The sequence below is a fragment of the Eupeodes corollae genome, chromosome 2 (genome assembly GCF_945859685.1).
Source record: "Eupeodes corollae chromosome 2, idEupCoro1.1, whole genome shotgun sequence".
NCBI classification, from domain to species: domain Eukaryota; kingdom Metazoa; phylum Arthropoda; class Insecta; order Diptera; family Syrphidae; genus Eupeodes; species Eupeodes corollae.
Window position 1 is genome coordinate 91,237,650 of NC_079148.1, and position 125,070 is coordinate 91,362,719.

Here is a 125,070-nt window from a genome sequence, read left to right on the forward strand (position 1 = left end):
TGTTATATGAAAATCAGTTTGCGAAATCGATATTCATGTACGCATAGTACACCAAAGGGAGCTCCCATAAATTCCTTTGGGGGTTTTGTGTTTTTCAATTTCTAACAACTACCATTAGAATTCTTGTTGTTATTTATTGTGACTTATTCACGCCATTTGCACTGATTATTGAATTAAAATTTTCTATTTAATTTTCGGAAACAAAGTAATTTATTCATGTATACTCTTATGTTTTCCAACGATGTTGGTTCTTGGATGGTTCTTGACTTCTTGTTATCGTTTGCAAAAAACTGAAAACGAAAAGAAAGGACGACAGCAAGTGTCATTTTGAAAGTTGACAGATAGATTTGGATTTTAGATGTACTAAAAATACAGGGTACTTCAACAAAATTAACACTTTACACACAATGCTCGCGTTCGGATGGCTCTCGGCTAGTCTATCTGAGAAACTTTAGTATCTGATATGTTTGTGAACGACCTGAACCGGATAAGTAACGTTATTTGTCAAAACGCAGGCAGGCAAAATAAAAAGGAAAAAAGATCAAACTAACTGTTTTATATTTTATAAATAATACTAATATCCAATATGGTGCTACGTTTGTATATGAAAACCATAATACTCCCATAGTGAAAGTCGCCATGCAACGTTTGCTGGCGAAATGTATGGGTCTTGCACATGAGAGTGAACAACGAATGGACGAACAAACGTAATTTTACCCATTTCAAAAAGCCAATTTCAAACAAAAACACATTTAAATTATAAGACACCAATTGATACTTATGTTAGGATAGTAAAATTTGCATTTTGTTCTCTAAAAGAAGACAATTTTGTAGTAAAGAATTGGAGTGTGGTTGCTACGAATTGTCAAACTCTATTCGTGTTCCTCATTCTTGTTTTGTTTTTTTTTGAAAAGGGTAATTATAAATTGACAATTCGTCGCTGTCTGCGAATAGAAATAAAACTCATTCGAAACAAAAGTCAAAATATGCGAACATCCACAGTTCGCAGTTCGTAGCTCATGTGCAAGATGATTTATGGATACATTTATTTTCAGCCGAAAAACACAAATGTGATAATTCGGAACAGATGAAAATAGGAAAAGACTATGGTGAATTAAAGAGAGTCTGAGTGAGAAAGGAAAACACTATTCACATATCAACTTGCAATATAAGGAGGATGTGAATAAAAATTGCAGTTTTGCTCTTTGGCTACATACGGAAAACGGAAGGTTTCCTATGCAAAGATTATAACTAAAAATCAAGTAAATTACGATTTAGCGTAAAACCTTCGTTTTGTTGGATGATATTTTGTATCTTTGATGTTTAGAGGTTTGTATTAGGGAATCAAAACGATTTAAACTATTACATGCAAGTAAAAGTGTAAGTTTTTCAGTCTTATACCATAATAAGTAGCCAAATAAAAAAAAATGATCAGCTACTTACCTTACAATTTTTAACAAAGTGAGCATTAAAAAGTTAAAATGTTCAAAGTCGTAGAAAGTTGATTTTTGTTTGTCCATAAAATGATTTGTTGTTAATAATGCGGTTAAAAGTTGGGTTCCAAAATAATACACATATAAAAAGATAGTAAACCTTACTATTGGCGTTTTTCTTTTTTAGTTCAGAGCAGAGCTCGAACTGTCAAAAAATAATTGTGTTTCTATTTGAGCTCTGATCGTTCAGAGCTTCAAATTGGTTTTTTTTTCTTTTAGTTCTAAACATGTTCTGAGAGTGCTCTGTGAGCTCAGAATAAAATAACAAAGTGAACGGAGTAAAACGCTGAACACAAACAATTTTATGTTTGAAAAAAAATCATCGGCAAAACAATAAAAATGGTGGAAGAGGCTGGTCGCTCTGGTGCAGAAGAAAAGATAATCTAGAAAAAACTAATTGCATATAGCATTTTTATGAATCAAATTTATTTCAGGCGTCATATATACCAACGCTTTAACTGTTTTTTTTTTAATTATTTTGATGAAAGAAAATTTTGAACGCCTTCAAACAGACGACGTTTCAAATCATGACAGTTTAGTGCTCTAGTAGTTTCATAATTAAATCCGAGAGCTCTGAACATACTCTGTTTAGAACTCTACTCTACTCTACTCTGTTCGCTCAGACTCTGCTCAGTGTTCAGACCATAGACAAACCATATAAAGACCGGAAACAAATCTGTCATTCTGGTTTGCCTACAAGCTGAAACGTCTACTTACACGCACCCTTAGGTCTAACATCAATTCACCGCTGCTAACATCAATTCACCACCCTCTAAAGTCAATTCACCACGAAAATAAGGAATAGTGCTGACAAATTCTTTAGGGGTGGCACCTAGTGGCTACGGCGACATTAGCTAATGCATTTTTTGGGAAGAGTACGATAGCTCAGGCGACAAAGTTTGATGACGGATTTGTATAGAACAGTTAAAAACAAGTATTTTTTACTACGGGAGCGGGTCTGTTTCCCCCCATTTAGGAGGTAGGGACATTTTAAAAAAATATGTAAGTTAAATGGAAACAAAATAATGGTAATACTTACAACTAAGTTTTATAAATTTTTCAAAGCCAACACTTTTGTCTATTAGCTTTTTTTGAAATCAAGTCAAAACTATGCAAATTAGAATAGTTCCTTGAGATATTACATTTTTAAATAAATATTTATTGATCGAAACATCTCAGATGCCAACTTAAGACTAAAATCGAAAAACATTTTTGCTGTTAACTGTCGTTAAATATTGTTTAAGAAAGACCTTATGATTTCTTATACATGAATCACTTATTAAGAAAACAACATGTTCCTACGCGATTCTATTGAAATGTAACATAATATTTAATATCATATTTTATGATCGAGAGGATCGTGCTTAATGCTTATTATTATATTTTGGTTCATATTTTCTAATTAATAATGGAATAGATGTGTTAATTTGCATAGTTTTTGAAAAAAATTGTTTTAAGCTCAAAATTTGGCCAAAAAAGGTAAAAAAAGTTTTGAAGTGTAATTTTTAATACTTAAATTATCTATTATTGTTTTTAGAATTCATTGTTCATATTTGTTTTTGATCAAAAACTGAAAACCAGATGATTTTATGTCTTCTTGTTCTTGAGAAAATTACCAAAAAAATATATTTCAATTGAATTATTGTTTCCTTCCTTGAGTATTTACATACGTAGTCTTATTTTGATAGGAATAATACAATAATGTACCTACAGGAATGGTTTATACCTTCCTGGAATCCTTGAAGTGTGAGTAGGAACTTTGCGTTCACACTTTTTAGTAAAAAACAAAACAACTTAAAAAAGCACCTCCGAGTGAGTTCCAATGTTCGTATTTTCCTATCGAAAATGTTTAAAAATGCAAACATTGGAACTCATTCGGTCGTGTCCTTGGTACAATAATGTACCTACAGGAATGGTTTATACCTTCCTGGAATCCTTAAAGTGTGAGTAGGAACTTTGCGTTCACACTTTTTAGTAAAAAACAAAACAACTTAAAAAAGCACCTCCGAGTGAGTTCCAATGTTCGTATTTTCCTATCGAAAATGTTTAAAAATGCAAACATTGGAACTCATTCGGTCGTGTCCTTGGTACAATAATGTACCTACAGGAATGGTTTATACCTTCCTGGAATCCTTGAAGTGTGAGTAAGAACAATGCATTCACACTTTTTTGTAAAAATCTAAAAAACTTTTAAGAACATGACCAAGTGAGTTCCAATGTTCGTATTTTGCGGCATTTTAGTAAACAAAACAATTCGTCGTAGCAGTCAAATTCTCACCACAGCTATTTTAATAAAAAAAAAAAACATCTGTCAAAACAAGTAAATACACCGCATCGAATTGTTGTTGCATTTCAAATTTCAAAATGGACGTCATGACAAATTACAAATACAACAATGTAAACAAATGGGTGTTGGAGGGTAAAACGTACGAAAGATTCCGGTCTTTATATGGTTTGTCTATGGTTCAGACTCTGCTCAGTGCTCAGCTCTGAACTAAAGAAGAAAACGCCATATGTATTAACTTATGACTTAAGGAAATTTCAACTTGCACAAGGATAAGTAGGGCATTTTTTAATGGGATGAATAACTTCTAAAATTGATTATTTTAAATGTTAAGAAAAACAATATAAAAATAAATAAATAATGTCCCAACAGTCCGTTCAGGACTAGGGCCTAGTGACTTACAAATCTCAACCATTCCTGTGTGCGAGTACTATTATCAGGGATGGAGGGGACCTACAGTTTTAAGCCGAATCCGAAAGACTAATTTGAGAAAGCACTTTTCATGACAAGAACTACTCTTGGAGGATTTATCAATTCCTCGCAAGAGGCAGTACCCGTGCAAAAAAAACTATAGATGGCGCAAGCTGGGATTAAACCCAAGCCTTCTGACATGAAAGTCCAACGTTTTTTTTTTGTTATTAATTTTTTATTCATCATTTCTTAAAACAATCTTAAAACTAGACAACAATTCATAAAACTAGCCTAAATAACCGTAACTTACAACTAACTAAATGGTCCCATACGGACAATCTAAGTTAAACTATAACACTAACCACTAATGCCTTTCGGCCCTAAGATCTATTTTACTTCAATTAAATTTTATTTATTTTTGTATTCGTTAGAAAATTAAAAAAAAAACTAGTATCAATATCCTTTTTTATTTTTTCTTAAAAACTACTTAAAATTAGGTCCTTAAATAAAACTTAAAACTAACTTTAACTACCTATTCTACCTTTAAACTACTCAAAACTAGAGCAACCACAGCAGCAAATCTAACTACCTAACATTTTTGTTTTTGTTTTTTTTTTTTATTCCATGTTTTTTATTTTTTGTATATTTTTGTTTTTTTTTGTTTTGTATTTTGTTTTCTATTTCTTTTTGTGCCACCATGCCTATATTCTACTTAAAACTAAACCCTAAACTATAAAACAAGTATGTAAGCCGGCCAAGACTTAAAAGCCCATCCCGACTACCAACTATCAAGTGCCACCAAAACTGGTTCTCCTGCTTAACCCTATCAGTTCGGTCCCGTTTGGACACAGCCCTACTGAACCGAAGGAGCTCTGCGCTCCGCCTAGTGCCATGACTTTCCGATTGTACCGGAGTCGCCTATCCATGGTTCGTCGTCTGATGTGGTAGATTAGCGGAATTGCCAATCTATCCTGTATCTGGTGGAATGAAGCCGTTCAAGCATGCACTTTCAAAGTACTCGTCGTTCGGATGGAACACTCCAAAAATTAAATTGTTGGTCAAAGATATAGCTCTTGCAATATGACCTCGAACAAGTTTTATCACGAAATTCTGTTGATTCAAGCCCGTTGTATAGGACCTCGAAAAAAGATTCAGCTGGTCGATATGAGCCGGTACAGCGTCGTAAACACTGCCACTCGAATACCCGAAACTTCTCCATATGAGAAAGGGCAACGTTGAACCACACAGGACAACCATAAACGATCTTTGGCCGTATGAGGGCCATGTAGCAAATTACCTTCACTATGGGCTCAACCCGACTTCTAAAAAGCAGCCATTTTGTCAGAGCGAAGGCTTCTCTGGCCCTGGTCAGAGCAGCATTTATATGTCTGTCGAAATATAAATACTGATCTAACCAGATACCGTGGTACTTCACAACACTTTTGTTCGCTAATGGCTCCCCGTGAAGATCAACGATGACCATCTTGCGTCAATTCTTGCACGTATCCCTACCAAAACCATCATGACACAGCCATTGCTATCATCTCCATTTTATTAACGATATATGGACATAGCTTTTTACTTCCCTTTCTCCATAAAAACAACACAAACAAAAACTTTCTTAGGATTGGTTCCGAATCAATGAAAATATGATAACTTTTTTGTCACTTTGTCTGGTGAAATAATTATCTCTCTTACTCTGCTGGCTGCTTATTGGAATGAAAAAAATATTTTCCTCTCGATCCCGTGAATCTCCACTTCGCGACACCAACGCCAATAATGCGGTATGTGGTAGTTCTAAAAGTTTCGGATCATGAGAGTACTATGGTTTTTACTCTGTTCTTCCACCACCTCCACAGTTCCTCTAGAAAGTCTGCAATTTTCTCGAAATTATCGGTCCGATTTGTCGAGTTGAAAATTTTGACATTCCTCGAAGTTTCAAGGACCCTAGAAACTTAATAAAAGATTTTTAGAAAAATGTCTGTGCGTGCGTGTGTTAGTACGTCCGATAGCTCAGGAAGCTTTTTTCGTAGTCCACATCTCAAGAACAAGCAGAGATATTATCGACTTCAAATACATTTTTATACAGATAATAATGCAGAAAAGACTCTTTTAAGACTTTTTTTTACCATAGCAATTTAAAAATAAAGTGAACATTAAGTTATTTACCCCACGAACCAATAACAACAATTTTATATTAGATATTGTGACGTGATAACATATTTATATAACTTTAAATGAATTAACGGCTTTTTTATGAATCAAAAAAACTGAAAAAATTGTCATCTCCAATATAATAATATGCAACGAAGAACAGCGTTTTTGAAAACTATCAAAATTTTTATAAAATCGAATTTTAGGTTTTTTTTTGTAAAGTTTATATTTCTAAAATCTCTGATATTTCTGTATACTTATAAACTTAAACCCCATTTTTTCAAAAAAAAAATTCTTTTTTGCAGTCAAATCTTTGAAAATAATATTTGTAGTTGCGACACATAGGAACTACATATATGGCAAGTGTTGCATTCATTAAAAAATTCTAACTCGAGATTTTAATCAAACATGACATTGCGATGGTAGACAAGTCGAAAAAAGATGGTACCCCGACTTCGTCCGTCTGTTTGTCTATCATCGCCCTGTAGATATTGGGTCGATTAACTTGACATTTTTTAAGACTAACATACAAAATTTTGTTTCTATTTTTGATTTAAAAAAAAAACTTTCTTTTCGAAATTCGTTATCTTGAAAATTAGTCGTCATTTTCTTACGAAATTGACATGTACAACGTATATTAATAAGTCCTAAGTAACTGCATTCTAATTATATTTTTAAACTCAGATTAAAAAAAAAATCTGTTTAAAAAAATCAATTTAAAGAAAAACTACTCTAACGATTTTCAAATACATTTTCTGAAAAACTAAGGTTTTTTCATAAATCGAATGGTATTTAAATTTATGAAAAAATCTTAAAATATAGGAAATATTTGTAAACAGACTTTTTTAAAACATGCGCGACCCAGGCGTGCATTTAATTATGATTCGATTTCGCAAGTATTCTCTATCGCATAATTAAAAAATGAAGAGAACAAATACCCGCGCTTCTAGGAATGCCCTGTGTCTTTGGCATATCACACAAAACCCTTTTAATTACTTACTTACTTAAGGTGGCGCTACAGTTCGGGGCGGACCTGGGCCTTAACCAACATGCGTCTCCAGCCAGCTCGATCCCTAGCTAGCTGTCTCCAGTTTCGCACGCCAAGTTGGTTGAGGTCCTCTCCCACCTGGGTGCGCCTACTGCTCCGCGCCGTCCCTCGTGATTGGATTCGAAGACCTTCCGGGCTGGAGCGTTGATGTCCATTCGCTCTACAGCCATCTAAGCCGTTGGACTTTAATTCTGCTAACTAGGTCAGTGTCGCTGTACAGCCCGTACAGTTCGTCGTTATATCTTCTCCTCCATTCTCCATCTATGCGTATACGGGACCAAAAATCACCCGAAGAATTTTTCTTTTGAAGCATCCTAAGACGTTCTCATCTTTCTTTGACAGAGTCTAGGCCTCAGTGCCATAAATGAGAACCGGGATGGTGAGTGTCTTATAGATGGTCATTTTAGATGCTCGAGAGAGGACTTTACTTCTCAATCACCTTCTAAGTCCATAGGAGCAGCGATTTGCAAAAGATATTCTTCGTTTGATTTCAGCGCTGGTGTCGTTGTCTGTGTTAAAAGGGGTGCCTAGGTAGACAAAGGCCTTAACTACCTCAAAGTTATAGCTGTCCAAGATGACGTTTTGTCCAAGACGTCGTTGTTCAATGTCCTTTTTTGATAACAACATATACTTGGTCTTGCCCTCAATGACCACTAAACCCATCTTCTTCGCTTCCGTCGCAATGCTCAAAAACGCTCCACTGACATCACGCTTTGATTTTCCAATTATGTCAATATCATCTGGCGTATCCGAGTAATTGGATGGACCTTTGGAAGATTGTGCCTCTAGTGTTGACGGTTGAGTTTTGCACAATTCTTTCCAGAACGATGTTGAAGAAGTCGCATGGCAGTGCATCGCCTTGTCTAAAACCTTTTTTGACATCAAATGCATCGGTGAGATCTTGATAGAGCAGCAGACATGGAAAGGGTCTGTTAAGTTGTTTCCAACCTTTATGGAGCAGCGTGAATTCTCCATCGTCATTCTGCACAAACGGATAAGTTTGACAGGGATGCCAAAACTAGACATTGATCGGTAGAGCTCTTCCCTATAGATGCTGTCATACGCGGCTTTAAAATCGATAAAGAGATGGTGGGTATCGATTTGAAGCTCCTGGGTTTTTCCAAGATCTGCCGTAGTGTGAATATTTGGTCAATGGTGGACTTTCCTGGTCTGAAGCCACACATATAAGGACCAATCAGGTTGTTGACGAATGGCTTCAGACGTTCACATAATACGGAAGAGAGGATCTTCATTCCTCTCATCCATCACACATCACATTCCACTAATCGGGCATGCTTTCTTCCGACCGTATTCTGCAGATGAGTTGCTGCATGCTCCGTACCAAGTCATCGCCTGCTGCTTTGAATAGTTCGGCAGCGATGCCGTCAGCTCCAGCAGCTTTGTTCGACTTAAGTTTAGATATAGCTATCTTCACTTCGTCAAGGTCGGGTAGGCGGAAATGTTGATCTGCGTCGCCCAGGTTGAGTGGTTCTATCTCCCTCACAGCAAAATTCGGTTCGTCATCGCCGTTATATAATTTGGAGAAGTGATCTTTCCATATTCTCAGCATCGACTGCGATTCTACTACGATGTTCCCCTGATCGTCTTTACAGGTTTCGGTTCGTGGCTGGTACCCTTGGGAGGTTTTTTTTAACCTTTTGGTAAAATTAACGAACCTCATTCCTGTTGTGGCTTCCCTCTATCTCCATGCTCTCTTTTTTTCCATCTAAGAATCCGGTGTTCCTCGCTCCTCTTCTGCTCGTAGAGCTCACAAGCAGCTCTAGTCCTTTTGTGCAGCGCCGTTTTGTATGCCTCTTGTTTCGCTGCGTGCGCTTGCCGGCATTCGTCGTCAAACCAGGGGTTTCGCTGTGTGAAACCTAGCACTTCAGAGGCGGCATCTCTGATGGCTGCTGCCACTGGTTTTCAATGCTTGATGCAGGAAGCATAGGACTCCTTAAGAGGTTATTAGAGACTCGATCGGAAAAGGACATGGCAGTCTCTTGCGATTGTAGCCGTCTAACGTCGAATCTTCTCACAGTACTTAATTTTTTTGGCTTGGATCGGGATATCTGTAGCCATACCTTGGCTACAATGAGGTAGTGGTCCGAGTCAATGTTGGCCTCTCGGAGTGTCGTGCGTCGATCGCAATGAGGTCAATCTGGTTGACGGTTGATTAATAAGGAGATTTCCATGTCCCCTTGTGGGTATTAAGATGCGTGAACTGCGTACTAGCAACCAGAACGTCTCGCCCCTCAGCGAAATCGACCAGCCTGAATCCGTTGTCGGAGGTGGTGGCGTGCAGGCTGTATCTCCCGATTATGCCACCAAAGATGTCTTCTCTTCCTAGCTTGGCATTAAAATTTCCTAAAACAATTTTGAAGTCATAGCCAGGGCACTGCTCATATGTCTTGTCCAAAAGCTCGAAGAATATGTCTTTGGTGTCTTCATCTTTCTCCTCTGTTGGGGCATGCGCGCATATTAGGCTTATGTTGGTGAATTTAGCCTTGATGCGGATTGTTGAAACTCAAGACTTTTTGCCTGAGCCTAGTTCCAACAACAAATCCACACCCAAATAGACTCTGTCTTTGTTCTCGGTAGCAGTCGCCGTAGCCTACATCGCAGTCTTTTAGTTTGCGTTTGCTGGTCCATCCCATCGCACTTCTTGGATGGCGGTTATATCTGCCTTGCAGCAGCTTAGGGCTTCCGCTAATTGTTCGGCTGCACGTGGTCTGTTATCTAACATTCTACGTACTGATCCGAAGTTCGTTCTCCTTATTTCGTTTGCGTGGGTTGTCAACAGCGAATCCGTCCGTATCCGAGGCTTGTTGGTGCTTCGAAACTTAAGGTATTTTTACGTGGCCAGGAAGTTACCCCGACGGCACAGCCCCCAACCTGGAGGGCCAGATCCTTAGTATAACTCCAAGAAAGGGGAGCCGGATAAACCGCTCCTTACAGGCCTGGGCTCCGAATATGTCGAAGAAGCCCTATAAGGTGTTAACTAAGTAGTTCAACCTTACTGGAACTGTAGACGCCACCGTTGATTCTTTCTCGAGAATTCGCCCGCTGCCGCCTGTATAAGGAGAGGTGCCTTAGTGGAAATACCTCTCCCCCCCTCTCTTGTTTGCTGCCCCAACAAATTTCCACTGAGGTTGGAACCCAATCTCCAGTTGAGGTACTAGGCACCCGATGTTCACCGCGGGGAGGTGAGAGTAGGAGTTGATAGACAGAGGTGGGTTTTGACAAAAATCTGCTGACGCTTGTGTCCTCTTGAATGCACATGTCTACCATTTGAACATCCCTTTTAGTGTTCGCTAATTTAAAAAAAATGGCAAGGAATCTATTTCATTTTCCTTGCTTCTTTAATCTAACTAAGAATGTTTTCAGAAATTTTAAAATTAAAAAACTGCCCAATTGTTTGGTGGTAACCTGTTTAAAATACAACCTTTTTTAGTGGTAAGAGTATTAGACTTTACAACCTATTTCAGTATGTTACGGATAGAATTATTAATTGTTATTTACAGTTTGAAATTAACCTTTTTTTTTTTAAAGAATAAATTGATATTTTCGAGGCCTATGAATGATTTAAAGTACCCCTAATTATATTACCACTTATATGTAGGAACACAGCATGATATAAAAAATCTAAACTTTTTTTCAAATATAATTTTCGTACCAGTAATGCAGACTGCCTACCCCGCTGTAAGCTATTTGAATATATTTCCCATACCACTATTAACTAAGTGAGTCGAAATTCGCATGTGAATTATGTTTTATACAAAAGATGTCAAAACAAATAATCAACTTATTACCTATACCTACGATTGCAAGAACAAGAGAGAGAGCTTTTTAAATTAACATCTTCGAAATATAACTAACGAACAACTATAACAATTTATTTCGCATGTGGCTGCCACTATGGCACTTTCCATTTTGTGCTCAAAATCATAACTTAATGAATGAAGAGGTAAGCTTTCACAAAAATAAAGGACTATAATTTTTCTTTTAATTTAAAACAAGACCTGAAGGTTGTGCACGATTTGTAAGAAGGCAGGTACTTGCTAACAACTGTTATGGTCAGTATGTTTCTTAAGGCTGTATGACCTCATCGAAATCTTAAGCTCGCTAGGATTATAACAAATATAAGATTTATGCATATTTAGTGAAAAGTGAATAATAATATATTTTTTGAATTCTTTGTGCGTGGACAGAAAAGCGATTTCTTCTTAGATTCCTTACTTTTTAATGCCAAAGGCTTTTAAGTGTAAAACCCTTATATCCCATATTAATAATATAAAGTTCTCTAAAATGGGTTGTGCTGGGAGTACTCCGATGGTTCCTGCAACTAGTGATATTTCATTGAAACCAGCTCTTGCTCCTGCAAGTGATTCTCTTCCAAAACCAGAACTTATCCTAAAAGGTATGTTTTTTTTGTTGTTGTTATAAAATAAGCAATTAATAACATGCAACATATTATATTTAATACATTCTTACTGATTGCTTTACCTTTCTTGGCTATTTTAACTATATTTAACATATTTGCTGTATTTAATATATATTATTTTGTATTCAAGACTGTTAGAAAACACCCCTGCTTGTTTTAATTTAAGTTCCGAATCGTATCCGTGTACCTACCTACGTAATTGACTTCCGTTACAAATTAAAAATGCATAATGTAGGCAACTAAAAGTTTGTGAACATAATGACGAATTAATGGTTTTCATTACAAGCAGTATTTTTATATCATTTGGTAAAATTATTAATAACTATTTGAACTGTAAATGATACAAAGAAAGAAAAGTTTTTTGAAAATGTTCAAAAATCCTTAAATGAATGTGAGAATTTTTCAAAAGTATCAAGGAATTATGGATGAAACACTTAAATAGCCATTCAACAGCAACTTTCGTGATCGTCAAAGCGAAGGGAACATTTTCACGCAATAAAATATTTAACAATAAATTATTCCAAAAATAAATGTATGAGGTAAATTCTGAAAGAAAATCAATGAACAACATGTAACCCCACAGAATCACCTGCACAATACATACATATGTAAATTGTACATACACATGTATGTAGTATGTAAATTACAAAAAATAGTTGCAATCAAATTTTGAATATAAAATTATTCCTTAAGTTATTGACTTTTGCTTTAGCCTTTTGTCGATTAACTCGTAACGAGATTTTATATCAAAGTACAGTTTTATTTGTGATATTTTTACAATTCTCAACATTATTATATTGGAAATCATTCTATGACTCTAAAAAGGGTGAATCCTGTTCACCCTCTAACTATCGTCCATTTGCACTTACGTCCCTTCTTTTCAAGCTTATAGAAACGCTGCTGATTAATTCTCAACTTGAGAAATATCATGAGGAACGATATCCATAAAATAAATACTGGTATGCCCCAGGGCTCCGTTTTGTCTCCGACACTCTTCCTTATTTTTATAAATGATTCCCTAGACTTCTAACCCACTAAATTGTTTCGCCGATGACAGTGTCCTCAGCTTTTCATATTCGTTTTTAGATTCTCTTGTTGCCTCTCAAGCAAATTTTACTAAATATACATTTCATGCTTTGGCTTTTAAAGGAAGAAAGAAGAAACGAACATTAAACCTTTTGTATATTCACTAACCCATGGGTGAACCCAATAATGTTTGAAGAAAAATTGATCTTAGGAATTGGAGGTTAGGCAGGTTTCTAGTATCTGATTGGCCTGCTGCCAAAAAATTGCTTTCCAATTAAGACAACTTTACGGAAAAGTAAGGGACTTCATTTGTAGTCAGCTTAATTCGTTTAACCAAGGCTGGATTTAGAGGTCCAGAGGCCTCGTGGCAATAAAGAAGCGAAAACCCCCTCACCCAAATTCAAATAAAGTAAACTATTTTTCTTCTCTCGAGTTGTTCAATAAATAATTTATTGTGAAACCAAGTAGATTCCTTTAGTATTAAAAAAACACATATAAATATAAACGAAAAAAAGAATTATCTAAAATTTAATTTTAGGGTTAACGTACGGAACCTTTCGAGCTTTTTTCGCCGAAAAATCGTTGATGATTTCTGATTATCCAGAGTAAATCACTTTCAATGCTAGAAAGCTGCGATAGAAGGTTATGTCCGATCGTGGTTCAAACCCAATTTTTTATAATTTTCATTTTTAAAAATGAGCGCTCTCCAGTGCAATTTGTTACGATCAAAACCAAATACATTCTCAATGAAATCTCGAGGTTTTTGAATGTAGCACAGAAATTTTGATTTTCGAGAATTTGGTAGTAAAATAGTTCAGGCGATTCATCTGTTCTATAGCCCTTTTCCTTTTTGTATGAGTCAATCAAAGAAACAAATTGAACCAACTTATTACAGTGACTGGGCTCTAAATCATACGAATACACTTTCACCAATACCTCTGCTGCATCGTGCAAATTTTCAGCATCCATCTTCTCGATGTGATTCAGGAATCCAAATCTCGAACGTACAGCTTCATAGGCATGAAATCTTTCAGTAAGAAAAACAGATAGCTGGTCAATCACTGGAATAAAGGCGGATACTTTGTATTTTTTCTTGGGTGACAGATTTTCGTCTTAAGCTTTCCCGTAATCGAGCGGATTGAACCTCACATTTCTCGTTCTGGTGCGGGTGCGTGATTGTATATATTCATCAGTATGGGACTTATTTTGACTGCTTCCTCGTATTTATCAAAATCATTTTGTTTAGATTCCACGAATGATTTCAATGATTCTAGTGCACGATTCAAGAATCATTTTCGGGTCTTGCAACATCTTTTTTGTAGCGTTGAATCGCTCCAAGATATCGTTTCAAAATGTTGCAAACAAAACGGTTTCGGCTTTCGAGACCACTCATCTTCTGTAGAAGGTGCTTTGCTTCATTCCTCACGATGTCTTTTTTCTTTATTCGAAGATATGCTGGTTAAAGCTTCTTAGATTTCCGAATAGCCGTTGACTTAGGCTTTTCTTTTCCGATAATTTCTCAATCATAATTCGGTGCCGCTCTGTACTGGCTATGTGTACAAATTCTGCACGAAGTCAAAGAATTAAACATGTATGTATGTACAAAGTACTGTAGGTTGTAGACAAAGGTAAAGAGCACAAAAATACATATCAAAGGAAAATATGTGACTAGTGTTTATTACTTAGAATTTTAACCAAACATTTTCTGAAGTCTCTATTGTAGGAGCCCCCTGTTTGTGGAAGCTCCGGGGCCAGAATTTTTTGTGGAAAATAAGCCAGAAACATTGGAAATTGTGCCAGACAGAAATGGAAAAAAACAGAAACCAAAATGGAAATTAGGCCAGAAAACCAATTGATATATTCTGGCCTAATTTCTTAATATCAATTTGGACAAAAAGGCAGAAAATGTTTTGCATTTTAAAAGTCGCTACATGGTCAATATTGTAGACATTTTATCACAACAGGAAAAAACAGCCCCGGTTACGTCGTGGCTGCCACGCAAAAAATTACTAAAGTTTTCAATAATTTTTTTGTATTTGTAACAATTTATTTAAAAAAATAGAAAAGAACAAAATATTTTTACTAAATGTAAACTTGCAGAGTGTGTGCCACGGTTTCCCGGCAGCATGGACATTTGTAATTTTCGTTTGAATCTGCAACTGCTGGAGCTCGCAACTTTAAGTTGCACTCCGAGCATATTTTCATATGTCTGCACAGTAACAACACAACGTTGCATGTTTTTTTTCACAACGTCAAGTGTCAATGATAAATTCGCGAAAGCAACTAAACAATAATTCTTACAATAGATGATAGAGACAAAGAATGTGTAGCAAAACTGTTTATTTATTACAACAATTTATACAAAATACAGTTTTCTGAAAAAACGCCAGAAATTTTATTTCTGGCTTTTTTTCCAAATATTTTTCTTGTGCCTTTTTTCCATTTCTGTAAATGGAAAAAACGCCAGAAAATTTTTAGGAAAAAATGTCTGAAATTCCGAAATTTTGTCTTGACTAGCTTTCTAGTCAACTTTCCAATAAAGTTGCCTTAATTGGAAGGCAACTTTTTGGCAATTAGCCAATCAAATACTTTAAACTTGCCTTACTTTCAAGACCCTTGTGTTGCCTGAACCTGCCCAATGTTAGTCAATAAATATCTCCTTAACTTTTAAGTCAATTGAACTTATGTATGTCAAAATGACGGCTAATCCCGATTGTTCTTAACTAAAAGCTGAACTTTATTAAAATTGTAAAATTGGTAAAGGAGTAAGTTATATTTATTTAATATTGTAGATTTTCTGAGAAGGGTTTTTGTAGACAATTATGTTCTAAGTGGTTGTTACACGATCATCTAAAAATTGGGTTGTTGAAGTAAAGTTCCGAATTTGAAGTTTATGACACTTTAATAACTAACTAGTTGCCTTTGTCAAAATGTACTTTTAAAGAAAGCAGTTGACTGCAAATGAAGTCCCTTATGTTGCTGCCCAATGTTGAAGGCATGTTTGTAACGACTGGTAACACTGATTGTGAAACGTCAAATTTGGCAAAAAATATGACAGGCACCATTTTTATTTAGTAGCAATTCTTCATAATTATAACCTTGCAGCTAGAGGAGAATAAGCAATAAGTGATAATCAAAATAATGGTCATGCTGGAGGTCTTGAGTCGAACTCTGCCTATGCCATCTAAAGTTTTTTTCACGGGTACTGCCTCTTGCGAGGCATTGACAAATTCTCCAAGAGTAGTTCTTCTCATGAAAAGTACTTTCTCAAATTTGCCGATCGGATTCGGCTTAAAACTGTAGGTCCCTTCCATCACTGACAACAGTGCTCGCACAGAGGAATGGTTGAGAGTTGCAAGTCACTATGCCCTAGGGCTGTTGCTTCACCCATTTTATTTTTGTATGGTGAAAGATTTGAAAATCAAAATATCAAATTGCTTTCTTTCATTTTTGCCTTCAAGGTGCAAGATTTCTTCATTCGAGGTTTTTAGTTTTTTTTTTGTTAGTTTCTCACAAAACATTTTCAGCAAAGATTATAGGAAGATTCATTATAAAAGCATGCTAGTATAGTCTATTTGGTAGATAATTTTTTGTGTGACTTTAAATGAAATCTCAGTTGAAGAAATTTATTTAGTTGTAAAACTGTTTAGCTTCTTTTAAAGGTGGGGTTTGTGTGTTATTTAAACACAGCAATGCTAAATGGTAATTAAAGAAAACAAGTAATACAAAAACACAAAATATTTTTTAATGACTTCATTTGCAATGCTCAAAATCAGTATTCAAACACTTCATATATGTAGCTGTAATAGCTTAATTGTGCTAGGTTAGGTTAGGTTAGGTTAAAGTGGCTGTCCATGATGGAAACGGACACACTTAGGCAAATTTAATGGCCAATTGTGATAGCACATGAATTTTTAGGCTTCCTCTTAATTGTACTATGAATGAAAGTAATAATAAAAGTGCACATTAATACTAGTATTTCATTAGGAATAGTGTTTTTGTTTTTAATGTTGTCGACTTTTTTAAGAATCTGTAGAGCCGATCTTGAATTCTCTATAGTTTTAAAATTAATCATAACTTCTAACTAAACTTCACCACTTTATCTGCAAGAAACTTAATACGTGTTGGCCATTTTAGATTTTTTAGTTAACACATAAATCACGGCAAACCTTTTCAGACCGAAAATTCATCAGTTAGACCTTTAAGTGAGTTTTCGTACTGTTCAAAAATCATGATGAAGTTGGTTACCTAACTTCTAAAATAAACTCTAATTTAAATTATTATTAATATTTTTCATCACTAATCTATTTATTTATTTCATTTTATAGATCTACCAGATGTTGTGGAAAAAGTTATTGAATCGATAAAAGAACCAGAGTTAAAAAACCTTAAGGACATATCAATTGAAAATACAAATTTATCAGATTTAAAAGATGAAACTGTTTCTGCAGTAAAAAGTGATGTCAAAAGCTTCCTAGACATAAACAACAAAAACTTAACACAAGCTGTAACACAAGGAATTCTAACAGATAGTATTTCTTCTTCTGCTACAAAACGACCACCAGAAATGGATAATTTAGAGCAACACAATAAATCCAAAAATAAGGACAGCCCAACCATTTCTTCCGATGTTGATAGTTTGAGAACATCTTCTCCAGAATCCGAAATCGAAGAAGCACTTGCTAACAATAACGATCAAAATCCACCAACTCCGAAACCAACATTCTCTGAACTTCAAAATCTCGTTGTAGGCCCAGTTAATTCATTGGTTAAGAATTACGTTGTTAAAACAACAACTGATACTTTTGTTAGCCAGGCTGGGGAAAAAAATCCAGCTAATGATAATTCGGGCAATGGCAAGTAAGTGTCACGTTGTACTAATTTATTATAGATAATGTACTATTTTTCAGCGCACCTTATTTAATATTAAATTCAAAGACAATTTTATCAAACAAAATACAAATTCCCTTATGTAAATATATGTAGCATTTTATTGTACATACAAATTTAATTCTTTTGATTAAAAAAAAAATGAACAAAAATTAACGTGTTTTTATTGTTTGAAAAAAATATTTGCAACGATGCTGTAAATACAATTTTGCAATTGAATATAGTTAGGAAGATTCTTGGACTTAAGAAATGGTGTGTGCTTTATAGAGTAAGTAAAAAATATTTATTTTAATTATAATAACACAGGTTTTCTTTTTTTTAATTTGCACACACAAATTTAAGCTTCTCTTATGGAAACATACATAATCACTGCACGATATGAGTTACAGTAGTTGCAATTAGGGACCCGCATTATTTTCCCACATTTAAAAAAATTTAGCTTACCACTAAATCATTCCTTATTCATGCTAGGTTTTGCATATCTGTTTATTTCTTTAATCAAATCAATGAAAAAAAAATTCCTGCAATCAAGGCCGTATCTATACATTTAAACAGGGAAGATGTTCGTGGTCACACACTTAACATTAACAGATGAGTTTTTGAGCACCGCTTAAAAATTCTTATTAATGTTCTCTAAAGGGGACTGAAAAAATTGAAATAATATAATGTGTATCTTAACCTTACATTTACATATTTAAAGGGCTTCTACTTGAATTATTAAAATATTTCATAACACTGTTGTCCAGCAAGATATGGCTTGACTATTTAATTTGGACGACTTCCTACACATTAAAGCATTCGAAGATTCCAACAGATTTCCTAATATGTCATATTTTGGGGCATTTCACGCAGAAGTACATTGTTAAAGTGTTATTATTACAACTTGTTAAATACTAACGTTAACAATTCTCATACAAAATTCTTATAAAATATTAAACTTAAACTAGGCTATTGGAAAACGTTAATTTGCATTTTAAACTTTTTAACTTCCCATAGGAAGTTATTGTAATGGGTCCGATTTGTCAAATTGAAAATTTTGACATTTCTCGACGTTTAAAGGTCCCTAGAGTCGAAATAAAAGATTTTTAGAAAGATGTCTGTGCGTGCGTGTGTACGTACGTTTGTACGTCCGTACGTCCGTACGTTCGCGACGTTTTTTTCGTCGTCCATAGCTCAAGAACCAGAAGAGATATCGACTTCAAATAAATTTTGTTATACAGATAATAAGGCAGAAAGATGCAGAAAGGGCTCTCAAGAAAATTGCGTGGGTGGTTTTTTTACCATAGCAGTTTGAAAAAAAGGTGAAAATTTTGGTTAACCCTAAATATCTTACGAACCAAAAACGCTAGAGACTTGAATTAAATTTTATATAATATATTGTAACGTGATACCAAACAACAACAAACAAAAATTTTTTGAAAAAAATTCATATAACGGTTTTTTTTAAAAATCAATAAAACTGAAAAAAAAAAAATTTGTCACCTCCAAAATTTTACGACTGAAATATGATTACATCTCTAAAACAATTTTGTGCAACGAAGAAAAAAAAACATTACTCCAAGTTCGTAAAAATTGAATACCGATTTAAATATCTTTTCAAAAACTTGAAATTTAGGCTTCAAGCTTATTTTATCTTATAAGAAATATTGTTTTCAACATTTTGAAAAATGTTGAGAAAAATCGAATTGACAGTTTTTTTTACAAAAAATAAAAACCTAAACAAAATTTATAAAAGTTGGTAAAAATTGATTTTCGACTCGAATATCTTTTCAAAACTTTGAGATATTGGCTTTTATTTACTTTTATCTTTCAAAAAATCTTGTTGTCAACATTCAGTTAAAGTTTGAAAAATATCGAATTGACAGTTTAAAAAAAAATAAAACTCTAAAAAAAAAACAATACCAAAACTTGGTAAAAATTTACTTTCGACGTAAATAGCTTTTCAAAACTTAAAAATATTGGCTTCAAACTTATTTTATTTCACAGAAAATATTGTTTTCGATATTCAGTAATTTTTATATAAAAATCCAACAGTCCGTTTTTTCATAAAAAATAAAATCTACAAAAAATAGTACGCAAATTTGGTAAAAATTGATACGAGTACATATAGACAAACTTTTAAGCAAGACAAATCGACAGACGGGATGGGAAGTTATCAGTGTGGGTCGCATCCCAGCCTCTTTTTATATTATAATTTCGTGCATTAATGCAAGAGTGAAATTTATTATAAATTTCAATCAATTGATTTGAGGGCATATGTACAACATAGTTTGATCTACTAAAATTAGTATTCAATGGTGCCTGAATTCTTATACTTAAACGACTAAAACTAAACTTTAAAATACCAAGAACTTGTGGCGATAAAATTTGTCCATTTATTATTCCAACAATAAAACTAAATTGCAAGTACTTAACATGATTTGTCAAAGAAAAAAGTTGTATTAAAGAAAGTCTTTATGAATAAGGCATATCATGAAACCACGGAAGGGATCGCAGAAAGATACGCACAAATCTTTGCTAAAGGGCTTCGAGTCTTGTGATGTGTATGGCTTAGTAAGGATATCATACTGTACCGGCATACTCCAGTACTAGTATCACAAATTACACAAAAAGTAATTTTAAAACATATGGATCACGGAATCCTTTTTTAACTATGAAGTTAGTATGTTCAATACATGTTAGTTTAGAATCTAAGACGACACCAACACCAAGTCAGAAAATGCACATAATCTACTTAAAGGTCAAGAATCAAACATGAAATTAAAAATGATTGGAACTTTTTTGCGTGTAAAACTCATGGTGTTTCAAACATGTAAACATTTACAACAATACGATCATTACTGCCTGAGTAATATTAAGTCTTCTTGGAAGAGAAGACAGTATGATGTAGAGTTAATATTAATAAATATTACTGATATTATTATATTTTGATCTTAAAAAACTTAATAATTGTAGGGAGACAAATGTTTGGTTCTTGAATTTAAGGAAATACAGTACTGTGCAAAACATTTGCAAATAGAACCTCCAACATTTTTCATAAAAAAATATGTTTAGCAAAATTCTTTTGATATAACGTTATAATTATTGGAAGAAAATTAACACTCTTTACTTAATCAAAAAATAAATTACTAAATATTTTAATAGTTGGTAAAACTCCTGTGCAAAACATTTGCAATTTAGGCAAATGTTTATATTTAATTGGGAACTCCTCATTTTTATAACGGCTGTATATCTTATGGACATCGAAGCTATAAGGTTATTGATAACCATTTTTGGAATGTCATTCCATTGCCTCTGAATTCCGGCGAATAGTTCACATTTGTACTTAAAAATGTTGCTCCCAATTCTTCTTTTCACAATTTCTCATTGGTTTAGATCTGGAGAATGGGCTTGTCATGGTAAAACCTCAATCTTTTTTTCTGTAATGCACTTTGTGGCCAACTTATACCTATGTTTGGGATCATTGTCGTGTTGGAACGTCTATTTCCTAAAGGGCATAAGGCAGCATGGTGTAGCAAAAGATGTCTACACAGTCTTTAGACTTTATTATGCTCTCCACTTGTCGAATTGGCTCGATTCCTTGATTACCAAGAACAAAATTGAACCACCTCCGTGTTTGACCGTCCCTTTATCTGAAAACCACACATTCCGGCCTGCAGTGCGCAGAGTCTGATAGTTAATGGGTCAATGGGTCAACTAGCTTCAATTTATACTTCCGTTGATGATGCCGTGGGGTTTCTTCGGAATAATCAATTTTTTTTATTTTTCAATCATCTTTTGCTGTGTTGCTTCGAGGCATTCCTCCTCTACGATGGCATTACTTCTTTCCACTTTTAATGATTCTATAAATAGTTGATTTGTGAATGAAATAAATCTTTGAAATTTCTTTTTGTTTTAATTTAAAAAGAATTTATCTCAAAAAATAGTTTTATCGATCAAAATCCCGGCTAAAACTAACTAAACAAATCAAGCTACATTTGTATAAACTTACCAATCTCAAAATAAATCAGATTCACTGTTATCCAAATAAGACGAAAAGAGAAATAACCACTAGTTGCAAAAGTTTTGCACAGCTGAAATCATCATTTGTTTTGTAAAAGCTGTGCATTTGTATAATTTACCTGTCGATCAGTGCTTTAAGATTGTGAACAGTAAGATGACACTTATAAAAGTCTAAAACAATAAAAATAATTTGATTGGATGAACTTTTATATATACTAATGTTCGTTTTTTTTGATAGGCGGTGATAGTTTCAATTGTTTTGCACAGTACTGTAGGTGCATTTAAGTACATCATTTTTCTAAAAATTACAAATCTCTTTTCACTTCAGTTCTCGATTTCGGATTCCAAGCTTTTACATACATACATGTATTAAATGAATAGACATGAAACGTTTATTATGTTTTTCAATTAGCCATTACTTTAACGAAAGTGTTACTTTTGCTGTTCTTGGGAAATTTATGATCATTAAATTCGTGTTTGAATCTCAGTTTTAGAGAATCTTAAGCATATTCAATTCAAAAAGTAGATTTCTTTTTTTTGTTAAGATAAAGTTTCTTGTAATTAATAGAAAATCAATTTTGAAATTTAAAAAAAAATCAAGAGAGCCTTACACTATTTATGCGTGTCAAATAAAAATTAGATGGAATTCAAGACGGGTTTCAGGAATTTAAAGGCAACTTAATATCAAATTGGCGATCTCTTATTAAAAGATTCTTCCAAAGAACCTTAAAATTAGCTCTTTCTCGCAGAAAAGATCTTAGAAAAATAAATTAGAGCATTACTTATTACAAAAGTAAATTCTATTGATATTACTTTTTATTTTTAAATATGTACATCACTTTGAGCAAAAATTCTGAAAGCATTCTCTGAGGACATACAATTTTTCAACGTTCGTAATAAGAAAATAATAGCTCCAAAATATTTACAAGCAATAGATGATTCAGTCCTAGACAATTTACAAACAGAAATATTTTACAAAATCTGCATTGATTCTGAGAAAATTAATACCCCGAATAGAAAAAAATAAATACCCAAATAAGAATATTAGGTCACAGCATTTAACTTTCAATATCTCAAGAATCATAAGACTTTTATTTTACAACTCTAGGTGGATGTAACCAAAAACGAAAAAAACAGCCCCAAATTTGCTCGTTTAGTTCGTTTTTATTGTCAAGATGTTATTTACGGAGTTCATAATGGTCAAGTTAAGACGTCAAAACATATCATGTTTGGTATGACTCTAAAATGTTTAACAAGCAGTAGAAAAATAATTGATATTATAAATAGATATGGATTAGTTATCAAGGCGTTGAAGAATTAGAAACTGATACACTTTTACGGCAATGGAAACATCTAGCTTATGTCCCGAATTAAAAAAAAAAAACTAGATCATAGTACTTTTATCCGGACTGTAATAATTGTATTTAATAGAATTTCTTGATAAATAAAGAAAAAAAGATCACGAGACAATTCGAAATAAACAACAGTACAATGAAATAAACCGAATGCTCGGTTTCGCTCGAACCGTCTGCTACATTTGTTCTCTATTCAATGTGCCTGGCAGGATGATAGAACCCTCAAAAATGTCTGGCTGCTAAGGAAATATCATTTAATAGCACCCCAAAAAAAATATATATATTAAATTTATCTTTTATAATATAAAGTCAATCGAATTACAAAATATTATAGTTTAGGGCTGTCCAGCAGGGGGTTGGGACCATACTAAGTGTCTTGCAATGCGTAAAGCGAATTTTGATGTTGTTACAAATAAAATATAAACAAATTAAGTTTTATAGAATAACGAAAGTAAGATGGAATTTTATGCACCATTGCTACCTGTTACCTGCCAAAGGAACCACCACCCAGGTATCATAGGTGGGGATCGTTCTTTCATGTACTATAGAGGCACACATAGACAAACATTCAGCTTTTATGATAAAAGTTATGTCTGGCCGGCCCGTGCTCTTGCTCTATTAAATTTTTCCAAAATCTAAATTGTGTGAAAACTTTATCATCTGAAATGCTTAAAAATTCATTCTCCACAAAGTAGGATTTTAAGCAGAGTTTTTTTTCGGTCATTTGTGAAATATGGCCTATTAGTAGCTTTACGCTTCGAGTCATATTTTTTGACCTTCATATCTGCATGTTAAACAAAGTGAAAGCACTAAACACATTAAATTGAAGGCTTTTGGAGTATGTCTTAAACGACAAAAAAGAAGATATCGCAGTTAAGAACTCCTTATGATTGTGTTACGCGTTAATTACATATTAATATTTTTGTTTCTATTTTTATAGTAAAGAAAATGTTTTGTACACCTTAATTTACATTAAGGTGATTGTAAATTTATAGAAAGTAGAATATTTAAAATATTCAAATCAATATTTTTATAAAAAAAATATTTAATTTTTAATTTTAAAGGTCTGAAGAAAATAATAACATTGCAACAAATGGAAAAGACACTACGGAATGGGAAAAACAAGCGGATATGTTGGCACTAACCCAAAAATATAATCCAATTGAAGCAATGCGTAAATTTAGAAGAGACAACGCCCATAGCGGTGGAGATCGAAATGGTAGCGCCTTAATCTTAAGAAATGAATTTAAGCCCAAAATTCAAAATATATTCGAAGATCTAAACGAATTCTTACCGTTACAAAGCCCCCATCGGTCGAGGCTTTCTAGTGCGATGAGTGAAAGGAGTCAAAAGGTCTCCACCGTCGTCGCCACCGCCGCCGTCGCGACTATAACTTCTGATTTAGATGATAGCGGGAGAAGTAAAAACATAGAAAATGAAGAAAATAATAAAATACAAAAAGTAAAGGACATCAAATTGAAGAAATCACCTGCTCCTGTTAGAAAAACAAAAGACTCTTATTTAGTAGTTCCCACAGCGAATGGGAGTGTTAGAGGAGTTCCGTCGCCTAGTCCGCATAAAGTTAGAGAAAGATGTGCTGTTTGCTTTAATAAATACAAACACCAGTGTTAATTTTTTAAAGTTTTTTTTATTTTTGAACTTTAATTTTAAAAATAATTTTAATATAAATGTTTGAAGTGAAAAGACTTTTAAGATGGGAAAATATTAACGGTGAGTATGCAAAGTTAAGAAAGGGGAAAACCTGTTCGATAAGTAGATAAAAGATCCAAGATTCATCCTCTAAAACAAGGCTATTTTAAGTTATATTTAGCAGCGTTGTTAACGAATTCAATCGTTTGCGACTGCAATAATAGATTGCAACATTTTGTGGTACATTTGACTTTATGCTTTTGTTTCATTTGAATTCCTTTCATTTTCTTGAAATTTTTTGGGAAAAGTGCAATTTAAAGGATTCAAACGAATGTATAAAGTCTCAAATTATTGAAATCAAGGTTTTTTTTAATTGCATTTAAAAAGGGACTAAAGAACCTTAAAAAACCGGAGACACAGTGTAAGTAAAGGGAAACTCACCCCCGATGCCGCTATCCATGAGCGGCACTTGCATCCAGGAAACTAATCAACTTTCAGTACTCAGTATATGTGTATCACAGATCACCTCTTATGGAATGATCGCATTTTCGATATTGCCTTATATGCTGCTAGGTGCTTAGGATTTCTTCGACGGGCCGGACGGTGCAAGAAATTTCAATTTTCAATTTCAATTTATTGTATACATATTATTAACATTTGTACATTAAGATTAATATTTTTTGTAGAACAAAGAGATTAGATAAATAGGAACTAATTTAGTTTTTTATGTATTCAATTTAAATTCCCTAACTTAAAACTAAATTTAAATTTACAAAATTCTGAGTTTTTATTTAAGAGATAGCAGCAAAGAAGTGTGAGATTTTAAAAATGAAGAAAAAAAAAATAAATAAGTAGAAAAAGAGTTTGAAAAAAAGAAGAAGAGTTTACAAATGAGAAAAAAAGAAAGAGTAGCTTTGAGATTAAGTTGAAGTGAAGAAAGATGGCACTTTTGAAGCGAGTGGCAGTAGCGATAGATCTTATACTTATTGGTAAAGAATTCCATAACTTAACGGCGTGAATAAAAAATAAACGGGATGAATTGAGATAGTTATAGCGTGAGGGAATTAGACTAAAAGTTCTAAGGGAACGAGCAAAATTAAGTTTTTCATATAAATACGTTGGAGTCTTACTACTTATAAGATTATATAAGAAGATACAATTTCTGGCATCAATATAGTTGTCTAAAGTACTTCCCAAAAAGTTTTTCACATAGTGAGAAATATGGTCATATCTACGAAGCCCATGGATGTATCTTAATGAGTCATTAAATGCAACTTGAAGTTTTCGTTGGGATAAAGAATCTAAATTAGGGTATACGACTTCAGAGTAAGTAATAAGTGGTAGGATACGACTTTTAACAAGCCTTTGTCTGGTATCTTGTGGAGTAAAACTTGCAGCCATCCACAATTTCCGAAGACATCCATATATTTTACCTATAATAGAGTTTGTATGGTCGTATCCTGATAGATTTGAATTCAGAACAATTCCAGACTTGTCACAGTTTGAACAATGTTTAGCTTGTCTACAGATAATAAAACATCAGGTAGAGTATTAAGAGCCAGTTTCTTTTTAGTAATTGGAATAACTTGAGATTTTCTGGGATTTAGTAGCAAACCATTTTTTATAGACCAAGAGTAAATTTCATGTAGATCTTCATTTAATTTACTTACAAGATCAATTGTGTTGTCAATTGGCCGAGCTAGATACAATTGAACGTAGTCAGCATAGAGGTGAACTGCAGTATGTTTGCATACAGATGGTAAATCATTAATGAACATACAGAAGATAATTGGGCCTAGAATTGATCCTTGAGGAACACCCTGTTTCACATGTTAAAGATCTGAGCAAGAATCGTTAGTTACAACTCTCTGAAGTCTGCCAGAGAGATAACTTTCAAGTAGAGCCACTGCAGAAATCCCGAAACCAAAAAGATATTTCAATTTCAAACACAGAATCTTGTGGTTCACTTTGTCGAAATTGTTCACCCCTTCTGATCTGGCTGTAAGACTTCATTCGTCAAAAACTTGAATATAACTCACATATTTGAGCAAGTGCCCCTATTTTGGACAGGATCCAAAAAAGAACTTTGAAAGGCGATAGAACTATAACCGAAACAATTACGTCACTCGAACACCGCCGCAATGTTTCAACCCTTTTGCTGAAACACAATGCAAAAATCGGAGCCGCAGCCGGAGCCGGAGTCGAAATAGCTGTCACAGCTTGTCGTACGTTAACGTATTTAATAAAATGTATCTAGAAAACGAAGATTTAGTTTTAGTAAAGTTTTTGTCGTATATTAATTTAATATGCTTTAGTAAAGTTAATACGCGAAGGTGGTGGGTACGGCAATTGAACCAGGAAAGAAATGAAAAGGGGTATTTTGAAACCACTTTTAAATTCATTAAAGAAAATGATCCTGATCTATGTATGTATGTTATATTACTGTCAGTGTCTCAAATGTGCTATTAAAAATGCCATTTGGGCCGAATACTTTCCCCCAACTTCCTCATCATTGCATTCGACTGCCTGTCCAGACACAGGCTTCTTGGAGATGGCTCTGGAGTAGGTGTCTCACAGACTTCTCCACTTTTTTTTAATGAATTCTACTAAAAAACAAAACAAAAATAATTATAAAAATTAAAACAAACAACATCACACAAAACACAATTGGCATATTGAACTGTTGGGCAATTGTTTCCCATTCCTTTGATTTAATTTTATTGTTTTTGTAATTTCTGTTTTCCAAATTCCAAAGGATGTCCCTTTCACTGACCGCTTGCATAATTTTAACAAAATCAAGTGTAGTGCTAACTTGACATCAACCTAGCAGTACTGTACTGAAAGTCATTAAGATAAGATTTCGGAAGGCACTGAAAAATTCAAAGCTAATTACAAGGTTAATCATGGATGATTTGTCTTGAGTTACATTTAAAAGTTCAGGTATAAGATATGGATAGCCTTTTTTTAACCAAGATTTCTAAATGAGTTTGAGAACGTTCCAAACATTAACAGTCATACCCAGTTCTTTGATGAGAACAAGTCAATATACTCTTTTCCATTTTTGTTTAAACTCAAAGTTTTATATTGAAATGCATAACGTACACATTATTTATTATTGCTCTGATTTACATCCATTTTGTTAAATAAACAAGCTACTACATTATTTCAAAAATATTTCAGTCTTAAGTAAAAAATAACATTCTTCTATAGCTGGATAATAAACAACACCAATAACACCAATTTTTCTTTTTTTCTTAATAAAATTTCAACAGCAATAAAAATAATTACGATCATGGTACATCATCGGTCTCACACAGGGAAATGGAAATATTATTTTCTGAATCTAGAGTTTTTTGTTTTTGTTGTGATTGGTTAACTTCTATTTCGAGTTCTAATGGTTTTGGATAATCTTTTTCGATTTGCTTTTCCAAAAGCGTGGTATCACTCTCGGCCTTGAGAATTTTTTTTCGACGCTCATTTATAACTTGTAACGAATCATACACCTCATTATTAGATTGTTTTCCAATGAGGTTTTTCAAAAATATTGTATCATATTCGTTTGATATTCTTGGTTTCGGTCTATAGAATGTATTGGATGAATTACTTCTGTAGAGTATCTTATTCGATTGGCAGCTCTTTTCTTTGATTAGGGTTTTCATTTCAATTTTAATTGGTAAGGTTTCTGGTCTTGTTTTCTTTAAGATTCCAGGTTTGATTTCTGTGGTGGTTGTGGGTTTTTCATGGATTGGCGGTTTTTCGTCACTTTCTGGGCTTTCTTCGAGAACGCAAGGTTCTATACTGGACTGCCCTGATAGTTGACGTGCTGTGATTGGTTCCGAGCATATGGAAAGTTGGCTTCTGTATCAAGTATACAAATAGAAAGATGTTAAAACATATATTATGGTTATGGTTCTAAATTAAAACATATTTTTTAGTTAAATGACTACATGCGAGCCGCAGTCATTAAAACATATTCTGAGTAAACTTGGTAAGTGAACTACCTATGTCCGAGTTGGTTTTTGATATCTGCAGGCGTTTATAGCCGTATTACTGTCACAAATTTGTCACTTTTTTTGAAAAATTTCTTCTATACTTAACAACGATACAAACCTAAATTCCCGTTCAACAGAAGGTGTAGAGGACGGTCCGGAGTTAACGCGTTTTGTTAATTTACTACATGAACGTTGAGACTGAGGACTATGCAAATCAACTTGAACTTTTTTGGAGTCAACGCTGGGAGTACGGCTTGTCATTGAAGGACATTTGTTTGTCCATCGAGCCCCATATGACAGATCCGATAGTGTAGAACTCCGACTGGAAAATAAAGGAAACTATAACTTCTTTAGTTTGGTATTTAAAAAACGTTAAATACCGCCTTGAAGCTGCTCCGTCATTTTGTAAATCCTCATTTTCAATAGGTTTTTGACGCAAAAGAAGATGACGTTTAGCAGTATCAGACCGTTTAGTACGATCTATAATTCTTGATGATTGGCTATCCGAAAAACCTACAAAAAAAAAAACAGCAACGTTATGGTTTTAAGAACTGCATTAGCCCTCGAAAATTATGATACCTGTTTCATCTACTGACATAGCATTCCAGTGGGCTTTTTGAAAAGGCGTTGGGTGAAGCAAAGAGGATGCAGATTCTCTGGAAGTTCTTTGAACGAGGCTTCCACTCAATCGCGGGCTACGAGTTCTTGAATGACGTCCGTTTGATTGATGATGATGGTGTCGATGACGCCTATGTGAATTCTGTATTATGTACATAGGTTTTCGGTTAGGTGACAATAGGTGTGCTAAAGTTGATGCATTCACTTGGCTAGTTACATTTCCTGAGAGATTCGGCACCGAACCACAACGCTGAAGTTTTTGTTGTTTTGCAGGCAACTGGGCAGTTTGTCTGCAAAAAAAATAAAATATATATTTATAATAAAAGTTTATTAACTTCCAAAAGGAAGTTATTCTAATCGGTTCGATTTGTCGAATTGAAAATTCTGAAATTTTTCGACGTTTCAAGGTCTCTAGAGTAGTATAAAAGATTTTAAGAGAGATGCCTGTGCGAGCGTGTTGTATACGTACGTTTTGGAAGCTTTTTTCGTTATCCATTATCTCAAGAAGAAATTAAGATATCGACTTTAAATAAATGTTGTTCTACAGAAAGTGCAGAAAGGACTCTCAAAAAAATTGTTGTTTTTACCATACCAATTTAAACAAAAGTGATAATTTGGGTTAACACAAAATATCTCACGAACCATTTTATATTATATATTGTGACGTGAGTATATTTTTAGGTTTTTTATAAATTAAAAAAACAAACTAAAAAACGAGGTTGGGATGCGACCCACACTCATAACTTCCTATGCTGCCTTAAAGGTTTCTAGGTTTTCGTATTGGGTTAAAAAAGTTGTCAGTTGAATTATTCTAAAAAACTTTAAAATTAACAACAATATTTTTTTTCATATAAGGGAATAGTTTAGTTTGAAAATCTAGTTTTGTAAAATAGATTAGTCGAAAACAAATGTTTACCAATTAAAGTAGCATTTCTTAAATTTTTACAAATTGGATGAATAAAATTAATTTGAGAGACATCAAGAACCGAACTTCAATATTTACCAAATTTGCGTACTATTTTTTGTAGATTTTATTTATTAAATGAAAAAAACGGACAGTCGGATTTTTATAAAAAAAAGGTATATCGAAAACAATATTTTCTATGAAATAAAAAAAGTTTGAAGACAATTATTTTAATTTTTGAAAAGCTATTTGAGTCGGAAGCAATTTTTTAACAATTTGTATTCTTTTTTTCAAAATTTGACTGTATGTTGTCAATATTAAAAAAAAATAAAGTAGTTTAAAGGCAATATCTCAAAGTTTTGAAAAGTTATTTGAGTCGAAATACTATTTTTACCAACTTTTATTAATTTTCTTGTTAAAGTTTTTAATTTTTTGTAAAAAAAACTGACAATTAAATTTTTTTTTAATTTTTCAAAATGTTGAAAACAATATTTCTTATAAGTTAAAATTAATTGAAGTAATAATCTCAAATTTTTGAAAACATAATTGAGTCGGAAATCAATCACCAACTTTGTTAAATTTTCTTTTAAGGTTTTATTTTTTTGTAAAAAAAATGTAAATTCGATTTTGCTCAAAATTTTACTGAATGTTGACAACAATATGTTGACAACCAATGCTCCGGCCCGGAAAGTCTTCGAATGCGCACCCACAGGTGCGGACCGCGGATCAGGTGACTTTGAGCGCGAAAATGGAGACATCTAGCTAGGGACCGAGCTAGATGGAGAAGTTTGTTGGGTGAGGCACTAGTTCACACAGGACTGTAGCACCACCTTAAGTAAGTAAGTAAGTTGACAACAATATTTTTAAAAAAAATAAAAGCAGTTTAAAGCCAATATCTCAAGGTTTTTAAAAGATATTTGAGTCGAAAATCAATTTTTAACAACTTTTATAAAAAAAAAACTGTTAATTAGATTTTTCTCAAAATTTTACCAGATGTTAAAAACTTTATTTTTCATTGCACGAAATTGTTTTGGAGATAAAATCATTTTGTATTCGTAGAATTTTCGAGGTGACAAATTCTTTTTTCAGAGTTTTTTATTTATAAAAAAACCGTTGATTGGATCTTTTTCCAAAAATATATTTTTTTTGGTATCACGTTACAATATATAATATAAAGCTTGAAGTCTCTAACGGTTTTTCTTCTTGAGACATGTAGGATTAACCAAAATTGTCACCTTTATTCTAAACTGCTATGGTAAAAAAAATATTTGTCTGCCTTATTATCTGTATAACAAAATTAGTTTGAAGTTGATATCTCTTCTGGTTCATGAGCTTTGGACAACGAAAAAACGTCGCGAACGTACGGACGTACGAACGTGCGTGCACAGGCTAGCACAGACATCTTTCTAAAAATCTTTTATTTCGACCGTAGGGACCTTGAAACATCGAGAAATGTCTAAATCCTATGGGAAGTTAAAAATAATTGTCAACTCGAATATTAAAAAAAAAAAGAATAACATCATTTTGACATCTGGTAAAATTTTAAGATAAATCGAATATACAGTTTACTTACAAAAACCTAAAAAAACATTACTTAAAGTTGGCAAAAATTAAGTTTCGACTTAAATATCTATTTAAAAATTAAAGATTTAGGCTAACTAAATTTTGGGAAAGAGGATTGACAATTTTTTTACAAAAATAAAAACACATAAAAAACGTTTCTTAAACTCGTTGAAAATTGATTTTCTACTCAAATATCAAAAAACTAAAAATATTAGCCTAAAACTAATTTCATTTTATATAAAACTAGCGGCTCGGTACGTGCTTCGCTACGTATAAGGCATAGTAATAAAAAAAATATTATTAAGCTCATTTATTCAAACAAAAAAATATTTCAAATTGCTAGCTATTTGAAAGTCCAAATGACCCAAATGATATATTGTTTATATTATATTTATCAGCAAAGAGTAAAAACTTAAAAATAAAAAAGAATTAGGTACTCTTACTACAGTTGGTCTATATGGGTTAGTCTAAAACAGTTGGATAAACAATATTTTTAGTTTTTTTTTTTTCATTTTGAGCATGAATACATAAACAGTTGAGGGTACCGACTCTGAAAACGGCAACATAAAGTTGGCCATAGGAAAATCATGATTCCTCAAAATTGACACCACAAACGTGAAGTGTTTGCCCTTGGGCCTTATTTATGAACATCGCAAATGATAAAGGCACAGGATATTGTAATCTTTTGAATTCAAATGGCATATCAGTTGGAATCATAAATATACTCGGTATTAAACACACTTCTCCTTTTAATTTACCAGTTAGGATTGTAGCTTCAATCAAATTTGGCAATATCTTTTTCACTGCCAATCTGGTGCCATTACACAGTTTTGGTGGATTAATATTTCGTAATAATATAATCAAAGAACCAGTTTTCAGATTCAAGCAATATGGTGGTATACCAGCCGGTTCCAATGAATTTAAAAATTCAATTGGATAATTCATTGGTGCATCTTGATTCATAACACTGTCAATTGATTTATATGTCGTGACTACACTTGGCAGTTTGGATTGAATTTGAAAATTAATGGCATTGATATGATTGTTTTTCGGTACTAAACTGGTGCGTTCTCTAAAACAATCATGATTTCTGTAATTCTGAAGAAAATTCGGATAAACTCATTCAACCAACTCATCTATAGATTGCGCAATTGTACAAAAATTGTTCTGTAAAGTGATCAATCCGTTGGTACTGTCGATTGGTATTTTGATATCACCAATTTCTAAAAATTGTTTTGATAACTCATGGGCAGTGCAGCATAATGTAAGTGAATACGCATATTAATGTTAAGTGTCAATTTTTGTACATATCTCCAAGGAACTGATGACTTCAAACAGGCGTTTATTTCATTAGTAGGAATTGACGTTAATCGCATAACTTTTGCCATAGCAGAATTTGTCGAAATATTGTAAATTGGAGTTTCAATCACGCGTTTTCAATGGCAATTTTAATACAGAGTGTGCGGTCCGACCATAATGTTACAGCAATTCCCTAAGATGCAAGTGACAATGCAATTTTCTGTTCCGATCGAATAGTCGCTAAAATCAATGATACAACGAAAGTTTTGCCTGTAGGTACCACCAGATGCATCCAAGAAATATAATCCACCTGTATTATTGGAAATGGCTTGCATGATTGTGTCATACACATGTTTTTGTTGAATATTTAATTTAGTTAAATCCGATTCTACAAATAAACGTAAATCACGTTGCAATTCACAGTAAAAAAAATCATGTATCTTACGACTTGGTGCGGTCATACCCAATTGTTCTAACGCCTTATTTACAATCGTTAAACTCATATCTTCAATTATTGTTACAGCTTCGTTCTACATTTTCAAGGTAATCAACAAATCGGGATTTCTTTAAGTACAAAATGTTTGAATATGGGAATATAGAAAGATGTTGATTTTATACCTTTTTGAAGCTTTTTTTTTAAATTTTCTCTACGTACAAACCTTCTCTAGATTTCCACGAATAATTCAAGACCAAAATTATCAAAATCGGTAAAGGCATTGTTGAGTTATAAAATTACAACGAAAAGTTGCATTGATTTATATATATATAGATAGATATTGATTTTTCAAATTCAGTGAATTTGTTATAAAAATCCAACGCCCAAAAATTGGTACATTGATATTTGACTCTCGACATTTAGTGAATAAATGAAGGTATTGACTTCAAAATGATTTCATTCTGTGATAAATTTTATTAGAAAAATCCAATTTACATTTGTTTATAAAAGAAATAAAAACTTTTAAAAAATGCTACTAAAATTTGTAAACATTGGTTTTCGACTAAAAATCTTGTTAACAAAATAGATTAGTAATTTTTAGATATTTTTTTAGAATAATTCAACTAACAACTTTTTAAACAAAACACGAAAACCTAAAAGCCTTTTAGGCAAGAGTAATCGGCAGACAGGGAAGTTATCAGTGTGCATCGCATTCCAGCCTCTTGAAAACATGTTCAGGGTACAGAATTTTGCTGCGTTCAGACATTAAGCTTTGATTATTATTTATTAATCATACAAAATCATACATAGGGCAGAGCTCTAGTTTTTGCATCCCTGTCAAACTTATCCGTTTGTGCAGAATGACGATGGAGAACACAAGCTGCTCTATCAAGGTCGGCAAAGATCTAACCGATGCATTTGATGTCAAAAAAGGTTTTAGATAATATCATTCTGGAAAAAATTGTGCAAAACTCAACCGTCAACACTAGAGGTACAATCTTCCAAAGGTCCATCCAATTACTCGGATACGCAGATGATATTGACATAATTGAAAGATCAAAGCAGGATGTCAGTGTAGCGTTTTTCGGTATTGCGACGGAAGCGAAGAAGATGGGTTTAGTGATCAATGAGGGCAAGACCGAGTATATGCTTTTATCAAAAAAAGGCATTGAACTACGACGTCTTGGACAAAAAGTCACCATGGACAGGTATCACTTTGAGGTAGTTAAGGACTTTGTCTACATAGGTACCGCTATTGACACAGACAACGACACCAGCGCTGAAATCAAACGAAGAATAAATCTTGCAAATCGCTGCTCCTTTGGACTTAGAAGGTGATTGAGAAGTAAAGTCCTCTCTCGAGCATCTAAAATCACCATCTATAAGACACTCATCATCCCGGTTTTAATTTATGAGGCATGGACCCTGTCAAAGAAAGATTAGAGCGTCTTAGGATGCTTCGAGTCAAAAAATCTTCGGGTGATTTTTGGTCCCGTCTGTATAGATGGAGAATGGAGTAGAACATATAACGACGAAATGTACGGGCTGTACAGCGACACTGACCTAGTTAACAGAATTAAAGTCCAATGGCTTAGATGGCTAGGTCGTGTAGAGCGAATGGACGTCAACGCTCCAGCCCGGAAGGTCTTCGAATCCAATCCCGAGGGACGGCGCAGTAGAGGAAGACCGCGACTCAGGTGGTGCACGCAGGTGGGTGAAGACCTTAACCAACTTGGAGTGCGAAACTGGAGACAGCTAGCTATAGGGACCGAGCTAGCTGGAGACGCATGTTGGTTGAGGCCCAGGTCCGCCCGCACTGTAGTAAGTAATCATGGGATTCAAAAAAGTCTTTTCGTATTCTACATTTTTCTCAAAACTATAAATTACTTTAAGATTTGGCTTCTAGGGTTTTATCATTAATTTTAAAGACCACTACTTTTACTAACCATACTGCCTAACATAATTTTTAAGTTTTTGTCTTTACTTTAAGCAATCCAACTTTATTACTTACCACCTAACTTTAAGTAAGATAGATTGGTATTAAGCTCACAACGCGATTGTGGAATGGCCTACCAAACTCTGCCTAAGGTGGTGCAACATTCCATTAAGAACTAAGGCTTAGTGACTTACAACTCACAACCATTCCTTTGTGCGAGTAATGTTGTCAAGGATGGAGGGCACAAACAATTTCAAGCCGAATCCGAACGGCTAATTTAATAAAATACTTTCCATGAGAGAAGTGCTCTTGGAGGATTTGTCAACTTCTCGCAAGAGGCATTACAAACATCAAAAAAGCAATAAAACATAATTCTATTGTGCCATTGAAGTTACTGGTTTTCTTTGAAAAATGATAAACAAATTATAATAATTGAACTAGAAATTTGTGCCATAAAAAGATACCCGAATTTAATATGCAAATCTGAATAACTTGAACTTATTTTTGAAATGAAAAAAAAATTCAGTGAAAGTAAATAATTTCCCTTCGAATACATTACATCCTTAATTTCCTTTTGAATACATTAATATTATATTTGTATTTCAAAACCCCTTCTTCCCTACTCAGATCAAAAGTCTTATTCCAATGGTTCGCACAGTAATCGGGTGTATTTTATTTTCTTACACACGTTAGGGACTTATTACCGCTATTTGGTCATTTCCGTTTAATTATTTTGTGTGTGCACCATCATAGAAATCAGAAGACAAACTTAAGTATGTCATTATTAATGCTGAGGCATTAAATGACTGTTTTAAACTTTGTGTGAGCTTATGCTTTAACTTTTTTCCCATTTAAAACAAAATCAAAAGTTCTTGCAAAGAAAGCAACCTACCCCAACGTCTTTGAGAAATGAATAAGTGCTGCTGTTAATGCTTGCCGATCTAATTGCGCCGCTTGAGGAGGCTCAGCTGGAGAAGACCGAAATACTCCCAAATGATGATCCCATCGAGTGTTCTGATATGATACTCCTAAAATAAAACAAATTGTAAACATACATACATGTGTTTGCATAACTAATAAACTAATTTGTTTATAACTAACCATTTGCTCGCCTTTGCGAAGAAGCACTGCTCGAATTACTTCTTATGTTAGTTTTACTATTAGAAGCTGCTTTAAGTCGTGCAGGGACGACTTTTGCAGCTGAGTCACGAGCCTCAAATGTCATAACACAAGACGCAACCACAATAAACCCACCGAATCCCATCACAATCGGTCCAACATATGATAAATTATTCAAGTGAAATCCCTTTGACTCATTCTTAACGCGAATTGTGGAGTTTCCCCTAATCTCAGATCCAACAGAAAGTTGATCGGCATAGTAACCTAAAGACAAATGTAATTATTACCTTTTTTTGTAACATGCAATGATTTATTTTTTATTTACCAACAGTTGCCATTCCCGCTCCCAAGAGCATAAGAATCATTCCTAAAATCAGTGCTCGGCAAGCATGCCAGAGGCACTTCGATGACATTTTTCCGCGAACAACTTGTACATTCCATGTTGCTCCAGAAGCAGGGTGGGCACGTCTTAGTTTTCCTAAGGAGTGTTTCCTTCTTGTTGATGTACATTGTGCGGAAGCTTTTGAAGGCATTACAAAACCTAGGTGTAACTTGTTAGATATTCATAAAACTCTCATATATATTATCATCTATGATTGTACTATTTTAAGCTTCAATTATAACTAGACTCGATATTTGCCGGATTGGAAATCAGTTCTATTAAACTCACATTATTTTTGTTTAGTTTAATATTGTTTGTTTTATTTAATTTATGATTTTATTGTTTTTAAAAACACTCAAAACAAAGCGGATACAGATACATACACAGACAAACATTTATCGTATGTACCTACATTAAAATCTTTTGATACTCGTTCGTTTTTAATTTCCTAATGGATATTACGTTTTATTAAAATCTAGCTAAGTATTTTTTTTAGGAAAACATTTAACACGAGAAAATCGTAGGATAATCATTTTCTGTGAGATTTTCTTCTTCATATAAAGGACAGTTTTTTCTGTGCAAAACAATAAAACCTTTAAACAAAAATCAACACGCACATCTGAGCTGAACGGCTTTTAAAAAGTTTCTGATAACAAATTGTGGTGAAAATACTTGGTATGTTTTGTAATTCATCTCAGAGAGAAAATAAGTTTCTCAGAGATTTTAGAAAAACTGCTGTGGGTGTGGGTATTTTGAAAAAGAAGGATATTCTCTTCGGCTCAAACTATATTCAACAGGATAGTAACACGCACATAAATAGGAATTGAGCTTATGTATGCATGAGGTTTACAGAAGATACATCAAAACTTCACTCAAACAGAGTGTACTTCTCCTAAAAGATAAATGTTAAACAACAGGTATGCTGGTATAACATAAACTGGTATTAAAATACCTATTAGCAGAAAGTGCTTAAAACATTTCTAAAAGTACCATGTCTGAGTTTTTTCGAACTAAGGACATTTTTGTGTCAAATTTTTCGAAATAAATATAAATTATATTCTCACGACTTTTTGTTTCAACAACATCTCCAGTTTTAATAAGTTTTATAAAGACGACATCTATTGGAACTTTTGACAAATATTTTGTGTAGTGCATTCATACTCCCATGAACACAAACTTTGAGAGTGACCTCCTCCGTATTATTGGCGTTGGTGTCGCGAAGTGGAGAGATTCACGGGAGCGAGAGGAAAATATTATAATATTATCATTTCTATAATTAGCCAGCAGAGTAAAGGAGATAATTAATTAACCAGACAAAAAGTATAAAAAGTATCTAGATGCCGCCCTATTCGACTTCCACCATGGGAGTACTATGGTTGCTATATCGAATAGGGTGGCATCTAGCTATTTTTTGTGGAACTTGTAGTGGAGAAATCCATTTGCAGCCGGCAGACGAATATTATAAATCAAAACAAAAGTGCGCTAACATTGAAGCCTTCAAATGGCCTTGATACCGCTTTTACATATTTACGATGTCCTGATGAAAGCGCTCACCGTGCTCATCGCTAAAAGTTCCGCAATTATTCGCAAAGCACTCCAAGTGGGAATGTAAAATGTGGATTTTTAAAGATATATTACAACCCAATTCTTGGTATGACGAAAGGATATTTTCGACAAGCTCAACACAATTTTGTGCTACAAGCGGAAATCATACCAGGCTTTTTTTTCCTTACCTTCTAGAACCAAGTCAAAGATGACATCTTTAAATAAATCTCTTATCTGCGGACTGACGAATATGCCTTCATTGACTTTAGCCTCACTTATTCTTGGAAATTTTTGGCTAAGGTATTGAAAAGCTGTTCCATCTCTGTCTACTGCCTTTACGAAGTATTTCATGAGTCCAAGCTTTATATGCAAGGGCGGAAGTAAAACCGTTTGTGGATCAATAAGAGAGTCATTTTTGATATTTTTTTGCCCAGGTTGAAGCGACTGACGATGAGGCAATAACTTTTTAATATAATGCTGTTTTCTATCACGACTGTCAATTCACAGATGAAGCAAAAAAATTTCGTGTAGCCTAATTACAGTCCAAGCAACAGAGCTACAGACTTTCAAATCCCCGCAGATTTGACATTGGTGTTCCTCATATTTAATGCGCAGCAGAACACTTTTTATGTTTCCATAAGACTCCTTCATATGAACTGCGTAACCAGTAGGAATCGAACGTAAAATATTTCGGTTATGTGGCAACACAGCTTTTAAGCTTAACTTAGAGCTATCTATGAAAAGTCTCCATTCACTCCATTTATACGTTATATTAAGGGCTACCATCAAAGCACGGACATTATTGCAAAAAAAAAAACTTTCATCCATTTCAAAATATCGCTGGAACTCCTTTTGTCGAGTACGGAAAGATGTTATAACCGTACCCCTTCCTAAAAACATTTCATTGTTGCAACCTCGAGCCTAGAAGTTTTGCTTTGTCCTTGGGCAATTCTAAGTCCCTAACAAGATCATTCAATTCAGCTTATGTTATCTGGTTTGGCTGTGATGATGTGCTAGATACTTCGAATTATGATATTGAAGAAATTGTAAGTGAAGCAGGTGTAGGTGTTATTTCTTCTTCGTCAATGTGAGGGCTTTTTGGAATCAGGTGAAAAAAGCTGTGTGGCAGAGGACGAGTAGCCGATGATACATTTGCATACACTATAGTATTATTCTTTTTTTTAGAAAATCCCTTGCCTCTCACAAACACAAGAGTGGTGAGGAAGAAATAACAATTCGTTGCATGACTAGTTGATTCTAGCCACTGCATTGGTACAGCGAACCGAAATGAAATGCGGAACTCAGCTTTTATCTTGATGTTTTATACTTTGTTTAAAGTAGTAGGAATAGGCTTATTTTATTTTTGGCGAATTGAACATCTTTGCTTATAAAATACCACTTCACCGCAAATGTAACAAAAGTTGTCAGGATTATTCACACATTTTCGTGACATTTTTCATTGTAATACTTTTTTTCAATTTTAACACTTAAAAACACAGAATAAAACACTAAAGCACAAATTTATACGGGTTTATATAATTTTATTGAAATAGGGAAATATGTATCCTTAAAAAGATCTTAAACTTATCCGGGTATAAAATTTCAACAGTTATAAAAACCGATAGTCGATTGCAAAATTGTTGGCCTTATTTTAATGGTTGGCAGTGCAGGTAGTTCCAGAACAAATTAAGGACGATAAAATTAAATTTGTATTGAAATTTAAATTTAAATTTTATAATCTCTATTATTTAAAAACAATTGTAAATTGTGGTACTAGAAACAACAATCAATTTTATAGGCTGTTGTTTTAATTGTTTGGCAAGAAAATAACCAAAGTAAATACAATGCGAGCTGCAAAAATCACTAAATCCGAAAAATGCAAGTTACGCAAAAACTTAATCTAAAACATAACTTTAACTCATAAACTTGTATTTAGCCTTGGAATACGAGTCAAAATTAGTTAAAATTATTCCGAATACTTTTTCAATTAAATTATGCATATTAATACTAATTTTAAAAATATACGATTTATGTTTAAATTCTGTTAAAAAATATTGTGAACTTTTTGAAATAATTCATTGTTTAAAAATTCTAAGAGCTTGTTTAGAAAAACTTTATTTGAATAATGTTTATATGTTCCTAGAAAATTTAATAACAAAATAATGATTCTACGGGAGATACCTTTTCCGGAGCAATATAAAACATTATTTTTTGTTATTGAAAGATGCCAAGTTAAGAGAAAAATTGAATGAACTTTTCGAGCAAAAATTTGTATGTGGGCTACTTTCATTTTTGGAATTAAAAAATATGAAAAAACTCCTAACTTGAATGTACAGTGAACTTATTAGCATAGGCAGACAAACAAACGGACGGAAATGCGGGACACACTTTTTTCCGACTTCCGTACCATCGTAATGTTATGTTTGATTAAAATCTCGAGTTTTTTACGAATTCAAAATTTGCCATAATACGCAACTAAAACAAACCTTGAAGACGTGGCACAATGAACTGCAGAATAGGATATGCCAAGCATTGTATTGTCTAGAAGAATGAAGATAAAACAGAGTAGAGATTAAAATATTGTTGGTAAATTTGATGAAACTGAGGTAGTACGTATTTTTAATAATTATAAATAAGAGCAGTTTATGTTTTCTAAATAAACTTTATAAAAGATGCTTGAATTTTAGCAGCACTTCTTTTTAACTAACCAATAACCATATTACCTAATATTAAATTAAGAGATTCACATCTGTTAAAAGGTCATGTTCTCTTTAAGAAATATACTTTATGTATAATTTTTAAAATCCCTGTAACATAACGATGACACGAATTTCATGTTAGGTTTTGCTGTGTATATTTTTAAATTAGTTAACAGAGATGCATGTTATTTAAAATTGCTAAATGTAACATAAAACGCCATCTTTGTATATAAAAAGGCGTCATGTATTATTTCCTTTCAAAAGCATATAAAACAACCACTTTTAGATTTTTGTAAAGGCAGGTTTTAATCCTTGGATGCTTCATATACAATGGTTTTAATACAAGAAATTTAGCTCGGACTTTAATCTTTGTATGTATGTACATATGTGTATAAGAACTAAGAAAAATTAATAGATGTCGCCATATTCAACTTTTTGTGGCGACACTTTAACGACAGTCACACTCCTTTTGGCGAATTCCAACATTCAGCATTTTATTTTAAAGTGTACAAACTTTGTATATGAAAACTTCCATATACACAAAGGTACAAAAAACTGAACAAGAAAGTTCTAGAACAGAACAAATTTTAAATACAAAGTGTACAAAAAACTAAACTGCCAAAGTGAGCAGATACAAACTAAAATTTTAATATTCCTAACCACTCACACTTTTATTGTTTTTCGGACTCGGTCTGGTTTTCTGATGTCTACCGCACAGACTTTTTAATTTGAAAATTAATATTCATTTAGCTTTACTTATGTAATGTTGAATTATTTTTATTACTATTTTTATTAAAGTAGTACCCGTGGCATGATGGTTAGTGCGATGGACTTATTTACGCACTACGTAGGCACAGGAGTGGCTTACTGACAAGACTCAAGAACTTGTACAGACGACTTACAGACCCAAACGACTTGGAGGTTAGGACACTGAAGTCGTCAATAAAAAATGTCAATCTGTTGATTAAGGGGCACCTTTAAACACAGGGTACCTTTGAACAGTGCTGATAAAATCTGATTTTAAAAATATTTTCGAACCAAATTAAAATTTTTCACTTGACAGTCAAAATAATTTGTAGGTACCTAAACATAGTTTTAAAATATTAGCATAATGTTTTAAAATAATTTCAGCTTACTGCAATGGTGCGTATTTATAAAAATAAAAGAGCTACAGTAGTTAACGAAGATGACATGAAGTGAAGAGTGCTACCACGGCCGTTTCAAACAAAACAATGACCCTGAGAGTGAGAGGTGCTGCCAGTACTTACGGTAATCTACCAAATACTTTATTTTATATAAAGTCAAGACAATTACTCTACAAGACAAGTTTTTACCAACGCTGAAAAAGATATGCTGGAGAATTACTTACTTCGAAGTTCAAAAATAAATTATGGTTTAACATACAACTAAAGCCAAACGTTAGCATTCCAATATGCTGGAAACTAAAAATAAATGTCCAAAAGTCGGAGACAGTTCTGTTCCGGACTCCGTTGGCTAGGGCCACGAGGAATACGTGCAAGAATTGGCGAACAAAAGTGTAGTGAAGTACCTCGGTATCTGGTTAGATCAGTATTTATATTTCGACAGACATATAAATGCTTCGCTCTGAAGAAACGGCTGTTTTTTAGCAGTCGGCTTGACCCCAGAGTGAAGGTAATTTGCTACATGGCCCTCATACGGCCAATGATCGTTTATGGTTGTCCTGTGTGGTTCAACGTTGCCCCTTCCCAGATGGAGAAGTTTCGGGTGTTCGAGCGGCAGTGTTTACGACGCGACGCTGTACCGGTTTATATCCTATACAACGGGGCTCGGTTAACAGAATCGACAATTTCGTGATAAAATTAATTCGAGGTCACATCGTATGTCTTCGACCAACAATTTAATTTTGGGGCATTCTATCTGCACGACGAGTAATTTGAAAGAGCACGCTTGAGCGGCTTCATTCCACCAGAGGCATTCCTCTTTTAAGATAGATTCGTTCTGATACAGGATAGATTGGCAGTTCCATTAATCTACCACGTCAGACGACGAACCGTGGATAGGCGAATCAGTGGTCCTTCGGTTCTGTAGAGCTGTGTCCGAACGGGACCGAACTGATAGGGTGAAGCAGGAGAACCAGTTTTGGTGGCTTCAATCGGCACTTAATAGTGGGTAGTCGGGATGGGGTTTTAAGCCTTGGCCAGGTTACATACTTGTTTTATAGTTTTAGATTTTAGTTTAAAGTAGAATAGGCATTGTGGCACAAAAAGAAATAGAAAAAAAACACAAAAAAAAATAAAAAAAACTTTTAAAAAATCCAAAAAAAAAAGACAACAAAATATGAAAAACAAAAATGTTAGATAGTTAGATTTGATGCTGTGGTTGTTCTAGTTTTAAGTAGTTTATATGTGAATAGGTAGTTTAAGATACCTTTAAGTTTTATTAAGGGACCTAATTTTAAGTAGTTTTTAAGTAAAAATAAAAAAGGATCTTGATATTAGTTTTTTTTTTCAAATTTTCTAATAAATACAAAACTAAATAAAATATAAATTGAAGTAAAATAGATCTTATAGATCTTAGGGCCGAAAGGCATTAGTATTAAGTGTTATATTTTAACTTAGAGTGTCCGTATGGGACCATTAAGTTAATTGTAAGTTAGGAAAAATATCGGCATTTTTCAACTTTTCAAGGCCCCTAGAATCCAAAAAAAGAAGTTGGGATGCGACTCAACCTCATAATTTCCAAGCCGTTTATCGATTTTTCTTGCTCAAGACTTAAACAAAATATTCATAACGATATGTGTGAGATTGATATTTAGAAGTCAATATCTTTCTTTTTTCTCCTAATACTTGAATCGAAAACCATTTCTTATCATCTTTTTGTTGTGTTTGTAGGTTTGAGTGTTTTGCTAAAAAAAATTTGTCAGTTGGCTTTTTCTAAAAAATAAGCTTAAAATTGCCAACAATACTTTGCATATGATGAAATAATTTGATTTCAAAATCCATTTTTGCTAACGAGATCTTTAGTCGTATTTTTTTGAAAATTTGTTCTTCTTATATAAATAAATAGAGATTGGAATTCCGGGCTGTACAGCGATGTAGACTTAGCCAGTAGGGTAAAAGTCCAACGACTAAGATGGCTGGGTCGGATGCGGATTTTAGATTTTATTAAATAAAAACAATTTTAAGTCCGTAAATAAAGGAAAATTTTATTGATTATCGTTGCGTTTAATAATTACATTTAAAAATGGGTGAGAAAAAGCAAGATTGCAGCCTTTTCAGACTGTAATCTGTTTCTTAGTGGATCGTATATTAATCCAACTCCACTAAATAGTTGTTAAATTTGTCTGCAATGATGTCACCTGTATGGCGATCCTCAAACGTCTCACGTTTTAATACGATTGATGTTCGTTCAAAGTTTTCTGATACTCCGTGGCAAGTTGAGCTTAGCAAGGAAACACTTGAGCTGGGATCTGTCCAAATATCAGAAGTAAAAGACATGTAGTCATATTTTTGAAGTAATTCTTTGACTTAAGCAGCAACTTTTCCGTACAGTTCATTACATCAAATAAAATCAGTAAAAAAGTTTCATCCTCCAAAATTATATTTGGGTGCTAGTTCTTGTATAAGACGGCGAAATCCAAATCCGTCTAAAAAGTTAAACGTAAATTCTGAAGCAATATCATTTCTCCAATCAGTTTGTCAATTTTATATGAGTTGCTGCTACTAATATCCCATTTTTTCCCTTTTGCAATGATTCCTCTAACGAAAGTTGTTTCTTTGCTTCTTGTAAAGGTGTTACAATTTTTTCTAAAAATTAAAAAGATGGTTTTAAGAACATAACAAACAATTTTGTACGAAAAAAAAATAAAGGAACTAACAAGCTTTTCAGAATTTTATGTTTATAAAAAAAAGATCGTACCTGCATCTTCTTTCTTTCTTTAAAGATTTTCATTTTTGGTGCTCTAAAATAAAACAAACTCTTCTGGGTGATTTGACTTCAATGGTTTTTCAACGAAGAAGTCGTGCATCCTTTTCGTGAGTATGTTTTAGAACATATTTTGGATTCGGAATTGTCAGGATCATTTTTATTTAAATTAAAATAGATCCAGATGCTGCTTTTTGTTGGTGGCGGCATTTATATTCTGTATCTGTATCACTTTTTCACTTAATATATAAAAATAAACTGTGTCCTCTCCTCTGGCCACTTAGCAAGAGCTTTTATATCCTTAAATCTGTAACCATTGCATATGACTTGTTGTTGCTTTTTTCGTCGGATGTTGGAATTATTGCGAATAATCCGCAATTCCGGATGCGGATGCGAATATTCGCAACATCCCTATAACCATGATCTTATCCGGATCAGATCATGATAATAAAACAGCATTGGATCATCACATTTTTTATTATTTAATGTTTGGTAGCAGTGTCAAATCAAAACCTGGAAATGAAAGCTGCTATAGTTGATGTAAGTATTTATTTTTATTTGTTTGTCTTTTTATAACAAACTTTCATATTTGTATTTCTTATTTGAAAGCGATGATGGCGATGAATTAAATTTGCCCGCACTATAATATGAAACGAGTAGTTCCAATTCCTCAACAGACGAAAATACGCCTCCAAATCATCAAAATAAAATAACAATTTTTTTGCAAACTGTGCATACGTTTTGCGACGCAGATTTTAAAAACCACTTCCGGCTTCATAGGACAAATGTCCACATTTTGATAGGCCAGATTCTTCTTGGCCTAAAAATAAAAGCAAATTTGATGAATGAAATATGAGATACATAGGTATATTTAATTAAAAATTACTTACAATTTATTTATGTTTTCCATTTTGTGTGGTTGCAGATTTGGGAATTCACTTACTCGTATTGTTTGACGTTTTAAGCAGAGTTGCCCAAAGAACATTTCATTTCTTGAATATTTTTTGTTGTTCTTTTTATTCAAAAATGATATCCATTAATTGGGCTGAATATACATTTTTAGACTTAGTCATTTTAAGTTCACTTATTTATGTTTTATTAAGGTTTTTGTATTGTGTGTTTCATATAAAAAGGAAATAAAAATGAAATTGCTTACTTTCTATTTAATTTTTTTTTTCAGTCGCATGTTGTATTGCATGTAAATTCATGATCTATATTGGATCATGGTGATAATTAATGGTAACACGTTAGTGAAAAAACCCTGTCCAGCTTTTCTATCGAACACTATTTCCCTACTCTTTCAATTAACTAAACTATTTGCTCAACTTGACTAAAACTAAATCTGATTCTTGTATCTTTAGGCAAACAAAAATTAACATGCTAAGAGATATTTGACTGTAAAACATATTCACATCAAAATACCGTAAAATCAACAACGAAATCATTAAAATCATTTCCTTACGAAAAGGCTCTTGGGCACTGAATGCCCAAGAAGGCGATTTCAACATGTTCTGCTTCCAGTCTTATTTTGATACCAATACCAACTCAAACTATTCAAAAACAAATTGCGTTACATGTGTATCTAATTGGCACAGTAAAACATACATTTAAAGTGATTTGAAAAGTTAACTATGAAAGCAAATATTTTTTTTAACATTAAGTGAAATTTGTAGCAAAATATAATTCTCCATTACTATGCATTATTACACAAAATTGGTAAAGAATTACAGCTATGGCCAAAATAATAAGAACACCTAACACGATTGGCTACTTTTATTTGACGTTACGTTTGTTTTGTGTTGAATAAATATATTATACTAGCGGCTCGGTACGTGCTTCGGTACGTATAAGGCATAGTAATAAAAAAAATATTATTAAGTTCATTTATTCAAACAAAAAAATATTTCAAATTGCTAGTTATTTGAAAGTCCAAATGACCCAAATGATGTATTGTTTATATTATATTTATCAGCAAAGAGTAAAAACTTAAAAATAAAAAAGAATTAGGTACTCTTACTACAGTTGGTCTATATGGGTTAGCCTAAAACAGTTGGATAAACAATATTTTTAGTTTTTTTTTCATTTTGAGCATGAATACATAAACAGTTGAGGGAACCGACTCTGAAAAAGGCAACATAAAGTTGGCCATGTGAAAATCATGATTCCTCCAAATTGACACCACAAACGTGAAGTGTTTGCCCTTGGGCCTTATTTATGAACATCGCAAATGATAAAGGCACAGGATATTGTAATCTTTTGAATTCAAATGGCATATCAGTTGGAATCATAAAGATACTCGGTATTAAACACACTTCTTCTTTTAATTTACCAGTTAGGATTGTAGTTTCAATCAAATTTGGCAATATCTTTTTCACTGTCAATCTGGTGCCATTACACAGTTTTGGTGGATTAATATTTCGTAATAATATAATCAAAGAACCAGTTTTCAGATTCAAGCAATGTGGTGGTATACCAGCCGGTTCCAATGAATTTAAAAATTCAATTGGATAATTCATTGGTTCATCTTGATTCATAACACTGTCAATTGATTTATAGGTCGTGACTACACGGCAGTTTGGATTGAATTTGAAAATTAATGGCATTGATATGATTGTTTTTCGGTACTAAACTGGTGCGTTCTCTAAAACAATCATGATTTCCGTAATTCTGAAGAAAATTCGGATAAACACATTCAACCAACTCACCTATAGATTGCGCAATTGTACAAAAATTGTTCGGTAAAGTGATCAATCCGTTGGTACTGTCGATTGGTATTTTGATATCACCAATTTCTAAAAATTGTTTTGATAACTCATGGGCAGTGCAGCATAATGTAAGTGAATACGCATATTAATGTTAAGTGTCAATTTTTGTACATATCTCCAAAGAACTGATGACTTCAAACAGGCGTTTATTTCATTAGTAGGAATTGACGTTAATCGCATAACTTTTGCCATAGCAGAATTTGTCGAAATATTGCAAGTTGGAGTTTCAATCACCCGTTTTCAATGGCAATTTTAATACAGAGTGTGCGGTCCGACCATAATGTTACAGCAATTCCCTAAGATGCAAGTGACAATGCAATTTTCTGTTCCGATCGAATAGTCGCTAAAATCAATGATACAACGAAAGTTTTGCCTGTACCACCAGATGCATCCAAGAAATATAATCCACCTGTATTATTGGAAATGGCTTGCATGATTGTGTCATACACATGTTTTTGTTGAATATTTAATTTAGTTAAATCCGATTGTACAAATAAACGTAAATCACGTTGCAATAAATTCACAGTAAAAAAAAAATCATGTATCTTACAACTTGGTGCGGTCATACCCAATTGTTCTAACGCCTTATTTACAATCGTTAAACTCATATCTTCAATTATTGTTACAGCTTCGTTCTACATTTTCAAGGTAATCAACAAATCGGGATTTCTTTAAGTACAAAATGTTTGAATATGGGAATATAGAAAGATGTTGATTTTATACCTTTTTGAAGCTTTTTTTTAATTTTCTCTACGTACAAACCTTCTCTAGACTTCCACGAATAATTCAAGACCAAAATTATCCAAATCGGTAAAGGCATTGTTGAGTTATAAAATTACAACGAAAAGTGGCATTGATTTTTATATATATAGATATTGTTTTCAACATTCGGTCAAATTTTGAGAAAAATCGAATTTATAGTTTATTTACCAAAAATAAAAACTTAAAGGAAAATTTAACAAAAGTTGGTAAAAATTGATTTTCGACTCAAATATCTTTTTAAACACTCAGATTATTGCTTCCAACTAATTTTATCTTATAAAAAAAATTGTTTTCAACATCCTACACAATTTTGAGAAAAATGGAATTGAAAGTTTTTTTTACAAAAAATTAAAACATAAACAATAAAATTAATAAAAGTTATTAAAAATTGATTTTCGACTGAAATATCTTTGCAAAACTTTGAGATATTGGCTTTAAACTACTTTTATCTTTTAAAAAATATGGTTGTCAACATTCAGTAAAATTTTGAAATAAATACTATTGACAGTTTTTTACCTAAAAAAAAAAACAATACTAAAAATATTATTTTCGATATTTAGTCCAACAGTCCGTTTTTTCATAAAAAATAAAATCTAAAAGAAATAGTACGCAAATTTTTTAAAAATTGATCTTCAGTTCTTGATATCTCTCAAATTAATTTCATTCATCCAATTTGTAAAAATTTAAGATATGCTACTATAATTTGTAAAAATTGTTTTCGAATGAAAATCTATTTAACAAAAATAGATTTTCAACCTAAACTTTTTCCTTATACGAAAAATATTGTTGGTAATTTAAAAATTTTTAAGAATAATTCAACTGACAACTTTTTAACCGAAAACAAAAACCTACAAACTATTAAACAAGACAAATAGACAGACGGGATGGGAAGTTATTAGGGTGGGTCGCATCCCAGCAGAATTTCATCGATGAATTTACATAACTGAAATAAACATTGTCAAAAATTTCCCTTCATATTTACTCGACATTGAATCGCAGGAAGTATTTTAAAAGCTTTTCAGTGTTTGACGATTTATTTGGCAGGAAACAACTTCAAGGACCATTTGAAATCTCACCATTCAAAAAGCGCATGATTCCAAAATTTCCTACCCCTCTATATTTCACTTCCCCATTTAAAGGATTATTGTAGATAAAAACTCTCCAATAACATATTCACCACACTAAAACAAACTCAACTCAACGAATATTGACAAAAAGCTCATATCCTACTCCAATGCCAAACTTCAACGTATGAAATCAGTAATGCCTTAAATTAAAGAACAGTGACAAATTAAGGCTATTCGTATTGTGACGCACTTAATTTTTATCCCTTCAAACTATAGGAATTGAAAGTGTTTCATGTATAGTTTGAAAGACGAAACCCTAACTCGTGGACAAAAATCTCACTGTTATAAGAAAATTATTCCGCTTGGATATTATAATTTTTACAAGCGTGTCTATTGTCGTATGACAACTTTCCATTTTCAACACCCAGTGAAAATAAAAATAAAATGTATTAACAAAACAAAAATACATGATGTTAATTTAAAGTATCCCAAAAAGACCTCCTATCTTACCTTGAAAAATTCAAATGCTTCAAAAATCTCTCGATTCTAAGAAAAGTAATCAAGTGTCTCTGATGGCTCTTGTTCTCTAGCTGAAGTGAAAAATTAACGGTGTGGTGTGAAAAAAGAGCATTCAATGATTCTATACTAAGTGAAATAATATTTTCAAAGAGAATTTAATGTGAAGTGAAAAATTGCATAATAAGCTATATTTTATAAGATAAATATACAAGAAATATTTATGAAAAAGTTACATGAAAATGTTTGAGTGCGAGGAGTTAAATGCATCCACTGATTAATCAAAATGCGTAACAGTTTAATTGTTGACAAAATATTTGCTGAAACGTTAAATTTTTTATTAATATCATCCATTGGATATCCTAACTGTGGATATCAAACAAATGCTATGAATACTTCAAACGAATTTTTAACATCAACATCAACAACACCTTCTTACACAATATCAACAACAATAGCATCTCTAAGTCAACTACGGAGGGCGAATAATAATTTGGATAAAAAACATTTTAATGGTAAGATGATAAAAATAAATTATTCACATGAAATTAATTGAGAAAGTACATTCTCGCACAAAATCTTCGTCATAAAATAGAAGATATTGCTATTTGATAAAACAGGATGCTTCGTGGAGGGTAAACTATTGATGGTTTTAGACATCTCGGATATCTTCATTATAATGAGCACGTACAAGTACAAGGACATTTTTACTTTGCTGGTGTCAGGTTTAAAGTCTTTTGATTTTTTGTTAATTAAGTTACGTCAAACGAAAAGGAAAATGAAAGGAACCTGAGAGTACAAACACAAGTATTCTTTATTGAAGACATTTTGATGGGCCTTTTCTTTTTGATAGGAATTTGTATACTCTCAGAAGTAGATTCCTGAATTTGTACAGATATATAAAGTTTTCAAAATATTTGATGCACGTTTTCCTCAGTGAGTTGAATTGATATTTAATTAAATTCCACTAACTTATTTGTATTTACTGTTTTCGCAAAGTGAAGCTAAGATGCCTTCAATTTAAGTTCAAGGTGGATATAGATATCTACATGAGTCTCAAATATTTAATCATTAAAAAACAACTTTCAGATGTATGCATATTTATACATTAAGCTTCGCTTCTTTTATAAAAAAGAATAATTATTCATCGGCAACACAATTTTGTGAAGGATAATTTGTAAACTTCGGTATGCCGCCTTCAAATATGTTTTATTAAAATTATAATATTTATGATGCTACGCACAGTCTTCAAGGATATGAAATAAACTTTATTTATTAATAAATCATGATTAATTTTGTTTTAAGAAATTTTAAATGGTCTTTTCACTGCCATTCCAGTATTCCTATGAAATTCGAGAACACAAAATTATGCGAAGGATACAAAACTAATTATTGTTATAAATTGCAAAACGTCTCTGTGAAGGATTATTTTATGATCTACAGTGCACGATTACATTTTTAGGATTATTGGAAGTATGTTGTCTACAGCGAGTGAAAAGGGGTGTGTTCAAATGGTGTAGTTATTGTCCCTGTAAATTTTGTATTGTCAATAAATATGTACATCAATTTAAAAAAATATCTATTTTTTTATTTCATCTCCTTTCACATTATTTCTTCGCATTTAATTTTTAATGATTGTACTGCCTTGGGGGGTATAACTGAGTTATGCAAATTGAAAGCCAACTTTGGAGTTATGTGAAGTTGTATAAAATTGTCCTTTTCATAGCTGGAGAGTATTTAAAAGCTAAGCTGGTGCGCCTACTAAATCGGCAGCAATTCATCACGGAACAATAATGATTTTTGTTTTTAAATTAAGTAATTTTTTGATTAAGCTTTAATTGTGTCTGAGATTACTGTGTCAACTTATTTATTTTTATTATTTTTTCGCACAAGCATTCTTCATTATTAATGTTGAAAAACCCATTAAATGAGTATTTCTTTCAGTTATTAGTGAAGTTTATTATCCACCTATTAAATAAATTTATGCCACAACAATGGGTCATGTGAAAACTTAAGGACTATAGTCGTCCTTTAATGATTTACAACTATTAACCATTGATGTGCACGTGTAGCTTATTATGTTTGAAATGAAGCTGAATGTAACAATTTATTTCTTTTCATCTCAAGTTCTATTTACTGGGAGAGGAGTGAATTATACTCCCAGAGGAGGATTTGTCACTTCTTTGGAAGAAATGTTACCCAAGTGTTAACACGTGTATTCACATTCATTCATTACGATAACTTCTGTAAACGACCGATCTTTTTTGGGCGATGACAGTGATACAATTGTGATTGACAGTTTATATTTTTTAAGATTTCTGAGAATTTTCTCAATATTTCAGAATTATGAAGTTTATATACATACATACATGTGTTTATTTTCTATTTCAATTGTTCGATGGGGAATAGTTTAGAAATTGAATTCTAAAAATTCGGAATTTTAACAGCAAAAACAATACATTTTCATGAGAATTTTGGTTTACATTTCTGAGAATACGGAAGTCTCCAAGTTCTTAGAAATATAAATGCCAAATAATTAAATACCTTTTGTGAGAAAAATTTCGATTAACATGTCAAACCTTGATTCAGACAACCTTTGAAGACTCACTTCAAATCCAAGGGGGACAAAACTTTAGGATCTAGAAGAAAAGGCCAGAAGCTAAAAGTTACTAAAAGGGCCACAAATAATTTGAAAAACTCTCTAGAAATTAGAATAAAAAAGACGAATTTTGTAATTTCATACAAATTTTCATTACGAATTAGATACATTTTTCATATTGTCCGGTGGCAGTAATCAATCATCTCTGAAAAAACATGATCGATGGACGATTTGTTTTATTTAGTAGGTACATATTAGGTCCGTTCGCGTGCCCTCCGAAAACAGTCCAATTTTACGAAAAAATACGAAATTAGAGCAAATATTGTATTGGGCTCACGGGAGAGTAAAATATTTCCCCAACCTACGAATTTTAGGCCAAGAAATTTCTTTGGTCCGATTTGTGAAAAGTGTCAAATTTGATAGAAATTCAAATAAATTAAATAAATTGCTCGCTTTTGCTTTCATCTATAAAATAAAAAATTCTTTTCCCCAAGAACAGCAACAGGTTTGCAATTTTTAAGTTTCAGTTTAATCAGGTTTTTTTTTTATATAAAAAAAAAAAAAACAATTGACCATTAGTAATATTGTGTGAAAAATTTGTTGTTTTAACGTTCGCTTACTTTTTTGTAGTTTTTTCTTTTTGTTAGAGAATTTTACCTCCACTCTTTCAAATATTTCTTTTTACGAATTTTAGTGCAGAAAGTACGCGAACGGACCATTGTATAAATATTTCGTAATCAAAAATAAGTTCGTTTTTTTGGTATTCCATATATAGTACAGTGAGAAATTGTTAACAAAAGGATCCACAGTAGCCATATTTTTGTATTTATTTTGTATTGGTATAATAGTCCAGTCAAATTAGACGAAAAAAGGGGTTCAGCTCGGAAAAATTCCCACCTAGCTGAATTTTGGTACACATCTTCTTTATGTTGTTGTTAACAATGTGTAAAAAGTCGACCTCGATATCATGTACGCGTCAAAGGTTATTCGAGGTCAAAGGTCACGGAATTAGCCTTTTTTTTAATATCTCGTTTTTTATTGGTCGTACAAAAAAAAGTTGTGGACACAAATTGTAGAGGAGGTAATTATCTACAAAAATGGTCTTATGACATTTTCACGTCAAGTTGATAGTTTTTCCGTTATAAGGCCAACAAAGTGTACACTTTTAATGAAATTTGAATTTTTCGCTAAAAACAAGTAGCCTTTGCGTTAATTTCTCGTTCCATACTGTTTGTACAATAAAAAGTCTCGAACAAAAATTGTAGATGAGTATTTAGTACGAACGTACGAACGGTGTCACGTGTTTATCGTGTTTTTTGTGAGTTCTGAATTGTTTTACAAGTACTGTTTATATTACATAACCAACTAAATGGCGGGTAATTGTTTTATATGTGAAAACTCGCTATCGGTCGGTGAAACTGTAAATGTCGAGCGTGGATTACAAATATTAAAAAACGCTAGTAATGATAGAGACGATGGACATCTTGAGTTTTTAAATAATTTAACATCGGTGACTGTGCATGTTGAGTGTCGTAAAGAGTATACACACAAAAAAAGAATTGCCTCATTTAAAAGAGAATGTGAAGAAAACGCTGCAGGTCCATCAAACCCTTCACCGCATAAAAAACGATCAAGAAAATTTGATTTTCAAACGCTATGCCTTGTTTGTGGTGAAGAAGCCAATGAGGATGTTGAGAAAAGAAAACGACAAGAATATCGTAGGAAAATTAAACAGGTCAGCACACTTTCATTTAAAGATAATATTATTAAAACAGCCAAGTCCCGTGGTGATAGACTAGGTAAAATTGTAAGGGATAGAGTTATTTTTGAATATGATTTAGTAGCTGCCGAGGCGAAATACCATGATAACTGTTTGATATCTTTTAATAAATACAAAAGTGGTGGATCAGTAGGTCGTCCACATGACGAAAATATCAGGCTAGCGATGGAAGAAATATTTTATTACATAGAAAAGAACGATGATTGTCAATTCACTTTAACAGAGTTAATAGAAGCAATAACTAGTGATTTCATTCCAGATGCAAAAACTATAATTTATAAATTAACTGCTCGTTATGGAAATGATATTATAATAACTACAAAACATGCTAAATTAACAATTATTTGTTTTATTGATACGCAAAAAAGAATTTTGTGTCAATCGTGGTATGAAAATAAAAAATCTAATGGAAGAACGTCTACGTATTGTAGAAGCAGCAGCAGCAATTACCAGAGGGGACATTCGTTCTGTCTTGATTAATACCGATACATATCCTCCGGTAAATAAAATGTTCGATGATATTAATAAAAATATACCAGAAACCATGAAAAAAAAACGCACCATGCTTCTACCTCAATGGTGGTGTGGAAACGAATGCATTCTTATTATCGTTATTATAATATGATATATTATATATTATTGTAATTTTGTATGGTAAACATTAAAATATGTATAGCGCAAGTGCGATTGGATATTATATTGTATATGTATACCATTTTGTAGGTAATTTTGTCCTCTACAATTTTTGTTTGAGGCTTTTTACTGTACAAACAGTATGGAGCGAGAAATTAACGCAAAGGCTACTTGTTTTTAGCGAAAAATTCAAATTTCATTAAAAGTGTACACTTTGTTGGCCTTATAACGGAAAAACTATCAACTTGACGTGAAAATGTCATAAGACCATTTTTGTAGATAATTACCTCCTCTACAGTTTGTGTCCACAATTTTTTTTTGTACGACCAATAAAAAACGAGATATTAAAAAAAAACCGAGGCATGTTTACCTCGAAATTTTACGAAAAAAAATGATTTCATCTCCAGTACAATTTTGTGCAAAAACAAAACGTTTTTAACATCTGGTAGAATTTTGATAAAAATCAATTTTTATAAGAAAATACAAACCTAATAAACATTAATCAATGTTTGTAAAAATTGAATTTTGACACAAAAATATATTTTTTCAAAAACTTGAGATTATGGCATCAAACTTAATTTATCTTATATAAATTATTGAATGTTAAATTCCGTAAAGTTTTGAGAAAAATCAAATTGACAATTTTTTTTTACAAAAAATAAGAACCTAAACAAAAAAATGAATAAAAGTTGGTAAATATTGATTTTCGACTCAAATATCTTTTCAAAACTTTGATATATTGGTTTTAAACTTATTTAATCTTATAATAAATAATAAAAACATAAGAAAAAAACAATACTAAAAGTTGGTAAAAATTAACTTTCGACTTAAATAGCTTTTCAAAAATTAAAAATATTGTCTTCAACCTTTTCTTATTTCACAGAAAATACTGTTTCGATATTCAGAATTTTTTTTATAAAAATCCAACAGTTCGTTTTTTCATAAGAAAAATAAAATCTAAAAAAACAATACGCAAGTTTGGTAAAAATTGAACAATAGAAAATATTCACTTCAAATTAGTTTCATTCAATTAAGAAATAATAACTTTTAAGAAATGCTATTAAAATTGGGATTGTTTATGGACTAAAAATCTCGTTAACAAAACTAGATTTTCAAACTAAACTATTTTTTCATATGAAATATATTCTTTATAATCTTTAAATTTTTAATAATAATTTAACTAAAAACTTTTTTAACCCAACACGAAAACCTACAAACTTTTAAGCAAGACAATTCGACAGACGGGATGGGAAGTTATCCGGATGGGCAGCATCCCAGCCTCTTTTTGAAAATAGTTTGACTATCATAAGTAGATGATTAACAACAATTATATTGTTTTTGATTTGTTAACCATTTTTTAACATTTGTTCTTTCTAATTAATTCTTTTATGATTACGAGTGAATAATGCTAGATTTTATGATAGGATTTATTTTAAACCCTCAAACCGACTACTTTATGAACCAATCAAGGACTTTTATTACTGTGCACTGTGTGTTTTGTGTTTATACCACCTACAAGTTTTTGAACACTATCCTACATACATATTTTTGTTTCTTAGACCAAAAGTATGGGTAAATGTCATGCAAAATTAATAGCATTAACGGTTTATATAATTATTGTATACACATTATTATACATAAATCCGTAATGGTTTTCCAAATCTACAATCCTTTTCTTCAATATTCAGTTGGAAAATGTATATTTTTCATATTATATTTGGAAAAAAACTTCTAAAGTTGTAATATTCCAAATTTTTTTTTTAAATCTAAAAAAAAGCTAAAATGGTTCTCAACAGAAAAAAACATAACGGTTTGAAAGTCAGTTTGGTTCTTGTACCAAATCTGTTGTCCAGACATTTCTATTATATCAAGTTTTTGAAATATATTTAAAAAAAAATAAAATTTGGAAAGGGGTAGTTTTAAAACTCTAACAAATAGTTTTTTTTTTTTATTTTGTGAATGCTTTATAACAGTAAGATACAATATCTTATAATTTAGTTACAAGCTAATTTTTTTAATAGTTAAAATTAGATTTTGAATTCGAAAGCAGCGCTAAAAATTAAGTCCAAAATGTATTTTTCAAAACTATTAAATATCAAATTCAAATTCAAAACTATAACTAATGAAAATTTCTAGAAACTTAGTAAGATACTAAAATGCTTTAAATTGTATATAAAGCAATTTTGAAAGAATATTGCCCTGGCCGTGTTATTTTTCGAAAACATGTTCTCATTTGGCCACCTGCAGAATTATCGAATTTAACACCTTAAGACTTTTTCTTTGGTGCCACGTAAAATTTAAAGTTTACGCCAATGCATGCGAATTAGTCATGGATCACTTCACGAAAGCGAAAAGTGCCACAAACGTTGGCTCGGCGGGCCAATTTTCTAACAACTAAGTTTGTCTATTGTGTTTTAAAAGTGATTTCGGGCAAGTCTACTCTCTATCCGAGAGTCCCAATTCTTGCCCTCATTTTGCCTTATTTTTGACATTCCATAAGAAGTTGTTGTAATCGGTTCGATTTGACAAATTGACAATGTTGACATTTCTCGACGTTCAAGTTCCCTAGAATCTAAAGTCAAAATACCTCACGAACTATTATGATTACTTTATTAGTTACTTTATTAAAAATATAAAAAATACAATCAATACAAACAAAATGCAAATGTACAAACAGTTAACGTATGACCACTTGAGTAGACAGCTTTATTCAATCTGAATCTTTAAACTATGTAGGGTCGCCAAAGAAGTTAGGGTCTTGCAAATTCATATTACAGTATGCAAGATACAAGATATAAACAGTTCACAAAAAGAATCTGTTGAATTGACAAAAATAATAGAATTATAGAGTGTAGGTGTGAAGTTTATTAGAATTTTATGAGTTTGTACAGAACAGAACCAATAACTCTAGCTACTTGAATTAAATTTTATATTATGCGTTGTGACGCGATACTTAACTAATATTATTTAAAAAAAAAAAACAACTAACTAATGTTTTTTTTTAAATATATCATAAAAACTGACACAAAACTGTCACCTTTAATATTTTAAGAAAAAAAAAATGTTTTTATCTCCAAAATAACTTTATATGCAGTGAAGAATAATACTTTATATAACTGAGAATTTTAAGAAAGTATAGTTTTGTTAGCTTGGACAGCGTTTTATAAAACCAAGCATAAAACTTGCTTTATTAACAATAAAAATAATGTGATGCGGAGATTCTAAGTTGGAACAGAAATAAACTGTCGCGTCTTTACTTTTAAAGATGTATGAGTTTTTGCTGCGATATACTTTTCCGATTTTCTGAAGGGTTAAGGCTATTTTTCCTATATCAAAATGCAAAACTATTAGTGTCGGCTTGTAAGAGAATTGGACTTCATTATTTTAAAAATCTTCATGCCATTAGCGAAAATAAGAACTTGAACTTGAACGCGGATATGAACTTACGTCATTAATAGACAGGATGAACAGAAAAGGGCCAAAAAGGCTTCCCTTCGGAGCACCAGATTGAGCAACAATTGGTTCTGAATGACAATTTCTAAATTTTATCTCATAGGATAACTTCAAGATAAGATTTGACCCTATAAGCTAAGAAAAATGGATTAACACCGTGAACTTTAATCTTGAATAAAATAATTGTATGGCATATTTGGTCAAAACCTTTAGAGAAGTCAGTGTATACACAGTAAACCTCAAAACGTTGTTCTAAAGCAGTATTCACATGAGCTCGACCAACGAACTACGAATGAATTACCAAATGTGAGATTATATACGTTTGAAGACATATTTCCATTAATTTTTAACAAAACGATAGCAATATAGTTTCTTTTTGATTTATGATGCATGCTTTTACTTTTCAATATCATATATTAATAAATTTAAGTAAACAAATTTATTCGTCGCGAAAAAATTGAAGTTGATACGAACTGTCAAACTATATTCGCGTTCCACATTATCCACACTCACAACGAATAAAATAATCGTGCGTACTTAACCTAAAAAATCATTCTTGTTTTGGTTTATTCGCGACGAATTAAAAACTGTCATGTGAAAGAAATGTCAAAATCGACGTTCATTCGTTCATTCGTTGGTCGTGCTCATGTGAATAGTTCTTAAGGCGTTGATTTGTAAAAGTTAATTTTTCTCACGAATGTATGTTGCTGCAATTTTCAAATGAGATTTTTACTTAAAAATGCTGCACTTGTTTAAAAAGTTTGTTACCTTTTTTGATTATTGGTATAAACAATGACTTCTTTGTTTAATCCCTGCCTGTGCCACCTTAATTAAAAAAAAAAATTATTTTCGCGGGTAGGTAGGTACTGCCTCTTGCGAGGAATTGACAATTACTTCAAGAGTAATTCTTGTCCATTCCATTTCTGACAACATTACTCTCACACAAGGAATGGTTGAGAGTTGTAAGTCACTAGACCCTAGTTCCCAACGGACTGTTGCGCCACCCAATTTAATTTTATTTAATGACTTTTTCCATATACCTTAGGGATGATAAGTAACACTGGGCTTCAAAATTACTTTTTTTCCTGACGCACATACAAAAAAGGTCAAAATATCCTTGATTCGAAATTTTTCTATCATATCAAGATTTTAAAATTTGTCTCTTTAAAAATGCTAAAAACAACCAAAAACTTTTTTTTAAGGCAATTGGCAATAAATTGAATGACATTTTTTCAAAGCCAATCAAAGCATTTGAATATATTTATTAGTTTTTCGAAATTCTCATTTGTTTTGAACCATTTTTGTGTCTATTATGAAGTTTTCATAGTTTTGAAAAATAGGTTTTGGACTTAATTTTAAGTGCTGATTTCATATCCAAATATTAATTTTAACTATTTGCTTAGCTTGATGTAGTACCGTAGAGTGATGGTTAGTGCGTAGGACTTTACGGCCGGTGATCTTTTATGGTTGTCCTGTGTGGTTCAACGTTGCCCCTTCCCAGATTCAGAAGCTTCGGGTGTTCGAGCGGTAGTGTTTACGACGCTGTACCGGCTTATATCGAAGAGCCGAACCGTCTTACGTGCATTACTATTACATCGAGGTCCTATACAACGGAGCTTGAATAAACAGAATTGACAATTTCGTGATAAAAATCGTTCGGGGTCACATTGCATTGGTCTTCGACCAACAATTTAATTTTCAGGGCGTTCTATCCGAACGACGAGTATTTTGAGAGTGCACACTTGAGCGGCTTTATTTCACCAGAGGCAATTCCTCTTTTTAGACAGATGCGGACTGATACAGGATAGATTGGCAGTTCCGCTAATCTGTCATGTCAGACGACAAACCGCTCCTGTACAATCGGAACTTCATGGCACAAGGCGAAGCAGATCTCCTTCAGTTCAGTAGGGCTGTGACAGAACGGGACCGAACTGGTGGCTTTACTTGGCACTTGATAGTGGGTAATTTAGGGTTTAGTTTTAAGTATTTTTAAGTTGTAGGCTTAGTTTTAATTAAAAAAAAAAATTTAAAAAAGATGGAATAAAAAAAAAACAGCAAAATGTGAAAAACAAAAAATGTTAGATAGTTAGATTTCCTGCTGTGGTTGTTCCAGTTTTAAGTAGTTTAGAGGTAGAATAGGTAGCTTAAGTTAGTTTTAATTCAAGTAAAAATAAAAAAATTATATTGATTTTATTTTATTTTTTATTTTCTAATGAATACAAAAAGAAATAAAATTGAATGGAAGCTAAATAAATCTTAGGGCCGAAAAACATTAGGATTAGATATTATTTTTTAACTTAGAGTGTCCCTATGGGACCAGTAAGTTAGTTGTATGTTATGGATAATTAGGCTAGTTTTATGAATTTTTGTCTAGCTTTAAAATAGTTTTAAGAAATAATAAATACAAATGAATTAAAAAAAAAAGTTCGGTGAACTGTCATGCCAAAGGTTTGGATTAGATCCCTGGCTGTGCCACCTAAAGTTTTTTTTTCACAGGTACCGCCTCTTGCGAGTAATTGACAAATCCTCCAAGAGTAATTCTTGTCATGAAAAGTGCTTTCTCAAATTTGCCGTTCAAATTCGGCTTAAAACTGTAGGTCCCATCCATCCACGATAATTTTACTCGCACATAGGAATGGTTAAGACTTGAAAGTCACTAGGCCCTGGTTCTTCGTGGACTGTTGCGCCACCTAATTTAGTTATTATTTGCTTAGCTTACCCGTTTTCAATAGTTTTTTTATATGTCTTAATATATTTCCAAAATCTAATATAATAGAACTGTTAAGTCAACACATTCATTACTAAAACAAAACTTACTTTTAAACCATTTTGCCTTTTTCTGTTGAAACCGGTTTAGCGTTTCATTAAAATTTTTGTAAGATCGGTGAAATTCAACAACTTATGCAAGTTTTTCGAATATCATTTGAAACATTGTAAATATTTAACCTAAATATTGAAGAAAGGGATTATAGATTTGGAAAGGCATCACGAATTTTATTTAAAAAAAAAGGTATTTATCTATTTAAAATCAATGTCTCAAAAACATGACTTGGTATATTAATTTTGAAGTCGGAATTGAATTAAGGGCACCAAAACGCATTGAAAAATTGCTATTTTATTCCCAGAAAAAGAAAACCTTGTCAAACAAGTGTAATGAATACGCTTTAAAATACACATACATATGAACACTGTCATACCTTTCAAAAGTCAATGTTTAACGTTTTTAATGGTGTATCAACACAATGATAAGATAAGAAACAATCAAATTTTGGACAACCTTAAGTAATAATTCATTAATTTCTTATCAAATGCAAATATCATTTCTATGTCGGAAAATTTTATAGCAGAAAAATAAATAAAACTAACCTTCAAAACTTCATAACGTTTTCCATATTAAAAACTTGTTGTCATTCTCGCGTTTTTTTGTGCACTAAAAGAATGACGCAAACCTAAATCTATTGGGAACTTTTGGGCAAATCCATCAATAACCCGATTTGGTTTTACACAATATCATTTAAGGTTCAGTATGTTATATCTAATATATGCAATTTAAATATTTTTTGTTTAATTTACAAAAAGATAAAACATTTTAAAAACAATTGTCATCCTAAAAAGTTCCCCTTACTTGACAATTTCAATCCCAATTGAACCACGGTTTTGAATGTTTTTGACTCTTTAAAATGCTTGATTGTTAACATACTGCAAAGGCCGTTGTATAGATACTTTATACTCTTTGCAACTCTCGATCTTTCTTAGAGTTTTTATCATCCCCTTAACAAAAAAAGAAACATTGACAAAATGCTAATCCTCATCCAGTAAGGACATGGACGAGAGTGGGCGTAATAGCTTACATTTTAACCTCGAATAAGTAGTACATTTTATTTTAATTAGCATTTTTTTGCTTTCTATTTAAATTCAACTTTAATCTTTTTTAATTCTTTTGATGGAAAAAAATTCTATTGGTAGTTTTATTTTTGTACAGTCTTTTTTCTGTTCATCATCTACAATTTTACACACAAACGTACCAACAGTAAAGCTTAATTAGTCCAGTCAACGAATAATTAAAAATAAGTAGTAGACAGACTTTTCTTTGTCTATTACTGTGTCTTTGAAAAAGATGTTTTGCAAATGACTATACCAAAAGTCCTAGCTCTTGGCCTCGATAGAGATTGCAAAGTGTGGCATTTTTCATGATGAGTGTCAACGTCAACAGCGAAAGGGACCCTGAATAATCTTATAGAGTGATGTCAGTTGAAATTTAAAAAATTAAATAGCCACTTTGTTTTCATTTTGATTTTTGGAACTATGAAAAACAAAGGAATGATAATTTCTAAGACAACTTAACTTTCTACTTTACCCTGGAGATTTTTGTTTACAACGGGCGGTTTGGTTCACACGACGCGACACATCGAAACAATACATGTATTAAAGGAAACATTTGTTTAGCGCATTATTTCACGTCATGGGCCTGTTACGTGGCCTCCGAGATCCTGGGTTATCTGTCTACGCAGAAGAGAATATTCTGATAGTTATTGCTGAACTATTATTTATTATTTATGCATTTCTTAATTTTTTGCTTATTTATTTGTTTATTTATTTCAACGTTTTTTTGTATTATTATAATTATTTCCTTATTTAAAAACATTCGCATTGATAATAATATTCATTTATTTGTACATTTAAATTTAAATTAATGTTATAAAATGTTATAAAATGTATTTAAACATACCTTTTTTGTAAAAGTTGTTTGAACTGAGTATTGTACCTACGTTTCTGTGTTTAATCGAAACATTTTCTTAATCTCAACAGATGTTTGTTTGCTTTCTTTTTTTAAGATTTCTAAGCAAAGTTTTTCATCAAATCTCTAATTAAAGTTTTATGTTATTAATTCCAAAATTGTGTATACTTGGAAGTAGTAAGTTAGCATATATACCAATTTCTGTAAATTCTTATCAGTTTTTTTTTTATTTTTGTGGCTTTTCGTATTTTTAACTTCAGATAGAAAGTTATTTCAATGGGCCGATTTGTCAAATTGGAAATTTTGACATTTCTCGAAGATTTTAAGAAAGATGTCTGTGCGTTCGTGTGTACGTACGTTCTTACGTCCGTACGTTAGCGACATTTTTTTCGTCGTCCATAGCTCAAGAACCAGAAGAGATATCGACGTTTTCAAGTGTATTAGTTCGTGCAGAACTTGGTCACCCAGGAGCTTTAATTGGTGATGATCAAATTTATAATGCGACGTCAAAATATTTGTTTTTATATAGATAAAAATGCAGAAAGAGCTTTCAAGAAAATTGCATGGGTGTTTTTGTTTTGCCATAGCAATTTAAAAAAAGTGAACATTTTGTGAACCCTAAATATCTCACGAACTAATAACGCTAGAGACTTGAATTAAATTTTATATAATATATTTAACGCGATACCAAACAAGTATTTTTTTGGAAAATAAATACAACTTACTATTTTTTTATGAATATGAAAAATTGACGAAAGAAAATATTTGTCACCTCGAAGATTTTACGAACAAAAAAATGATTTTATCTCCAAAACCATTTTGTGCAACTTTTTCAAGAACTGGTTACATTTTGAAAAAAATCTAAATTACAGTTTTTTATAGAAAATAAAAACATAAAAAACACATTGTAAATATCCTTTCTTATAAGAAATATGAATTTCAACATTCTGTACAATTTTAAAAAAAAATCTAATTGACAGTTTTTTTTACCAAAAATAAGAAATCTAAAACAAAAAATTAATAAAAGTTGTTTTTCGACTCAAATAACTTTTAAAATTTGAGACATTGGCCTTAAACTAATTTTATTTTTAAAAAAATATTGTTTCAACATTCAGTAACTTTTTGAGAAAAATCAAACTGACAGGTTTTTATACAGAAAATTAAAAACCTACAAAAAATGGTAAAAATCGATTTTCGACTATAATATCTTTTCAAAACTTTGAAGTATTGGCTTCGAACTAATTTTAAATTTTGAAAAATATTGTGTTCAACATTCAGTAAAATTTTGACGAAAATCGAATTGACAATTTTCTTACAAAAAATAAAAACCTAAACAAAATTAATAAAAGGTGATAAAAATAGATTTTCGACTCAATTATCTTCTTAAAATTAGATATATTGGCTTCAAAGAAATTTTACTAACAGAAAATATTATTTTCGAAATTCAGTAAATTTTGTATTAAAATCCAAAAAATAGTACGCAAAACTGTTAAAAATTGATGTTCGTTTCTCGATATCTTGCCGAGAATAGAAGATATTGACTTCAAATTTATTTCATTCATCCAATTTCTATTATTTGTTTATTTAAGAAATAAAAACTTTTAAGAAATTCTACTAAAATTAGTAAAAATTGGGTTTCGACTAAAAATCTCGTTATCAAAAATAGATTTTGATATCAAACTATTTTATAATGTGCAAAATGTTGTTAGTGATTTTCAATTTTTTTAGAATAATTTAACTGATAACTTTTTTAACAAAACAAGAAAACCTGCAAACCTTTTAAGAAAGACAATTCAGCAGACGGGATGGGAAGTAATCAGTGTGAGTATCAATTTTTACCAAATTTGAGTACTTTTTTTGTAGATTTTAATTTTTGTCATTTGTATGAAAAAAAACTTACTGTTGGATGTTTATAAAAAATCTACTTAATATCGAAACAAAAAATTTTCTGTGAGATAAAATAAGTTTGAAAACAATAATTTCAGCTTTTGAAAAGATATTTGAGTCGAAAATCAATTTTAAGCAACTTTTAGTAATGTTTTTTTTTAGGTTTTTAATTTTGAAAACAAAAATTTAATTCAATTTCTTTCAAAATTTTACCAGATGTGAAAAACGTTAATTTTTGTAGCATAAAACTATATTGGAGATACAATCATTTTTTGTTCGTAAAATATTCGAGGAGACAATTATTTGTTTTCAGTTTTTTTATTTATGAATAAAACCGTTAGTTGATTTGTTGTCTTCGAAATCATATAAGTTTGGTATCACGTTACATTATATAATGTAATATTTAATTCAAGTCGCTAGCGTTATTGGTTAGTGAGATATTTTGGGTTTATAAATATATTAATTATTTTGAAAGTCCTTTCTGCATCTTTCTGCATTATTATCTGTATAACAACATTTATTTGAAGTCGATATCTCTACTGGTTCTTGAGCTATATACGACGAAAAAAGCTTCCCGAACCTTGCACAGTCATTTGTTTTAAACTATTTTATTTGGAGTCTAGTGACTGAAAGGTCGAGAAATGTCAACATTTTCAATCCGAAAAATTGGACCAATTACAATAACTTCCTATGGAAAGTTGATAAAATGCACCAGTGGTCGTACGAACTTGCTCATGTATCCGAAAGTCTGTTTAAAAATATTTCAATTTTAGTTTAAAAATATTTTTGGTATTAAGTTATTTAGAGCTTATTTATTGTTATACACTTCAATTTCGTAAAAATATGATAACCCATTTTAAAAATATCGATTTTCTAAAAACAAATATTTTTTTTTATATCAAAAATAAAAACAATGACATTTTAGATAATCAAATATTATTAAGACAAAGTTTGTGAAGAATTTTTTGTATTGATTGGTTAGTTCTTGCGAAAACTTAAAAATAAAATATCGTTTCTAATTAGGTACCCTTCTGGAACAATACAAAAATATTTGTTATATATCAAAAAATAAAAAAAAAAAACCTAACGCGATTCAGCTCAAAACTTTATTTTACAAATTTGTAAATCGACCTTGGGACTGTGGAAGCCAGGACAGATGGATGGAATTGGGAGACACACTTTTTTCAACTTCTATATTATCGTAATACCATGTTTGATTAAAATCTTGATTCCGAAATTTTGTACGAATACAAAACTTGCCATATGTAAAAACCTAATTTACAACCTACTTATAAGTGACTTACCGTAGTTATGCCCGTGGCTAATGGTAAGTGCGTTGGACTGTTTATCTTAGATTATGGGAACAGTAAGTTAGTTGTAAGTTATGGTTTTTGAATTTTTGTCTAGCTTTAAGATAGTTTTAAGATGGAATTGAAAAAAATGAATTAAAAAAAATTGTTTTGCACTGTCATGCCAGATGTCTAAAGATTTGAATTTAATTTTTATTGATAATTGTCTTGAAACTCAATGTAATGAACCATCTTTAAAAATGTTAGAAAAAAGCATTTATCACAATGCAGTTGAAATAGTTTAGACAATATTCCACCAATTCTTTTAAAAACTTGTGCTAATATACTTGCTACACCAGTTTTTATAATATTTAACCTTTCTTTAAGTAATGATGAGTTCTTAGATGAATGAAAATACTCTATAATAACTCCCCTTCGTAAGTTAGGTACAAAAATTTCCATTGAAAATTACAGGCCAATTGCAAAACTGCAGTTAATACCCAAGGGTTTCGAAGCTGTAGTAAAAAACTAATTTTATAATCTTATTCACAATAACATTTAAGTTTACCGACATGGTTTCTTAATAGGTAGATCCACTACTACAATTTTATCAATATTTTAAAATTTGTATCTATCACAGATGGAAATGCGTTCTCAAGTCGACACTATTTACACTGATTTTTCAAAGGCCGCGTTCAACATAGTGTTCTCTTAAAAAAACTATGGATTTCACTCTCAGCTCTTAACGTGGATAAAGAGCTATTTAGAAGGTAGAAAACAGGTGGTAAAAATTGATAATGCCCTGTCTAATGAAATCATAAATTTTTCGGGTGTTCCTCAAGATAGTCGCCTTAGACCACTTCTTTTTATCATTTTTATTAAAGACTTACCATTACATCTTACTTTTTCTAAATGTCTTATATTTGCTGACGATTTGAAAATATTCAGTTCCATAAATTCACTAAACGATGGAAAAAAAGTTCACATTGATTTAAATAATTTAATTAAATGGTGTAATATCAATGGGCTATATTTTAACAATAAGAAATGTAGCGTTGTGACATTTTCTAGAAATCACAGTCCATTATATTATAATTATAAACTTGAAAGCTTAATTTTACAAAGACTTGATAAGGATCTAGGCGTAATCTTTCGATTCTAAAATGAAATGCTCAGATCACATAGACATTGTGATCTCAAAGGCAAACTCTGTGCTAGGGTTTGTTTTTCGAAATTCAAAAGATTCCGGAAAAGACCCCTTTATTGATTAAAAGCCCTTTATTCTAGTCTCTTCCACATTTAGAATATTGTACTGTTATATGGATCCTTAACCGCGTCTAGCATTCGTCGTATAGAAAAAGTTCAACAAAGGTTCACAAAGTTTGTTTTACGAAAAATATTTGGTTTTTCAAATGTTCCATCTTATGAGACGAGTTGTATTTTAATTGATCTTACACCTCTTGCTCAGAGAAGAAAATTAAACTCAATACTTTTTGCTTTTGATGTCTAGAGTTTTAATATTGACTGTCCAATTTTATCCATGTTTTTTAGTTATGCACCTTCTAGAAACTTGCGCCCTCGTGACTGTGATTTTTTAAATGCTACTTACCACAGTACTAGCTATGCGAAGTATAATCCTATCACAAGAGCTTGTATGGATTTTAAAGAATATGATTTTTCAAGTGATTTTAATATTAATAGAAATGTTTTGAAAAATAAATTAGTAAATTTTTTATAATGCTATAAGTAATTTATGTACTTTATTTGTATGTTATGTATCATAATTATTAGTCTAAATAGAGGGTGTTACTTTTTAGACGAATAAATACATAAATAAAGAATTTCCAATTTACCAACTAGCTTATGAATTTGTTTGTTTAATTCACAAGTCAGACTTATGCCTTAATGATTTGTAATTAAAAAATTCGCAACCCTGTTCTGATCACACATTTAGATCCTACGTCAAATATATTGAGTTTATTTTCAGTTCTGCTCTTCTATCGTCATTGCAAACCGTAAACTTAAAATAACAAAGATATGTTATCCTCAATAGGATGGCAACTTCAAGTAAAATCACATTCAAGCAAACAAAAGCATACAAATCGAATGCGTTCCTTATGTTTCAGTAAACTTTGATTTATTGTAGAACTCAGTTTTTAATTTCAGTTTTTAAAACATTGCTCCAAAAATGTATACATAAGCAATGTACATCCTCCGATTCAATGACAAATTTCATTAATTTTGTCTTTCTAAAATGAAAGAACAAACATCCCTAAAACATACACCCACATTTAATATAACAATAGCTTACATAATAATGAATAATGAAAACAAGTATACGAACATGCATACGTTCTAGAAAAAATAATAACAAAACCATAAAATTGTATGAACACCATACTAACGAGAAAAGCTCTCAGGTATTGTTAAAAAAGGATGCATAACATGTGTTACGTATAGAATGTTCAACTATCTTGGGGATAACTCAAAGCAAACATAGTACATAGATGGATATGCTCCACTGAATATCATTCTGAAAAGGGATAAATCTTCATTTTATCCCAACACATTAGCCTGAGCTTTTAGGTAATGTTGGTACATAAGACACCAAGTTTAACGTACATTATTATAAGCTAGCGTTTCGGTAATCCCTTTTAATACACTAAGGAAGGTATTAACTTGATAATTGGTATCATTGGAGGATTTAACAAAACAAAATAAAATAAATTGATTAACTGGTCAAAATGATAAAACTCAAATTATCTAACGCAAAATTATTTGCACACATATTTATATTACAACCTTAAGGTCCTCTCCGGAAAAGGTAAAGGACAACTCCAAGTCTTCTTCCTTGTATTACTCGTAGTAAGGTATTCGAAAAAGTTCTAAATAGAGCTCTGTCCATCAAGTGGGCAGTTTAACTTTAAGGCGGGACATGACACTACTTATGCCCCGTCTAAGCTTGTTTCTGATATCCAGTGGAACCAATCTAAAAGGCAATGTACGAGAGATTGTCTGGTTGACTTGGAGAAGGCATTCGACACCGTATGTTTATAAAGCTGACCAAACTTGGCATAAGTAAACCCCTGTTGTATATGCTTAATGGCAGCCGGTTTGTTGTCAAAAGTTGAAACTTCTAACAAAATCTTTTATATTAAAAATAATCTTCAGAAGGGATTGGTTAACTTGGCGATCTTGTTCAGAATTTACACCAGCGATCTGATAGGTAGCCTAACTCAGGCAATTGCGTACGCTGACGACCTTATTCCGTCCAGAACGGCACCAAAAATTGGGGTTATCAGAACCCTTTTACAGTGTGAAGACAAGATTCAGCAACATTTCCATGACTGGAAGTTGTTTGTATAAAACAGAGCTACGTCACCAGTCAAAAAGTGTGGATTCTTTACAGTCGAGACGTCCTTGCACTGGACTTGAGTGCCTTCGGTTTATTAGGACTGTGTCCGATAGGGGTCAGAGACATAGGGTGAAGCAGGGAACCTGTTTTGGTGGTTGTAAACGGAAAACGTGATTTTAAGTTGTCTGAGGCGTAGTGTCTTGCTCTTGACCGACTTACTAAGGTTTAAGTTTTAAGTGAGAGACTCCAAATAAAATTAAAAAAATAAACAAAAATTGAAAACAACTTTTTCAACTTTTTTTAACTTTATTTCATTCCAAAATCTTAAGGCTAAGTACCAAAATTTTATCAAAAATAAAAGAAAAGATTGAACAATATTTTATATGGCTTCTAGATAAATTTATCTCTTATATAACTTATGATTTAAGATGAAAGATTAAGGTTACTTCTAATATTCAAAAGAATAAGTGACGAAGAAACATTAGATAGAAGAATAATCATAATATTATTGTGGGGATTAACATAATAATTTTAAATTAAAAATCAATATTAAGTATTAATTTTAAAAGAACATTATTATTTAATATAAATATAAATATAAATATAAATATAAATATAAATATAAATATAAATATAAATAGTTAACACCTTGCGCCAACACGAGCCGATCATGATTTGCCAGCTAAGCAAATCATAACGGAAAATCATAAGTTCCCACGATTGGTGGGTATCGAGTAACGGCGCATGGAGGTCAATATGATTGGCGGGTGTCAAGTAACGGGTTTAATGCACGAGCATGGTCGCTGACCATGCAAATCACCATCGTATGTGAACAGCGCGCCGTTAGGTGTAATTTTAGGGTATTAGTTAAGTTACAGTTAGTTCAATTTTAGCTTGTGAACAATAAACATTAATTAATTTAATCGTGAAACGAAAATAGACTAGACTTTCATTTCAATAGTAAGTCGGACGGTTGGGCTGGCCCCTCAGGGGCCGGCGTCCGCGTTTTTTTTAGGATCCTCCATCAGAGAATCCTTAATTGGCGCCCGAGCAGGGACCCTGTTGCAAGACTGTATCCTTTTTGCCTGTAGATCGTGTGCATTACCAATACGCTCTATCTGAGTGAACGTCGCTGTTATCATGGGAACACAGTAGACCATTTTGGATAATGACACACAATTTTCCGCATACACATGGGAACATGCGGATATCTTTAAAGGCTAAAGGATACGACGGTGATGGTGATCGTTCCATTAGTAGGCTGCTTGCGGCTAAACGGGACTAAAACGACACCTCCCACGCAACACGGTTCCTTGGAAACCCTATTCCGTCGGCTAGGGGGAGTACTAAAACTAAAACCTTTTACTTACAGAAGTTACTGCTGACAAGGAAACAAGTAGAAAAAAAAAAACTAAATTACAACAAAGACAAAAAGAAGAAGAAAATTATATAATGTTTATTCTGTGAGTGCAAATAAAGCTCAAAATTTGTGTATATATTAAAGAAAAAGTGATACTAAAATTGATATCACAGAAATAAGGAAAAATAAATAAGCTTGTAGCAATATAAAAAATATATTGTTCAATATCTATTGTGCTGGTGTGTGAAAAAAAAAAGCCTTTAGCAATATAAAAAATATATTATTCAATATCTATTGTGCTGGCGTGTGAAAAAAAAGGAAGCTTTTAGCAATATTAAAATATAATATCCATTGTGCTGGTGTGTAGGAGTATACGCTGTTAAAATTAACATATAAAAAAAAAAAAACATATTTTCTTTTTGTTGAAATCTGTGCCTGTTGTCTGTTGTGGTAAGCTTGGATTATATTTTTTTGTTTTTATATATAAACTAGATATTTCTTAATAAACTAAATATGGATCAAGTGGCTCAACAGATCGTTGAATTAACTGGGGCAGTCGGTAGCTTGATTTCCCAACTGAAGAGCTTTGAGAGGAGAATCGAAGCTGTCGAAGAAAAAACAAGTTCAACATCCTCCTCAGCTGTATCTCCAGTTGCTAGTCATTCTGAGCTCAGTCCTCCACAAACAGAGGCTGATCTCAGGGAAATAAGCAAGCTGCCTGACTGCGTGAAAGAACTTCAAGTCTTTAATGGGAATCCCACGCAGTATGTATCGTGGATACATGCTGTAGAGGGGATCCTGAAGGACTATGACATAGTCAAGACGAAACCCCTCTATAGGGCTATACTTCAGCACATAAGGGGTAAGATAAGGGGTCCGGCTGACGCCGCTCTAGTTAGTTACAATATCTTTGATGGTGACTGGAGTGAGATGAAGACTTGCTTATCTCTACATTATGCAGATAAGCGAGACCTTCGAACTCTGGAGCACCAGCTCAACCAGCTTGCTCAAAAGGGCAGCAAGCTGGATGAATTCTATGCGGCTGTTAACCATCAATTATCGTTGATGGTTAACAAAATCAAAACGGAGTCGCATAGTGAGGAAACCGTAAGGGCTTTGGTAGAAACCTACCGGAATAGGGCTCTGGATGTGTTCGTGCGTGGCCTCAATGGTGATATCTCACGAATGTTGATGATTCAACGGCCACGGACACTCCCAGAAGCTTACTCTGCCTGCCTGGAAATACAGAACGTCAACTATCGGAGTAGTTCTGTACACTCGTCTTCCTTCTCTAACACCATCACGTCTCCTATGAATCAACATCTTGGTAATAGAGACGTGAGGCCCAATATTCCTCCGAGAAGGCCCCAACGAAATTCAATAGGGAAGCATAACAGGTTTGCCTGGAATGCTCCTCAGGAAAATGTTCCTGCACCGAAGCCTTCGGAGAAGATGGATGTTGATCGAAGCATCCAGAGCAAACAAGTGAACTATGCAAATCGATCAAAGTTCCAGGGCAACCCCTTTAAACGTAGAGCAGCCTCTGATAACTTCCCTAACAAACAGCAACGCTTGTACAACATCGAAGCGGAAGACGAAGTGGATTTAGAAAGCTACTCCGCATCTGCGGAGGAAGCTACTTGTGACGAGATAAATTTTATGTCAGGGGGCCATCTAGCGTACCATACATAGAGTATGTTGCAAAGGATGGAGTAGTGTTGAAGTTTCTTGTTGATACGGGGGCCAACAAGAATTTTATTAGCCCAAAAATCGACCAGCCCTCAATCTCGCTTCCAAAACCTTTTTCTGTAAAGTCTGCCGCTGGTAATGTTAAAATTTCCAATTATGTCGAGGGAAGATTTTTCTCTAAGGTTGGCAATGATACTCCTGTTAAATTCTTTGTACTACCTGGACTCGATTCTTTCGATGGAATCATTGGGGATGACACCCTCAAAGAATTGGAGGCTGTCATTGATAGAAAAAACAACCTTCTAACGATAAAACCCAATATAGAGATTCCGCTCAAAGCAAAGATATCACGACAGGTGAACGTTGTGCTTAATGAGGATCTTCCCCACGACATTAGACAGGGATTGGAAAAATTGATTAGGAAACACGAATCGCTTTTCGGGCCGATCAATATTAACGAAGTAATCGATACTTCCATTCAGGCCGAAATCAAAACAAATACAGATGAGCCTATATATACAAAGAGCTATCCGTACCCGTCATCCTTAAGAGAAGTTGTTGAGGAAGAAATAAATAAACTTCTAGACGAAGGGATAATAAGGCCTTCCAGAAGTCCTTATAATTCACCAATTTGGGTTGTGCCCAAAAAACCTAAGGCGAATGGCGAGAAGCAATTCAGAATGGTCATCGACTACAAAAGACTTAACAGCGTGACAATTTCTGATGCATATCCAATACCGGATATAAATGCCACTCTTGCTAGCCTAGGGAACGCCCGATACTTCACAACCCTAGACTTGACCTCGGGATTTCACCAAATTCCCATGAAACCCTCGGATGTTCCTAAAACAGCTTTTTCCACTATGAATGGCAAATACGAGTTTTTGAGGCTGCCATTCGGGCTCAAAAACGCTCCAGCTATTTTTCAACGCACAATTGACGATGTGCTCAAGCCATTCATAGGGAAAATATGTTACGTTTATATCGACGATATAATCGTTTTCAGTGAGAATGAGGAAAAGCACTTAGAAAATCTTGACATGGTTTTGAAAAGACTTAGTGAAGCGCACTTGAAAGTCAACCTTGAAAAAACCCACTTTATGGATACAACTGTAGAATTCCTTGGATACGTCATAACTGCTGATGGTGTACGACCAGATAATACGAAAATCGAGGCAATCCAGAACATACAGCCTCCTACTAACCTTAAGGAACTAAAATCATTCCTCGGGCTTACTTCCTACTATAGGAAATTTATTCGTGACTATGCCAAGATCGCCAAGCCCTTGACTAACTTAACTAGGGGAGAAAATGCCCAAGTTAAAGCCAACCAGTCAAGGAAAATCCCAATTAAATTAGATGAGTGTGCGCTAAAATCTTTCAATAATTTAAAAGTACTCCTTACCTCTGCCGAAGTCCTGGCATTCCCCGACTTTAATAAGCCATTCATCCTCACGACGGACGCTTCAAATATAGCAATTGGTGCAGTTTTGTCGCAAGGTGAAACAGGCAAGGAAAGACCCATTGCCTTCATTTCAAGGTCTTTGAGTGGTAGTGAAGAAAATTACGCCACGAACGAGAAGGAAATGTTGGCGATAGTCTGGGCCTTAGACAACCTCAGGTCTTATCTTTACGGAGCGAAAAAAATCCGAATATTCACCGACCATCAACCGCTGACTTACGCCCTAGGTAACCGCAACTACAATGCGAAATTGAAGCGTTGGAAGTCGAGGATTGAAGAATACAATTGCGAACTGATTTACACGCCCGGTAAATCTAATGTCGTAGCGGATGCACTCTCTAGACTTAAAATTAATAACGAACACTCAGCCGTCTCAGCTAAAGTTGACACGGAATGCCAAGTGAATACGTTACATAGTGATTCATTAACGGAAACTGCCTCTGAAAAACAATCTTTAATAGATGACAACAGTTCCCAAACTGATACAGCCTTGGAGCATGTCTCTTCCACGGAACCTTCCAATGACGAAGCAGCTTCCACTGAATCAGCCAACGAAACAGTGCACAGTGCAGAGCAGGACTCGACAGATCTGATTCCTCATGTTGAAGCGCCTTTGAATGTTTTTCGAAACCAAATAATTATCAAGGTTTCGGATAACAAGGTTGATTCAATGGAGGAACCACATCCCGGTTACACAAGACACTACTTTTCAACCTCATACTTAGATAACGTTGCCCTAACAGCCGTCCTCAAGGCCAAACTAAGACCCAATATAGTTAACGGTATAAAAATTCCAGAACTCTGTATGGAACTGCTTCAGAAGGTCTACTTGGAAACGTTTTCAGGATATAAGATAAGGCTGACACAAAGAATGGTGGAAGATGTCACGGACGAGAATAGAGTGTGGGAACTCATTAGTAAGGAGCATAGGCGAGCACATAGAAATGCTCGAGAGAACAAGGAACAACTCCTTGAAAAGTACTACTTCCCAAAAATGAATAACTTAGTAACACGCTATATAAAGTCCTGTGACATTTGCCTTACCAATAAGTACGATCGACATCCGGCTACTCCAATGCTTCAGCCTACTCCTATTCCCTCTTATCCTTGTGAAATATTGCACATGGATATTATGGAAATCCAGGGTGAAAAATTTATATCTTGTATCGACAAGTTTTCCAAGTTTGGCAAATTATTCCACATTAAAAACAAATCCTCTCTATATCTAAGGGACAAAGTGATGAAATTACTTCACTATTTTACCGTCCCAAAGATACTAGTTACAGACAATGAGAAAAGTTTTCTCAGCCCTATATTGATTAACTTTATTAAAATGCTCGATATAAAAATGTACCAAACACCCGTTAATCGAAGCGAGGTTAACGGCCAAGTTGAAAGATTTCATTCAACAATTTTAGAAATTTTTCGATGTTTAAGAGCTGAGTATAAAGAACTCAAACTAAGGGAGTTGATACATATATCTGTGGATCGATACAATAATACGATTCACTCTGTCACTGGAAGAAAACCTTCTGACGCATTTTTTAACAGGAGTTCCAGGGTTAATTATCAGAAAATGTCCAATTATAGAATAAAGGTAAATCAGGAGCTTAGAGAGAAGATAGAAAAAAATCAAAAAATCAAAAACCAATGGCATAATAAGAAAAAATCTATCCCGAAAAAGTTCAAAAAAGGTGACATAGTGTACACATCCTTCAAAAAGATTCAGGGTAAACATAAGCCACTGTATCGGAAGGAAGTGGTAGCCAAAGATAACAAGGTCACCATTATCACAGACACAGGTAGAAAAATTCACAAATCTCAATTAAAAAACATATAATTATGAAACACACACCTGCACAGAAAAGCACGCACCAAGAAAAAATGCACATACCTACATACTTACTTGCCTAATGCAATCTCATGTAATGTAAACATAAAACAGATACGAAACAATATAGAATAATGAAATATTTAATGTGAAAAATCAATATAGAAATCACATGCATACCACAAATGCGGAAGTAAATACAAAAATTGTATAATTGTATATGTGCAAAATATATAAGAAAAATCTATTTACTGATGAAAAATACATGCGATTAAATTGTAAAAAAAAAAAAAAAAAAAAAGGGGCAATGGCACCACGCATAAACTAAACTAATATATGTATTAAATAATAACCATTTTTCTTTCCAGAATGTATAAATTTTCTTAATTAAAATTATAATTTTTATTTTATTTTTTATTAACATATAGATATATACACATATACTTTACCTATTTTCTCAAGTTACATTTAATCTTATATCACATTTATATTTAACCATTGTAACAAATTTAAAATACTATATAGCTTATTGTCTCTAACGGCCGTGCAAGGTTTCACTATCTTCGAGTACCAGTCCCCAATGGTAACAATAAAAGAAGGACCAGGGTGGATTATCGATGGACACTTCAAATTAGTGCATATGATCCGGCTAGATAAATTTGAGGATCTGCTCAACAAAATGGCTTTAGCTGTCCAAGCTGTAATCAAACAGCCTGAAAAGAAAATCGTCGCACGTCATCACCTTACCCAGCTACACGAACGAATAGACATGCTCAAGGGTAACATCCATAGAAGGCAAAGGTCGATCAATTGGATTGGTTCTGCATGGAAGTGGTTGGCCGGTAACCCAGACGCAGCAGATTGGGATGAAGTGCTTAGAAACGAGAAGGACATAGTCGAAAACAATAATCATCAATACAAGGTTAACGAGAGAATCCTTAGAATAACAGAGGAGATCACCCAAAAGATTAATCAGGTTATTAACAGTACCGCAATCCAAACGTCATCGTCTAATAGGGCTATCCACGAGCAAAGCATTATGGACGAATTGTTAGTCGTCAAAGAGGATGTAAACGAAATTGTTCGTGCCTGCCAGATGGCGAGAAGCGGAATCGTAAACACCAACCTCTTGGATCATGAAGAGGTTAACAGGCTCATCAGCGAAGTTGAGACCCTTCCATATGCAAACGTGGTAGAGGCCTTACAATTTGGCAAACCATCAGTCTATACCAACGATTCCATCCTACTGTATGTACTCTCTATGCCTAAAGTCAGCAGGACTGAGTATAATTTGCTACTGACCAGAGCATCAATTCTCGGAGGGAAGCAAGTTGACCTACCCTATTCCAGGATTTTAGCAAACCACGAAGATACCTATGGGATAATATCCAACTGCCTTAGTATGGGTAACATGACGACTTGTGATGAGAGTTCTTTAGAAAAATTGGATGAAGATGGATGCGTAGTTCGGTTGCTTAAAGGGGGGCACGCTAACTGTGCGATTCGTACCAATACAGCCACGATTACGGAACTGATCAAAGAAGACACGATATTCGTAACAAACTTCCAAGGAAACTTAGTTAGCAAGAACATATCGAAGGACCTCTCCGGTACATATCTGATCCAGCTCTACAATGAATCAATTCGACTAAATAACAGAACATTTGTTAGCCTAACAACAACTTCACTTCAAGCGCTTCCACCGGTGTTAACCAACACCTCGATGATGGAAAACAAAGTCGACATAGAATACCTTCACGACATGAGCATGAAGAACATCAAGATCCTGAGTGGCCTATCATACCGGTTAAACACCTATACTACTACGGATGCGACGATCCTCCTGATACTGGGAATCGTTGTATTGATAATATGGCGTAAGCTGCACAGGAAGATTGACTTACCGAAGATTCAAATACTACCACCACCGGTGATGCCTACCCCTAGCATCTCATCTTAAAATATTGATCTACGGGACGTAGATTTTCGAAGGGGGAGGAGTTAACACCTTGCGCCAACACGAGCCGATCATGATTTGCCAGCTAAGCAAATCATAACGGAAAATCATAAGTTCCCACGATTGGTGGGTATCGAGTAACGGCGCATGGAGGTCAATATGATTGGCGGGTGTCAAGTAACGGGTTTAATGCACGAGCATGGTCGCTGACCATGCAAATCACCATCGTATGTGAACAGCGCGCCGTTAGGTGTAATTTTAGGGTATTAGTTAAGTTACAGTTAGTTCAATTTTAGCTTGTGAACAATAAACATTAATTAATTTAATCGTGAAACGAAAATAGACTAGACTTTCATTTCAATAGTAAGTCGGACGGTTGGGCTGGCCCCTCAGGGGCCGGCGTCCGCGTTTTTTTTAGGATCCTCCATCAGAGAATCCTTAATTTAAATATAAATATAAATATAAATATAAATATAAATATAAATATAAATATAAATATAAATATAAATATAAATATAAATATAAATATAAATATAAGATAAATCAAATCAATGGATTAAGAATAAAATCTATTTCAGAATGATCAAAAGTAAAAAGCCAACGTTTAATTGAGGCTAAAAACTTTGATTCGTTTCTCACACATCTGAATTCAACCGTATAAAAATTGCTAAAGTGGGATTTAAAAATTCTAGGAACATTCACAAAACGACGTAAATTAGTGCTCAAACTAGCTATCTCTAGAGCTCTCACATTATTATAACCTTTACTTTAAAAAAAATGATTTTAAAATATATTATTAAAGTACAAATGTTTTAAAGGAAAAATACCGAGGTTAGAGAACAGATCGAAACTTTGAGTCATATGAGGCACATTAGATATAATGATAGAGATGGCGATCTCAAGGCAACCTAGCCTGAGATCCAATTAGCGTTGTAGTGCGCCGTTTTGATATTTAGATATAATACAAATCGAGTGTTTTTGACTAATGAGCAAAGGTGGAATTTTACAGGAAAGAGTTCCACCCCAACAACAAATACCAAATTGAATTTTAGATTGTACTAAGCCATAATACACAAGTTTTAAGATTTTTGAGGGCAATATAGACTTAGGTGGTAGATCTGTCTTACAACTTTATTGAGGTAAAGTTTTAAATTGTTCGTATGTTCAACCCAACTAAGCTTCTTATCGAGTAAAACTCCCAGGTATTTAAAGTGATCAACACGTTCCATATCGAAGCAACCATCACAACAGTGAAAACCTGGGGGGTCATTCCGTAAAACGATAATCGTTAGAAGATAGCGTTTCGACGAAGACGATAATCGTCAAAGTGATATCGTCAAAACGATAGCGTTTGCACGATAGCTAAATAGGTATCGTCTGCTATTAATTTCTATTGATAGCTAAGCAAATTGAAGTAAAAAAGTGTCCGTGTAGTTTAGCTTTGTTACAAAATGGAATTAAAAACTCAAAAGAATACAATGGATTAGGTTACGAAGAAAATTAAGAGATGAATGGGACCTTCTATCTATTCTAACTGATATGTAAGCATTTTTTTATATACAAAACATTAGTAATCTCTCTTAATTGTTTTTAAATATTACAATTGTAGTTTTGGAATTGCAAAAAAGGACTATATGATATTATAAACAATAAATTTGCCAGGCGGTTATCGTTCAACATACATAATGTATACACCTTCAATATTAAAATTTGCTGTAACTATTGAAACTTTGGGGCGGATGAACATTGGTATATTCGACAGGCAACGATTTAAGTATCGCTCTTGCACAAAGCACTAATACAAATTAGCTTTGGAAACAATAAATATTTTTGAAGCCAAGTTATATTCCCTGTGGATAAAATGGAGTCTTCACTTCCTTCCCTTGGACAAAATTGGGTTTATTACTGCACCTAATTTACAAAAACATCAGACATTGAACAAAGATTTTGATATTATAGTTTTATCTTCGGCGGCAACAAATGAAAACACAAAAAGTGACAATAACAATAAACATCACAAAATAGTTGGCATGTTTATTAAAAATGAATTTTTTGCAAATTTTTAAATTTTACCAAAGATAAAAACCAAGTTTAATAACATTTTCAAGTTATTGAACAAGAATTATCTATCGTTGAGTTCATTTTGACATTTCAGTCATAGTATAATATACTCAACGAACTTATACTGAAAACGATTGAACGAGACGATAGTGATAAAGTTACGTTAAGCAAATTATTGACGATATCGTTAATGATAATCGTTTTGACGACTATCGTTTCGGAAATTACGGAATGACTCCCCTGGACAATTCATAGGTGAACAGACTTGAAACCCAAAACAGTTAGGTGCATGATAAGTCAGGAAGAAACTTTCGGGAAAAATTCCCTTTAAATTAAAAAGCATGAATATAAGTCTTGCTACTTATAACTAATTTATGTAATGAATTACGATTCAAAATTTCATTTACTAGTTTCCATTTCTTTTTAATATTTCCAACGTTTTCAGAAAGTTTATGAGCATAATAATAATCTCTGCCCTTAGCTATTTCATTTTTCAAATAGCAGCACAATTTTCGATAAAAATTCTTAAGTCTCGAATTGTTAGGATGCTTTAAAACAGATATTCGGAGACGGTTTTCCTTTTTTATTTTATTTAATGATGGAAAGGATATCCAAATCTTAAGATTTATAAATAAATAAATTTGTTAGATTTTCTATCAGGAGTTACGGTGCAATTTGAAATATGTGCCTGTAACTTATTCAAAATTAGATCAAATGCTATAGATGGATCACTTGAAGCATATACTTCAAAGTCAAAAGTTAAGGCAGAAAGCAATGCAGAATAATTAATATTTTAAAAAAAAAACACTAGTTTGCTTTTGTATTTTATTATCAAGTTGAAGGTTAGTCAGAAAATGATCAGTTAATTTCAAATCATGCACCGATGATTCAAACCCTATTTTGTTTTTTCTATGCAAGCGTATAAGGATATAGTCTAAGCATGAGCTAGAAAAGGATTAAATCCAAACGAAGACATGATTTAAATATAATTTTCAGCATCTGAAGATTCAGATAAGATGTTTATATTAAAATCACCTAAAAGTGCCATATTTTTTGACCTAGTGCTCTTTAAAAATTCAGAAAACTCAGACAAAAAAAAACTACATATAAACACCAACAAAAGTGAAAGATGAACCTTGAATTTCCAAATCAACACATATTGAATCCACACTCTTCAAATTAATATTCTTTACTTTGCAAACCATATCACTTTAATAGGGCCCTGCAACAACACCAGCGGAATAAGAGTTGTTACAATGGGCTTTCCAGAGTAATGTAAGCCGAATTTGTTCTTACTGAAAACGATGACATGGATTTAAACCACCTCTAGTGTATGCAGCATAGCCCTCCACATAGTCCATCTCCATATAACTCCTACTATAATAAAGCCAAAATACATAAATGAAAAATTGATGTTGCAACATATTAATCTTGCTTGAAGAGAAGGCAAAAGGCTGATACTGTTCTTATTTCGTAATGTCTGTCTCTTTACAATGAAGTTATCATCCATTGAATTCTTTAAAATACTCATTTTTTTATTAGGAAATTAAAACTTGATATACATAAGGAAAACTTTTATAATATAATATTAAATTTTTTAGTGACGAATGCAAAAGTTTGAAATTTCCAGCATTGAAATAATTCTATTTTAAACATAACAATGTGTTCCAATTTTGTCTACTTTTTATGTGCATATATTTTTAAACAAAAATCCAAATTTGTACAGTAAAATCTTTGTTTTTATTTCCAGATTCAAGTACTTTAAATATGATAACGTATTTTGACAAAGAAGATAATTCCACAAAACTAATGAACAGCCAACCAATGGTTACAGACATAATTAGCATTAAATCAACTGCATCACCGGTTTTCAACAATTCAAAAGAAGCGATGTTAAATAATTCCATGGATCTGATCTCAAAAAATAGAATATCAACTACTTCCCCAAGTTTTCCAACAACTAACATCTCAACAATAAAACCTGCAATATCGAAAAACGAAAACAAACTGACCCTTCCGAAGTTTCAAAAGACCGATGCCCCCATGCTGAATTATATTTTCGATATGTTCTCCACAGCAAATAAACATCACCATCATGATCAGAGGTAATACAGAAATTGCATGGCTCGCCATAATACTAAGTTTCAGGGCACAATTAAATTAATATAACTCTTTATTTCATTATTATTTTGGGTTGGATTCAAACACAGATCATTTGAGCAAACGCTCACTTTTATCAAAGACATTGGTTTGGGTACATAAGTGTTTGAAATCTTACTAAACTGAAAATTTAAAGAGAGCATGATTTATTTACTATTCTAAGGTAGAGAGCTGTATAGTTTTGAACATGTTTGAATGAGTTACCCAATTGCAACGCCTTATTTGTTTTGTAAAGGAGGCTAAACAAATTTAAATAACATAATGTGTATCTTAAACTTACATTTCAAGATTTCAATTGTTACAACATTAAATAAATAAATTGGTTGGCGCAACAGTCCGTTGTGAACCAGGGCGTAGTGACTTACAACTCGCAACAATTCGTGTGTGCGAGTACTGTTGTCAGAAATGTAAGGGACCTACAATTTTAGGCCGAATCCGAACGGCTGATTTGAGAAAGTACTTTTTCATGACAAGAATTACTCTTGAAGGAATTGTCAATTCCTCGCAAGAGGCAGTACCCGCGAAAATTATTTTTTTTTTAAATTAAGGTGGCACAAGCAGGGATTGAACCCAGACCCCTTGCATGACAGTGCCACGAGTACTACCTTGTGACAACATTAGTTATCAAATTATTTTAGAACACTGTTGTCTAGCAAGGTATGGTCTAACTATTTAATTTGAATGACTCCCTACATATGAAAGCATTCCAAGATTAGAACATTTTTTTAAATATTTCATATTTAAGAGCTAAAACTAAGCTAAGAGAGTTTTTGGTGAATTTCACGCAGAAATGTGAAAAATTGTTGTGAAACGTAGTTTTTTTCGAAAAATAAAATATGCTTTTCTTGTTTCCATTTCCCTAAATTCGAGAAGGCGCTACAAAAATTCAAGAGAGACGATCTAGTATGAAGAACTGTCATGCTTTTTTTGACGCATTATTTTCGGACTCAATGTTCGGTAGTCTATTATTATTATCGCAACCAGTTTGCTTACTTTTATTCTGACCTTAAAGGAGTCAACTGAAGTTTAAAATTGTAGAGAAAAAAATTCTTGGTGCTAGAATTTGAGGATATTTGTAGGTGCATTAAAGTACATAATTTGTCTAAAAAATTAAATTAAAACAAATTAAGGTAAACAAATAAGTTGGGATGAAACGTTTGTGTGGCACTCACAAATTATATGTTTCAAAATCTCTTTTTACTTAAATCTCAAGAGATTGAAACGTTTATTATGTTTTTCAATTACCAATTAGTTTAACAAAAGTGTCACTTTTGCTTTATATAATTGGAATTCGTGTTTAAATCTCAGCTTTAGAGCATCGAAAGCAAACTATTTTTTTAAGAGCTTTTGTATTCACCAGAAAATCAATTTTGAAAGCAATAAAATGCACGACAGGGTCGCTAGAACTTGTTAATGTCTTCCAAAAAATATTTCCTATATTTTAAGATTTAAAAATGTAACTTATTTTTTTCGAACATCATTCTAAATTTTGGCTTAAAAACATTTTTGGTAAGCACTAAATAAAAAATTTTACATTTAAATTTCGTTATCTTGTTTTGTAATAATATTTAATTTTTTTTTTTAATAAAAAAAGATATTTTTGATCATCAAAAATCATCATCAATTTGATCATTTTTTCTTAGCTTGCACAGAATAAGAATATTATTGAAATTGGTCCATTAGTTCTTGAGAAACCTTAAAAAAATTAAGGTTTTATGAGGGGTACGCTTCTGGAGCAATACCAAAATATGTTTTTCTTGTAGAAAGAAGCCAAATTAAAATAAGCCAATACAAAATTAAGAAATTGTTTTAAAAAAAATCAAATATTTTTTTATTAGCGATTTCTTATTTAAGGTTTCTTCAGGCTCTGCATATATTCTCTTTTCCTTAGAAACAAATTTTATGGAAATAATAATTTAAAGCATGACTACTTACAGTTTTTTTCAAATTCTCAATTGAGTGAAAATACAAATTTTAATTGTTTTTAACAGCAAGCCGCTTTTTGGTGAACATCGTTAAATTACTAACAAATCTTTAAATGAAATCTTTACTAATACAACTTGACTGTATAAGTTTTATAGCTCATATAACCACCCCCCTCCCTCGACCGTCCATTGCTCAAAAGTTGATGAATTTGTGCTGTGTTTTTGAAACAGGCTGAATATCCGATTCATATTATGTTCTTGGTCCACTCTTCAGTTAAAAGTAGTACTTTTAGCAACAAAGTTTAAAAAAGTAAAATACAAATTTTGTTTTCATATACAAAAAATTAATAATTCAAAATATAATGGGGGTCATGTCCATCAACGCAATACGATTAGTTTTGAATTAAAGGGAATTTCTTCGAAAAAAAAAAAAAAAAAACAAACAAATAATCTCTCAGGCTCATGACCGCCATGGATCCGCCATTGCTTAGACCTTGACTAAGTTTTGGATCTCATTGGGCACATACCGCTTTTGACTGTCTACGCTTCTGAATGAATTTTTGTATTCCCTAATTTTTCATTATTTCCCCTATTGTATTGGATGGTCGAGAAGTTTGGATTACAAAGCAGATTTTTTTCCCTGTCCGTCACATTCATAAACTTAACGAGTAAGCCATGACCAAACGTTTTTTAATTATGTTTAAGTCTAGAGAGTATGATGGTCACGGCAAAAGTCTTCTGATTATATCGAACACCCTCGAGGTGTGAAATGTGGCATTGTCTTTGTGGAAAATTCAAGTCAGAGGTCTAAAAATGTTTTTTATATTTGGAAATGACCAATCCAGCAACTATTCATAGTAGTTCCCGTTCATTATTGAGGACAAAAGCTTTAAGTCAATTTTCCATAGTATGTTAAGGCTCCCCACGCCATAACAGCTGATATGCGGCTGTGATGCCTTGTCAAAATAAGATCATCCTTTTTCAGATCATGGACATACAAATTGTAGCCATAGGGATCCTCAAGGTTAAGTTTTTGTTAATCCAAAAAGATAAATTTGACAGCTATATTAAACAATTTAACATAATATACACGAAGTTACATTAAAACAATATAAATTCAATCGTGTTCCAAGCGCCACAAAAAAAATCAATTTTTGATTTGAGTTTACCTATGAAAAATAAGATTAATTAAGACAATACAACTTCGGCGTATGTAATATTTTTGTATTCATTTTAGTTTTTTTTTCTTTAATTATAGATACGGGCCGCATTTTGAAGATATACCAAAAGAAGGAAACCCCACAAATATAACAGTTCAAGCTGGAGCGAGTGTCTTTCTAAACTGTCGAATTTCCTTGCTTCAAGACAAAACTGTAAGTTTTAATTACAATTTTTAAATTCTATTTTGTCCACGATCATAATTGTATAGACTAATTTTGCACTTGTCCATTTTTGTATCCTACTTTTTTATAATTTGAACACACTAAATTGTATTGTTTATTTCTACCCTTAAAATGTTTAAAATATAGACATGTTGCGAGCGTTAGAAAAATAGGGAAAGATAAGATACCGGTGAATATATGTAAGTCTTAAAGGTAAAACGGAGTTGGGTAAAGCATTTCACATTCTTAATGTGTGGTTATAAAAAGAATCTCGGTACGTCTGAAACTGCGGTCTAGGATAAAATGGTGAATAGTTGCATAAATATCGTTAAAACAACGAAAGACAAGTAAAATGACTGTGAAAAGTTTCTGTACCTTTAGATCAAAGCCTTTTTGTGTTTTTTTTTAATTTAATGGTTTTATGAAAATAAAATTAAACATTAATTAAAATTAAAATAAACGCTTCAAAGGTAGTTATAAAAGTTTTGAATGAATTCATTGGCTGCGTTCAATCTCAGACAGTTAGGAAATCCGTATATCTTTTTGTAAGTTTTTTCTGTATGTGTATGGGATAAGAGAACTGCTGTTTTAACATAATATGGTTGAATTTGAAGGAATCCCAAAATCTGTTTGAATGTTATGTTTTTTTTTTCGTAAAAATCCAGTGAATTATAATAATAACTTATCCATTAATATAATTTTACAACAATTTTTGGAACTCGAAATCTAAATGTTTGTCTGCTTTTTGTGAACAGCTGAAAGTTGTTTTAATTTTTAGCCAGATATCTCAAACTAGGTATCCAACTCGTTCAATTAAGTAACTAAGGCATCTTGCACATGAGCTACGTACGAACTGCGAACTGTGGTTGTACGCGTACTTTGACTTTTCTTGCACATGAGCTTTATTTCTATCGCAGAGAGCCACGAATTGAATTACCCTTTTCTCCATATTTTACTCAGCCATGATCTTTCACACAAAAACAAAACAAGAGTGGTATAATTTTGAGGTTATTTTGCGTGCGAACAATTTATTCGTTGCAGTGTGGATGGTATGTGGAACGCGAATAGAGTTTGATAATTCGTAGCAACCTCAGAGCAATTCGTTACTAGAAAATTGTTTTAACAAATTTTTCTTATTTTAAAGAGCAAAATGCAAATTTTATTATCCTAACATTAGTGCCAATTGGTTTCTTATAACTTAAATGTGTTTTTGAAATGTGTTAAATCACGTTTGTTCGTCTATTCGTTCATTCGTTGTTCGCTCTCATGTGCAAGGCCATTAAGAATTCACATATCCAGAAGAACCTATCCAAATCGAGATTGGAATTTATATGAAAATTAGACATTTTCATTGGGGACATTTATTTAGCTAGTAATTATGTAGCCAAGTCATTCTGATTGGCTAAATTCAAATACAAAATGAGTTTAAATATCTCCTCTGACGTAGTTTATACATTTCGCCTACAAAATTAGTGGACACTGATTTTGAAGTTTCACAACCACCTCAAAAAACTCAACAATAAAAAATTGTTCAGCATATAATTATTCTATATACACTGCGCTTCAACTAAATACGCACAAACATTTTCGAAAATGTTTTTAAAATTTTTTCCTAAAAGCTATTGAGGGTTTTTGTAATATCTTTCGATTCATATTGCTTCCTTAAGATGTTTAGAAAAATATATGAAAATAAAACTGCGGGTCTTGTAAAGTATTTCATACGTAAGGATGAAGTTTTTGTTTTTGATTCAACTGAATAGGTAGAACGAAAATTTAATCGTTGAGCGATTTTCAAGATAGTTTAAATCAACGATTTAAATGTTTTAATTGAAATTTAATTTCTGATATAACACTTAAAGACCAATGGCTAGATGATCTACATGTCTTAGTTGTGTTTCAAAAGCTAAAATCGATTTGATTACACACCAAAACATACGTGATGAAGCAGTTGATAAAATTTTCCAAACTCTTAATGGATTTTAATCTTACTTAAAAAATAAAGAATCGTTATGTTACACCATACAGGAAGGAAGAACTGCAAAAACAGCAGCTTGAAAACGAGCAATTTTTTAGTGTGTGTCTGATTCTTGTTATCTTGGGACAAAAATATAACAAAACATTGGAGTAAATTCAAGTCTCTAAACAGTTTTAAAAATAAATAATAAATTAAGTGGCGCACAAACCACCATGCCACTGGTACTACTCTAAACAGTTTTAGGAGTTACTAAAATGCGAGGCATCTTAAACGAATTAAACTAGAAAAAAAAACTCTTCTTAACGAGCAACGAAAAGTTATGCTGTTAGAGTTTTTCAAAACTCAAACTGATATTACGTGTTTTTTAATTTAATTTAATTTCGCGTGGCCTTGATCGGTCATCCTTTTATTTTCACGATTTGAGTAAATAAAAAGCTTTTTGGGTAAAGTACAAAGTACAAAAATGTGTCTAACCCTTTTAGCTTTAACCTGAACAATATATGAATGCATCTCCAAATCGCATACTTACTTACGTACTAAAGATAGCGCTACAGATCTAAGGTCTCACCCAACAAACTTATTCATCTAGCTCGGTCTTTAGCTAAATGGCTTCAGTTTTGCACTCCATGTTGGGTGGGGACACTTTCCAACAGAGCCATCGAGCGAAATTCCGGCCCCCACATATTTACCATTTTTTTTTCAAAGTGGACCAATTTTTCATTAAATATTTACAAAAATGTACGCCAATTACAATTAGGGGCCCAGATCGGCAAGTTTGTGACTGATAGAGCTTTAGATAACATGCAAACTCGGGCCCCTGTTTACTAAAGCATGAATGATTTTAAGTTTTCGGGCCCCTAAAAATAAGTGGTACTAGGTACATAATATGTTGATGATGAATATACATACGTAAAGTATATTGACAAAAAAAAACTCCTCATTGCTTTCAATTTTACGGGCCCCTAGAAAATCCCTGTGGTTGAACGTCCCCCCTTTCCCCCACCCTCTCTACAGGGCTGCTTTCCACTTCGGTCTTCCTGTACTGTGCTGTCCTTTTGGATATATTCGGAGACTTTCCAGGCCGGAGAATTGGTTTCCATACGCTCTACGTGACCCAGTCATCTCAGTCATTAGACTTTAATCCTTCTGGCTAAGAGGCCGGTTATATCAGCAAAATTTTTGTTTTTAGGTGTTACAGATCTATTTCTAGCAAAAGATTGATGTAATAAGTTGAATCCTATATTCAAGTAATTTTTTTTCAAAAAGAAACAATGCATTTAAAGTTGTATCTAATTTATAACTCTATTTTAAATTTTTTAATGAAGAAATTTCATTTGAACAGCTGACTGCCAAAAGCCAAAAAATTCCATTTCGTTTTACTGGTGGTGTTCCAATTTTGTACTGCAACAGTAAAAAAATTGTCTGAGGCGCGAAGATCGATATTATGATCGAAAGAAAACAACATTTAATGACGTAATTTTATTGATTGCTATAAACGCTCATCAGTAAAATATTTCAGATTTCCCCTGTTTCAAATTTTACTGATGGATTTTACTGAAAGCTATAACCGACTCATAAGTCTATATCGCTGTACAGCCCGTACAGCTTGTGTGTCGTTCCATTTTCTATCGCTGTTAAAGAAATCGCATGACAACGCATTACCTTGTCTAAACCCTTTTTTGACATAGAACATTTATGTTAAGTTGTTTCCAACCTAAATGGAGCAGCGCATTTAGGGATGCCAAAATAGACATGTCTCTCACTACGTAGTCACTAGACATACATACAAAACCATGAAAAATTACAACAAATTCATTTTCATTCATGATCCTTTTATTTCTTGAAATCAAAGTTAGAAGTAGAAATCCGTATACGGTTTCTCACATAGGTACATTATTCGACCAGCCTCGAAAAACTAAAGAGTTTTTTTCGATAATTAAACAAAGTGGAGTTTAGTTATGACACCAGTTTTTAAAATATTGAAAATCTGTCTAACCCTAATGTTTAAAAAATCATTTGTAAAATCTGTAGGTCTCTTGGGTGCGAAGAAACTCTATGGGAGAAGACGCTCTCGAATTGCTGACTGTTGGCTTACATACGTATACAGGTGACAAAAGATATACCATGGAATTTCAGTATCCAAACAATTGGAGATTAAAGATAACAAATGCAAAAAAAGAGGACGAAGCCACATATGAATGTCAAATTTCGACGCATCCGCCCAGAGTCATACAGATTCATTTAAGTGTTAATGGTAAATTTTGTGAATAATTAATTGTATCTTATAAATTATTAAATTAGATTTATTACTATCTTATTAACAGCACCGAAAGTTGTCATTGTGGACGAATACAGTATTCCGTTGCAGGAAAAATATTATGAGATCGATTCAACTCTGCAGTTGTCTTGTACTGTGCGAAATGTTGTGATGACTTCCTCCGTAGTTTTTTGGCGACACGGTGATCAAATTTTAAACTACGATACAACAAGAGGAGGAGTGAGGTGAGTTGCTGTAGCAAAAAGTAAAGGGCTTAATTAATTGTTAAACATCTAAACTTAATATAAAAATAAGTTTTACAAATACTTCCATTTTTTAAACTTAATTCCAGCGTGAGAACAGATCTGATGGAAGATGGTGCTAATTCTACTCTTTCTATTGCAAGAGTAAACAAACAAGATTCCGGTAACTACACGTGTTCAATTAGTGATTCCCAGGACTATACTATTATAGTTCATATACTAAAAGGTAATCAAAATTGTATGCAATCTAAATGATTAAAATACAGGGTTATCCATTTTCCGGTTTCAAAAGTAAACGTTAATAAAACACAAAATATTTTTTTCATGATACTTCTTTTTTATTATAAATTATGTTGGCATTATGTGTGAAGCACTACATCATTTGCTGTAAGCCTCGATTCTTTCGAGGTAATTTTCGACCGCTGGTATCTTAGCCATAACTTGAAGAATGTTGGGTTTTGGTGGCCAATTGATATCGCCAAAACGAGAGATATAGCCATATTCGGTTGAGTTGTGTGGTATATGGCACCGTCTTTTTGAAGCCACATATCAAAGTCCTCCAAGTCGTATTCTTCAATAGAAGGCAAAAAATAGGTTATCATATGACCACAACGCTCCGAATTGACGGTAATAGTCGTTTCAACGTCATGTTCGTAAGGTCCGATCACAACTCCGGACCCATCAGTGACTTTTTGCGTATGTTATATCCTCTCTTCAATTACTTAAGGATTCTCAGAACCCCAAATACGATAATTTTGTTTATTAACATACCCACCGAGTCAGAAATTCTGCTCGAAAAACCGCCATGCACCCAAAGGCGGATCCAGGCTTTTAATCAGTGGGGGTCACACACTTTAATGTTTTGTGAAGGAGGCTAACAAAATTGAAATAACGTGAAATAATGTGCATCATATCAAATTATTTTAGAACACTGTTGTACAGCAAGGTATGTTCTAACTATTTAATTTGGATGGCTCCCTACATATGAAAGCAATTCATGATTCCAACATTTTTCTAAATATGCCATATTTGAGAGGTAAAGCCAAAAGTTTGAGGATGCACGCAGAGATGTAGGAAATTGTTTTTGAAACGTAGCTTTTTTTCCAAAAATGAAATATACTTTACTTGTTTCCATTTCTATTAATGCGAAGAGCGCTAAAAAAATTCAAAAATCCCGAAAATGAGAGAGGATTTGATGTAAAGAATTTTCGGGCTTTTTTATCATAATTTTTTCGAACTCAATATTGGGGAGTCTATAATTACTATCGCTATCACTCTGCTTATTCACATTTTTGTCTTAAAGTAGTCAACCAAACTTAAAAATTATAAAAAGTAAAACTTTCTTCTCGAATTTAAGGAAATAGGTGCATTAAAGTACATAATTTCTCTACAAAATTAAATTAAAAAAAAATTGAGGTGAGCAGTAAGCAAATAAGTAGGGAAGAAACATTTGTGTGTCACTCACAAATTAATAGTTTCAGAATCCCTTGCAATTCAAATCAATATCAATACATAGATATAAAACGTTCATTATGTTTTTCAATGAGCCATTAATTTAACAGAAGTGTTACTTTTGCTGTTTTTGGGACATTTATATAATTGAAATTCGTCATTATATCTCAGTTCCAGAGCATCCAAAGCAAACTCACTTCAAAAGTAAATTTGTTTAATTTTTGTTAAATCTTTTAAGATCTTTTGTATTCAACAGAAAACCAATTTTAAACTTCATAATTTGTTTCAAAAAGTCTATTTTAAAACATTTTCTATATTTTAAGACTTAAAAATATTTCTGCAATATTAATTTTAAATCTGTATTAACTTATTTTTTTTCGGAATTAATTTTAAATTTTGTCTTAAAAATATTTTTGTTAAGCACTAAATAAAGTGCTTATAAATATAAATTTTACATTTAAATTTCGTTAAAAAATGTTGATCCCCTTCTGCGATATCGAGTTTTGTAAACAAAATTAATATTTTAAAAAAAATACATTTTTGATCATAAAAAATCGACCTCAATTTGATTATTTGATCATCGAGAAGAGCTTGCTCAGAAAGAGAAGGTAATTGAAATCGATCCATTAGTTCTTGAGATAACTTCAAAACAAAATAAATATTTAATGAGGGGTACCCTTCTAGAGCAATACCAAAATATAATTTTCTTGTAGAAAGAAGCCAAATTAAGAACAAAAAATTTAGAGTAAGTTTAAAAAAATCACATGTTTTAACAAAAATTATTGTACGGGACTGCTGTTATTTTTCGATAAATAAAACGAAAAAAAATGCCTTACTCTAATCGGCTGAAAACCTTAATTTCAATCAACACAATTGTTTGGACTGTGGGGGCCAGGACAGACAGGCGGACGGAATCGGGGTACCCACTCTTTTTGACTCATGTACCATTTCATTAAAAGCTCTAGTTCGAAATTTTGTAGCAATGCGAAACTTACTATATAGTTCCTGTATGTCGCAAGTAAAAATCACTTCAATGTTCGATATTTATGTGTGTCGAAAAAATGTATAAATAAAACTGAAGGCTTGTTTTACGAATTTAAAGGCAACTTAATATAAAATTGACGGTTTCTTCTTAAGAACCTAAATATTTGCTCTTTTTCGTAAAAAATATTTTATAAAAATAGTTCAAAACAAAAATGTTAGTTGTTTTTTATAGCAAACCAATGTTTTGTGAATTTCGTTAAATTACTAAAAAATCTTTAGATGAAATCTTTACTCATACTTCATACAACTCAACTGTATTAACTTTATGGCCTATACGAGCATCCCCCCCTCCTGGATCGTTAATTGGTCAAAAGTTGATAAATTTGTGCTGCGATTTTGGAATAGGGCTGAATATCCGTTTCATATCATGTTCTTGGTCCAGCCTTTCAGTAAAATACAAATTTTGTTTTCCTATACAAAAATAAATAGTTCAAAATATAATGGGGTTCATATCCATTAACGCAATACGATTAGTTTTGAATTGAAGGGAAGGGAGTTCCTACGAAAAAACAAGCAAATTGTCTCCCAAGGGAGGGGTCATGTTAACCATGATCTCCTCTAAAAGCACGATATGTGACTGTGGCAGAATCACAAGTTTTTTAGTAGTTTTTAACAATTTTTATGCGTTATACTATAGTTAAGCGATTCATTTTAGTTAATGTCAGACTAACTGAAAAAACAATTAGTTTAACAACTTAGTTTGACAGGTTTCGAATTCCAGACCTATACTTTTGAAACCGCAAAATGGATAACCCGTTACAATATAGGTACTCATATATGCGATCCCATGAGCTATAATTCCAATCTTACTCTGACACTCCCATATTATGATCATTAATATTTGCTAAATATCTCAGAAAAGTTATAAATTTCAAGATTTAGATCTTGATAGCAATCATATGAAGATAGATAAAATATACTATCTACATAGATACTGTTAAAATTGTTATCATTATGATCATCAAATTATTTAACACAGTCCTAATTATACTATTTGTGTTCTTATTATAGCGAAATTTATCTTTTTTTAATTATTTATCATCTCATAAAAAGCTATGATTATTCTTATTACCAAAAAAATGTATTTGAATGTACATAACAAATATTTGACAATATTACCTAATTTGTATCTTTTATTTATTCACCAGGCGAAAGTTTTGCCGAACTGCACCACGGAGCCGGCAGGCGCACATGTGATCATTATTCGATACTTCTTATTATCATTACTTTAAGTCTAATTTTAAGCAACACAAATAATAAGTTTAGATAGGAACTAATAAAATGCTTAGAATTTTGTTAAGTAATAAATTAGTATTTTAATAAAGTTTGTTATGTTTGAATATTTTTTTTAAGTATATTTATTACAGGAATGTAAAATAAAAACATAAACATTTGGATTAAAAACATTTAATTATAAATAAACCTACTTATAAAAAAAAAAAAACAAAACAATTAACAAAATGTATATTACATTGTTGTTTGTTAAAATATTTATTTGTTTTCCAGCATTCAAAATAAATGCATCGTAAGTTTTGAGGTATTATCTGGATTGCATTCGCTGTGTATGTAGAATTTAAGACGTTATTTTTAAGTTCCTGTAAGCTTCTAAAATTAAATGGCTCAAAAGCTCGTAGGGAACCAGGGCCTATTGACTTACAACATTCAACCATTCCTTTGTGCGAATAATATCAGAAATGGAGGGACCTATAGTTTTCATGCCGAATCGGAACGGCTAATTTAAGAAAGCACTTTTCATGACAAGCATTATTTTTGCAGAATCAATTCCTTGCAAGAGGCAGCAACCGTGAAAAGAAACAGGCAGAGATCATACCCAAGAACTCCGGCATAATAATCCTACCTCCCTAACTAGAGCCGGCAGAAAATTTTAGGAGTAAAGTGGTAACCAAAATTCCCTGATGTGAAACTGTAGATATGCACCATTTTATTAAACTCAGCCGTGGGGCAGGTTTTTTTATTTAGCCGTGTTTGGGGGTAAGCGTTCAAAAATGGTACTTTTTTCGATTTTGAGGTTGAAATGATAACTGGGTAATACATTCAAAAATCAGCCGCTATTTTTAGGTCCTAAAACTATTGAAGATACAAAAAGATTCCCCAGTTCATTGTTGCTTCCAAGACTTAAATGGTTTACCAATAGACGCGCTCAATACATGAACAGAACTGACGAAGTTGCTGTCCAAAAACTCTCGCCTTTGGATAGCGTTGAAACATGATGCAACTCCTTGAAAGAGTGTATCTATGCAGCATACCGGAACCCTATTTATACCAATGTCAAGTTTGAGCGAAAAAAAAACTGGTTTGATATGGATTGTCATAAAGCTCAAAATCTTTACTAAGGCTATTTAACATTTACAGAAAATATATTCTAGCTGCAAGCAGAAAAAACTATTGTGAAGCAAATAACAAAAACCAACGTTCGTACTACCAATGCATTTCTAGTCAACTCGCAAGTATTACCACAGCAAAAGATTGGTGCAAATAGGCCAAAGAGATAGACGTCAATCCTACGAATATACTGGAACCCAAATTACAGCTTTTGAATTCGTGTCATATTTCAAAAACTCCCTTAAATCAGGTCGCTTAGGCAGGGAAGAATATTCCTTTAAAACAAATCTGTTTGAAATACCTGAACTTGATCACCCAATTGATTTGAATAAGTAAAGGTTGCGATTGAATCTTGAAAAGAAAACAAAGCTCCGGGTATAGACGGCATCCCATATGAGTTTTATAAAACTGCGAGTAATTCTTTTATTGTGGAGGTTCATACTTTGCTTAAAAGAATCTACTAAACAGGAACAATACCAACATTCTTCAAGAAATCAATTATTATCTTTACGCCCTTCAAAAAAGGTGACGTTAGTCTTGTATCTAATTATAGTGGGCTTTCGCCTCACTACTTGGATCGAAAACAACCACATACTCAATGAACTCCAGGCTACATATCTAAAAAATTATAGAACCATTGATCAGATTGTCAATCTTTCATGCCTTATTCAGCTGCAACTAAGCCATAAAAAGAATTTGTATGCTTGGTTCGTAGACTTAAAAGCTGCGTTCGACAACATTAAAAGCTCTTATTCACCAACTGATTACATTGGGCATCTCGACGAAAAGGGTTAAAATTATCAAACTATTATACCAAAAATCAGTTGCAGCCGTCTGGGATGGAACCAGTACCTCTAATTTCTTTGGAACGACCAAAAGCGTTAAAGAAGGTTCCGTTCTGAGCGCTCTGCTTTTTGTCTTGTTCTTAGATGACCTACATTCTGAACTCCCCATCGGAATACATTTACAAGGAATCGGTATAAATGTATTTTTGATTGCTGATGATATTGTAATTTTAACTGAGAGCCCAGCTTTACTTCAAACAGTTATAAACAAGTTCAGCAGCTGTTGCGATAAATGGAACCTTGAAGTTAATCTTGAGAGTTCTGAAATTCTTATTTTTAGAAATGGAGGCTGAAGAGCATTAAGTGAAAAATGGAATGTTAAAGGTGTAGAAGTTAAAATAACAAACCAGTATAAATATCTTGGCGTCGTTCTTACATATAATATGTCTTGGTCTGAACATCTGACAAAGAGGCTTGCAACATCAAAAAATGCAATCATTGCAACCTGGTCTAAGTTCCTGTAAAGTAAGTAGGTAAGTAAGAATGAGTACATACAACGTGAAAGCTTCAAAGGTTTTTCGTCAAAAGATGTTTTAACCTACCAGATAATACACAAAACTACGTTATCGTACATCGAAACCGGTCTTCCGGTGTTCTTGCTAAAATTTTTCAGTCTACCCAGCTCTAGATTACTACGCATACTTTCATCCGCAGTACTTCGCAAAATTATTTATTGTTGGCTTATGCACAATGCGTAATCTTTATGCAGCTGAGAACACCTACCACTTCGTCAGCTTCTGTCCTATTTTTAATTCATGCTGGAGATTATTTCTAGGAGCTGAAACAATAAATCGCACTGACTTTTTTCAAATACTGAACGGCAAATGTTATTTAAACCTATACAAATTCTTTTATATGCTCTTATTTATCGCAACTTAATTGTAATTAAATATGTACTAAATATAAATAGTAAAACTTTAACCTGATTGACAACTTTATTGTCCTAACTAATTTCGAACACCAGTATTATCTTGTTTTTATAATCACTTTTTTAAGAAAATATAATTTATTTATCTATCTATCATAAACAAATTAGAAAAAAAATTCCCGAATTCCAAAAAGTGTGTCGTTTAACTGTCAGCCTTCTGCTTGCCAAATATATTTTAAGCTTTTTGAAATGCATTTTTCAACTTAACACTCTGATTTTTTTCTTAAAATATGTATCCATAAGAATGGTCTACCAAAACATTAAAAAAATGGATGCCCAAGAGGTATTGGTTGCAGCCGTTTGCTTGCCAGACCCAGTTTAATAATTTTTTAAATGCATTTTTAACTCAACTTATTTCTTGTAATATTTATTTCTTTAATCTAAGACAATATTACAGCTAACAAATATAGGTACTCCAAGGCCAAATAAAAAAGTAAATAAATATAGTACATTAGATTTGGTATCAAAACGGCGCACTACAGCGCTAACTGGATCTCAGGCTAGGTTGCCTTCAGATCGCCATTTCTACCTACCTACCTAGTACATTAGATTTAAATATATTATGATTCACAGATAAAAAATCAATATTTGAAGACACTTCATTGAAATATAAAATAGAACTTGACAAAGTTTCAATTGCGTTCTTTGGAATAACAAGGCTCTAGCTTTCATAGACCTAGCAAGAACATAGAGAAGTGATGAACATTTGATATAGTAGCATAATAATTCTCTAACAAGGATTTTACAATAATTTTTTCCTGATTCTAAAGACTTTATTCTAAGTAATTTTCATCTAGTCTCATAACTTTAAAGTATATATTTCGTGAATCATCTTTCATTTTTTTTCAATCCGATCAGAATGAACTATATAAAAAGGTCTCCAAATAACATCCGCGTATTCAAAATTCAATCTGACAAGAGATTTAAACAAGAATAATAATCTTTTCCAAACCTACTAACGAATTGGCCTAAGGAACCGAATAAAATGACTCTTAAAAGAAAGTTGGGAATCAAAAATAACTCCTAAATCTTTAATAATTGATTTTGATCTTTTTGTAAGAAGCGCACACTTAAGGGGATATTAATACCCATATTATGCAAAGACACAGTGTGAGCACTTGGAAGAGGACCGAGTGGTTGAAAGGAGGTGCACATTGGTTTTGAATTCCTGAATAAAACGGACACACTCAGGCCAGTTTAATAACCCATTGTGATACCACATGAATCTTGAGGCTTTCTCCTAAGCTCAATGAACCCAGCTTGAGTCTTTTACGAAACGTGAGAGGCTGATTATACCGATATGATTTAGATCATTTAGATCGTTAAAGAAGAATTCTCCTAGGTAATTCTTGCGTTTTCGAGCCAGAGCAGGGCATGTGTAGAGGATATGAAGAAGCTTTTCTTTTACTTCCTCGTCCATACAGCTTCTGCAAAAGTCATTTGAGAACACGCCTAGTCTCGTGGCGTGCTTTCCTATTAGACAGTGTCCGGTTATCACACCTATTATCGAGCTTATATGCGATCTGCTTAGAGAGAAGAAGCACCTTCAACGTTTTAAATCAAGTGTTGGCCAGATGTTTTTTGTGACTTGACACGTGGTGATGTTGTTCCACCTGGTGCCTGCCCTCCTCACATCGTTTTGCATTAGCAGCATTTTACAAGTAGCTATTGGTATGCCAGTACTAGCCAAACATGGTACGATGCGCTGTACTGTACCGTTCCTGGCGAGTTCATCTGCCTTACAGTTACCTGGAATGTCTCTATCGCCCGGCACCCAGCAAAGGAGAATATTAAACTGTTGCGCCATCTCCATTAGAGATGATCGACAGTTATGGACTATAATAGAGTTTGTAGAGACAGAATCCAGAGATTTGATAGCGGCCTGGCTATCAGAGAAAATACGGATATCAGATGTTGATATCACGTTTTCTTTAAGCCTGGAACACGCTACAGTGATTGGGAAACCATGAGAGGCTTAATTTCAGTCGTTCAGAGTACACACCTCCACCAACACCTTCTTTTGTTTTTGACCCATCTGTGTAAAAATGGATTGACTCATCCTCCAAGAATGTCCTATCCTCCCAAAAAGATCTGGGAGGTAAAGAAATCTGAAAGTTTCTGTCGAATTGCAGTTGGGGCATGGTGGAATTACGGAGTGGCCAATGTTGTTGTTAGTCCAATGCGACGAAGCTTTGAGGCGAATAGCAGAGCTTGCAGCTATTTGTTTGCTATTTGTGTCTACCATACTGCCACACCGTACGTTAAAATCGGTCTGATTACCGATGTGTATAGCCAATGCGTGATTCTGGGCTGTAAACCCCATTTATAACCAATAGCTTTTTTGCAAGAAAAGAGAGCTACAGTAGCTTTTTTGACTCTTTTCTGTGCGTTGCGTTTCCAATTTAATTTTTTGTCTAAGACAAGACCCAGGTATTTAGACTCATCTGAGAATTTTAATTTGATTCCTTTAATATAGGGAAGGTTGATAAATGGAATTTTGTATCTCCTCGAAAATAAGACCAGATCGGTTTTGTGTGGGTTTACACCCAGTCCACACCTATCAACCAAAATTATTAGTCTGTCCAAGGCATTTTGTAAGAGTTCTTTTAGGATGTTAAGATGCTTTCCTGAAACTGCTATAGCAACGTCGTCCACATAGGCTATCACTCTGAAACCCTCCGCATCCAGACTAGTTAGGATTTCATTTTCATCAGATTTAAGCATTAAATGAATTAACTCCCGAAGCGAACTCTTTACATTTAGAGATATCAGTGCAGATGTGATTGCAGATGTGTCCACGTTGTTAAAGGCACCTTCGATGTCAAGGAAAGCAACTATAGTGAACTCTTTATGATGGAGGGAATATTCGATGGTGCGTTCTAAAGTGTGTAACGCTGTTTCCACCGATTTACCTTTACAGTGGGAATGTTGAGACGAAGACAGAAGTCTTGTTTCGATACGTGCCCTTAAATGGATATCAATCAATCTTTCGAATGTCGGAATGATGATAGACTTATAGGTCGTAGATCTTTAGGATTGACTTGGGAGTATTTACCTGCTTTGGGTATAAAAACAACTTTAACTTCTCTCCACGCCGAGGGAACATGGACCAGGTAAAGACAGTGCTGGTAAAAATTGCCTCAAGCATTGGTGCAATTATGTCAGAAGTCTTTTGTAACTCGGCTGGTATTATTGCATCTGGTCCTGCAGTTTTAAATGGTTTGAGAGTCCATTGTAGCTTATCCCTTGTTATCAGACCTTGTGGATATGTTGTATTTGAACTTGAACGTATATAATTGTTGCAAGTTTCGGTAAGAGAACTACCAGGAAAGTGAGTGTCCAATAGTAAGTTCAGCGATTCATTACTTGAATTTGTCCAGGAGCCGTCTGCAATTTTTAAGCAGCATGGCAACGCTGGACTAGTTGAAAGAATTTTCCGTAACATAGATGCCATTGACTTTGTTGTCAAGTTCATTAGCGTTAGCAGAAGGACTAGAGAGTCCAGGTTCTAGTAAACTCTGTAATGAGTTCCTGTATGAAGCCCAGTCAGTTTTCCGAGAGCAAAGTTTCGCAAAGTCAATGGACTCGGGTTATCATCCACATTTATATTGAACTGGATATATCTACGATTAGAGAACGAGTGTTCTTTGGATCTTTCCAGTCCAAGATCATATGGTGTATAGTATCTGAGACAACAGTTATGTCTAAGACTTCTTGTCGAGTTTTAGTTATTTAGGGTGGTTCATTTCCAACATTACCTACTAAGAGGTTAGTACCAAGAATATAATCTCTTGAATCAGGACAATGTCTTCCCCGTTTCTTACCAGACTGAGAAGAAGTGAGGCCGAGGCCTTTATGGAGTATTGGAAATTAATCTGTACTAACTACAGCATTTTGACTACGATTAGGCAGATGAACCTCAACCACGGTTTTGTTCTGATCCTCTGAGTCTGAAGATGAACCCAAGAGTTCGTCCTTGCTCAGAAGGAGCAACTGGTCGTCCTCAGTTTCCATTAAGGATGGACTGTCTACGAATTTTGTAGAGGGTGGAGTCGCGATTAGAGAGAACATGTGTGCATCGTCACCCTCTGTTAGGAGAGAAGACGACGTCCCAGGCCCACCAACCGCTAGTTCACCTTCGGTTGTTTTTGAAGGCCCGCTTTCCGCGTTAACCTCATCTTTTTTATAGATTCGAATTTAATTGGATTCGAAGCCATAGTTTATGGAGCTTTCGTTTAGGGCTAGAGGAGCCAAGGATTCTTTTTTGAGTACCGCAATGGCACTCCTATGAAGAGCCTTCACTTTCTCTAGCTTGGCGATCTTCCAGTTATGCGTCGGAAGGGACGGGTTGCAAACTCTGATCATCTCGAGAATGTCCTCGATACCAGAAAGTTCGATTGGTATCCAAATGCGGGCTCAAGGCTGGTAGGAATGTCTTCCATAGCGACAACCTCTAGCTTCGCACCTGGCCAAACTTCACCTAACCAGTTGACAGCGAGCTTGTATAGGTCACAAGACCTCTGGTCGCCACAAACCCCCATCGCTTATGGAAGGAAGTGGTCCTGGAAGCTCCCTGAAGATGCTCAAAAATCCACCAGAGAGCTTAACCTTGACTAACTGCCAACTGCCGCCCGGTCCTGAAGAGATACCGGTCTCATTGTTTTTTTCATTTTTGTTTTTGGTTTTGGTTTTGTACATCTTGGTCCCACGAGATGCGAAGAAAAAAGGTCTATCTGCACATAAGGCTAGTAAACCCGGAGGTCGCCAGTTATCCGGATACTCCGTTAGAGACTGGGCTATTTTGAATTGGGCCCCCAGCCAGGCTGATCATCGACACGGGTCGTTTAACACCTTAGATCCAGCCCAATAGAGATGAGAGGTGGTTGGGGAGGAAGAGAAAGGGTGAGGAGTCAGTTGATGTTAATTCATTATTGTGATATGTAAGGAAAAGATCGGGACTCAGATCAGGAGCATAGGAGATAGGAGCGCTGCTAGCTTTTCCGCCATTACGACGTGGGAGGTGGGATGGGAGTGGGTGACATAAACGTAGGCTGTTAGGTAGAGGGATAAGAACGTCCTTTAGTTTCAGGACTCATCTGGAGAAAATTCTCGAGAATCATTGACCTTACTCAGCTTCTACAACTCGACAAGGTCGACGTTCAGAGTAGAAGGCACGAGGGTATACTGAAGAGCATTCCTAGAAGCGCGAGTATTACGGTTTTAGGGGAAGAATGCAACTAGCTATTTCTCTTGAGCATAAACCGTTAATATAACTGTAAAAAAGCGTGAGACAAGAACCTTTACGACGTTGTTCAAGCGACGTAAATGATCCCATGATAGTGTTATCACCGATTAATTTACATGCCCTCCGTTCAATGCTGTAGCTTAAGTAGGTTGCAGGTGAACCAGTCCGTATATGGGAGTTATACTCAAGCTTTGGACGTATATAAAATTGATTGATTCAGATTCATCAGCAACACTTTTCGCATCTATATTTGTTTTCAGTTCGTTAACAAAAGCCCATCATACGTTCCCTTTTCTGAGCCTGAACTAGAAAAATGTAAATAATAAAATTATACACTTGAAAATTTAGAATGAAACAACAACAACTTGTGTGTGCTACCACCAAGTTCAAATTATACACAATATTATTATTGAGTTGTGAATATCTCCAACAAATATTTCCAGAGGTTTTATATTACAAAGCCGGTCTTAAAGTAAAGAACTAGTATAAACGTTGAAGATGCACCTAGGCGTATACGTATTTGTTTATTTTACTAAATCTTGAACAAAATGTACCCCATTTCCGCCGATAGTATTTAAGAACTACGTAGTTAAGTAAGTACTACGTTACATACAAATATCGTCATTTGTAATGTAATCAGGCTCATCTAAAATCTAACTCAGATATAAAATAAAATCAAAGGCTTGATCAATTTTTAAGGTGTATTTTACATGAAACTAGTTTTTTTAATAAATTTAACATAATGCTTGGAAAAAACAAACAATTTTTCAAAATGCATTTAAGGAATTCTATAGCCATAGCGCATCATATAATAGCACCATTAAATTGCTTCCTTTTTTCTACAATCATAACTCTCAGACAATATTAGTTGACTTTGGTAACAGCATCATAAATTCCTTTCGCAACATATTCGATGTTATTGTTATTAAGTCCACACATATTTATTCTACCGGATTTAAGTAAATAAATATGGTATTCTTCAACGAGGAACTTAACTTGATTCTCTGTAATTAGAAGTAAATTTTAAGCTTCATGTTTTGTTTGTAAATTTAAATAATGAATATTTGTTACCATTTAAGCCAGTGTAAGAAAACATTCCTATTTGTTGGGTAATGTGGTCCCAGTTTCCTGGTGTCTTGAGTTCAATAAGAAGATCTCGGAGTTTAGTTCTCATTGTCATGATTCTCTTAGACATGATTTGTATACAATCCATCCTGAAGAAAAGAAAACATTACTTGAAGTTGATACAATTTAATAAAGTTTTTTAACCCGAGAAAGATAACCTACATCGAATTGACGTATAAATCACGTGTATCACTTATGGTCTATGAAATATGGTTATCTTTCTAGGTTTAAAAAAATAAGGATAAATATCTAGAATTTCAAATAATATTCATTTGGATTCTTACCATTCCTGACGAAGTTTAGGGTCATTTAAGACTGTTGAGACGATTCTGCTACCGTATGCTGGAGGATTTGAGTAAGTCATTCTGACAAGCAAAGTTAATTGGGAATGAACAGCTGCGGTTGTTGCTTCAGATTTTTGAACAACTGTTAAGTTTCCAACACGTTCACCTATCGAATCAAGAAGAACAAAATTAATTGAAGAAAGTAAGTAGTAGAGTTTGACGACACTAGATTACATTTTAAAACGATCCCAAGTAGGATCAGAAATATAAAAAAATTGGTTCAAAGAAAGAAATACAAATTAAACTTACAGTATAAACCAAAGTTCTTGGCAAAAGATTGAGCAGCTAGTAGTTCAAAGTTGTTTTCAACAAAATAGCGTACTGGCCAAGCATCTTTATCGGGATCTCCGCTAGCAAAACCTTGATAAGCAGAGTCGAAAAATGGAAACAGTTTCTTTTCACTTATGACCTTTGCAAGCTGTTGCCATTGTTCTTTTGTGGGATCACATCCAGTTGGATTGTGAGCGCATGTGTGCAATATTATTACTGCTCCTTCAGGGGCAGCATTTAAATCCTCAACGAATCCTTCAAAGTCAATTCCACGCTTTTCTTGATTCCAATATCTATAGGTTTTGCCAGTTGTAAATCCTGCTGCCAAAAATACAGCTCGGTGGTTTTCTAAAAATGATTATTAAAATGAATTCATAACAAATATCTTTTATATTTCAATAACAAATTGATTTATTTACCCCATGTAGGGTCAGAGTAATAGAACACAGTTCTACCCAATTTCTTGGCCAAGAAATCAGCTCCCAGACGCAATGCACCAGTTCCCGAAAGTGTTTGAACACCAAATGTCTTAAATATATATAATATTTATTGTTATACATATATTTCTTTTTTATATAAGGTACTCTTACTCGTTTTTCAGCTATGGCAGGCGAGTTCTCTCCTAAAAGCAGTTTTGTTGCAGCGGTTGTATATGCATCCGTTCCTTAAAGAAGTAGTCGACCATATTTAAACTAAGCTGATTGCGATATAGGGATCTGACTTACCACAAACTGGTAAATATTCATGATTAATTGTTTCGTCGGTAGCGATCTTTATTTCTGTGCTTCTAACAACCGGTAGAACCCATGGTTTTCCATCTTCATCACGGTAGGCTGAAATATAAAAAAAAAATTATCAATATAAAGATGCAGGGCTAGAAAAAAGACAGTCCAAATATATTATTATTAATTCAAGAGAAAAAGAATTTCTGGAGTTCTGCGAAGAAAATCGCTTAATTATTTTAAATGGAAGAACCAAAGGTGACGAAGAAGGAAGCTTTACTTCTATGAATAATGTGGGTAATTCAGTGAATGATATTTGTATTGAATCGCAAGAACTACTGACGTGCGTGGAACGATTTAGTGTAGAGGGAGAGATATGGTCCCATAAAATTGTCCCTAAAGCATATTTCTATACCCAACACCACAATCAAGTTTTATCTGTTGACTAAATTGCAGTGGAATGAACGGAAAAAGACTGAGTACCAAAATAATCTTAGTTTTAATTTTCAAAATCTAATAATTCAGAAGGATCCAATCGAGCTAAGGAACTTAACCGTTTTAATAAAGAACCCAACAAATGATCAGAGCGGAAGCTCAAAATTTTTATATTTCCGATATTTAAAAACTTACTTACTTACTTAAGGTGGCGCAACCGTCCGGGGCGGACCTGGGCCTCAACCAACAAGCGTCTCCAGCCAAATCGGTCCCTAGCTAGCTGTCTCCAGTTTCGCACGCCAAGTTGGTTGAGGTCCTCTCCCACCTGCGTGCGCCATCTGAGTCGCGGTCTTCCTCTACTGCGCCGTCCCTCGGGAATGGATTCGAAGACCTTCCGGGCTAGAGCGTTGATGTCCATCCGCTCTACATGACCTAGCCATCTAAGCCGTTGGACTTTAATTCTGCTAATTAGGTCAGTGTCAGTGTCTTCTTCTCCATTCTCCATCTATGCGTACGGGACCAAAAATCACCCGAAGAATTTTTCTCTCGAAGCATCCTAAGACGCTCTCATCTTTCTTTGGCAGGGTGCAGGCCTCAGCGCCATAAATGAGAACCGGGATGATGAGTGTCTTATAGATGGTGATTTTACATGCTCGAGAGAGGACTTTACTTCTCAATTGCCTTCTAAGTCCAAAGCAGCAGCGATTTGCAAGAGCTATTCTTCGTTTGATTTCAGAGCTGGTGTCGTTATCTGCATTTATAGCGGTGCCTAGGTAGACAAAGTCCTTAACTACCTCAAAGTTATAGCTGTCCATGGTGACGTTTTGTCCAAGACGTCGTCGTTCAGTGTCCTTTTTTGATGACAGCATATACTTGGTCTTGCCCTCATTGACCACTAAACCCATCTCTTTCGCTTCCGTCGCAATTTAAAAATTTAAAAAAGGGGATACAAATCAGCTGAAGTTGGCACAAAAAAAGAAGGTGTATGCACTTTTTGTCGACCTGAAAGCTGCATTTGATAAAATCTCAAGAAAATTGATTATCTACAAATAAAAAATTGGGTGGCGCAACAGTTCGTTTGAGAACTAGGACCTAGTGGCTCACAACTCTCAACCATTCCTGTGTGCGAGTACTGTTCTCAGGGATGGAAGGGACCAACAGTTTTAAGCCGAATCCGAACGGCAAATTTGAGAAAGCACTTTTTATGACAAGAATTACTATTGGAGAATTTGTCAATTCCTCACAAGAGGCAGTACCCGGGATCGAACCCAAGACCTCTCGCATGACAGTCCAACGCGCTTCCCATCATGCCACGGGTACTACTTATGTTACAAACTACACACAATAAGAGTTTCGAAAAAATTTGTAAACTTGATTGAAGCCATATACTCCAACACACAATCTGTTTGGATGGGGGAAGGGCTCTCCGGAAATTTGAGACACTTTTTGGAGTCAAACAGAGGGATGCTTGCTATCACCGATGCTTTTTGCATTGTATATAAACGATTTGCATGAATCTTCAGGAGAAAGACTCTTTATTGACTTGTTCAACATAAGGTTGCTGCTTTATGCAAACGTTATGGTTATTCTTGCGGATGATGTCACGGTCTTGCAGCAGATGATAACGCAACTGCAATGTTACTGCATAAGATGGAGCATAGAAGTAAATCTATCTAAATCCGAGATAATGGTGTTCATAAATAGTTTAAGGTTAGCCAAGAAAATTGGACATTAAATGGGGAAAGAATTCGAATTGTCTCCAACTATTCTTACTTAGGAGTTTTACTTTCACCAAAGATGTCGTTTTTAAAGCACGTAGAAACGAAAAACACTGCAGCGAAAAACAGCATAAACTCGACATGGCAATGCATTCTAGTAAAAAGAAAATGAGCTTAAAAACCAAATGAAACAATTTCTGGCGGTTTGTAGAACTATTTAAACCTACGGTGCTCAGATCTGGGGCTTTGGAATGTTCGAAGAAGTGGATAAACTTAGATTAAGTCTATAAAGTTTTTAATTAATTAACTTACCATAAAAACAACATTGCATTTCAGGGGCTTGGTACACCACGATTTCGTCTACTATACAAAAACGGCAAATATCTTCAATATATGTATATGTTCTTCAAAAATCTTTAAACGGATATAGGCTGCAGCCCATATCAATATCAAAGAAACGCAAATCTGCAGCTAGCTCTAATGTACATACGTCCATAAACATTTAAAGTAAAGAAAAACAACAAGATATCACAAACGTACAGCTGCTCTCAAAATTTTGCGTACACTCAATTGAGAGTTAGTTTTTTGTTGCTTTTAATATTTAATTTTTTTTTGAAAATTCTATTTAAATTCTATTTTTTGTTATTTTTTCTTACAATAAACAAAAGGTTATATTAAAAAAAAATACTTCATTATCTCAACATTTCATCGCACAAAATTAAGCGTACACTTAAATTGTCGGCCAAACACATTCAACGGTCCAAAAAAAAAATTAACAACTGTGAAGGTACGACCCTAAACAAACATGGAAGAGGACGAAAATAAATCTTTTCTAAGAAAGACGAACGAGTAATTTTAAGAAAATTTAAAGTAAACCTCAAAACGAGTGTACCAAACTTTGTCGCGTTCTTCGGAAGAATGATTTTAACGGCAGAGTTGCTCGAAAAAAACCTCTTATTTTTAAAATTAATAAGCGAAAACGTCTTGGGTTCGCTAAAAACCACCTCAACAAATCTCAAAGTTTCTGGAACAAAATTAACTTATTTGGGTCTGACGCAAAGCAAATTGTTTAGAGGATTCCCAATACTCAGTTCAAGACAGAGAATTTGCTTGCCAATGTTAAGCATGGGACAGGAAATGTTATGTTATGGGGGTGAATGTCAATGGTGGCAAATGGGACTGGGAACTTTGAATTTATTGACACAGTCATGGACAAGTGAACGTTTTTGGTCGTTCTTAAAAGAAATATGCGTTAGTCTGCAGAAAAACTGAATTATAACGCAGAAACCAGCACAAGACACCACCTCAGTCATCGGACCTCAATCACATCGATCATTTGTGGGAAAAAATAAATCAATACCGCGGATTATAAGCTGTGATTATGGCTAAAGGTGGCCCTACAAAATATTAAAATTTTAATTTAATCACTTATTTACATTTTTATAAGCTTTGAATTCATGCCAATTTTTTTAGTTTTTATTATCTTTTGTTGTTTTTCATCTTGTTTATTTAACACAAAATATTAAATAAACGAAAATTTAAAACAGCAAAAACATTTTTTTTTCGCTGGTGTACGCTCAATTTTGAGAGTTACTGTATGTTTTTGACAATTTTTCATAGACTATACGAATTGTATGTACCATAACCAGAACGATTGCTCAGATTTATGTAAATAGATAGGCGAATAGGTGCTAATAAAAATACATACATATGTTGCGTATACGCTAGTATTTTATATTTTTTTATTGAAAAGCTCAGAACAAATAAAAGCAGCAGAAATTATGACAATCGACAACAAATTGTATTGATTGATGTTTTACATATTTGGAAAAATATTCGAAATATTATTATCGATCGAAAGATAGAACCTTGAAAACAGTTTTACTCGATTTTAAATTATTTAGATTTGGATTTCATTTCACATTTATTATAAAATAAAATATTCTTAACATATAACATGAATATAGAAAGTCTTGCCCTGTTCATTCATGCTGCTGTAAGTCGAAATGAATACCTAACTTTTAAGCTGCTTTCAGTTAAGGCACTTTTAACGGATTTAATTTAAAGTCGAGAGAAAGACCTAACCTATGTCAGATTTTATTGCCAGCAATGGTAAAGTTGTGGAACTGTAAGTTTGTCACCTTCGTAATTTCCTAGACAATTTTAAACAGCAGGCAGCCAACAAAGAGAAATATTAAACTATTATACAATTTTCGCAAGAGGTGATCAAGCGGCTACATTGGAAGACCATGTATGTATATCGATAAAACAGGGGGGTCATTTCGTAAAACGAAAATTGTCAGACGATAGTCTTAATTCACGTAAGACGATAATCGTTAAAGTGATTTTGTCAAAACGATAGCGTTTGCACGATAGCTAAGTAGGTATCGTCTTCTATTAATTTTCATTGATAACTGACCCATATGTACCATTTTTTGTATATACAAAACATTAATAATCTCTCTTAATTGTTGTTAAGACGAGTTTATAAAAATTCGCCAGACGGTATACCTTTAATATTACAAATTTGCTGTAACTATTGAAACTTTGAGGGCGGAGGAACATTGGAACATTGTAAATAAAAATTGAGTCTTATCTTCCTTCCCTTGGACAGAATTGTAACGAATAAAAACATAAAAAGTAACAATAAACATCACAAAATAGTTGGCATGTTTATTAACATTACATTTTTTGTAAATTTTCAAAATTTCCCAAAGACAAAAACGAAGTTTAATAACATTTTCAAGTTATTGAACAAACATTATATTTCTTTGAGTTTATTTTGACATTTCAATCATAGTATAAGAGTATTTGAAATATACTGAACGATCTTATACTGAAAACGATTGACCAGACGATAGTGATAAGGTTACGTGAAGCAAATATTGACGATATCGTTAATGATAATCGTTTTGACGATTATCGTTTAGGAAATTACGGAATGACTCCCCAGTTTTCATAGTTAATTTGTATCATAAAATGTATGATACTAAACAAAATTGTAACAAGTTCTATAGTTTCAAATTATTGCCCTATATACACTCTAGTCAAATTAATTAAGAGCACAAAAGAATACAATTTCATTAAATGCCATGTTTAAAAAGTTTATACTCAATAAATAAAACGAAAGTTGTGATATTTATGTTACATAGTTGAAGCTAATTAATTCTTATTAGAAATTATATTTTTTGTAATTTAGACATGTTTGAATTATTTTTTAAATGAAGTAGTACAAAACATATTTCAAATGACCATATTTGTTTATTTTAATATCTATTTAGAATTTAAGTCTCATAAAAATTCAAAAAGCTGTTCTTAATAACAATCGTTCTGCTAGATATATATCTCCATATTAGTTCTAGAAAACCTACATATCTATAGCTCTATTTAAACAAATTCAATTAAGTATTTTCAGTACTACACATAACGTAGCTATTCTGTTAAATCTTACTAGAAAAACATTTATTGTTTTGAGGCATTTCAAGTTCGAAATGAATTTAAAAATAGTAAGATATCCTGATTCTTAATAATTTTATAATAGAGGAACGTACAGGCCCGGATTAAAACAAATGGGGGCTATTTCAAATTTGATGCCCCAAAAGAGATATAAAACCCAAGCAAGCCAACCCCTCATAACCCAGAGCGTCCTAAACCTCAAGCGAGGCAACCCAATAACCCAAAGCGTCCTAAACTCCAAGCGAGCCAACCCAATAACCCGGGGCGCTAGGAGTCCACGCTCTCAGACACGATGCGCCGAGGAGTTGACATCGAAAATCCAAGAAGCTATCCACCGTTGTTTGTTTCCCGTGGGTAATTATTCATCAGGGGCTCTTTTTAACGTTTTTGAAAAATTAAATGTGTTGTTTTTGCAATCGCAAATAAAAATCGTAAACTCAAAAGTTTTAAACCCACATAACGCAATTTGTAATTAATCTAAAAACAATGAATTCAAAACCGTCAGACCTTCAGACCATTTCTTTTTGATTATTCAAAACTCTAAACATTAAATGTAACAAATTATGTAGTAATTAGGATTTATTAGATTGAATGAGTACGTATACAATATAATAAAAATAATTATAAAACAATTTTTTTTTCTCAATTTCATTTCATTTCTACAAAATCTTGAAACAAATCATTAAACTCAATCGATCTTATTAATTCGGATTCGATTGCTAAACGAGTTAAAAATGATAATCTTTTATCCAACATCGAAGATCGGTACATATTTTGTATTCTTTTAAGGACTGAGAAAGATATTTCTGCTTCACAATTAGATAAAGGTTGTTACGAATATTCTAAGGGCTATATAAACATTTCGAAAAAAGTTAATCATTTGTTTTTCAACGATCCAGTTAAGTATTTTAAATGGTGAAATAAGTTCGCTTTTTCCTTTTTGAACTTGAAAAGAAAACACTTGTCTCTGCAATTTCATCATTTGAATAAGCTGCTCTAGTTCGTAAGTTAAATCAATTTATAAATCCTTATAATAAATTTCGACTAAACTTTTATTTTTACTTCATTTTCACTCATACTTAAAATATTGCAAACAAAAAACAGATGATATCAGTGATGTAAGTGGAAGATTCAATCCTCTTGTGCGTTTCCGTGAGCAATTTATATATATTACATAAAAAGTGCCAATTCTAAACTTATCAGATCCATAGAGCGTTTCTTTTTCTCCGTCGTTCAATATTTTTGTAATTTTTCTTTTATTGAAATCAGAAATTCTATTTCAATTTGAATTGAAAATTGAATTGAATTGAAAAATGATCTTTGAAAAAATGATTTTTGAAATATTCAATCAAAGACAACATCATGTTTTTAGCTACGTTTAAATCTAGTTCTACTTTTTGCAAATACGAATTGGTGGGTCAAATCTTATTAAAATCTCTTTCCAGAATACCGCAATAAAGGTATTTTCAAGTTTAATAATTTTCGAATTTAAAGATGAAGCTTCATGCCGAGTATCTAATTTTTGATTTCGATCATCAGCTAAGCAGCTTAACTCATTAAAAATACGAGCAAAATTATTCACAGTATTCAAAGCATCTGCTCTTTTCGACCATCGATTAATGGACAAATTCGTAACTTTTCCACTTTCTTTTTGCAATACATTCCATCTATTTTGGATTTTGTGCGGTCAACTAATTTTGGTATTTATTTTTCGGGTTTAGTAGATTGTACAGTTTAAATATCGCAGTTTTACGGTTTAAATTTCTTAATGGAATGGGGCTCTCGTTTCCGTGGGGCCGTGGTTGCAGCCCCCTGTCTCCCCTATTAATCCTCCATTTGCATAAATTTGGGGTATTTATCTCACTTTTGCTAAAAATTGAATAACGGTTTGCCATCATTATGATGGTGTATAGCACCTTGATAACCTTTTTATTTTAGCAACAAAACGTAGGCTGATTTATTGTCACATTTGAATACATTCTCATTAGATATTTTTCTCTATTCCATCTTATCCTACTACTTATATTTTAACTTATATTAACGTATACATTCTATTTTTAATCTCAGCTGTTTTTTAAAATTAAACTACTTGGTTGGGATACAATCAATGCATTATACATCTTCAGGCTTGTGTTACTATACCCAACTGAATTCATATACTCTATAGGTAGATATCCAATTAACTATATTGACGTAGTTTTAAATGTTATATAATAACAATCAGTTTATTTGCAAATGGTTACTAGGTCTATCGCCTTTTCGGCAAATGCATAAATATAATTCCAGTAGGCTATAATTAATAATACCTATTCTAATTCGATTATTTTTAATTCAGAAGCTAAACACGTACTATAGATTATGAAATCGAGAAACTGATAAGATTAATTCAAGATTTAGAAAAAACGTCAATAAATGCCTAATTCAACGATTCGATGTTACAATGTATTACGTGTCTTAAAAATAAACACAAATATTTACAACAACTTCCTGATAATAAAAACTAAAACAATTTGTTTGACCTCTAATTCGACCTTATCTCATCCACTTGCTGGAATCTTTCTCGTATATAGAAGAAATCAAAATCATCCCATAATAATAAAGATAGACACACGTACCTCCAACACCCAGATTTGTTTTTTTGGGGAAAGTATCCTCCTGAAAAGCTCTGTTTAATGCAAAGACTTCAATTGCAGGACCCTTTTCCACACTTTCAAAAATAGACATTTTATATTGACTTTGGTGTTGGAATTATTAACAAATTATTGAATATTATGCACTCGCACTACAATTACCGGGTACCGGACGCGGAGTTTATGTTGTGAATAATGAAATATCAAATCAAGATACAAAAAAACACTGAAATGAAGACGTCAAGAAATAGAATCAAAAGCACTCTATGTTTATATATATATAGAGTGTTTTTGAATAGAATCCACATTTCACAATATTAAATTCCAAAATCAAGTACTTAGGGTCTACACGGAACATTTCTTTTGACTGGATTTTTGGCATGGCATAGAATATATCTTAAGCAGAGTAGGTTTATGTGAATTTAATATATCGTTTTTCAATAAGAGGTATCATTTTGAATAGACCGCTATTTGAAGTGGTTTATGTGAATATAGGGTTTACCATTAAGAGCTCTCATTTTAAATAGCCTGACAGAACTGCCTGAAAAAACTTAATATGAAATAAGTGTGTTATTACACTCAGAATTTCTTTATGCTGCCTTTGGGTTTGATATTAATTTGAATAAAACTATCATGATCATTGTATATTAATTTGAATAGTACTATCATGAAACACAAAATTTTGGTACGAAAGGCGGACCATGGGGGCGCTGCCTGTACGAAAATTAAGTGTGGAATCTAAAGCACAATTCACATGAGCACGACCAACGACCAAAGAATGAACGAATATACGTCGATTTTGACATTTCTTTCACATGAGAGTATTTAATTCGTCGCGAATAAAGTTTGACAAGGAGACACAGCCAAACACCATTCACCACTGAAACAAAAACAAGAATGATTTTTTTAGGTTAAGTACACGCGATTATTTTATTCGTTGCAAGTGTGGATAATGTGGAACGCGAATAAAGTTTGACAGTTCGTATCAACTATAATTTTTTTCGCGACGAATAAATTTGTTTTCTCAAATTTATTAATATACGATATTGAAAAGTAATAGTATGTATCATAAATCAAATAGACACTAAATTGCTATCGTTTTGTTAAGAATTTGTGTGAAAATATGTCTTCAAACGTATATAAACTCACATTTTGTAATTCATTCGTCGTTCGTTGGTCGCGCTCATGTGAATACTACTTAAGAGCGACTGGAAGTATAAAAATATTGAAATAAATAAATAAAATAAATTTACTCAAATGTAAACAAAAATCAGTCGTTGCCAACGTTCATACCTATCAATGTATAGAGAATATGCATATACAATACATTTAGTTGTATGTGTTTTAGATTTGTTAGCAGAAAATTGTATTCATTTGATTTTAGATTTTCTATTTTTATGAAATCTGAACATTTAAAAGCAACGTTTTCAAATTTAAGTTTAATTGAATAGTACTATCATGAAGAAGGAACGCTCGACCTGACATCTTCTTACGACTTCCTAAACAATTCGTTCCACATGTTTTGCATGTGGAATGTATTGGGGTGGGAGTAAAAATGAGCGAGAATTCCAACATAAAATAATAAATTTCCAGATTATTAGAAAAAACAGAAGATAGAGAAGAATGTACAGTGACCGTCATTAATATTCGGTTTTCTATCAAAATTATTTAAGGATTCGTTAGATGTTTATAAACTCATATATTTACCACCATTTTCAGCTAATATTGTATCACCATTAAATCCACATAATGTTTTCTTAAGAAAAATTTAATAAAAAGCCATTATTACACAAGAGAAGCCAAGAAAATCCAAGAAATTAACAAATAAAGTCGTCAAAGTTAGGAAATAAACACTCCATTAATATTCGGTTTTTTTTTGTATTGTTTTTATTTATACATATACAAATTCAGTGAAAGTTCGAGGGCAAAAACACTCTAGTATATATATATATATAGAGTGTTTTTGTTCGAGGAAGTCAATGAAAATACATTTTTGTTATAATTTATTATTTATATTTTGTATAATTTGTTATTTTGATTGTTTGATTGGTTGATTGGCAATGAAATCATTTAAAAAAACACACAGGACAAAAAATAGAAGAAAAATTATAATATAAACTTTGTGTGGTTGCCAATTAGAAAAATCAAGGTTTTCCCTATTTTTTTCTAATCATTTTCAAATGAGACAAATATTTTTAAACCATGCTTATAATAGTGCGAACATTTTTAACTTAACATAGGAAGTTATTGTAATGGGTCCGATTTGTCAAATTCAAAATTTTGACATTTCTCGACGTTTCAAGGTCCCTAGAGTCGAAATAAAAGAATTTTAGAGAGTTGTCTGTGCTTTCATATGTACGTTCGCGACGATTTTTTCGTCCTCCATAGCTCAAGAACCAGTAGAGATATGGACTTGAAATAAATTTTGTTATACAGATAATAATTTAGAAAGATGCAAAAAGGGGTCTCAAGAAAATTGCGTGGGTGGTTTTTCTGACATAGTTATTTGAAAAAAGGGTAAATATTTTGGTAAACCCTAAATATCTCACGAACGATACCAAACAAATATATTTTTTGGAAAAATTCCAATTACCGTTTTTTAATAATACGAACAAACTGAAAAACAAAATATTTTTCACCTCGAAAATTTTACGAACAAAAAATGATTTTATCTCCAAATCAATTGTATGTAACGAAAAATAACGTTTTTGACATCTGGTAAAATTTATCTTGTTTAAAATTCAAAAGTTAAGTAATTAATTGGAATGGGAAGTTATCAGTGTGGGTTGCATACCAGCCGCTATATTAAAAATATCAAGCCCTTCCCGCCATTTTATTGTAAGCAACATTTTCAATCAAAAAGAAAATTTAATCATTAAAATTTGCTAATAACACATAGAGCCTTAAAGGCTATTGTCATTTCTTAACTTAAGCAAAATTAATAATTTAAAAAACCGACTATGGGTACAAGTTATTTCAAGAAATAGCAGTAAGCTTTTAATTTGTCGTTTACGATTAAATTTATTTTGGTGCTTACGATAAATTTGCGGGAGGCCTCGATATATTCATGTTCAAATTACAGCTTTAATGGTCACTTATTTAAAAAAAAATTTTAGTTGATTTGATGTTAGCACCATAGAAATAAATCAATAGTAATTGAAGTGAAAATTAAAATTGACAAAGATTAAGTTAGAAATAAAAACTTAATTTAATTTTGATTTGAGATTTGATGTGTATTTCTTCAATGTTAAGGTTTTTTAATCTTTATTCCTTAATTAAATTCCTTAAAATTAGAATGTCATTTTTGTAACGTGATTACTTAAATAATTAATTACACCTGACAAACCAAAGCCATTTGTCCTTGTTCCTAAGAACGCAAGAATTAAGAAGAAGATAGTGCTTTAGCTATTTGTCCGTTTTTTGAAACAACCAAAATGAGGGTAAGGAAAATAGTAGGATCTTAAACTAATTTTGTTACCTTTTTGGTTTAATATATTTTTATTTTGCTTCCTTCCATTTTTATCTACGCAACAACCTGCCAACCTAAACAAATACTATCGTACTTATTCATATACCTATTTTAACTCCAAAAGGATAAATATAGAAAAATATGTTTAAAAATAGGTAAACATGTATAAATTCTCATATTTTTTCAAATTTAACACAGTTGTTTCACACTGCAAAATATTAAAGAAAAAGTCTAAAGTTACTATTAGAAGGTCAACGTAAACGGTCAACGCGTTGACTCTTTGACGTAAAATAGACGTCATTTGTAAATCTACAATAATTAAAAACCACACAACAATTATGTAATATGCTTATACTGTATCAATTTCACACCCTAATATGAAACAAAATAAAAATAACGTTGGCTTAAATAAATATTATTTTGTCTAATCGTGTGATAATCAACATCTTATAAGCATTGACGATGTGAACGTTGACGGTGCGTGCGTTGATACAGAATATTTATATGGTTTTATGACGTCACAGAGTCCTAACAATGCAGCTTAATACACACCAACCTCCTTAATACTTAGCTTTCTACACACCTACATAACCCACCCACTCCTTAACATTACATTACAATAAAAAAAAAAAAAACAAATTTAAAAAATACCTACATCGAATGTATTTGTTATGGAAAAATTTAAAATATGGCAACGTAGCATTGTATCAAAACTGAAATTTGAAAACGTTGCTTTTAAATTTTCAGATTTCACAAAAATAGAAAATCTGAAATCAAATGAATACAATTTTCTGCTAACAAATTTAAAACACATACAACTAAATGTATTGTATATGCATATCTTCTATACATTGATAGGTATGAATAAAACAAATCTCAGGTAACGTTGGCAAAGACCGATTTTTGTTTACATTTGAGTAATTTATTTTATTTATTTATTTCAATATTTTTATACTTCCAGTCGCTCTTAGATTCCACACCAAATTTCCGTACACACAGCGCCCTCATGGTCCGCCTTTCGTACCAAAATTTTCTGTTTTGATACAACTTCGTTGCCATATTTTGAATTTTTTCATAGCAAATACATTCGATGTCAAGCAAGTAGTAGTTTTAAGAATTTTAAAAATGAACAATATAAAGAAAGTAAAATTAAATTAGTTTCTTATAATGTAGCTGGTTTAGGTAACAAATTATTATTTGTAGATTTTTTTTAATTTGTAAAAGAACATGATGTTTTCTTTCTGTTTGAGACTTTTTTAGTAAGTGAACAAATAGAGAATTTTAATAAATATTTCAGTGAGTATAACCTACACTGGATACCTGCCACTCGTGAGCACAATTTTGGTAGAGCGATAGGTGGATCTTTGTTTGGCTTTAAAAGTAACGTCAATGGCAACTTTACCGTAGTAAATGATCAAACATGTCTTGTAATCAACAACCTGAGTAAAAAGTACTTTATTGTGCCCACGTATCTAAATTGCAATTTCTGGGATAATGATTTCAATGCGCTTGATGATTGTCTTCACACGCTGCAGTCTCAAAATATAATGCTGATCGGTGACGTTAATACTCGGATAGGAAATAAACAGATAGTTTTGGACGAAAATAATTTTATAGGCATAGATATAGCAAAAACACGAAATTCTAAAGACCAAACAGTCAACAGAAATGGTAGGATTTTTATGGAAATGTGTCAAACAAATGATCTTTTTATTCTTAATGGCTGTAGTAAAAATGATTCACTAGGAGAATTTACATTTATTGGAGGATCAGGAAAATCAGTAATTGATTTCTGTGCAATTTCAAGTGAATGGATAAAAATCACATCGTCCTTCGAAGTAGGAGTAAAAACATTCTATGACCATATGCCTCTTTTAGTAGAACTCGGACTAAACAACCCCTCATATCACTACAATATAGCGCTACCCCCAAAACTCGTCTGGAAAGATAGTTCAAAAGAAATGTATGCAGCAAAGTTACTGAACCAGATCAACATTACCTTTTTAACTACATTGGAAGTTCAAAACGAGGAAAAAATACGTTTTTTAAACAAATCTATGAAGGAAGTTGTACAGATAAATTCTACCACATCAAAATCTTAGGAAAATATATCAGGGCAAATAAAAATTATAAAGAATTATACCTTTATAAACGCAAACATTGCTACAATACATTAGCTATAGAGCTCTCTGTTGCAGAGTTTAGGCGGATATCTATGGTTTTAAAGGAGAAAGAAATAAAGAGAAACGCAACTTACTCGTTTGAGATTTGGTAAGAGAAGAAGGAGCCAGACATTTTATTAAAAAGGAAGTTTAATAAAAGTGATGCCAATAACAATACTGTATTAAACTATATATAAATTCAGTGAATACAAATTATAATTAATTGAATTGGATATGGAATTCATTATACGTTGTTAAATTCAAAGTAAAGCGCAATGTTATAATAATAAATGATAATCTTATTTCAACATTAACTCTAGATAATTATTTGTGCTATTTAAACAGACCCATAGACTCGGCACAGTAGTTGTTCTTCAGCGCTGGAAGTGGTTTTGTAAGTGCATCAGCAACCATTTGTTCTGTTGGTATATGTTCCAATATTATCTTGCCATCGTTGATAATATTTCGTATGTAATGATGCTTAACGTCGATGTGCTTCGTCCTGCTGTGGTAACTATTGGTTGATGCCAGGTGTATGGCACTCTGGCTATCGCAAAATATATGCATCTTAGGTGAGTTCGGTTGAAGTTCTTTTTGAAGATTTTGAAGCCATAAACCTTCTTGCATGGAAAGGCTTAATGACATGTATTCTGCTTCCGTCGTTGAAAGGGCTACCGTCGGTTGTTTTTTTGAACACCAAGAAATGGATCCACCATGCATCTTAAAAACGTACCCTGATGTTGATTTTCGTTCATCTATATCGCTTGCGAAATCAGAGTCACAATAGCCAGTAATGCGTGGAGGACCGTCTTCTTGCTGTTGGAAACAAAGTTTATATTTAGACGTTTGTTTAAGATACCTTACGATTCGTTTCACGGCTATCCAATGAAGCTTGCCTGGGTTGTTGTTAAACCTGCTTACAGTGTTGACTGCATAGCAAATGTCGGGCCTCGACACTTGAGCCACAAACAGCAAACTTCCGACCAGTTCTTGATAAGGGCATTTAAGCATTTGTTCCCTTTCTTCTTCTGACTTTGGAGACATACTCTTTGAAAGCTTTTGGTTGATATCCATTGGTGTTGTTAACGGCTTGCAATCACTCATTCTAAATCGATTTATGATGCTTTGTATATAGCTCTCCTGGTCCAGCCATATTTTACGTTGTTGACGATTTCTGCGCAGCCGTAATCCCAAAAAGGTATGTGCCGGTCCAATATCTTTCATCTGAAAGATATTCATAAGGTTTTTCTTTAAATTATTTTTCATATTTTGATTATTGGATAATATTAAAAAATCATCCACATATACAGCAACAATCAATATGTTTTGACCATCGATGATGAAGTATATGCAAGGATCAACCTTCGACTGTTGCATATTAAGACCCTTCAGTTCATCATCGAGTTTTTTGTTCCATACACGAGAAGATTGTTTGAGCCCATAAATGGACTTTTTAAGACGCAGTACCTTACTCCCATTCTTATAACCTTCGGGCTGATCAATGTAGATTTCCTCTTGAATGTCACCTTGTAGAAAAGCGGAAACAGCATCCATTTGGTCCACATCTAAATCCATCTGAGCGGCTAAGGCAAATAGAAAGCGAATTGAGTTATATCGGACGACTGATAAAAAGTCTCTGTGTAATCGAAACCTTGTCTCTGGCTGCAGCCTTTCGCTACAAGCCGTGCCTTGTATTTATAAATCTCACCTTTGGGATTCAATTTGGTTTTAAAAACCCACTTACAGTTTAATTTTCTTTTTCCTGGTGGTAATTCAACTTCTTCCCAAGTACGGTTTTGTAGTAGCGCCTCGTATTCAGCATTAATTGCTTCTCGCCATTGCACTGCATCGTTTCTCGAAATCGCTTCTTCATAGGTAAGCGGATCACCTAAACACTCGGCAACTGCAGCATAGGAAATGAAATCATCTCGTCTTATAGGTTTCGGTGGGCGGTTGGATCTTCTTATGAATTGGCCATCGACATTGGTTGGTGTGACTTGGTCTTCGGGTGGCGTGTAGTCTTCGTCATCGTCGGTGAAGAACATCTCATTTTCGGATTCTGAAGGGATAAAATTTTCGGAGATATTAACATCATTTTGTATGAATATATGTTCATCGGTTTCATCAGAAATTTCCTCTTCAGACGTTAGGCTTTCGCGCTGCTCTTCTCCTTCAGGATCACCTGTAATTTCATAGGTTAGTACGCTTTGGGGAAAAATATCTTCAATTGTGTCAGTTAGTTTATTTGAATAAAGTTCATCTTCAAAAAATACTACATCACGACTGATAGTTAATTTTTTTGAAATAGGATTAAACAATCGGTATCCTTTTGTATTCTCACAATACCCTACCATGATGCATTTATCGGATTTTGAATCCCATTTTGTCCTCTTTTGTTTCGGTATATGTACCATGGCTATACATCCAAACAAACGGAGATTATTGAGATTCGGTTTTTTGCCTGACCACATTTCCTCTGGAGTTTTATCTTTCAAAACTTTGCTGGCAGTTCGGTTGATAAGATATGTTGAAGTAGCAACAGCTTCACCCCAAAACGATTTATTTAATCCCGCATCTAAAAGCAGGCACCGAGATCGTTCAACTATCGTCCTGTTCATCCTTTCAGCTTTCCCGTTTTGTTCCGGTGTATACGGTGCACTGGTTTGATGACGTATGCCAGCATTTCGTAAGTAACTTAAAAATTCAGTGTTACAGTATTCACTTCCGTTATCTGTGCGCAAGATTTTAATTTTCTTTTTAGTTTCATTCTCTACGAGGAGCCTGAACTCATGAAATTTCTCTTTCACTTGGGTTTTTGAATGTAGCATGTAGAAAAAAATTTTTCTAGAGAAATCATCTAGTAAGAGAAAAAAATACCTTGCGCCTCCTAAGGATTTTTGTGGCATCGGTCCGCAAAGATCAGAGTGCACAATTTCTAACACCTCCTTAGAAATGGAACTCGAAGATTTGAATGGCAACCTGGATTGCTTACCTTTTAAGCAAGTTTCACAATGTTCCTTGTTTGTGTCAACAAAATCCATGCCTTCCACACTGGAGTCCTTCATTATTTTAAGGTTATCGAAATTAATATGACCTAGCCTCCTATGCCAAACGTTATAAGAAGTATTTTTGCAGATATTATTTGACTGAATAGCGCCATCTAATTTAAACATATTTCCATGTAAAGTAGCAGTGGCAAGTAACTCACCCGTGTTATTGAAAATTCTGCACATGTTCTCAGAGAACACAACCTCTTTACCATTGCTAAGCATTTGACTTACCGAGAGTAGGTTTGCACATAGACCTGGGACGTATAACACGTTTTTTAAGCTGATCGCAGCACTAGAGTTATTTGCAAAACCATAGATGCATATATCACCTTTCGATTCAACTCTTAAAGTTTTGTTATTCGCAATTGTAACCACATCATTGAGCGAAGGTGTAATATTTTTCAGCCAATCTTTGCGCATAGTCATGTGCGCGGACGCACCTGAGTCGATGTACCACTCGTCCATATTTTGTACCTTTGCTGTCAATGAGACTAAGTGTACCTTCTCATTTTTTCCTTTAGAAGTACAATTTTTCGAGATGTGCCCATATTGGTTACATTCATAACATCGGGGGCCTAGCTTCTTTTTCGTTTTCTTGTACCTTTTGCCACCAGCACCACTAAAAAACACAGTTCCCTCACCAACGGTTCCACTCGCCAACGTTTCCTCCTGCAGCAATTTCGTTTTTATTAGATCACCAGAAATCTTCGCACCTGAATTTTCGAGACCCATGATCATCGGTCTATAATGATCTGGCAGACCAGCAAGCAACAGCGTCCCGATCCACTCTTCATCAACAGTCATACCTAAGCTATTTAATTTATGTGCGGTCATAATAATTTTATTCACGTACACTTCTATCGAAGAACAATTATTTAAGTTGGTTGTGACCAGTGTACGAAGAAGGCCGACTTTCCTTGTGAGACCAGAATCTTCGTATGCAGCAATGAGGTTATCCCAAACTTCTTTTGCGGTAGTGGCTTCTCGCACGTGGACATAAGCTATCGGATCAATCAGCATAATCAACTTTGATTTCGCTTTTAACAATTTAACTGGATCATTCTCTTCTCCTGTCACACATTTCCAGAGCAACTCATGCTGCAGGTAGTTCATCACGGCAAACTTCCAAGAATCGAAGTTTTCTCTTCCTTTTAGACGATCGATTACAGGCAACATGGAAACAGACATCTTTCGCACGATGTATTGCAAACAGGAATCGAACAAAAAATCAACGGAATCCTCGCACAGAAGATAAAACAAAAATTAGTATTTAACAACTCAGTTTTTGTGTATTCCACTGCTGCGGCTATCTGGGCCCATAACCTGTTGCAGAGTTTAGGCGAATATCTATGATTTTAAAGGAGAAAGAAATAAAGAGAAACGCAACTTACTCGTTTGAGATTTGGCAAGAGAAGAAGGAGCCAGACATTTTATTAAAAAGGAAGTTTAATAAAAGTGATGCCAATAACAATACTGTATTAAACTATATATAAATTCAGTGAATACAAATTATAATTAATTGAATTGGATATGGAATTCATTATACGTTGTTAAATTCAAAGTAAAGCGCAATGTTATAATAATAAATGATAATCTTATTTCAACACTCTCCTGTACAAGAGATACCAAAAGCTTTTGGACAAAAATAAAGTCACTAAAAGGCCTAGACTTCGTTTGTGGGATACACTTAACGGAAGGAAAATTGGGAGAAGAGCACAACTTTCACTACGCAGAACGACTGGTCAAAGATGATTGAACTTGATAGGGAAATAACTCTAAATGAGCTACTATTGAGCCTGTATAGCTCTAAGAACAGAAAATCACCTGGTCCTGATCGAATCCCTAACGAATTTTACAAAAATGCTCCTATCGAGTTCCTAACGCACATGCTTGACGCCTTCAATTTCATCTTCAGAACCGGTATAGTGCCTCAGGAATTTAAAGATGCTGTAGTGTGCCAGTTAATTTGGCATCTAACTACAGGGGTATATCGTTCATAAACTCAACAGCAAAAATTGTCTCTGCAATTCTACTTAATCGAATAAACGAATGAATAGAAAGAAACGAAATATTGAGTGAGTATCAAGCAGGTTTTCGGAAACGACCATTGCCCAACATTTTCTGAAACAAAATAAAAAATTATACATATTTTTCTCGACTTTAAAGCAGCTTTTGCTCTATTGATCGCAATGCATTGTTCTACAAGCTGTCATAGAAAGGATTGTCTACAAAGCTGTTAAAAGTCCTCAGAAATATGTACCAAAATACTCGACCATCGGTGTGGGATGGCATAAGTATGTCAGAATGGTTTAACACAATATCAGGAGTTAAGCAAGGCTGTCTTCTGAGTGCAATATTGTTTTCACTGTTCATTGACGAATTAAAGTGCTTCTTTATGCTGACGACATCGTTATGTTTGCTGAATCTCCGCAGAGTCTTCAACTTATGATTAATAAACTCAATACTTTTTGTAAAACCTGGATGCTTACAATAAATTTAGAAAAATTTAAAATTATGATCATTCGCAACAGGCAAACAAAATTGGGAAACGGCGAAAAATGGTTTCTAGATGGTGAATCAATTGAAACAGTCACACAATACAAATATCTGGTGTTATACTGCAATCAGCCATGAAGTTTTCTCTCCACCTTGAGAAAAAACTGGGATCCGCTAAAAAGCTTATAAATTCCTCCTGGAAAGATATAATCGGGAACAATGAAATTAAGACCTCCGCAAAATACAAGGCCTTCAAATCAATTATGCGCTCTGTCATATGCTATAGTTGCCAAACTTGGGGTTACCGTTCATATGAAGAAGTTGAAAAACTGCTACGTTGAATACGCCAAATTACGTTCTTACTCTAGAAACAGGTTTACCTTCATTATACCACTATACTCTTAAGCTACATTTTGATGATATCCTAAAAACTCTTGGATCACCAATGCAAAGAATACCCAATATTCTTACGAAGTTTGTAATAAACAATAGGATGGAATGGGCACTCGAATGGAAAACGCTGTCTGATAAATGTGGATTCAGCTTAAACTTGCAGTACGAAGACCGGGGTGAATTGAAGCAAGATCTGTACCAGTTAAGGTGACCACAGACGACGAACATACTCGCGCAACATGCTCGCCTGCGTTCCTCCACAAACGGCGAACATTGTTCGCGAACATTCATTTCGTTTTGAAACTCCGAGGAGGAAACATCGTGTGTGATGAAAAAGCGCAAGTCGTTGCCCTTATGATGATTTACCTTTGCGAAAGGAAAAAAAAATCAAGCCAAAAAAGAGAGTGGATGAAGGACTGGCTTTATAAACGGAATATTCGATCGCATGTAAATTTATTAAAAGAGTTGGAGATAAAATCGACAGAAGTTTTTAAAATTTGTTTGAGGATAGATTCCACAAACATGAGAGATGCAATCACTCCAAATGAAAGTTTGTCTGCAACTTTGCGATTCCTTGCTTTACCATTGTCAACTTTGCTTTTCTTCCGCGATGTGTACTCTACG

At 33.1% G+C, this 125,070-nt stretch overlaps 5 protein-coding genes across 6 annotated transcripts in view; 2 read left to right on the forward strand and 3 right to left on the reverse strand.

The window, feature by feature from the left end:
- The window catches only part of LOC129945402 (tectonin beta-propeller repeat-containing protein), a 17,099-nt gene extending 16,816 nt beyond the window's left edge, over positions 1–283 (reverse strand). Inside the window, exon 1 of the mRNA XM_056055139.1 lies at positions 1–283. This exon is cut by the window's left edge and continues 561 nt beyond it. The gene's annotated coding sequence lies outside the window, so the exon portion shown is untranslated.
- Positions 284–11,423: 11,140 nt separating this feature from the next.
- LOC129946535 (uncharacterized) lies at positions 11,424–17,883 on the forward strand. Its single transcript, XM_056056756.1, has 2 exons — positions 11,424–11,807; positions 17,186–17,883. The coding sequence occupies exons 1-2, from the start codon at positions 11,633–11,635 to the stop codon at positions 17,719–17,721; spliced, it is 711 nt and encodes a 236-aa protein (XP_055912731.1). The 5' UTR covers positions 11,424–11,632; the 3' UTR covers positions 17,722–17,883.
- Positions 17,884–27,878: 9,995 nt separating this feature from the next.
- LOC129946668 (uncharacterized) lies at positions 27,879–37,808 on the reverse strand. 2 transcript variants are annotated; one of them, XM_056056929.1, is made up of 8 exons: positions 37,416–37,808; positions 36,947–37,162; positions 36,604–36,885; positions 36,395–36,530; positions 29,326–29,654; positions 29,127–29,259; positions 28,865–29,068; positions 27,879–28,612 (listed from the first exon to the last, which is right to left on the reverse strand). In XM_056056929.1, the coding sequence occupies exons 2-8, from the start codon at positions 37,152–37,154 to the stop codon at positions 28,045–28,047; spliced, it is 1,860 nt and encodes a 619-aa protein (XP_055912904.1). In that variant the 5' UTR covers positions 37,155–37,162; positions 37,416–37,808; the 3' UTR covers positions 27,879–28,044. The 2 variants fall into 2 exon arrangements, with proteins under 2 accessions (XP_055912904.1, XP_055912903.1); XM_056056928.1 differs by having other exon boundaries at positions 36,947–37,808.
- Positions 37,809–49,980: 12,172 nt separating this feature from the next.
- Positions 49,981–94,212, forward strand: LOC129947811 (uncharacterized). Its single transcript, XM_056058510.1, has 7 exons — positions 49,981–50,778; positions 82,108–82,462; positions 85,701–85,815; positions 89,831–90,053; positions 90,124–90,301; positions 90,409–90,545; positions 93,964–94,212. The coding sequence occupies exons 1-7, from the start codon at positions 50,550–50,552 to the stop codon at positions 94,083–94,085; spliced, it is 1,359 nt and encodes a 452-aa protein (XP_055914485.1). The 5' UTR covers positions 49,981–50,549; the 3' UTR covers positions 94,086–94,212.
- An 8,651-nt stretch (positions 94,213–102,863) lies between these two features.
- On the reverse strand, positions 102,864–113,105 carry LOC129946978 (aspartate aminotransferase, cytoplasmic). Its single transcript, XM_056057363.1, has 8 exons — positions 112,862–113,105; positions 104,641–104,748; positions 104,506–104,579; positions 104,335–104,443; positions 103,895–104,263; positions 103,586–103,751; positions 103,248–103,390; positions 102,864–103,180 (listed from the first exon to the last, which is right to left on the reverse strand). The coding sequence occupies exons 1-8, from the start codon at positions 112,968–112,970 to the stop codon at positions 103,041–103,043; spliced, it is 1,218 nt and encodes a 405-aa protein (XP_055913338.1). The 5' UTR covers positions 112,971–113,105; the 3' UTR covers positions 102,864–103,040.
- Between the last annotated feature and the right edge of the window lie 11,965 nt (positions 113,106–125,070).

Coding starts and splice junctions, on each gene's coding strand:
- LOC129946535 (XM_056056756.1), top strand. CDS start 11,633: ATGCCAAAGGCTTTTAAGTGTAAAACCCTTATATCCCATATTAATAAT. Junction 11,808..17,185: donor ACCAGAACTTATCCTAAAAG/GTATGTTTTTTT, acceptor TTCATTTTATAG/ATCTACCAGATGTTGTGGAA.
- LOC129946668 (XM_056056929.1), bottom strand. CDS start 37,154: ATGCCTTCAAAAGCTTCCGCACAATGTACATCAACAAGAAGGAAACAC. Junction 36,531..36,603: donor TTCGCAAAGGCGAGCAAATG/GTTAGTTATAAA, acceptor GTTTTATTTTAG/GAGTATCATATCAGAACACT. Junction 29,655..36,394: donor CATTTCTCAAAGACGTTGGG/GTAGGTTGCTTT, acceptor TTTTTTTTGCAG/ACAAACTGCCCAGTTGCCTG.
- LOC129947811 (XM_056058510.1), top strand. CDS start 50,550: ATGCGTAACAGTTTAATTGTTGACAAAATATTTGCTGAAACGTTAAAT. Junction 82,463..85,700: donor CATCACCATCATGATCAGAG/GTAATACAGAAA, acceptor CTTTAATTATAG/ATACGGGCCGCATTTTGAAG. Junction 90,546..93,963: donor TATAGTTCATATACTAAAAG/GTAATCAAAATT, acceptor TTTATTCACCAG/GCGAAAGTTTTGCCGAACTG.
- LOC129946978 (XM_056057363.1), bottom strand. CDS start 112,970: ATGTCTATTTTTGAAAGTGTGGAAAAGGGTCCTGCAATTGAAGTCTTT. Junction 104,580..104,640: donor TGAATATTTACCAGTTTGTG/GTAAGTCAGATC, acceptor TACTTCTTTAAG/GAACGGATGCATATACAACC. Junction 103,752..103,894: donor CAAGAACTTTGGTTTATACT/GTAAGTTTAATT, acceptor TTGATTCGATAG/GTGAACGTGTTGGAAACTTA.